At 43.3% G+C, this 135344-nt stretch overlaps 2 protein-coding genes across 2 annotated transcripts; both read right to left on the reverse strand.

The window, feature by feature from the left end:
* Positions 5601-78905, reverse strand: LRRC6 (leucine rich repeat containing 6). The gene is made up of 12 exons (XM_005688841.3): positions 78798-78905; positions 66652-66819; positions 59023-59100; positions 48440-48612; positions 45131-45357; positions 39790-39981; positions 38024-38101; positions 35829-35894; positions 33363-33432; positions 32459-32554; positions 11696-11781; positions 5601-5954 (listed from the first exon to the last, which is right to left on the reverse strand). The coding sequence occupies exons 1-12, from the start codon at positions 78805-78807 to the stop codon at positions 5777-5779; spliced, it is 1422 nt and encodes a 473-aa protein (XP_005688898.2). The 5' UTR covers positions 78808-78905; the 3' UTR covers positions 5601-5776.
* TMEM71 (transmembrane protein 71) lies at positions 92287-119945 on the reverse strand. Its single transcript, XM_005688839.3, has 10 exons — positions 119682-119945; positions 118186-118267; positions 116710-116770; positions 115541-115753; positions 113494-113666; positions 105295-105480; positions 100811-100886; positions 96960-97021; positions 96775-96835; positions 92287-93339 (listed from the first exon to the last, which is right to left on the reverse strand). Exons 2-10 carry the CDS (start codon positions 118229-118231, stop codon positions 93324-93326), a joined length of 894 nt encoding a protein of 297 aa, XP_005688896.2. The 5' UTR covers positions 118232-118267; positions 119682-119945; the 3' UTR covers positions 92287-93323.

Here is a 135344-nt window from a genome sequence, read left to right on the forward strand (position 1 = left end):
GAAAAGAGAATTTGGAAAAACAGCCAGGGCAGCGATTCTGGCATCATGGGTTACTGTTAGTATACTTTTTTTTTTTTTTTTACTGTACTGAGTCTTGGTTGTGGCACTTGGGTTTAGCTACCCTGGGACATGTGGGATCTTAGTTCCCCTGCATTGGAAGGCAGATTCTTGACCACTGGACCACCAGGGAAGTCCCCAATTAGTGTACACTTAACACTGAGTGCTCACCTTGCAGCTGTGATCAACACATGCTATAGGTTGCCCTTTCTTCAATGTGGGTGGTCTTTCCCTGCCCCTGGATGAAAATTTAAGCAGATCCAGTGATACTTTCTTGTATTTCTAGGTGACCCTTCAGCCATTTGAATCCTATCCTCAGTCTCCACTCAGTAAAGAGATTGTCCCCATCAAGGTCCAAACCGTGGTAAAACATCAACTCTTCTCCCTCCCCTGCCGCCTTCTCAGGCTGATCAGGATGGAAACCAGCAACTGGCAGAAGGCTGTTCTCTCCTCCTGCTCCCCTGCTCCCGACCCGCCCCAGACACCAGGATCTCTAGCCCCATCCTGGACGGGTTGGGGGGACAGGGTGAGGGCAGACAGGCAGAGGGGACTGCGGCCCCACCACCGCACTGTGTGTCCTGGAACTTGGCCACTGGGGAGCTGTAGCCAGGGAGTAAGGAAGGCCCAGATGTTTATTCCCTGCTCCCTCCCTGGGAAGAAGGTGGGGCTCCTGCCACTTGTCTGCTACCCTCTCTGGGCCTGGTGACCAGTCCCTCCTCTTCCCACTCGAGCCCCAAACTCCGAGTGGCCAGGATCTTGACGGCTGCAGGTAAGGTAAGTCCTTACAGCTCGGTCAGGCTTCCTGCTCTGTCGGCCGGGCGGAGGGTTGAAACTGACTTTTCTTCCCCTGGAGGCCTTATCATCGACTCCGGAGAGGTTCCCAGTTCGTCCATCCCCTACATGCCCCAGCCCTGGCCTCGGGGTCCTCCTCCTCAACCCCCTAGGGTTGCACACACACCCTGAGCCTCTGTCGTGGGGCTTCTCACCCCCCTAGGGAGCGCCGATGGACCAGTCCGAGCTGCCAGCATCTCCCACTTCCGGTTCTTAGGAAAGGCGTGCACAGCGCTGCCCCCAGCCTCACGTTTCTCAGGCGTGAGTCGGGTACCAGCTGTGTGCCCCCGACTTCGGGAAGCCCTCCTCGAAGCTCTCCAGTGAGGTTACCTGGAGAACTTCTCACTAAGCCTGGACTACAAGGAAGGACCCTAACGCGGACGTAAAAGGTGGTGGTGCTCTCCAAAGACGTGTTCATCTACCCTCACCTTCAAAGTCCCTCGAAAGCCCCCCATCCAGTAGGACTGAAGTGAGAACACAACACCACCCCAAGAATCTTCCAGCTTTATCCCCAAAGATATAACCCTCCACAAAGCCCCTCTACTCTGAAATCCCTTTTTCACATTCCCAAAGGGAGGGAGCAGTTTCAAGACTAGAGAAAGTAGGTTTGTGACAGTTTCCTTGGAAAATATTGTCATGTGAATTGTTTCATTCACTTTGGTAGGAAAAAAAAAAACTCATATTGGAAATTTTGTCAAAAATGATTTTAAAAGAATTCTATTTTAACAACTTGCTACACTATTTTAGGGCCAGTCCCTTGACCTTTGGGAGTCTCAGTTGTTAAAACTGTAAAAGGGGACTTCCCTGGTGGCGCAGTGGATGAGAGCCTGCCTGCCCATGCAGGGGCACAGGTTCGATCCCTGGTCTGGGAAGATTCCACATGCTGGGAAGCAACTAAGTTCAAGCACTGTAACTACTAAGTCCAAGCTCTATGAGCCATGACTACTGTAGTCCATGCGCCCAAGAGCCTGTGCTCCACGACAAGAGAAGCCGCCCATGAAAAGCCAGCCCCTAGAAGCCCACACACCACAACTAGGAGTAGCTCCCACTCTGCAGCTAGAGGAAGCCTGCACACAGCAACAAAGATCCAGTGCAACCAAAATAAATAAATTTAAAAAAAAACCTGTAAAACATGAGAGTGAGTGCCGAGGTGTTCATTCAATCTCCCAGTACACAGATGTCCCTCGCCAGTTTGCTTTTATGAAAGACCTATGGTAGTATGTTTTCTCTAAATGAAAGAAATCAGGATGATTTTGGCTTTCGCGAGAAAAGACGAAGAGCAACCACTGTGTTCAGCGTTTCTTTTCCAGTGATCTGTCATGTAGAGCGGCAGTGAGAGAAGCCCTGCCGCCAAGCTTCTTCCCCAGGAACCACACTCAGCATCTCTGCATCCAGCCGCCAGGGCTGTGAACCGTGTCTGTGAGCATCTGTGCTTTATCTGGACGTCGGGCCGTTGCTTCTTCGCCTTACACCGCTATGGTTTATAGGAGGTTCCGTTATTTTTGAACGAAGCCCGTTTAGTTCCTTCGTATTTCCTCTAAATTCTGCTTGAAAATGGACTCTGTGTGCCTTTAGATTTTGCAGCTAAAAGGCACGAGCTGATGATACTTTTGGCATTCTACTTGGAAATCTCTTTCACTAACCCCAATAAGTCATCAGGGACATTTTTCCATGTTACCCCCAGGAAACAGTTTGGCTAAACTTTCTCTACAGAAGGAAGGTCTCCTTTGTTCAAGCGCTAAAGAGCATTTTCCTCTTTCCACTGAAAGCCAGGAGGTGAGTTTCTGTCATCGGCCACAGAGGGGTGCTGCTCAGCTCCTCGTAGAGAGAATCAGCCACGTGGAGAGCAAACAGCTCGCAGCCTCCAGCTGCAGCACCTTCAAGACCTACTTCAGCTCTCCAGATTTGGCCATCTCCCTCTCCCTGGCTTCCCTGCAACCACTAAACGTGGCAGGGGCTGCCGGGCACAGCCATTTCTGTCCAACATGCCTGTCTTCCTTCCATGGGCCGTCTTGCCCTGGAGCTGCCAGCTGGGTTGGCTGAGATGTTCTCAGCACTGCATTGCGGTCTGAGGCTCCGTTTAGCCAATCCTCCTCCATCCTCACCCTTCTTCATTTTGCGGATGTCAAGCCTGTATCTAAAACCTAAAGTCTGAAGCCTTTCTTACTCCAGCTCCCTCTCTTCAGCATTCTAAGCCATTACCCTCAATATATCTCTCACACTTCTCTCTCTTGGTGTCTGCTTCCTGGAGGGAGCCAACTGTCACAAACCTCCTCAAGGTCCTTCTAGCTTCTGACCGCCTTAAGCAATGACTGTACGTCTTTGGTTTTAGTTATGGTAATGCGCTACTTCCAGGTGCCAAATCCGGTTTTGGTAGCTATTGCTGCAGGGCAAACTCTCCCTATGTCTATAGGATGACAACAACCATTTTATTTTGCTCACAGTGTTGTGGGTCAGAGTTTAGGAAGGCTCATCTGGGCCGTTCTCACTTTGGCTTGTCTCACACAGTTGCAGCCAGACGGTGGCCAGGACTGGACGTCAAAGATGGCGCACTCACAGGTCTGGTAGATGACGCCATCAGCTGAGAGTGCTTCTGGGGCTGTGGGCAGGAACACCTGCTGTGGCATCTCCAGCATAGGGAAGTTGGACTTTTTACATGGCATCTGGATTCCCCCAGAGGGAATGTACCAAGAGAATCAAATGGCAGTGATATCGCCTTTTCTGATTTAGCCCTGATAACCATGTTGTTATTGTTTAGCCGCTAAGTCATGTCCAACTCTTTGTGACCCTATGGACTGTAGCCCGCCCGAATCCTCTGTCCACGGGATTTCCCAAGCAAGAACACTGGAGTGGGTTTCCATCTCCTTCTCCAGGGGATCTTCCCAACCCAGGGATCAAATCCATGTCTCCTCCATTGCAGGTGGATTCTTTACCGCCGAGCCATCTGGGAAACCCTTGACAACCATGTAACATCATTTTATCATTATGCTACAGGTCGCAAGCAAGTCACTAAGGTTGGCCCGTATTCAAGACAAGAGATCAGAGAATCCACCTCTTGATGGAAGGAGTGTCATACAATTTGCAGACATCCACAGTAACCGATTCGACAGTAGCAGAACCTACCAGTGAACCCCGTACATGGCACTAAACCCCAGGGAACCATCCATCACCTGCTTTTGCCTGGCAGGTTGATTACACTGGAACATTTCCATCCATTGTGGAAGAAGCGGTACCTTGCTCTCACTGGAATATATGTTTACTCTGAGTGTGAATCTGCCTTCCTTCCCTATAGCACTTCTGCCAAAACCACCATCTGTGGGTTTACGTAATGGCAGCCACGTTCACTGCCGCAGTACTTCACGGAGCACCGCCTCTGACCAGGGGACTCGTTACAACAAATGAAGCATGCCTATGGAGCCTGCATCTATGGAATTGACTGGACTCACCACGTTCATCATCACTCTGGAGCAGCTGGCCTGCTAGAACACTGAAGTGGCCTTTTTCAGACTCACCTACAGTGCCAGTGAAGTGAAGTCGCTCAGTCGTGTCCGACTCTATGCGACCCCATGGACAGTAGCCTACCAGGCTCCGCCGTTCATGGGATTTTCCAGGCAAGAATACTGGAGTGGGCTGCCATTTCTTTCTCCAGGGGATCTTCCCAAACCAGGGATTGAACCCGGGTCTCCTGCACTGCAGACAGACGCTTTACCGTCTGAGCCACCAGGGAAGCCCAACTGGGTGATAATACTTTGTGTGGGTGAGATAATGTTCCCAAGAGTGAAGTACAGACTCTGAATTACTATCCAACATGTGGTGCTGTTTCTCCCAGGGCCAAGGAGCATGGATCTGGGATTGAGGTATCAAAATGCGAGAGGTTCCTCTCACTAACACCCCTAATGACTCAGAGGCCATGTTTACTCCTGTTTCTGCAACTCTGGGCTCTGCTGGTTTAGAAGCATTGGTTCTGGAGGCAAGAGCACCTCCACTTCCTTCTGACTGCGGGCTTTGTCACTGCCTGACGTGGTACACGTGTGCATATTTCACCGCCTTGTTACCACCACTCTGTGAGAACAGAGCAGGTCCCAGGGCTCAGTAGCTACTTATGTATCTGTTGATTTGTGTGTGTGTACTGTGGGGGAGGGGGGAGAGGAGTGAGAGGAGTTGGGGGAGGAGTCTGGTTTAAATGCTAGTAAGTCTTGATCAGAGAAATGACAGTTTTCCTATGTTGTATCTGGAATAGTGAGTTAATAATGTTCTAGATAAAGCTGCTCCTAAGTCACTTCAGTCATGTCCAACTCGGTGTGACCCCACAGATGGCAGCCCACCAGGCTCCCCTGTCCCTGGGATTCTCCAGGCAAGAACACTGGGGTGGGTTGCCATTTCCTTCTCCAATGCATGAAAGTGAAAAGTGAAAGTGAAGTCGCTCAGTCGTGTCCAGCTGTTCACGACCCCATGGACAGCAGCCTACCAGGCCCTTCCGTCCATGGGATTTTCCAGGCAAGAGTACTGGAGTAGGGTTGCCATTGCCTTCTCCTAGATAAAGCAGAGGTACCGGTTTAATGGTCAGTGCTTTCTTTAACCTGTGACTTCATCTGTCTGCCCAGGTCCATGGTTCTGGGATTTACAATCAGCACGTTTCTGTAATTGTTCTACGATTTACTAAACATTTTAACTAACCAATGCTTTATTACAAAAAATTATACAGCATTTGGAAGGTACATGTTTTAATTGTAAACTGGTTTTAGAATATTAATGTACTAAGTAGAAGCTAATGCATTGGAGTAGTAATACTGAAAATAACTGTGTCTACCCCGTAAATAACACACACACTCTCTCTTTATGGAGCAAATCTGGGTCTTGCAGGTCACAGGCAGTAAGGCCTGAGATTTCAAATCAAAGGAGGCACTTCGGGATTATCTTCAAAGTCGGGATCTTCCTCACTTGGTATAATTTTGGGTTCAGGGCGAACTCTTCTGGGCATGTGTGTTTTCTCCTGAACTATGTTGGCCACATCAGGGATGGAACGCTTGCTGGGGTCTACTTCTAGTTTCTCCATTTGCTGGCTTCTAGAACAACAGAAAGGGCAAAGGAAACAGAGATATCATTTTGAAATAAATTTCAAGTAGATTTCACTCATTCATTTGTTTGTTTGGCAAACATCGGCAAGTACTCTCCCTGGAGTATAGGAGACTGTTCCTGGATTCAAGTGGCTTAAAGCCTTGTAGAAGCAGGAGTCAACGCTTGAAGAAATAAAGGGTGCTGTAGGGCCATGCTAACACACAGGCAGTTGGAGGACAGGACAGTTGGCAGACTCTGCTCACCTAAGACTTTTTTGATAACTGAAATGATACGGTAGGCCAAGTCTCACAGCCAGGAGCAATAATAGAATCACATCTGGCAGGTTTCACTCCTGAATGGAGCTAATCAGGCTCCTAAGACCCTGCTGCTTCAGACAATCCAGCCTGCTGCGGTTGGCGCGCTCAGTCACTCAGTTGTGTTTGACTCTTTGCAACCCTTTGGATGGTAGCCCACCAGGCTCCTCTGTCCATGGGATTTTCCAGGCAAGAATACTGGAGTAGTTTGCCATTTTCTCCACCAGTGGATCTTCCTGACCCAGGGATTGAACCTACGTCTCCCTCATCTCCTATATTTCAGGCAGTTCTTTTTTTTATTTAATTGAAGGCTATTTACAATATTGTCGTGCTTTTTGTTTGTTATACATTGACATGAATCAGCTATGAGTGTACATGTGTCCCCTATCCTGAACCCTGCTCCCTCCTCCCTCCCCATCCCGTCCCTCAGGGTTGTCCCAGTGCTCCGGCTTTGAGCGCCAAGCAGGCTCTTTACTGCTGAGCCGTCGGGGAAGCCCACGGTTTGGCAGGGACATTCATACTACCACGTTCAGATGCGTGCCAAGCCCACAGTTCTTTCCCTCCTGTGGGAACGTGCACCCAGTGCTCGTGGCGATAGCTGGAGTGAAAGGGAAGCCGGAAGCCTTTCTGCTGGCCAAGGAATCCCGTGATCACTGTCACATAGAAAACTCGAAATGACACAGTCCCAGGGCTGTTTTTCTGGCCATTTCCTCCATAGGCCTGGAGTTGGACCCAGTAAGCTGCAGTTATGTCAAGTTCCCCTCACGATGTGGATGATTTTGAAATAATTTTGGAATCAGTTATTTGACAGATATACATTAAGAGCCTACAGCACTCAAGTAGCTGTGCTAGACATTAGCAATACCATGGTTTGTGCAGACAGACAAGGTTCCTGGGAACATCTAGGGGCGCAGAGTAGTGCTCAATAGAAAAGTTATCTCGTCGTCATGTAACTGTCTCACTGTCCATCTGTTCCTCCTGTCAGACTGGCATCTTTGAAGGAAAGATTTGTCTCTTTCACCTTATATCTCTGGCATACAGCTTCACTGAATAAATAGCTATTGAATAACTAGAAAAATTCACTACTGTGAAATACTGAAATTAAATAGGCAATTAGCTCTGACCTATGTGGTTCAGACCGTAAAGAATCTGCCTGTAGTGTAGGAGACCCAGGTTCGATCCCTGGGTCAGGAAGGTCCCCGACCAGGGGAGGTTGGGGAGGAGGGAATAGCTACCCAGTCCAGTATTCTTGCCTGGAAAATTCCATGCACAGAGAAGCCTGGCAGCTACAGTCCATGAGGTTGAGAAGAGTGAGACGTGACTGAGCAACTAACCCTTTCAGTTAAAGAAAATCACAGTCTACTCCAGGAGTTCCAAACCCACGTCCTCCGGCCAAATTCCTGCAGCAGACACAAACTGGTGGGGAAGGGAGGTTCAGTTTTCTCTGGAAAGTGTAAATTCATTTGCTCTTGCAACCCTTCCCCCTCACGTCTGTAGTCTGCTCAGCCCTTGAAAGGATCTGACTTTTTGATTCCTTTGTACTTTGGCTGGGCTTCCTTGGTAGCTCCGATGGTTAAGAATCTGCCTGCAAGGTGGGAGACCTGGGTTCAGTCCCTGGGTTGGAAGTATTTTGATTAATATACCTGGACCTGCTGAAGAAAAACACAAGTTGGATTTTAAAATGGCATTTTCTGAAGTCCCAGATTATACACTATAAACTATGCAGGGAGTTTCAGTTTTCAGAGACTTACATTACAGTTGTTCTTAACTATAGCTCTACTTCTTAATTATTCTGTTCTTACTTAACAAACTGTGATATCTATGGCTTAATTAAGTAACTATCTAAATTCATCTGTGATAATTATGTTGTCCTTGACTTTGAAGAAAAGCAGCCCATCTCTATTCTGGGCATATCTCTTGGGCTATAGTTTCTGGATCACAGTAATAAACAGTGAACTTAGTATTCGGTTATCTGCAGCTCTCCAACTTCAGATGTTTTGAGGAGCGGTTTGTGTGCAGGGTTTTAATTACTTATGAATCCCTGGGGCTAATAAGCAGTGAACAGCAAGGCCTGGGGCACTCAAGGACCACATTTATCCCCAAAATAAAGAGGAGAGGGAATTTTTCCCCGTGCTGCTTTCCGCCTCACATCGAGGCCTGTAGAGACAGATGCCTGCTGCAGGTTTTATCCGTCACCTGACTGTCAGACCAGAACCTCTAGCACCTAGTAAGAACAGGTGGAAGACGGCGTGAATAAATGTATTATGGAAGAATGCAAGGAAAAAAGAAAATGTCTAAAATCAGCAGGTGTAAACTACATCAAAGATTGAGTCCTCTATTAAAGAATACAAAGGATTTTCAGGGCGGTGAAACTACTCTGCATGACACTATAGTAGTGGATGCATGTCACTGTTTACTCTTGTTGCTTAGTTGCTCAGCCATGTCTGACTCTTTGTGCCTCTAGACTGTAGCCCGCCAGGCTCCTCTGTCCAAGGGATTTCCCAGGCAGGAATAGTGGGGTGGGTTGCTACTTCCTTCTCCAGGGGATCTCCTCAACCCACGGGTTGAACCTGTTTCTCTTGCATTGGCAGGTGGATTCTTTACTGCTGAGCCACCTGGGAAGCTGTTACATATTTGTCGAAATCCAAAGAACACACAGCACCAAGACTGAGCTCTTATGCAAATTTTGGATGTGGGTGATAATGATGCAGGAAGGCAGCTTCATCAGTTGTAACAAACCTTCTCTTCTGGTATAGGGTGTGGATAATGAAGGAGGCTATGCACCTGTAGGGAAAGCAGGTATTTGGGAAATCTCTGTGCCTTTTACTCGATTTTGTGAACCTAAGACTGGGCTAAAAGTCCATTAAAAAAAAAAAAGACACCATGAGGAGAGTAAGAAGGCAAGCCCAAGAATGGGCCACATTTTATAATCCTGGATCCACCACTCACTTACCAATTTGGCGACCTTGGGCAAATGACCCCATCTCTATGAACCTCGCTATGTTAGGAACAGGAGGAGGATTTATTTGTAGTTATTTTGAAGATTAAAGATAAGGCACAGCATCATACAGCTCAGTGCAGGCGCTTAGTACTCAATAAACCCATCTTTGAGGAAGTCGTCCCAGGACCACAAGGCTTCACTGGGTCTGTGACCTTTTCCCCAGACATGATCCCATCTGGTCCAATGAACAAAACCCTCCTCCCCTCAACCTACTCCCTCCACTAACTCTCTCCACCGCATGAGGAAGGGACCACCCAGGCTGAGAGGGGGTTGAGGGGCCTGTTGTGACCCCTGGCCCCCAGTGTCCTGCCCTGTGGAGGCCTTTCCTCCAAAGCGACAAGCTGTCTGACCTCATGCCCACGTGCAGCCTTTATAGGTGGCTGTTTGGGTCATGGGTGGCCCAATCAGAGGCTGATATAATGGGAATAATGAATTCTGTAAATGATTCAAGAGCACCACAAACAACCTTCCCATAGACGTATCCTGAGCAGACATGAGGTGATCCTTTCTCAGTAACAAAAATGAAAAAGAAAGGCTTTGTGAAAATACTGCAGGAGTTCCTTCTATAAACAATTGTGCTAAGACGTTTCTAATCATCAAGTATAATCATGATGATGACAGTTAGCCTGGAGTCTTGAAAACCAGCTCCAAACCATTGACAATGACTTGGTTTCTAATCGCTGCGATTCCTCATAAATTAGATTCAGATTTTTTACAAGTAGGGATGCTGCTGGGGCTTAATTATGACCATGAAGATTCACAGGAGTCCTAATACCCTTGAATCTCTTTAAGTGATGAGATGGTTAGAGAGCATCACTGATTCAAAATGAATTTTAGCAAACTCCGGGAGATGGTGGAGGACAGTGGAACCTGGAGTGTTGCAGTCCATGGGGTCACAAAGAGTCAGACATGACTTAGCAACTGAACAACAATGATCTGAAATGGAAATTAATAAGCTGGGAAGCATGAGAGTAGCTTCCCAAGGTTTAAAACAGCAACCTGCTTTTCAGAAGGAATTCAGCTCCATACCTGTTGTTTAAACAAACCTCATGTTTGAAAACCTCTACAAAACTTTGACAGTTGTCTTTGAATATAAGAATGCCTGACTGCTTGTATTATGCAAGACATAAATACAGCTCCTGCTCAGGTATTTTTATAGTGATAATTCTGGCGTATACATTTGTATCACAAAGATAGTTTGCCTGGGTCCAAAATAGACTTTGCCATCTGGATGGTACGAGTCTGGAAATCTTGAGAAGGAGAAGGAAAGTTGAAAGAGCTGAGATGTTCATTCCAAGGATGAATTGAGAAGGAATGAGAGCTTTGTTCGAAATGCTCTAAGGACTGTCACCACTTGTGGGGGGCGGGCATTGCTCCGAGGGTCACTAGGGGCAGAGCTAGAATCTTCAGTTGGGAATCGTTAGGCTTTCTGACATTGGGGAATATTGTTGTTCAGTTACTCAGTTGTGTCCAACTCTTTACGACTCCATGGACTGTAGCACAACAGACTTCCCTGTTCTTCACTATCTCTTGGAGCTTACTCAAACTCATGTCCATTGAGTTGATAATGCCATCCAACCATCTCATCCTCTGTCGCCCCCTTCTCCTCCTGCCTTTAATCTTTTCCAGCATCAGGGTCTTTTCCAATGAGTTGGCTCTTCTCATCAGGTGGCCCAAGTCTTGGAGTTTCAGCTTCAGCATCAGTCCTTCCAGTGCATATTCAGGGTTGATTTCCTTTAGGATTGCCTGGTTTGATCTCCTGGCTCTCCAAGGGACTCTCAAGAGTCTTCTCCAACACCACAGTTTGAAAGCATCAGTTCTTGGGCACTCAGCCTTCTTTATGGTCCAACTCTCACATGACTACTAGAAATTCTCCTGAGAGGGTGAGGGTCCTGTAGGGAAGGAAGCTTAAGCCAAGGCAGGAAGATGACCTATGATTGACAGGAGGGCACACATGGGGTCTCTCAGTCTTTGCAGCCCTGAGAGCTCTGGATGCTACGATAGGACAGGGGGGTCATAAAAGAGAGGCAACATGAGCAGAGCGCTCAGCAGCGCTCAGCCTCCCTCCCTCATATTCCTTGTCTGCAAACTGAGGATAAAACTTGTGAGGATTAAATGTGTTGCTATGGGTAAAGCACATAGGCTGGCCTCACAGGAAGCAAGTGCCTGGTCAGTGGTGTAGCTGTCAGTGGTGTAGATGTTGCCGCTTCTATTAGTATCATGGGAAATGGGGACCTAGACATGCACAGATCTGTGCCTGAGCCCTACAAATCAAGAGTTGAAGTTTGGGGAGTAAACGTTCAGGGTATGAATACTTTCTAAACGTTCAGTCACTGTACCTGGTGGGCAGGTGCATTCTAGCCACCAAAAAGACAATGGCGAGAACTCTAAACAAAGCTAAAGATTGGGCGGCGGGGGTGGGCGGGGATGGCACCTCTTGCTTGTCTGCTCTCTGCTGCTGTCCGGCGTGCTTTTCACGGGCTTTGATGTTCGTTGACAGCCTATGATTACTTCGCCCACCTGAAAAGAAAAGCACAGCACAGTCTGTGATACATTCTTTCTGATACATCTTCAAAAATATATACTATATGTTTCCCAAATGCAAAAACACTTAAACTTTCACTATATATTCCATGAAAGACTCTGACTCTAAGCCCCTACATGTGGATGAGAAAGGTACAGTAGTCTCCCCATCCCTGGGGATACATTACAAGACTTCCAGGGCATGCCCGAGACCACAGATAGTAAGATCCCCTGCTGGAGGAAACGGCAACACACTCTAGCACACTCTGGTATTCTTGCCTGGAGAATTCCACGGATGGAGGATCCTGGTGGGCTACAGTCCACAAAGAGTCGGATACAACTGAGTACGCATGCTTACACACAGACATACCAAACCCTACATAGAGTATGTTTGTTTCTTCCTTTATGGATATACCTGTGATGAAGTTCAATTTATAAATTAGGCACAGTGAGATACTAAAAACAATAACTAGTAGTAAAATTGAACAATTATAACAATATATTGTATGTCACACACTTGTAGAAATTTAATACTTTTTCCATCTTAACTAAGCACCTCTCCTGCAAGGCGGCCATAATTTTTGCAGTTTGAGGTACATGAGCAAAACTAGCACAGAGTTCTTCCATTTCATAATTTCATGGACAGAAGATTCGTTCTTACCCTAGATTTTAGCAATCTCAGCATATGGTTTTTTTTTTCTTTCCTTATTAAGTCGGGAACTTTTACCTTTTCACTTAAAGGAAGCACCTGAAAGCTTCTTTTTGGCATATCTGAGCTGCCCGCATCACCAGTCTTGCACTCTGAGACCATTATTACATAAAATAGGTGTGGCCTGAACCCAAGCACAGCTGACCTGATAACCAAGGCAGATACTGACTCAGGAATCAGTGGGATTACTTTTGACATCCTGGGTGGGACGGAGCAGGATGGTGCAAGATTTCATCATGCTGCTCAGAATGGCCCACAATTTTAAACTTATGAATTATTTCTGGAATTTTCCATTTAATATTTTTGGACGGTTGGCCGTGCATAACTGAAACCAAGGACAGGGAAACCTTGGACAAGGGGGGAACTACTTAGACCACAAACTGTAACTATTCATGTTAGTCTTGCAAAGCTACAGGCTACACTTCATTTGCCCAAGGCCAAGCAGGTAGACAGAGTGAATTCATTCATTTAACAAATATTTTCTGAGAGCCAACCCCATGCATGCCAGACACTTTTGGGGGTGTTGCGGACATGGGGGTGACAGAGACACTGCCTTTATGGAGCTCCCAGTGAATGTGCTGTGAATGAAAATGGTCTGAGCTGGAAGCTCACTGGATCTCGCCTCCTTCCACTGTAAAGTGAGGGAATTAGATAAAATCAGTTGCAAGGGACTCCTCTCCATCTGAAAAATTCTGTCGTTCCATTATTTTTTAAACTGAATAAGCTCAGGGCTAAGCATGTTAAGGTCTCAATAAATATGACTGAGTGACTTAATTCAACAAACTTCCAGCAGCGAGCACCCAGACCCACGACCTTCCCTTAGGAAGCTCAGAGACAGAACAGTGTTGTCGGGGGAGGGTGGGGAGAGGAGGAGGCTACCTGCTGGGCACATGCCCACCTGAGCTGGCTGTGTATGTGTTTTATTTAGCCCCCACCTGCCAATCTTCCTATGAGACAGGGATTACTGGCAGGCAGAGAGGGAAAAAAGAAACAAGTCAAAACTCCTCTCCTTGGTCCACTGACCACGGTGGGGGACTTCCGCCCTTCCTTTTCAAGGAAGAGGGAGATCTGGGGTGGGTGTACATTCCTCTCTCCTCCACCTTCACCAGCTCCTTCCCTCGGATGACGGGATGCTTCATTTACTTGCCACATCTCACTGGCGGGCAGGGTCACTCCTCTGAAAGGTGAGCGCCACCAGCCACCCTTTCTCCATCCTGCCTGAGACTTCCTGCCGCACAGCAGTGATCAGATCTGTGCAACTGATGATGAAGGAAAAACACTAGGCTTGGATCCAGCTCCGCTCCCATCTGTTGGCCAGGCGGGCATGCTGGACTAATTATCTGTATTTGGGGAGGCAGTTAGGCACCCCGGGTTAGCCTCAACCCTCAACCAGATTCTCCAATCCAATCTTTACTAGACCTTTGCACTGGTGGGCTGAACACTGAATCAAACTGATAGATAGGGTCGTGTGTTTCCCATCTCACTAGTGATTCTTCGCTGTGTGAGCCACATTGGTCAGAACCCCAGAAAGCCCAGCCCATTGTTCATCGTATGTATGCTTCAACACATGGATGATGGATGAACAAACGAAGCAATGCATCCTAGTCTGGGGGCTGTAGCATCAAACTCAGGGAGGTGAGTGTCCTCAGTGTCCTTGATGGTAATCCCTCTCCTTGTGGTGGTATGACAGTTCAGTTCAGTTCAATCTCTCAGTTGTGTCCGACTCTTTGTGATTGCATGGACTGCAGCATGACAAGCTTCCCTGTCCATCACTAACTCCCAGAGCTTGCTCAAACTCATGTCCATTGAGTCAGTGATGCCATTCAACCATCTCATCCTCTGCTGTCCCCTTCTCCTCCTGCCCGGCACCAGGGTCCTTTCCAATGAGGTGGCTCTTCGCACCAGGTGGCCACAGTATTGGAGCTTCAGCTTTAGTATCCGTCCTTCCAATGAATATTCAGGATTTATTTCCTTTAGGATTGACTAGTTTGATTTCCTTGCAGTCCAAGGGACTCTCAAGAGTATTCTTCAACACTATAGTTCAAAAACATCAATTCTTCGGTGCTCAGTTTATGGTCCAACTCTCACATCCATACATGACTACTGTATGGATAAAACCATAGCTTTGACTAGATGGACCTTTGTTGGCAAAGTAATGTTTTTGCTTTTTAATATGCTGTCTAGGTTGGTCATAGTTTTTCTTACAAAGAGCAAGTGTCTTTTAATTTCATGGTGGTATATAGACCAGTTTTTTTTTTTTGATAGTGTGGTTGTATATTTTTCTATCATATTTTATAAAAATTCAATTTGTGTATGTGTGATTTAGTTCAGCCCCCTTCCCATAGATCTCATGGGAGGGCCTATGTGCAATGAAGAAATAAAAGGAATCTGCTTAAATTCCACCCTCTCATTATATGTATTGAACATCCCACTAGGGAAAACATACCTTTAAGCATCACCGATGGTTTGTGTAATGGGCAGACTTTTTCTGAGACTTCAGAAGGGAGGAAAATAACAACAACAACGAGAGCTGCATGTTCCTAATGCAGGAAATTACAAGGCTGGAAGAGTTTCTTCTGAAACATTTTTTAAAAAGGTATATTCTGCATAGCAAAAACTTGTAGAAGAAAACCATGGAAGAACCAACAACAAAAGCCACCAATGCAATGTTCACTAAATAATTAGATGAAGTGACTTATGCAAAGGTTTGCCCAATGCAGCAGGTTTTTATTATCATCAAATGAGATTTGTTTTGGAGGAAGCTAATCTTAAAATGGTATATTTGTTATGTTTTAAAGTCTATTTCTTGCCAATTTCATTGTTTTCCATTCATTTCTTGCTGGCCCATGATGTATTTTCAAATGTTAATGTGGCAGAGTAGACATGTTTACACTATTTTAATGTGAAAACTTTTTTTTTTATTTTCTCTACTTGAATTAGTGTAATGGATACAAACATTTCCCCTGTGTTCCTGGCCGATTCCTAAAGAAATCGAAATCCTTTTCAGTTTCTACTGATGCCAGTTCTGGTTCCCAGGTGGCCCAGTGGTAAGGAATCCACCCGCCAGTGCACCAGACTTGCAGTTCAACCCCTGGGTCTGGAAGATTCTCCCAGAAAAGGAAAAGGCAACCCACTCCAGTACTCTCGCCTGGGAAAATCCCATGGACAGAGGAGCCTGGCGGGCTCCAGTCCATGGGGTCGTAAAGAGTCGGACACGACTGAAGGAACTGAGCGCACACACACCGGTTTATTAAGCCACATTAATGTCAAATAAGAGGGCAAAGAAAGAGCTGAGGAGACTGAACAGAGATGCTTCCCAGTTGAGGGGAACAGAAGAGGCTGTAGGTGTGGGGGTAATGACAACTGGCACTTCTTCCTGGGATGGGGGGCAGCAGACCCTCCCTCTGAGAGGCAGGGTGGCAGCGTGTGGAGGAGCAGTGCTGCCCGGGAGAACGTCCTCTAATGATGGAGATGCTCCAGGCTGACCCTGGAGTGCTTGAGTACTTGAGATATGATTAGTGTGACCAAGACATTGAAGTGTTCACTTTATTTCATCTTTCAGTTCAGTTCAGTTCAGTCACTCAGTCATGTCCGACTCTTTGCGACCCCATGAATGGCAGCACGCCAGGCCTCCCAGAGTTCACTCAGACTCCCAGAGTTCACTCAAACTCACGTCCATCGAGTCAGTCATGCCATCCAGCCATCTCATCCTCTGTCGTCCCCTTCTCCTCCTGCCCCCAATCCCTCCCAGCATCAGAGTCTTTTCCAATGAGTCAACTCTTCACATGAGGTGGCCAAAGTACTGCAGTTTCAGCTTTAGCATCATTCCTTCCAAAGAAATCCTAGGGCCGATCTCCTTCAGAATGGACTGGTTGGATCTCCTTACAGTCCAAGGGACCCTCAAGAGTCTTCTCCAACACCACAGTTCAAAAGCATCAATTCTTCGGCGCTCAGCCTTCTTCACAGTCCAACTCTCACATCCATTCATGGCTACAGGAAAAACCATAGCCTTGACTAGATGGACCTTTGTTGGCAAAGTAATGTCTCTGCTTTTGAATATACTATCTAGGTTGGTCATAACTTTTCTTCCAAGGAGTAAGCATCTTTTAATTTCATGGCTGCAGTCACCATCTGCAGTGATTTTGGAACCACCCAAAATAAAGTCTGACACTGTTTCCACTGTTTCCCCATCTATTTCCCTTGAAGTGATGGGACCGGATGCCATGATCTTCGTTTTCTGAATGTTGAGCTTTAGACCAACTTTTTCACTCTCCACTTTCACTTTCATCAAGAGGCTTTTTAGCTCTTCTTCACTTTCTGCCATAAGGGTGGTGTCATCTGCATATCTGAGGTTATTGATATTTCTCCCAGCAATCTTGATTCCAGCTTGTGTTTCTTCCAGTCCAGCATTTCTCATGATGTACTCTGCATAGAAGTTAAATAAGCAGGGTGACAATATACAGCCTTGACGTACTCCTTTCCCTATTTGGAACCAGTCTGTTGTTCCATGTCTAGTTCTAACTGTTGCTTCCTGACCTGCATACAGATTTCTCAAGAGGCAGGTCAGATGGTCTGGTATTCCCATCTCTTTCAGAATTTTCCACAGTTTATTGTGATCCACACAGTCAAAGGCTTTGGCATAGTCAATAAAGCAGAAATAGATGTTTTTCTGGAACTCTCTTGCTTTTTCCATGATCGAGCAGATGTTGGCAATTTGATCTCTGGTTCCTCTGCCTTTTCTAAAACCAGCTTGAACATCAGGAAGTTCACGGTTCACGTATTGCTGAAGCCTGGCTTGGAGAATTTTGAGCATTACTTTGCTAGCATGTGAGATGAATGCAGTTGTGCAGTAGTTTGAGCATTCTTTGGCATTGCCTTTCTTTGGGATTGAAATGAAAACTAACCTTTTCCAGTCCTGTGGCCACTGCTGAGTTTTCCAAATTTGCTGGCATATTGAGTGCAGCACTTTCACAGCATCATCTTTCAGGATTTGAAATAGCTCAATAGGAATTCCATCACCTCCACTAGCTTTGTTTGTAGTGATGCTTCCTAAGGCCCACTTGACTTCACATTCCAGGATGTCTGGCTCTAGGTGAGTGATCACACCATCGTGATTATCTGGGTCATGAAGATCTTTTTTGTACAGTTCTTCTGTGTATTCTTGCCACCTCTTCTTAATATCTTCTGCTTCTATTAGGTCCATATCATTTCTGTTCATGTTAATTTCTACTGACCAAGCCAGAGTTAGCCCAAACCCAACTGTGGGCTGCTCGACTCTTCTATAGGAGTGAAGGTCACCTACCCATACCAGTTACCCCTAATTTATCTGTGGGCCTTGACCACATGGCCTTTTCAGTTCTGGAACTCTCTGCTCCTTCCTTGACATGCCTGGGGCCTGGCACTGAGTGTGAGAACCCGGAGCCTATGTTTCAGTCTCTCTGGTCAACGTGGGGTATAAGGTTGCTCCCTTAGCCTGACTCAGGACGACTCCAAAGGACCATGTGAGCCCCAGAGCTCACTGTGGCATCAGCTGGGGCCTCTGACAGGCCAGCATCACCCCTCAGCTTCTCCCTCTTCCCAATCCTGATCCTTCCCTCCCACAGGAGTGGATCCCTAGGCTGCTCCCTAAAAACATTTTGCATGAGAATCTCTGTCTCAGAGTCTGCTTCCTGTGGAGCAGTGGCATCTGAGCACTTAAGAAAACTTTTTTTTCAATTACATCAAATGAAACCAGTGTTAGTTAAAATTCATGAAAATGTCAACTTTAAGAATAAAAGCTTTGGAGCCAAAAGCACAGGTTTTGTATTGCTTTGTGCTATAAACGCACTAATCAGAATGGGAGCATATGCATAATTAGAGTCTTAAAGTACCCCCATTTCTATTGTCCCATAATAATGAGCTCAGACAGAGATTCTCTGTGTTTATGGAAATGCAAATAGCATCACAAATTTGGAACTTTTCTTCATGGGAGTTTTCTGTGTACAGGAATCTCAATGTGTTGCTTATTTTTAAAAGTTATTTTCAGCTCATTTAGTTTCACAGGTTCTTTTAAGTTTAAAAGTTAGGGGGAATTAAGAAATCCGCAGTGAGAAAAATATCAACACCAACACTCATGTTATTACCAACATTCATCTTAACATCAATATTCATATGAATAGCAGGAAAAACTCTTCTGATAAGAGATCTAGTTTTTCTGGGCAGAGGACCGTAGGTTCAGAGGTCCAAGGTACTGAAATAGTACAGTGCGGCTTCTCTATCTGCAGCCCTAGTGCTACTTCCTCTCTAGAAAATGATGCTCATTAACTTCAAGCTTCTTACTCATTTGTACAAAGTGTGTTTAGGGATGACTAATGGAAAAGCTGTAAGAACCAAAATATGTCTAATAAATTACATAATGTGGGCCAACTGGCTTCCTGAATCCGCAGAGGGAAATGTAATCAACAGCTTGAAAATTCAATTGTGGGACAAGCACAAAGGTACAGATTAACATTTTAATAGTGTTATATATTTTTTTAAAAAACGATTTTTGATACGGATCATTCTTTTAACGTCTTTATGAATTTGTCATAGTACTTCTTCTGTTTCATGTCTTGGTTTTTTGGCTGCCAGGCATGTGGGATCGTAGCTTCCCGACCAAGGATCAAACCTTCACCACTGCATTGGAAGGCCAAGTCTTGACCACTGGACCAACAGGAAAGTCCCAATAGTGTTACACCATTAACCTCATGTGCGCGTGCTAAGCCACTTCAGCCATGTCCGACTCTGTGTGACCCCATGGACGGTAGCCCGCCAGGGTCCTCTGTCCATGGCATTTCCCAGGCAAGACTACTGGAGTGGCTTGCCATTTTCTTCTCCAGGGGATCTTCCCCACCCAGGGATCAAAACTGCGTCTCCTGTAGGTGAATTCTTTACCACTGAGCCACCAGGGAGAACTTGTATTTTATATAATGTACAGTCTAATAAATATAGTTAAATCTTTATTTTATACTATTTTTGTTACTACAGAATAAACTTTGTTCCATTAAATGCTTTTGTGCTTTAAATTTTATCATATCCACTATTAATTTTGTCATAACCACTCTAATTTTGCTAGATTTCAGCTAATACAGCTTCATTCATTCCTTTCTTTATATATTTCCTGTCTTTTAGAGTCTTATCAACAAGATAGAAGAACCAATTTTACAACCATTAACTTCCCTACAGATTTTCTGCATTTAACGTTTCCTTCCTCATGCTTTCTGATTCCATGTAACTGTATTGACTTTTGTTTGCACTTAACTTCTGTAATGCTTTGTAATTTACATATTTTTATTTAATTCTATGCAACTTCCCTAAAAACATTTTATATTAAATATCAACATGAATAAACTAATACATATATTGGGGGGTTGTGAAATAAAAAGTATCTATTAGTAGGCTCTCCCTATTCATACTTTTCCTCTTTTCATGTTTTAATCTAATCTTTATAAATCAAATAATTGTCCTTTTTGTATCACCTACACCACTTCTTTCAAGGCAATAATGACTTTTTGAATCCTTCTGAAACATTTTACTCAAAATAATTAAAGCTACTTCTGTAAGATTATGGACTTTGAGAACAATACCTTAGAGAGACGACTGTGTCTCCGGACTGACCCGTGGGTGAAGGACGGTAATGGGCACAGGGGAACGGGCCCCACTGCGCTGTCATTACGTCCTCAGCTCAGCGTGACACAGCAGGAAGACAGCACCCTCGGTCCTCACTCTGCCAGATGTCCCTGAGGTATCTGATCAGCACACTTCTCCCTTCTTCTCTGCATCTCCAAGACTCTACCCGAGGCGCCTAGCGCACAGTGCATGTGTGCTCAGTCGCGCAGCCGTGTCCGACTCTTTGAGACTCCATGGACTGTAGCCCTCCAGGCTCCTCTGTCCATGGGATTCTCCAGGCAAGAATACTGGAGTGGGTTGCATTTCCTCCTCCAGGGGATCCTCCTGACCCAGGGATCCCTGCGTTTCCTGCATTGGCAGGCGGGTTCTTTACCACTGAGCCACCTGGAGGTACTCATTAACACATACAGAATATTTGAATAAGTGATGGATGGCAACAGGTTAGAACTAAGAGCAAAGACTCCTGGAGCTGCTTCTTCCTGCCTATTCTATCTACAAATGAGGAAGAGGCAGGGGTATTATGGGCTGCAGCTTCTTGCATGCTGGCTCCTGTTGCGCTGGGTCCAAAAGTGAAGGAGAGATTTAGGGAACCATAGAAGACTCCCATAGTTATGACTATGACAGTTGTCTCTGAGTTAGTAACATCATTTCAAGTTTAAGCAGAAGAATGAGAAGCTAAGTTACTTAACAAGTGTCTGAGCTTGTTTGCAACTGGGACTTAGAAACTGAGGCAAAGGGCCGGTCTGGGTCAGTGGCTTCAACAAGGAGGAAACTGGAAGAAGGGCCTCTCATTTATTTTTCGCTCCACAGCAATTTGCGCTGTACTTTATCCATCTTGCTGTTTAGTCACTAAGTCGTGTCCGACTCTGTGACCCCATGGACTTCGATCCCTGGGTAGGGAAGATCCCTTGGAGAAGGAAATGGCAACCCACTCCAGTATCCTTGCCTGGGAAATCCTATGGACAGAGGAGCCTGGTGGCCTGGCTTTATACTAAGTGCTTATAATAAATCTTTGATAAAGTGAATAAATATTTTAATTGATTCATTAAAAATTCATTGTCTAAACTTTTTCAGAATTTTGCAGAACGTTTTCCATTTCTGAGTTCTAGCACCTTATTTCCACATTGTGGCAAGCCAAACATGCTAAATAATTCCCTCATCCGATATTAATAACTTCCATATAATTTATTTATGGGTGCAGTATGTTTTTCCTCCGCTATCATTTTGCTTCAGTACACACATTTAACATCTTCACCCATGCCTCATAAGTAGTTTCTAAAAATGACTCTACTTTTTTTTCTTTATAAAACTTCCAAACTGTCTATGCCCATTAGATACCAACCTGCCTTGACATAAGGCAGTTGTTTGATTTGGGGGTTGAGCCAGTTACTGGGTGAGGTCCCTCACAATTGAAACAGATTATTATCTAGCAAAACATATCTCAACTGTAGAAGAAATGGACACCTGTATATTGTTCACTTTCTTATATATTTCTGGCATTTATGTTAATCAATTATTTATAATATTGATGTTGAACATTTAAATATGCAAAGTTCAAATTCCTAGCAAGGAATATTCTTAATATAAAACTTCAGGATCAATAAGACATTTTTATTTTCCTCTGGCATTACAGGAAGTTAATATATATACCCAGATTTACTGTTGACATTTTAACAACTTCATGATTTGTTAACTGTGTTCTGATGGACTTCACTAAGAAAGGCACATAATTCACTGAGCCCATTAAAAAAAGACTCCTTTAAAGAATACAAGCTACTTCTTTTTCTCTTAAAAAGGTCATTAATCCTAATCAGAAAATATATAAATTACCATTGGCACATTATACTAAAATCTTTGAACAGATAAAAATGCCTGTATAAGTCAACTATTTTGACATACCTTCTATCTTAAATAAAGATAACTGGCAGCAAAGAAAATTTAGATTTTTGAAAAACTGATCGGAAAAATAGGAAGGATAAGAATATTGACTTTGATTCCAAAGATACCCAAGCTGTCTGAGGAAAAATTTTAAGGGTATAATTACTGATATTTATATGTACAATCAATACTGACAGTTGCACACAGTTTCATGGCTTTGAAATAAAAGGAGAACAAATCTAAATATCAAACAGTTCCTTCAAAATTCTTTCCTACTTGAAAAGAGCAATCTTATCTGACAGTTCCCCATAGAGGATCATCCACACACACAACCTAAAATTGAAAATGATATTTTATTAGGTTAGGACAAACATCGAGAATGATAACGGCGTTTTGAAAGAAAAGAAAATATCCTTTTGTAATGTTACTAGACGTCGTCTCAGTGGGAAATATCCTACATTTACTTGGACAAGTTCAAGATTATTCTTGTTTGTTCTGGGCCAGTGATAGTTCAGAAGTGCTGGCGAGTTTACATCACCCCACTCCCCACCTCCCACAACAGGGAACAGCCATCAACCAGACATTCTCAGGGGTTGGTTACTACTGTCCCAGTTCCATCACCCCTTAGGTAGAGTTATTCTGAAGTATGTGTTTTTCGGTCTTCTCAGGGGGGCTCAGTGGTGAAAGAATACACCTGCCAACACAGGAGATTCGGGTTTGATCACCTGGGGAAGGAAATGGCAACTCACTCGAGCTTTCTTGCCTGGGAAATCCCATGGACAGAGGAGCCTGGTGGGTTACAGTCCATGGCGTCACATAGAGTCACACATGACTGAGCAACTAACTCTTACACTTTCACAGAGCACGTGGGCTTCCTTGGCAGCTCAGTGGTAAAGAATGCCCCTGCCAGGGCAGGAGATGCAGAAGACAAGGGTTCGATCCCTGGGTTGGGAAGATCTCCTGGAAAAGGAAATGGCAATCCATTCTAGAATTCTTGCCTGGGAAATCCCATGGACAGAGGAGCCTGGTGGGCTACAGTCCACAGGGCTGCAAAGAGTTGGACATGGCTCAAGAGACTCAACAAGAACGTGTTCTGCACAGTCTCCCAGAGCTTCCCCACTGGGGTTGCTGGCACTTCTCTTGGTTGCCTCCCTCCCCTACTTCCTGATCAGCATGCTCTTACTTCTCAAATAAACCACTGTACTGATATCTCTCAGGTAGGTTCCACTTTCAGGGAGGCCACAAATTTTAAAAAGTGTTTTACAGGTCAAATGTGAGTCTGTGTCTCACAATTTAATAGACAGCAAGGAGATCAAACCAGTCAATCCTAAAGGAAATCAACCCTGAATATTCACTGGAAGAACTGATGCTGAAGCTGAAGCTCCAATACTTTGGCTACCTGATGCGAACAGCTGTCTCATTAGAAAAGACCCTGATGCTGGGGAAGATTGAAGGCAGGAAGAGAAGGGGATGACAGAGGATGAGATGGTCGGAGGGTATCACCAACTCAATGGACAAGAGTTTGAGCAAACTCCGGGAGACGGTGAAGGACAGGGAAGCCTGGGATGCTGCACTCCATAGGGCTGCAAAGAGTTCGATATAACTTAGCAACTGAACAGCAATAACTTTGGGACTCTCAGGTTTCCCTTAAGGAGGAAGAGTAGGAAACTGGTGTAGTCAGATTCCAAAACACCAACTAACTTACTACTGGGATCCCGCTCAAGTCTCTGTGAACACCTCATTTAATTTTCAGTGTGGGCTGAATACTTACTTGAAAAAAAAAATCTACCTACTACCTATCTACCTATAATTTGAGTCTATAGATGATGTTAACGTCTAGATGCCTGGGTTTTGCCAGGCATGTGTGGATGGTACTCACTACTGTCACTCAAGTTCACAGCCCAGTTTGGGGGCCATTTCGATAGCTGTTTAGACAGGCTGAGACTTTCTCAGGCCTGGCTGGCTTCTCACTCACCTTCCTCTGGGTTACGGTCCTTTGGAGTCACATCTCAAAATGCACATGGCTTCCTAGAGCCCACCTAGCCTGGCTTCCCTGCTAGGCTCTGACTTTGGCTTTTTTCTTCTCATCCCTGTGTGGTCACTGAAAGCATGGTTTATTCTCTCAGTCTTTCCTTCGATCAGTGGGCAGTAACTGCTCATTATCTCATCACTGCCAAGATGTTTTTAAAATATGTAGTCTATATTCCTAAATTTTCTTTAGTGTGACTGTCACTCCTAATGACGTACTTGGCAACTAGCAGATGGTGGAGCTCTAGAGATGTTACTGACAGTCATGAGACTATGTAGAGAGTGAGTGTAGAGAAGAGAAGTGAGGTTCCAGGACTGATGATGGATATGCCAACTTTCAGAGGCCTGGGCAGGAGAAAGAACCAGCAAAGAAGCATCCAGTGGCAGAGACCATCCAGTGAGCAGGACCTAAGAAGAGAACCCAATCAAAGTGGTGTGTCTAATGCCAATGGAACACCTGTTTAAAAATGGAGGGGCTGATTAATGGTATAAAAACCTCTTGAAAGGTCAGAGAAGAAGAGGAAGGGGGCTGACTGCTGGATCTAGTCATATAGATCCTGCTGCTGCTGCTGCTAAGTTGCTTCAGTCATGTCCAACTCTGCACGACCCCATAAATGGCAGTCCACCAGACTCTACCGTCCCTGGGATTCTCCAGGCAAGAACACTGGAGTGGGTTGCCATTTCCTTCTCCAATGCATGAAAGTGAAAAGTGAAAGTGAAGTCTCTCAGTCGTGTCTGAATCTTAGTGACCCCATGGACTGCAGCCTACCAGGTTCCTCCATCCATGGGATTTTCCAGGCAAGAGTACTGTAGTGGAGTGCCATTGCCTTCTCCATAGAGAGGACTAGAGACCTCAAAAAGAGATGTTTCATGGATGGGGGTGGGGAAACTGGAGAAGAGATGAATACCTCATTAGGGTTAGTTTTAGAAATTGTAAGAAAAGAATTGGAACAGAAAATATAGATGTCTTCTTTCAGAGTTTTGCTGTGAATCAGGTCAGAACAGTTAAGTAGAGGGGAATGTTTTTATTTTGTACTGTTTTATTTTGGAGAAGGGAGACATTTTAGCATGTTTTCTAATATAAGTTGTGTGTGGAGAAAATTCAGTGAAGATGCAGAAGAGAGAATTGTCAGAATGGAAAAATAGCCTTTCACAGGCAAGTGGAAATAGGAGCTAACACATATCTGGAGAGTTCAGATAGAACACAGAGAGTTCATTCATAGGATAAGGATGGCCAAGGAGGCCAAGTGGGGAAAGATATGATGTTTGGAGTATGTGGAAATCATCCTTTGATGCTTCTATTTTTCCAGCACTGCAAGTTTTTAGGAATGAGCTGAGGAAGAGAAAGAATGTTCTACAAAAGTAGAAATATGAATGGAACAGAAAAACCCAGCAAGATGACCAAGTGGCCCTCACTCTAGACCATCTTGAAATTAACATTCAAAGAGTAAAACTGAGTTTATGTTGGGCATATCACAAGCATATTCGAGTAGAGATAAAGTACTGAGAAACATGTTCAAATAATAAGGGAAAGGGCATCTGAGACTGTTTTCTAGAATCATGGTCTGTAATATTGACCTCTAATATGTGACCTTTGTCTCCTGTGCTCAATAAAGCAGAATCAAGTGGGATGTTCACCGAATGAAGCTGTAAATATATTTTGTTGTTCAGTTCAGATGGCACCTTCTTTAATCTCAGTTAATTATTCTGAAAGAACACCCAAAGGAAATCAGGAAGCATATTCTTGGAGTGCTCCTGGAACTTGTCAGTTGAGAATCTAGATGGGAGTTTAATTGAATGACTATGCATGTTTCCCTGTGAATGCAAAATCTCAGTTAAATCTTGTTAAACTGGCCTGGAATGAGATTATGAGCCAGGTACTCCCAGGCTGATGACCATAAGACTGTTTATGGACATACCAGTGAGTCTAACCACACATTTAAGAAAATATATCAAAGGACAAGCATAAACTCTCAGAAAACCTGACAGGGAATAATTCTACTCAGAACAGAAACTAAAATCGTACATACAGTGAGAGTGAAAGTCACTCAGTCATGTCCGACTCTTTGCTGGATTCTCCAGGCTGGAGTACTGGAGTGGGTAGCCGTTCCCCTCTCAAGGAGATCTTCCCAACCCAGGGATTGAACCCAGGTCTCCCACACTGCAGGCAGATTCTTTACCAGGTGAGCCACCAGGGAAGCCCACGAATACTGGAGTGGGTAACCTATCCCTTCTCCAGCAGATCTTCCCGACCCATGAATTGAACGGGATCTCCTGCCTTGCAGGCAGATTCTCTACCAGCTGAGCTATCAGGGTAATGGATAACACTAATTAACAGTAACATGAGTGCAGGGTGTATTATGCCCAAAGTGGTCACCTAGGTGTTTTACATATGCATTTATATAATCCTCAATACAACCTTTTGAGGTGTGACTGATCATTAATATCATTGGATGGACAAGGAATCTAAGGCACAGAGGGATAAATAATTTGCTCAAGATCATGCAGCTGTTGAGTAGAAGTATCAAGATTTAACCCAGGTTCTCTGGCTCCAGAGACCATCTGTTTTCACTGTCTCTAAATGGTAACAGCAATAAAAATTCAAATGGCATTCTTGGAGGCAGAATTGGATGAAATTATTTGAAACTTAACCTGGAATAACACACATAGAAAAATAATGAGGAAATGATTGAGGAGCGGGAAGAGTAATTTGGGGAGATTCTTGTTGTAAATATTAAAATGTATTTTAAAGTTGCATTTAATGTATTTACTTGCTCAGTAAAAATGTATTGACCACCTACTCTTTGTCTGGCTCAGTTCTAGGTACCAGTGACACAGTAGTAATAAGAGCAGACAAAAGTCCCTATTCTCATGAAGCTTAAATTTTTGTTGATGGAGACAGACAAAGAAAGAAACATTTAAAACTACATGACTGTCCAGTGGTGATACATTCTTATGAAGAAAAATACAGCAGAAACAGGATAGAGAAACTGAGGTAGGGAAGGGGAAGCCTGCTAAACATTGGGATCAGGAAAGAACTCATGGTGAAACAACACTTGAAAAAAAAAAAAAAAACCCAAAGAAGGGAGAGAGCAGACTGTGAGGATACCTGGGAGACTGGCATTCTAGCAGAGAGAACAGCAAGTACTAAGGACCGGGGTAGGAGGATGCTTGCCGTATTTGTGAAATGGCAAGGAGGCCAAGGTGGCTGGAATGATGAGAGGGCGAGGCGACAGAAGATAATGTCAGAGGGACCGTGGCAGGAGAAGATTCTTGGGGCGATCTTGTTTTTAACTCTGACTAGAAAACATGACTTGGTCTGATGTACACACACTGTGAAATGATCATTTGGCTGCTGTGTTGAGAAAAGGATTAGCAACTCTTCCCCAAAGAAGAATAGTGGATTTCTGGTAAACGGATGACACCTTGGGTCCATGTTTCTTGAATGGATATACCTAATGGAATAAATGGAGACAGGCACAGGAGACGGACATTCTTTACACGGACCCCCAAAGCTAAGACTAAGGAATAAAACAGTGCTGGAAATGAGCAGGAAATGCCACTGACCCGTGGAGCAGGACTGAGAAGAGCCTCATGAGACGCGGAATGCTTCCTCCTCCTCTATTACCTGGGCAGTTGACCTCCTATTCTCTAAGGTCACTTTCTTTCTTTCTTTTTAATTTTATTTATCTTTGGCTGTGCTGGGCCTTCACTGCTGCTCAGGCTTTCTCTAGTTGCGGCGAGTGGGGGCTACTCTTCACTGCGGTGCATGGGCTTCTCATCGCGGTGGCCTCTCCTGTTTTGGAGCACGGGCTCTAGGTACTCAGGCTTCAGCAGTTGTAGCTCTCGGGCTGGAGAGTATGGGCTCAGCTGTGGCCCACAGGTTTAGCTGCCCCGCAGCATGTGGAATCCTCCCAGACCAGGGATCGGACCCATGTCCCCTGTACTGGCAGGCGGATTCCTAACCCCTGGACCACCAGGGGAGGCCCCTAATGCCACTTTCTGAGAAAGCCAGAGTACTTTTTCATCCACAACCCCAGCCAACTCTTCCAGCTAAGGTATCAACCCTTGAAATCATAGTGGAGGAGATGGCCTTCCGGGAGGTGCGGGACCCACAAGTTAAGTTATAATGATGGCCAGTGGAGATGGGAACTCTGCAGGGAATGGTAGGGATTGTGATCTCTGGGTATTATACCAACCCACAGATACAGACTCGGTACCAGATGTTGGGAAGCAGCTGGTATCATGGAGCTAGCACGAGATAAGAGCCTTTGGGTGTGGTGCTGAGTTGGGAGAACCCACCAGCAGGTCAGCAAGGGAATATTCAGCCATGACCCCTGTGACAAAGAACAGATGTGAAACTTGCCTGCTCATCAGCACCCAGTCTGTACAGACCCAGCCTCATTCAGGGGCAGGAAAGGGAAAAAGATCCATTTGACATCTTTGACAAAATGCTGAGTGAAGCGGCTAATGAGAAATAGTTGAGCAGTTTACGGGTTCCATTACAAATTTTGGGTCCTTGAAAAAATGTATACAAAGTTCATTGCTGCATCTCCACAAACACAGTTGGCGTCGTCCCATCACAGACATCATCAAATAGATGAGCTCTTCACAAATAATCTTTACAAAGACTATCACAAAGAAGGAACAACTAAACAGCAAATTTGATCTTCTTTTCATCAATTTACAGTATCCAAGTATTATAAACTACCAAGGTCAATTTTAGGTATTTCCTGAAGTACTGAGTTATCACTTAACATATTGACAACACTGTTTCCTATGAATGAATCAAAAGTATACCTAAGTGTCTACTTGATTTTTATGCTTTAAAACTCTAAGAATATGCCTCAGTCATTATAATGCGGGTCAGACCGACAATTCCTAGACACACAAGATGGTTCAGTGGGTCAAACTTCAGGACTTCAACTATTTAAATCAATAGGAATGATGAAGATGCTAATTGTTACTAATACTTATTTTCAATAGTAACCATAAGTGAAGCTAGAATTTTTATTTTTAACTTTCGATGATTTTTTTTAAGAAAAAAGCTTTTATTCTTTGAGTTTAATAGTCCTTGCAAATACCTAACTCATAAATGAAAAACAACTAATTCTGGGCAAGTAAGTATTCTCCAAAGGTTGATTTTATCGACTAGCTACCTGTTAGGGGGAATAATGACAGAGGTATATAAAAGAAATTCTAAAAGGCAATAATTATTAATTAATAATTTAATAACAATTTCAAAGGACTAATGAAAGGGATAGCTTGACATCAATGCTACTTTAACATAGTAGTCTAAAATCTTCTTTTTAAGTCTTTACTGAATTTGTTACAACACTGCTTCTGTTTTTTGTTTGTTTTATTTTTTCTTTTTTCGTTTTGGATTTTTGGCCAAGAGGCATGTGAGATCTCAGCTCCCCAACCAGGGATCATACCCACACTCCCTGCATTGGAAGGCCAAGTCTCAACAACTAGACCACTGGGGAAGTCCCTAAAGTCTTAAAAAGTATATATCTCAAAGGGAAAAAAATGCTACTCAGTTAATTACTGAGAAAAAAAGAAACCTTCTGATTCTTTCTGTATAAATTATCCATCTTCAACTAAGCACTTCTAGAATGCTTTTTCTCCAATAAGCCATTTTTTATGCTTTGCATATATACTTAACATGAAAAATTTAAACTGATATAAAAACAGAAAGGATAATGGAAATAGAATGCTGCATTTATTTAAAAGATTCATGGGAAAAGAGCACAGAGGTCGTCTGATCAATGGCCTGGCACCCTGTAAAAGGTCCACAAATTGCACATCTTGAATTTTTTTTAGGAAACCAGCGATTACCTTTTAATCTGTGGCTTCTCACAATGGAAATTTCAAAAAAAAAAAAAACAAAAACAAAAAACACAAAAGAAAGAACAGTGCTGATCACAGTGTCATTCAAATGTCTCTGTCGAAACACCAAAGTAATTGAGTTATCTCTTAGATTTCCCTATAGGATATTCTAATCAGCACGGAAGCGTTTCCTTCATTTGTTGTTGTCAACAAGGACAATGAGATTCTTATAGTCGTGTTTGTTGTCTTATTGCTTGACAACAAATTGTATTTGCTGTTTTATGGCCTCAGAGTAAAAATACATAATTGATTACTCAGAATCAATCTGTTACAAAACTGGCTTTGGGATAATGAAGGATTAGTAAATCATTACAGAAATCTTATTGGCTAATCAAGTTTATAATCTCTGTGCCCCCCAGGTCCCTTTTCTTCCTCAAAAGAACCTCCTCTTCCCCCTTTGAAACCTGAGTGACTGGGGCAAAGCTGACCCCACCCTCAGCTCAAGGCATAAGACTGTTGTTGTTCAGCAGCTAAGTAGTGTCCAGCTCTTTTGTGACCCCATGGACTATAGCCTGCCAGGCTCTTCTGTCCATGGGGTTTCCCAAGCAAGAATACTGGAGTGGGTTGCCATTTTCTTCTCCAGGGGATCCTCCCGACCCAGGGATCGAATCTATGTCTCCTGCATTGCCAGGCGGATTCTTTGCCACTGAGCCACCAGGAAAGCCCATGGCATGAGATGATAGTAACCAAACATCAAATAATAGGAATGAAGAAAAGATGACCATCTCTTTGACCAGAGATGTTCCACTGTCCACAGTCAAGCTCATCAAGATTTGTTGGACTCTTCAGCTAAACTGACCAAATCAGCGAAGCGGAGTTTTTATTCCATGGTGATAGGAGAGGGCCTTTCTCTGTGTCTTTCTCTGATTCTCTATCTTTAAGCAAGGTAAGAGCAAGAAATCAAGTCACCTTAGTTACTGCTAGTGCTCACGTCAGGAAGGAAGCTGGCTTAAGGACAAAACTACATCAGAAAGGGTCTTAACATTCCCTTGCCTGAACCCTCTCTACCTTCCATAGGTAGGAATGCTTCTTTATGGTGAAAGCCAGTTTTGTTTGGGGTTTCCTGTAGCTTGCAGCATGAAACATCCTAACTCATTCACAGAGTCTGTATTGAGGAATCCACACTTTCTGTACAGACAAATGATTTTTTTTTTTAAGTTTAATTTCCTTAAGTTCTTTCAGGGTTGTCATCTGTCCCTGTTAAGCCTGTTCTGGCTTCTAAAGAGCTTCTGCCTCAGACATTCAGCTCTGAGATCAAGGTTAAGGAGTCTGAAAGCCAGGCGAGGGGAAGCTGTCAGTGTTCAGAAGTCAGCCATATCTAAAGGACACGTACTTTTGCTCTCTATGTCTGTGAGTCTATTTCTGTTTTGCATATAGATTCCTTTACATTTTTTTCAAGACTCTATATGTAAGTGATATATAGTATTTGTTTTTCTCTATCAGACATTTAGCAGAAGAGGGAGGAGGAAGGACAAATTAGGAGGATATCATTAACAGATACAAACTACTATCCATTAAATAGACAAGCAACAGGGATTTACTATAAAGCAGAGTTATATTCATCATTTTGTAGAACCTATAATGGAAAGTAATTTGCAAAAACAAAAACAAAAACAAAACCTGAATCAATGCTGTACACCTGAAACTAGTACAATATTATAAAGCAACTATACTTCAAATTTTAAAAACTGGAAAAAAAATACATATACAACACTTTTCCTCTCAAATAAAAGACAGAAAAGAGTTTTAGTTAAAATACTATCTAGTCTGTTTCATAAAAATAATACAAAAAACAATAATGACATCAACATTCACCGAGCGCTCACAGTGCTATGAATTTTCTGTGTATTATCTTTCTTTGTTGTCGTTATTCAGTCACTAAGTCATGTCTGACTCTGTGATTCTATGGACTGCAGCACGCCAGGCTCCTCTGTCCTCCGTTGTCTCCGAGAGTTTGCTCAAATTCATGTCCGTTGAGTTGGTGATGCTATCTAACCAGCTCATCCTCTGCTGCCCCTTTCTCCTTTTGCCTTCAATCCTTCCTAGGGTCATTATCTTTCTTAAGAGCAATGTTAGGAAACAGAGGCCCAGCGTTAGGTTAATAAGTGGCCCAAAGTCACAAAACCAGTAAGCTCAATATTTGGAATTCAATCACATTTTTTTTTTTAATTTTTAGGGGCCCAAGGCCTATGTTAGGTAGGCCAATACATATCCTCTCAAAGTTATCTGTAAGGAAAGCACTGATTGCCGTGTGACAGACACGCTCAGTGGATCCTGTGATCCATACCCTCCAACTCTATCCCCACTCTAGGCTGAGAGGCAGAAGAAGCCTGCAGAGACAAGAACTGCTGGCAGGAGGAGTCACCTGACCTTTGTTCTCCTACCTGACCTGGAGTGAGAAGATTTTCTGGCTCTCTCAGCCAAAAGGACCTTGATCAGAAGTCATCAGGAGCCCTAGTAGGTCAGGTTCCTTCAGGAACAACCATATCCAGACTTGAGATGGATCAAAATGGCGCTGCCTACCTTGGGCATGCAGACAACCAGGTGCCCTGTGGTCTGAGATCTTTTAGCAAAACTGCTGTCAGGTCTGACTTCTGCAGGGAGGACGAGCTGAAATGGCTGAGAGTAAACAGGAAGTACGGACAATGAGTGTATATTATACGAGGAAGTTCCTTTAAGAGGTATTTTTGTTACATAGCTAAAATTCACCAATTGTTAAAAAAAGTCTAATTAGACTTATTATGAAAAAAATAATATATGGGGCTATACTCCATAGGTACAAACTATTTTACCAATTTTAATGAGTGGTTTACAGAACAATTATCAGTCATAAATCATGATTGGTCCAATCATGATAACATGGCTGATAAAGCATTTATAGATAAAACATCCTATCATAAAATCTCAACATATTTCCATTTTTAAAGTCTTTAGGCTATCTCACATGAATACTTAGAACTGGCAAAACATACTATTTCAAAAAATGATAAAATTACAGTAGGAAAAGCTACCGACTTCAGTATTCTGGCCTGGAGAATTCCAAGGACTGTATAGTCCGTGAGGTCACAGAGAGTTGGACACAACTGAGTGACTTTCACTTTCATGAATGAAACCATTAACAATTTTAAATGTGTATAATATTGAAATTTAATTTCAAGCACAGGCTACCCATATAGACCATCTTATCAGGTCTGGGAAAATGTTAACTAAATAGATACAGGTTAAAAATACTAATTTTACAAAGGTACACCCTGGTCAGCAACCGTTTCTGCGTAATACCTCTCCTGTTGTAAAATCGTGTGTCTAAAAAAATAGCACTGAGTTCCTCTTTTTCTATTTTAAAATGGCTTAAAAATTGTTTTGAGGCGAGTTAGTTAGGTTTTAGGCTGGGTTCTGCAATAGTAACAGCCTACAGGGTCACGCTTACCTTTCCCTTGACCATCACTCGCACGTAAGTTGGCTGTACATCAACATCGATTAAAGAGGTGTCCATATACCTTCAAAATTCAACAATCAAGTCTTGTAATTTTTCAAAGACATTAAGTTTAAAGAAGAGCAAATATAAAGTTGCACTTATGGGGCCATTTTAACTGAAGAAAGTTCACAGTTTCCATGATACACAGGTCTTAGAATATCCATCTTAAATTAATCCCCAGATCTCACAGGAAATCCAATATATCAGCATTTTCATTTTTAGACCCACAAGTACACTTGGCATTGATTGCCCCTCACCCCAAAATATCTGAGGCCTGAAATACCAGAGGTTGGCAGAAAATGGCTTGCCATGCTCTTTCATGAATATTTTATTTTAAGCCCCTAAAACCGATGTGAATAGCCAGGGATGCTGAATCCACTAAGCTCCTGCTTCCTTGGGGCTCTGTTCTGTTCTATTTCCACAGCAGTTGTGCGGCTGTCCTTACACGACCATCATGGAAGGCTGGTTCAGCTTCTCCCCCACTAGGAATGTCCTGCCCAGAAAGCCCAGCACCCCAGCTCCTCCCTCATCCATGACAGTGACCCCATCGTTTTCGACTCCACAAGAGGGGAAAGGTTCAGAATCCATACCGCTCTTTCAAATGAGAAGTTTGGCCAAATGGTTATTTTTATACATGTCAAAATACTGATTGGGAATGTTTGAAAACATGGCAATGACTCAAAACTCACAAACATTAAGTGAGGCAGGTAGGACAGATGCAGGGTGGCGGGCGCAGACTCTGACCACACAGACTCGGGAGGACTGACTCCCCTTCCCCTCCCGCTAGATTATCTTGGAGCACACGCCTTAACCTTTCTAAGCCTCTGTAGTCTCACCTGTAAAATGAGGATACAAATAGCACCTGTTTCCTAAGATTGCTATGTGTATTTTATCACAGTTAAAAAATGCAGTGTTGGGCCTGGGCCTAAGGGGTCACTTTCTGACTTCTGCAATTACTGTGTCTACTTTGACAAGACTCACCCCCCAACCCACCTTGGGTAATTCCAGGATAACAAGCCCTCCCAAGTCACCAGATTACTGAGAGGCTAAATAAGACAGAGCATGCAGCAACATCCCTCAGAGAGACAAAGGCCATTATTACAGTGTAAACGTCCACCGACTGCATCATCGGTAACCATTCATTCCTTTAGCCGCGCTGTTATTGAGCTCCCGACAGGTGTCAGGCGCTGCTTTAGGTGCTGGAGATACAAACAGGGAGGAACACATACAAGCTTCTGCCTCAACTTCACAGTTTTCAAACTACAAGGAAATTTAGAGTTCATCGGGTGGAAATCAAGAAGCAGGGCGAGGTGGAAGAAGTGCTGGAGCAGGCAGGTACTGGTCTAGACTGGATGCTCGGGGTGCGCAGACAGGCCTCTCTAATAAAGTTGCATCTGAATGAAGGCCTGAAGGTCATGAGGACACCTAAGGTGACAGTGACCCAGGCAGAGGGAGGTGCCTGCACAGAGGCCCTGGGTGTCAGACCTGGGGTGAGAGCAACACAGACAGAGGGAGGCGCCTGCACAGAGGCTCTGGGGCGTCAGACCTGAGGTGAGAGTGTCACAGGCAGAGAGAGGTGCCTGATCAGAGGCCCTGGTGCGTCAGACCTGAGGTGAAAGTGACAGGCAGAGAGAGGCGCCTGCATAGAGTCCCTGGGGTGTCAGACCTGGGGTGAGAGTGACCCAGGCAGAGGGAGGCGCCTGCACAGAGGCCCTGGGGGTCAGACCTGGGGTGAGAGTGTCACAGGCAGAGGGAGGTGCCTGGACAGAGGCCCTGGGGCATCAGACCTGGGGTGAGAGTGACCCAGGCAGAGATGGGCGCCTGCACAGAGGCCCTGGGGCATCAGACCTGGGGTGAGAGTGACCCAGGCAGAGGGAGGCGCCTGCACAGAGGCCCTGGGGGTCAGACCTGAGGTGAGAGTGACCCAGGCAGAGGGAGGCGCCTGCACAGACGTCCCTGGGGGTCACACCTGGGGTGAGAGCGACACAGGCAGAGGGAGGTGCCTGGACAGAGGCCCTGGGGCTTCAATGGGTCTGAAAGGGCTGGAGAAGCAGAAACACCAGGCATGTGGATCCCGAAATGAACAGTTGGGTAGAGGGAGTGAGCCGGAGCCTGGCACCTTTGAGCACTGAGGCAGATGGCTGAGTGTCTTTGAGTGACTGCAGCAAGGAAGGGTGGAGGTGACACGGGCTGGTGGAGCGAGTGTCACAGCCAAGGAGAGCTGGGGTGGGGGTGGGGTGGGGAGCGCAGCAGTCAGGATGCAGGCTCCAGGGGCAGGAAGCGAGTGCGGGAGGTGAGACCAGGCAGGACTCTGGACGCTATAAAGAGGCTGGTGTTCACGTTTCAGAACTCAAGAGACTGTGACTGAGAAGGAAAACAGAATTGCCACCCTTTAAACACATGGTAAAATATCTTTACCTATACACGGCCAAGTCCAGGACGATCTGGTTATGCTTTTCATCATCTTTCAAAGTGAAGTCAAGTCTAAGGAACAGTCCATTTAGGGGGAAGAAACAAAAGGATGTTTTTAGCAATACTTGATAGATAACCCCATCCCAATATTAAAAGGAAATTTACTAGTAACTATATACGCATCTTCAATGGCACACTTATTTTGGTGGCTGGTCAATAAAAAGTCAGAGTTTAACAATTTCAACAGAAGCCTACAACAGATTTATAAATTATTTCTGTTTACATGGTTTCCATATGGGAATCTTACACTAGATACAAAAAATCAGCATTGGTGCAGAGACAGAGACATCTGGTGGCTAAAGTTTTCTTCTCCCTTCTTCATTCGGGTTTGCTAGGAGCAAACTGAAACGCGGAATTACTGCCGGAGGACCACATGTTGCATCTGCTTGCCATTATCCAGCACACGATTCCTTCATTTTTAAACAGTTTTGTCTTTTTTCTTCTTTCATCGGTGACCTTTCCACTTCCCCAGAGATGCTGCCTGTGACCCATCACCTCCATTTTACAGGAGAAGAAACAGAGGCTCAGAGGGGGCTGACATAGCTGGGAAAGAGGTCACATGAATCTGGGAGGCAGGATCTCAAAGCCCCAAGTCTTTTAGCTGGACCGTGAGGTTGAGTCCTAGGTGTAACTTCCATACCGCCGATGCATTGTTCAGAATTACCTGGTCAATTTCATTCTGAGTATTTCAGTTATTGTCGTATTCTCTAAAGTACATAACCCAGCGATGTTAAAGAATGCAGGCTAAATTGTTTGGGAAGATGTACCACTAGCCCGCAACTTGCTGCCAGCTGGGGGTCTGCTCATGGTCACTCTCCCTACTTCCAGCAGCCCTGAGGGGGCCACTCCTTTGGGTGCACAGATGACCCATGCATTTTTGATCTCATCTCTGGGACTTTTATTATAGGTGTTTTCTCGTCTGCCTTGATTGCTTATTGCCCCATTTTCCAGCCAACAACTTAAACTCTCCCTTCACGTATCTATCGGAAGGTAATTTCAGAGAGGTTTTCTGTACAGCCCATGGGGTAGCAAAGAGTCGGACACGACTGAGTGACTTTCACTTTTTCTACGACAGACACTGATACTCACTCCCCACTGTCTGCTCCTGCTTTACCCGTGGTAACAGGACCCCTGAGTTGAGTGATGAATACGGCTCTGCAGGGTGAAGACCACGTTCCCCAGCTTTCCTGGCTGCTGGATGAGATCATATGCTTCAGTTCTAAAGGAAAATGTTCATCTTTCTAGGAGCTTTCTTTAAGAAGGGGACTGAGTGCCCTTTCCCACCTTTCCCCCTCTCTCTTCCGCTGAGTAGAAGAGGTGGTAGTTGGCCAAGAAATGACCATGGAGAGCACTCAATGACCTACTGCAACTGTCCAGGGAAGAGTAGGCTGATGTCCTCTAAGCGGGCGGTGAGGAGGTGAATGAGAAGGGGTGGGATTCTGGTAATTCTGGAGGAAGAGCTCATGGGCTCACTGATAACATGAGAGAGAGGATGGAGGATGAATCTGAGGTATTGCTCTTGACACCCAGTGGATGCTCACTCCCAAGCCAGAGGACACTGACGGGCACGCAGGCTCTGATGGGAAGTGGTCGTGGGTGTGGAAGCGAGGACGTCTGCTTTAGTCAGGATGAGCCTACCACGCCTAGCTTATGTCCACACAGGATCTCAAACAGCTAACTGAATACACAAGTCCCGAGCTCAGGGAAGAGATCAAGTCTGCTTATGAGGAATGAAAACGTCTTTCAAGCCATGGGATTTGGTGAGATCTTGAGAGAGCGGATGAGGAAAGAGAAGACAACTGAGGAGCTGGCCCCAGAGCATTTAGGAGACCAGACAGACAGGGGCCAGCAAAGCAGAGGATGATGAGAAGGCACGAGGGTCAAAGAATCAGGAGCAAGGGGAAGACAGTGCTTTGAGAAGGAAAGGAATGATCAGTTTGAGCTCCAAATGTGGAATGTAACATTATGTACTTGAAAACATAATGCCACTCTGCTTTTAAATATGCACAAAATGACATTCTCATTAGGTTCTTCTGGTTTATTCAGAGTGGTCAGATATCTGAGCAAACGTGCCCTTGAAGCCATGGTATGACCAATACCACATGTTTTGCGTCTTCAAGTCTCCAGTTGATCCCACTTACTTGGGTTCATTCACGTTCAGGGCCCTCCCGTCCTCGGTGACCAACATCCTGGGTGGCTTCACTTTCTTCTTCTTTTCACTTAGTATTGGGGGTAGTGGGAACAAGGGGAAGGGGAGAGAAAAAATACACAAAGATAATATAAAAGCAATTAATGTGTGAGACAGTTTCAGAAAAATTAATGGCATATTCATGAATACATCAGTTCACTGTGATGAGGTCCGTGGCTGGGGGCTGACAATCGAGCCAGATTGCTGTGTGATTATACCCATATCTGTAAGGCGCAAATGTGACCAAGACAATTTGCCAGATCATCTGAATGGGGGAAGAAAACTCCTTTTCATGAAATAGCCATGAATGTTTAAATGAGTCTATTTTATGCATGATTTACTCAGCTAACTGTCAATTCTCCATTTGTGTATACAGCTTCTACTTTAGCTAAAATTATAGTTTTTAAAATGCCAAACAGAACCTATTTTATAGAAATAAATATACCAGTACATAAGGATCTATGTGAAAGGATGCCTATCACAGCATCATCTGCAAAGGCAAGCCTCTGGAAGCACTGTGAATGTCCATCAATGGAGGAATAATTGGACTGACTGTGGTACGTTCACACTATGAGATATTGTGCATCTATTAAAAAATGTGTTCATTCTTTACTAAAAAGTCATCTAAAAAGTTGTAGAAAAGTGTTGATGATGATTTAGTGAGAACAAACATATAAAATATAAGTCCATTTTTGTTCTTAAAAAAGATCCCCAATCCCACATTTGCAGAAATCATTCACATGATTGTAGAGGTGGGCTGGACCCAAGCCCGCTAACAAACTCTCGTTACCATGAAGGGTAGAGACAGGAGGAAGGTGAACGGAGTAAAGAGGAAAAATTCATGGAATAACATGAAAGAAAATGTAGGATGCAAATTATATTTATTTAGAACATTTGCAAAAAATACATAAAAACTTAAAAGAGGCATATGTGGACAAGTTCTAGAAGGTCAGATGGACAGATGTGTTAAAACGACAGAGCTACAGGCGATTCTTTGCCTTAGACTTCTATTGTTCTTTTAATAGAGATTTTGTGTCAGTTAACTTTATTTTGTAATAGACATTTATTCACATTTTTCTGCATTGTAACTGGGTTGCCAGGTCCAATTAAGTTCACGTTTCCATGAGCTACATTGTTCTCCACAGTGAAGCGAAAGTCCCTCAGTCGTGTCTGACTCCTTGTGACCCCACGGACTGTATGCAGTCCATTGAATTCTCCAGGCCAGAACACTGGAGTGGGTAGCCTTTCCCTTCTCTAGGAGATCTTCCCAACCCAGGGATCGAATCCAGGTCTCCTACATTGCAGGCGGATTCTTTACCAACTGAGCTATCAGGGAAGCCCTTGTCCTTCATGACCCCGGACAATTAAGGGTAAACATCTCAGAAACTCATTAGATGGGGTAGACACAGCACCTGAACAGAATGACTTGGAGGACTGGTATCTCTAAACCAGGCCATACTATTTGACACGTTTAAAGTTGTTAAAAAGCTAGGGACATACAAACAAAACTCTACCTAAAATGCCATGATTCACAACAACCTAAAGAAGGTAGTCTGATATTAATAAATGTTAGTAGATACGTGTCAACAAAAAGCTGAAATTAGGAAAAGCAAAGTCTGTGTGTGATAGCTAGCACAGATTTAACACAGATGATGGATAAAACAATGTGCAATCATGAAAATATATTCTATCACTCGATGATAGGAAAAAATGGGATACCTTAATCTTTCTTGGTCTCTCCGCTGTTTTTCCATATGTCTCAGAGTTTCCAATCTAGATTCAGGAGTGTACAAACAGGGCTTATTCCAGAATTCCAGGTCGTCTTCTCTGTCATCTAATTCCTTCCCCTTACATTGCCTTTCTTGTATCTCTGGTGCCTGGATGTAGTCTTTACTCTCTTCAGAAGATGGACTAGGGACAAGCACAGGATACATCAAGACCAATAAGGGACATCTGAATTTCATCCTGAACACTGCCCCTGAAATACCTTACATATTAAAAAAAAAAATTCATTATCTTCTAAGCTTTGAATAACAAAATGTGTCTGAAAGAAAGCCTATCTGAGCCAAGTTGGAAAAAGTGCCACAGCCCTAGGACAGGCCCACCTTACCCACCACCAGGAATGCTGCAGTAATCAGATCCAAGGATTCATAGACTGGGCTGCTATGAGTCATCTGGGGAGCTTCATACACAGTACGGATCTCTAGGCTCCCACCAGAGTCTATCCTGTCAGTTTGGAGGGGTGCCTAGGACTCTTGCTTTACAATACGTCACTGGAGGTTCTGATGACGAGACAAACTCAGGGACCACTGGGCCTTGGTAATCAATCTTTCAGTCTTGCACCCTTCAATTTCATCCTTCACACTGCTCCCAGAGGACTCTTTCTTAAAAATTTGATCATGTCTTCCAGGTTCTTTAGGGGCTTCCCTGGTGGCTCAGACAGTAAAGAATCTGCCTGCAGTGTGGGAGACCTGGGTTCGGTCCCTGGGTTGGGAAGATCCCCTGAAGGAGGGCATGGCAACCCACTCCAGTATTCTTGCCTGGAGAATCCCATGGACAGAGGAACCTGGCTCAAAGAGTCAGACACGACTGAGGAACTAAGCACATTCCAGGTTCTTTAATGATTCTCAATCTCTAAAATTCTTCAGTGGGCTATATGACATTGCCCATGGTACGGCCTCTATCTACTCCATTTTCATGGATGACTTTGGGTTTTGTAGCTTTACATGGTAAAGGCTTCCTTGGTGTCTCAGTGGTAGAGAATCCACCCGCCAATGCAGGAGACAGGTTTGATCCCTGGGTCAGGAAGACCCCCTGGAGAAAGAAATGGCAACCCACTCCAGTATTCTTGCCTGGGAAATCCCATGGGCAGAGAAGCCTGGTGGGCTACAGTCCATGGGGTTGCATAGAGTCAGAGGCAACTGGGTGACTAAACAAAAACAGTATGAGAATGCTCTCTTTTTCATTCATGTTTTGTGGACTGTCAGAGAATTAAACGAGGTCTCCATAAGGCATCAAATAATTATTCTATGACAGTCAACATTTACTCAGCAAGGATTCAGCTAGTATTTATTGAATGTCTTTCTGTGTGTCAGGTGCCAGAGAGGCAGAAGACTGTTCCAGAGAGAGGACATCATTCGAGCAGTACACAACAGGTATACGCTCTCCCGCTCACCTCTCCCTAGAATTTGCACTGTTACAAAATGATATGGAACGAGAACAAGAACAAGAAGCCTTTAGTACCAGGACGGCAAATGGTAAGGACTCATTAAATGTCAGATTTTGTTATTATTCTTGTTACTGAAATGAGATAACACAAAATGCTCATTTAGTTGACCTTCAAATAAAATGCTTTTCAAAAGGACAGACCAAAATATGAAATTTAAAGAGTACAAACAGAATATACAGTAAAATTCTGCTTAAACACCTTACGTATTATAAAATGCAACTGGACAGTTTAATAAACAAAATAGTGCAAATTACTGAAAATAAATGCTTTGTCATATAGCCATGGTTCTTTATGGTACTGAAAAAAAAGGGGGGAATCTATAATATTCTACAAGATTTCAGTTAACCATCACTGAAATCACTAGTTTCATTCTCATTAAGAATTTTTGTTTGGCAGACTCACAGACACAGAAAACGAACTTATGGTAACCAGAGGGGAAAGGTGGGATGGGGGATAAATTAGGAGTTCATGATTAACATATGCATACTATTATATATAAAATAGATAAACAAGGACCTACTGTGTAGCACAGGGAACTATATTCAATATCTTGTAATAACCTATAATGGAAAATAGTCTGAAAAAGAATACACACACACACACACATATATATATATATATATATTACTGAATCACTCTGCTGTATGCCTAAAACTACACAACATTATCAATCAGCTATATTTCAATAAAAAACTGAAAATAAAATATGGACAAGGTGAGTTTATTCTAGAAATTCAAGGATGGTTTAATTTTGAAAAATCTATCAATGTTAATTCAACACATCAACAGAAAAACATGCTTATCTCAATAGATACAGAAAAAGCATTTAACAAAAACCTAGTATCCATGATGATAAAAGCTTTTCATCAACTTGGAATAAAAGGAAACTAACTCAACTCTTCAGAAGCCTCACAGGAATCACTATACTTAATGATGATGAATTGGCAACATTCTTTTAAAAGTCGGGAACAAGATACAGATACCCATTCTTACTGTTGCTATTCCACCCATTACTGGAGGCTTAGCATAAAAAAATAAAAAGCAGAGGTTAGAAGGATTGGAAAATTTTTTCAAGTTGCTATTTATTTTTTAAAATGTGTTTTTTCTACATAGAAAATACAGGATAATCTACAGACTGACCACTGCATCTTTTTAAAAGGTTCAGCAAGACTGCATGCGTGCTAAGTTGCTTCAGTTATGTCCAACTCTGTGTGACCCTGAGGACTGTAGCCCTTCAGGCTCCTCTGTCCATGGGATTCTCCAGGCAGGAATACTGGAGTGGGTAGCTGTTCCCTTCTCCAGGGGATCCCCTGACCAAGGGATCGAACTTGTGCCTCTTACGCCACCAAGTTTTCTTAATACTATTTGCCTCTATATACATCAGAAAGACCCAATAACAAATCAATCTTTAAAATCTCATTCTACAAGATACTTAAAAATAAATCTAATAAGAAAAAGTGTAAAATCTTTAAAGAGAAAATTATAAAAACTTACTGAAGGATTCCGAAGGTCTAAATAAATAGAACTATCCCAAAGTTCAGCAAGGAAAGAATCAATGTCCTGAAGGTGTCAAATTTCTCCTTATGAACATATAAACTCAATGCAATTTCAATCAAAATTACACTAGGGATTTGGGGGGAGTTTGAAAGCCTGACTCTAAAATTCTCACAAAAGAGTAAAAAAGAGATGAGAAGTATTAAGATGATTTTGAAACAGGAGAATATCTCCTAGCAAAAATCAAGACTTATAGAAATTAAAACCATGTGGCAGTACTCCCATGGAAGAATCTAGGGAGCCCAGAAATGGGCCCATGAATCACAAGAGCAGGGAATATAATCCGGGAAAAGAATGGCACTTTAATAAATGGGGCTGAAACAGACAGTCCTATGCGGGAAATGACTAGCACCCTACCCCAAAAGTTAACCCCGGATAGATAGATATGACATTAGGATATTTAAAATTTTCATAAATAAGATCAAAATGTATAAAATAAGTTTAGCTACATCAATATGTCTAAATTCTAGAAAACAAAAGCTCTTATTGAAATTAAAAACAAGTCACAGACAGACTGCAAGAAGGTATTTGCAAACCTTATAACCACTAAAGAATTTCCATCTAGAATACAAAAGAGCTATAAAATAGTAAGAAAAAACTTACAACTTATATAAGATAGGTGGAAGTCCTGAACAGAAGAAATCTAAATAGCTAATAAACATATAAGAAGACATTTAAGATACTGAAACTCACTCTTACTTCTAGAAATGCAAATTAGAATATGAGATGCTATTTAACAACCAACGTGATTGGCCAATGTTTTAAAAACCACATTATCTACTATTGACAAAAGATTAGGAACTCTCCAACACTGCTGATATATGAGTTTAAATTAGTACACTTTAAAAAACAGTTGGGCAACGCATATAAAGTTGGAAAGATGTTTACAATTAATATGCAGCAATGTCACTGCTGAATACATACTACAGAAACTTCCGTACTTGCACAAGGAGACATGTGCACCATTGTGTGAAAAAAAAGAGAAATGGAAAGCCACTTACACAGCCCGCCAAAGAGGAATGGCTGCATCAGGGCTGATCTTCAGCTGACCCTCCTCCTGCCTCACTCCTTTCCTCCTCCTCTTCCTCCTTCCTTCCTATGGTCTCAAACTAGGGCCACAGATTGCTGGAGCTGGTGCTTATTCTGATCTGTCGGGGCCAAAGAATTACTCACTATCAAATATTTTGAATGCCCACTCTGGGATAAATTGTGATTTATTCAGGCGATGGAATTTTATTCCACAGCTAGAATGAATGAACTTGTCTTACGTGTCTTCATATGTGTAAAGAGCAAAAACATAATACTGAATGAAAAGCAAAGCTGTAGAAAGATATCATTCATGCTAAAAAAAATAAATAAATAAAACTGCTCCTGGTTAAGCACTATTAAGAAGTACATAATTATGTGGGTAAATATATGATAATATGGTGGGATCGACATTATACCAAACACTGCTAAAGTACTGACTTTAGAATGGCGGATGCCACAGGATGAAAGGAGGAGAGGGACAGGGGAGAAACACTGAAGGAGCTTCTCTATCAATATTCTATTTATTAAAATGAAAAAAAAAGGCAAACATGCCAACTATTAACATTTAATAAGTGTGGGTGGTGGCGCACACAGTAGCTATAGCTGCCTATTTATTTTTTTTTAACATTTATGTATATCTGAAATACATTATAATTATTATTTTCCCAAGTTTAAGAGATTCTGTTATCAAAATATTGAAAGATTTCATTGTATGGAATCAAATCAACTGAGTACAGTTGCAATTCCCTCAAAATAAGCAAGCATGAAAAATTCATGTTTGTAAAAACGACCAATTAGGGGCATATTAATCACATTAAAAATGCATTCATTATATAATTCACAAAACAGAACATCTTATGCAATTAAAATTGCCCGATGTATAATAACATGATTTGCATTTAACTTTTCTAAAATATTCCTACTTTATAAATCAAAGTACACCTGCTATTTCAGCTTTCCTGTGCATCTTTCAGAGAGATTTGTCTGAGGATAATTTTAGATGAGAATTAAAGCTGCTAGTTTATAAAGGCTCCCCCCGCCACCCTGTCAAGGGAAGAAAACCTCACCAAATGGTCACAAACAATGGGATGATCACACATGGTCTTCCCCAAAATTCACATCATAATTTATTCTTCAAATCAATCACTGGACTCTAAGTGGCACTGTAAACACCTTGAGAAGAGACCTTTTTAACATAAGTTTTGCTTTTAACATGAGTTAACCAGAGAGGACACCCCATTTACCCACAGGGGAGCACTGATGTCCACGTGCCAGTGTCCGTCAGAGCCTGTGTGAATTCTCCCAGTCTCGCCTTTGCTTTCCTCCTCCTTCAGTTTCCTCTGAGCCTCTTCCTTGTCCTTGGCTCGCTTAAGACAGTAAGCTTTCTCCTGCTCTCTGATTTGTTGTTCAATTACTGGGAAGTTCTGTGATGCCTGAATCCTTTCTGAACGCTCGATTTCTTTACCATCCAACCACTGGAACAACAACAGCAAAAAACCAGCCAGCACAGTGCATTTATCCAGAAGCTGCAATTTGAATCAGCCCCAAGAGGACTTTACTTGCAAGACTAGAAATAGTAAATAATACACCTTAGTGATACGGAGTTGAAAGCAAAGTAATTAATGGGAAATTTCACGAACTTTGATCTAAACCAGTGTTTTACTTCACACAATTAATAAAGTTTACAAAGCATCTTTACTGGTAATAGCAATAAGTAGGTCTTCTGTGGAAACTGATTATTAATGACAAGCTCTCAAAATACATTAATTTTGTAACTGCTCATTGTGTTAAGAATTTCAACATCTCAGGTGAAGTCCCAAATGCTCTCTATGAGAAAGGGCCTTGTATATTACACAAAACTGAGCTCTAATGCGAGTGGGCCCAGGAACCAACCCACACCTTGATCTACAACTTGTAGCCTTCAGAACAATGAGATAAATTCCTGATGTTCAAGCTACCCTGTTTGTAGAACTTTGTTATCATAGCCCTAGGAAATAAGACATCTGTTAGGACAACTCTTGTCAAAGTAAATAACAAGCTTTCAATGAAATGGTATGTACTGATGAACCCATTTGCAGGAAGGAATGGAGACACAGATGTACAGAATGTACTTGTGGACACACTGGGGGTAGGCAAGGGTGGGATGGACTGAGAGGGTAGCATTAACACATATACACCACGGTATACACAGACAGCCAGTGGGAAGCTAGTGGGGAGCCAGTGGGGAGCCAGTGGGGAGCCAGTGGGGAGCTAGTGGGGAGCTGCAGACAGCACAGGGCGCTCAGCTCAGTGCTCCGTGATGCCCTAGAGGGGTGGGAAGGGATGGGGCAGGGAGGCCCACGGGGGTGGGGATATGACTGATTATGACTGATTCACAGTGTTGTAGGGCAGAAAGGAACACAACATTGCAATTTTCCCCCAATTAAAAAAAAAGATTCTGAAGTTTATCAGCCTATTTTTAAACACCAGTAAACACATTTATGAGCACTATTTTCAAAGAGAGGCTGTTGCCTGTTGTAGCAGCTGAATCACAACAGTCTTTCCGGAAGGAAAGACTTGACCTGAGACCTGCACATTAACCCAGAGAGAAGCAGGGAGTGTGGTTACTGTGAGAATGGTGGGCTTTTAGGCTCAAATCCCACTGGGGCCACTTGTCAGGGGTGTCACCTTAAACAAGGAGCCCCAGCTTTCCAAGGCCAGGCTTCCTCATCTCAAGATTCTTCTAATCATCTCCCTGCAAGGGTCCAGGAGCATCAGAGATGCTGTGTGCCAAGCCCCTGGAACAGCCCTGACCCATGATTCAGGCTCCTGTCTGGTGGCTCACACACTCCTAGCCTGACACTGCGGGGCTGACCAGGCCCAGCTGGGCTGACAGCCCCACACCCTTCCTGGGAGAGGGCGCATAGCATCCCGGTCTCTAAAATTCTGCTTCTCATCTGTTCATTTTTTCAGGAAGTGCTTGTACAATGATGACTGGCCTGGACGATGTCTGAGCTACTATATCACTCATTCTAAATATATGTTTTAGATTCAATTATCTGAGTCACTTATTCTTTTAATCAAAGACATTTTACATTGGGGAAAAAAATGTATTCTATTAATCCAGCAATTTTGCCTACACAAAAGACAGCAGTCTAAACACAAATGTCCTCTGAGGATGGAGGACAAGGCCTGGGAGAAAGCCAGGGCCTCCACACGTTCTCTGTACAGAGGCAAAATGCTGCTCCCACTGCTGGGGGCGCGGGTCACCGAGAGGATGTGACTGCTGGCCTGCGAGCTGGACCTGGGCGATCACAGGCTCCTCACCCCTCCCCAGTCCTGCAAAGTATGTTCTGCTCATTGTTCCCACACTAGGAGCTGTTCCAGGGGCACAGCCTTGAGAGAGGAAGGTTCTGTTGAGACCCTCTGGACTGAACCCAGTTAAGGCCTCTCTACAAACCTGTGAGAGTCTAGCTGGCGGGTGCAGAGCCCTACTCATCTTGTTGCCCAGAACAAGCTTGGTAAGGAAGCTTCCTTGCTTATTAGACCCACCGCCTGCCAGTCTGTCTCCAGAGAGGCTGCCCCTTTCTCTGGCCTCTCCTTGCCCTCTGTGTATGGAGGACAGTTCCACACTTCACCAGAGAAGTCGAGAGGTTTCAGACCAACACGTGCAGGTCAGGAGCTCTTGGAGTTATAACACATAAACATTAATAGTACTACTTAAATGTTTTCAGCTGTAGGATTTGTCTAGACACTGTGTGTTTTTTCCTGGTTTGCAAAATCATCAGATATGGGGAGATGCGGCAGAAGAGACTCACGCACAGAGCAGCAGTTCTCGAATGAGGTCCCTGGACCAGTGGCGTCAGAGTCACCTGAGAGCCTGTTCTGAATGCAAACTCTTGGGTGCCCTTCAGGCCTACCGAATGGGGTACTTGGGCAGGGGGCAGAGGGGGCGGGGTCAGTGAACACGAACCGTGCCTAAGTATTCCAAAGCACACGAGAGCTTGAGAATTAACGTAGCGAGTGAGTTAATAAGAAGCAATAGAGTGAAAAAAAAAAAAAAAAGGCACAGGAGTTTAACAGTATGAACTCACTCAGATGTGTCCAGTTCTATGCGACCACATGGACTGTAGCCCACCCAGGCCCCTCTGTCCATGGGACTCTCCAGGCAAGAATACTGGAGTAGGTTGCCATGCCCTCCTCCAGGGGATCTTCCTGACCCAGGGATGGAGCCCACGTAGCCACCTCAAAAGCCCTGAGCTTTTGGTGAGCTCTTAGTAATAATGGACGCCCTCTATAACAATGACTTGAACTCATAAAGAAAGCTCAGTTCAACTCTGTGCATTCTGAATGAGAAAGGAGAAAAATATGCCCATTTATTTTTCCAAACTTTATTCGAGTTATTTAAAAAATTTTTAAAGTTCAGTGAGCCAAATAATTCATTTGGATTTTTCTGGAATATTCCATTCTCTAAAACAACACATTCTCTGAAAACGCTGGGAGTAAATCAGGAATCACTGTGTAGTTGCTTGTTTTCATTTTTTTCTGGGAATTTCGTATCATGGAGATAAAGCATACCTTTAGCTGCTGAAGAGTTGCCACCACGAACTGTCTGTAGCCGTCAAAGTCAGCACAGGGGTTTCCCATGAGGAAGAGCTCCTTCAGGTGGATGTTGCCTTGAAGGGTTTTAACACTGCTCAGCTCTCCGATGAAATTCACCGTCAAGTCTAGCTTTGTCAGCCCTTCACAGCCTGGTGGGAGAAAGGAAAAGAAAGCAAAGCCCGAAAAATCACCCAGGTACTAAAACGTGTACAGTAGCACATCACAGAAGTAACAGCTGCAGGTATTTGGAGTCTGTTCACTACCTGCACTGCTGACCAAGGATGGGGTGGGGAGGGAGGTTGGGGGGGGAGAGTTCAAGAGGGAGGGGACATATGTATGACTGTGGCTGATTCATGTTGATGTATGGCAAAAACTACCACAATGTTGTAAAGTAATTATCCTCCAATTAAAATAAATAAAATTTTTTAATGTTAAAAAAAAAGGCTTAGTCTTGATTCACTTTTCTGTGCCTCCCTTTACTTTCAATCCCTGAGTCCCTCAGGTCAAAGGAAATCCTTTTCTTGCCCACATCTGCAAACTCTTGGGTTGTTGACATTTGGATTCAGTTACTAACTGGGGTGAAGAAGGTCAGGTATAAGCTGCTGCTGGGATGGGCGCTGCATCAGAACAAATGTCCCTTTAAAGAAGGTACTGGAATCTGTGGGCCTGAGAACTTTACCAGGTACAGTGGTTAGGACTCATCTCAACGCAAAGGGTGATGGTGGGGAATCCCCCAAACAGAAGGCATTCCATAAAATCAAGCCTCAGAATTCATCTTTATAAAGTCACACAAGAGACACAGTGGCTCCAAGACCACCGAGCACTGAACCGAAGGTGTGAACAAATGGAACAAATACGAGCGTGGTCCTCAGAGGGATGACAGAAAAAAGGATAAGTCACTGAGCAGACTCTGTAGTAAATGTGACCCACCCAACTTTATTGCAGAGATAGCCGGATGATATAGAAATTTGAATCAATTTCAAGTTTGAATTGACTCCTCTCATCTGAATTCCATGAGCACTTGGTAGTTAGGAGTGGAGACCTTGGAATTCGACAGACCTGAGTTCAAGTACTAACTCTGACACATCCTTGCTGTGAATTTGCAAAAGTCACAAGCCTCAGTCTTCTCGTCTGCAATTATAATAGTATCGGTACCCGATTCAGAGATGTTTGTGAAGACAATAAAAGATGATTCACGTGAAGTACTTAGCACAGTGCCTGCCACTTGGGAAGATTTGATAACCATGAGCTGGGATGAGAACCGGAGAAGGGGATGGCACCGCACTCCAGTACTCTTGCCTGGAAAATCCCATGGATAGAGTTGCCTGGTGGGCTGCAGTCCATGGGGTCGCGAAGAGTCGGACATGACTCAGCAATTTCACCTTCACGCACTGGAGAAGGAAATGGCAACCCACTCCAGTGTTCTTGCCTGGAGAATCCCAGGGACGGGGGAGCCTGGTGGGCTGCCGTCTATGGGGTCGCACAGAGTCGGACACGACTGAAGCGACCTAGCAGCAGCAGGATGAGAACCAGCCCAGTTATCACCTGTTTGCTTCTCATGCGACTTCTTAGCACATGTGCCTACAGTTTCCGCGGGCAGTGAGTTCACCGTTCTCACTACCAGCCAAAGAAGAGCTGACCTCATTTGTACGGTGGCCCTGTAAGAAAGGTTCACATAAGGCTGTCTCCCCATGTGACGGGCTCACAGGTGCTGGATTAATATGGCAGATTTGGTAGGCATCAGTATCTAGAGAACCATCGCCAGCTGACAGCCCAGTTCTATCTTGCTCTGTACCCATTTCTTCAAACTTCTACACACTCCACTTTTCCTGCAGGCTTCCTGATTATACACTGCTTTTCTGTCATTGTTTTGTGGCTATAAAACTTAGGGTAAACTTCAGTTCCTGATAACTTACATTAACTTCACCAGTATGAACCAGATTGGTTCTGAATTCAATCAGAATTCAGATTGGTTCATAGCTCTGCAATCGTGTCGCCGATGGCAAGGTGCTTCTCATTTCTAAAGACTGTATGATGAAGCCAATCCCACTGAATGATAGTGTTCTCGCCCCCTTATTGATCCTAGCACCTGTCCCCACCTTGTCTAGAATCCCAAGTGTCCCTCCTCTCTAGTCATACCCAAAGCCAGTCTCTTCCAAATAAGTTAGTTCTAACTTAACACTTCTAGATATAGATTCTTACCCTCTATTCATCCATCCATCTATTCAGAAGTTACTGGGTACCTATGCATAAGTTGCTGACCCAGGTCTTCAGAATAAAGTGATAAAAAATACCCATGGTATTTCACTATAAACTTATGTACAGTGAGGAAAAAAAAAGAAGAAAATTGCAGAAAAAATTTTTTTAATGTGCCAAGGCACCAAGAAGTGAATCTAGAGAGGCAGGCAGAACTCAGAGGTAGGCAATGCCTGCTGAGACATCGCAAGCCACCCTGACTCCACACTCACTGGCTCTTCCACCTCAGTCCCCGTGGGCTCTGCCCACAGTAGCTGGCTTCCACCCCCAACATTCTACTCTTCTAGTAGACTTGCTCCTCGAAAGGTGACCCAAGACCGTCCCACTGACAGATCTAATAGACCCTCTGCAACACACTATGTCACCCGAAGAGTCTGCTGCATAGGATGGGACCGATCATGGACTGTCCCTTAAATCCTCCAACTGTCTTGAAACAGGGATACTACTTTCTCCTTGTTCTTCTTTATAATGTTGTTTATTCCTCTTGATCTTTTACAGGCTTTTCCACCCCATCAGTGGGGATATAACCCAGATTTCCATCAATGACCCAATACTCCCCTCTCCTTATGGTCCTGATGACAATAGTCATGTTCACTGGTTTTACTAACCCCAGATTCTGACGACTCCCAAACAAGAAACCCATACCTGACCATCCAACTGAAGATCACACTCCTGTTTCTACATATCTGCAAGATATTCCACATTCAACATGTCCAGACCGAATTCTCCACATTTTCTCTCACTTTCTACTCCTCAAAACAGCTTTTCTGCCTTCTTTAAGTCTAGAGTTTATTGATGTCATCACCATTTTGTATTAGACATGATTTGTTTCACTTTGTATCAGACTATATCACTTTGATACACTGTGATACACTTTGATATCACTGTGTTGTATTACTAAGGTAAAATATGAATTATTAAAAGGATGAATATTTAAAATACACAAGAACAACTCAACACTTTTATATATTCGAGATTCAGCTACATAGGTGAAGGAGACTCAGTAACTTCTTATCTTCAAAACTGAATTTTAAATATATTGGCAACGTTATCATATAAAAAAAAATATATTTTTTTTCAGCATTCAACCTATCAATACAGAAAATAGGCTCTTAGGTGCTTTTTTTCCCACTTGATCCAGAATTTCAATGGGGAGGAAAATGTCCTGGTCAAATACATCAACTGGGAACAGGTAATTTGTACAAAACTGTTCAGAACAGTTTTATTCACAAGAGCAAACATAATTTAAAACACCTCAAGTGCCAAAAAATGAAGTTATTTAAAACTCATCAATATACTTGATAATTCAGTCATTAAATCATAATAATGTGAACTCAGCCACTATAGGAAGAATGAATATGAAACTAGACAAATAAATATAATTAAGTTTATATCTCTGTGCCTGTAGATTTGTTTATATTAGCAAAAAAAAATGTTAGATGGATTTTGTGAAGTGTAAAGGATATATCTGGGGTAGTCTGACTTAAGATACAGGTTGCCTGGTATTTCTTAAGTTTACTTTAGGACACTTGAGAGATATTTTCACTATATTTTCTTCCATATAAGAAAAGACTGACATTTGGAAGACTCCAACAAACTAAAAAATTCAGATAATTTTTGGATTTTGCTGTAATTTTGTAGATGCAGAACCCTCCAAATGTTCATTATGTTTTTCAAAGTGATGAATCTTAATTTTTCTTCTGCTAGGCTTACACATAAGCAATTAAGCCACATCTGCCATTTGAAAGAACAATTCCTGCTGAACTAGCCAGCCAGAGAAAACCTCCTCTTTGGAGTTAGGGTACCCCTGCCTTTACTGAGTCCCACCCTTTATCCTCTGTGCTGAGAAGATCCAGCTCAGTGGCCCACAGGGGTCTGAACGTCACTGAAACCAACTCGGTGATTTCCCAAGGGGGAGAGCTGACACTCACAGAAGCCCCTCCTGTCTTCCCAGGTTAGGGTGGGTGAGGAGGAGCGATGGAAAAAAATAGGCACTTGATTCTATCCTGGTGAATCCACAATAAGAAAAAAAGAAAGAGGGATACAGTTACGGTTTGAAAACAAACAAACAAAAATCCAATTTACGTTTAAGACTACACTGAGATTGACTCAAGTAGGTGAGCTGAGTATACACACCCTCCTCTCTACCTCAAACATTTAAATTAAACAAAAAGTACACATTTGCCAAAAGATAGGGCACCCATCCCTCCCTACAGCCCAGCTCCCCAAGCAACCCTGAGCCCAGTGCATCTGTAGTAGGGCTGGAAGGCAGGGCACCAAATGAGGAAGTGTCCACTGGGGACCAAGCTCCCAAAGCTCAAAGACAGTACTGACAATGCTGCCCTCTAGTGGTGTGTGGCCAACACATACCGCAAAACCCAGAACTCTCCACCTCCTTTGGGATTCTTCGCTGAAGAAAAGAACAAGCCCTGGACAAGACAACTGAGAGCGAGAGTTTAAATTCTTTCTTTGACATCATAGACTGACACTTCATTACTACAGAACATAGATATAAGGCAGATTTTATTATTTCATGCGTTCACATGAGACTATGGTAACCAGGCTGGAGAGTGGTATCTGAGAGGGAACAAAGGCCCCATTCCTAAGGCAGGAAGATGCCAGTGATGGAGAGAAGCATCTCAGCTCCAGCACTGACGATGGTTTGGGGGCTTTCTTAGTGATGACACTGGAGGTTTTGAGGATGAACATTAAAAATGTATGACGAATATTTATGTCTTTATTGATATACAACCTTGATGGCCACTGAAATACCAATGTTGACACTGTGAAACAAATAGGCTAAAATCCAGCATAACCTAAGTAATGTCCTCCTAATTTTAGCTCTTGGCAGATGGGAGGAGAGTGGGGAGAGCAGCTTGCCTGCTCCATGCCCCTGCCCACTCGCACTGAGTGCACGTGGTGCTGCCAGCCAGGCAGGAGTCTGGATGTGTAAACACAAGCTCACAACTGCAGAGTAAGCCCACACAGGCACCTAATCAACCAAACCCATTGCGGTTCCAGCAGACACTGAGTGTTACTAGACACTGAGGGGGAGAAAATAACAGCACAAAATAGAAGCCTCCAAAGTAACACAGGAAACCTCCCAGAACATAGGACAATAAGACAACGCGGTTTAAATAAGAGATACAGGTGAAGTGACATAGAAGATCAATCTAGTAGGAGGTTCTACGAGATTAAAGGAGGTTCTAGGGGAGGGCAGAGGAACTAGGTGAGGGACAGGCCTGTTGCCTTGATTGTGGTGATGGTTTCACGTGTGTGTGCATAGGGCCAAACTCAGCAAACGGTATATATTAAACACGTGCAGATTTCTGTACAGCAATGAAACCTCAATAGAGTTATTTAAGAAGAAGGAACCACTGGGTTCCAAAGAACACCAGTGAGGAAGTTGACAAGAAAACCCACAAAATGGGAGAATATGTCAGCAAATCATCTATTTGACTGGACTCTAGCATTCAAAACATAAAAATGAGTCTTCGAACAACAAATAACTTGGTTACAAAATGGGCAAAGATTTTGAATAAAGATTTCTCCAAGGAAGACACACAAATGGCCAATAAGCATATTTTTAAAAATGCCCAAACTCATTAGTCATTCAGGTCAGTTCAGTTCAGTCACTCAGTCGTGTCCGACTCTTTGCGACCCCATGAATCGCAGCACGCCAGGCCTCCCTGTCCATCACCATCTCCCGGAGTTCACTCAGATTCATCCATCGAGTCCGTGATGCCATCCAGCCATCTTATCCTGGGTCGTCCCCTTCTCCTCCTGCCCCCAATCTCTCCCAGCATTAGAATCTTTTCCAATGAGTTAGTTCTTCGCATGAGGTGTCCAAAGTACTGGAGTTTCAGCTTTAGCATCATTCCCTCCAAAGAAATCCCAGGGCTGATCTCCTTCAGAATGGACTGGTTGGATCTCCTTGCAGTCCAAGGGACCCTCAAGAGTCTTCTCCAACACCACAGTTCAAATGCATCAATTCTTTGGCGCTCAGCCTTCTTCACAGTCCAACTCTCACATCCATACATGACCACAGGAAAAACCATAGCCTTGACTAGGTGGACCTTAGTCGGCAAAGTAATGTCTCTGCTTTTGAATATACTATCTAGGTTGGTCATAACTTTTCTTCCAAGGAGTAAGCATCTTTTAATTTCATGGCTGCAGTCACCACCTGCAGTGATTTTGGAGCCCCCAAAAATAAAGTCCGACACTGTTTCCACTGTTTCCCCATCTATTTCCCATGAAGAAACCAGATGCCACGATCTTCGTTTTCTGAACGTTGAGCTTTAAGCCAACTTTTTCACTCTCCTGTTTCACTTTCATCAAGAGGCTTTTTAGTTCCTCTTCACTTTCTGCCATAAGGGTGGTGTCATCTGCATATCTGAGGTTATTGATATTTCTCCCGGCAATCTTGATTCCAGCTTGTGTTTCTTCCAGTCCAGCGTTTCTCATGATGTACTCTGCATAGAAGTTAAATAAGCAGGGTGACAATATACAGCCTTGACGTACTCCTTTTCCTATTTGGAACCAGTCTGTTGTTCCATGTCCAGTTCTAACTGTTGCTTCCTGACCTGCATACAGATTCCTCAAGAGGGAGGTTAGGTGGTCTGGTATTCCCATCTCTTTCAGAATTGTCCACAGTTTATTGTGATCCACACAGTCAAAGGCTTTAGCATAGTCAATAAAGCAGAAGTAGATGTTTTTCTGGAACTCTCTTGCTTTTTCCATGATCAAGCAGATGTTGGCAATTTGATCTCTGGTTCCTCTGCCTTTTCTAAAACCAGCTTGAACATCAGGGAGTTCACGGTTCATGTATTACTGAAGCCTGGCTTGGAGAATTTTTAGCATTACTTTACTAGCATGTGAGATGAATGCAATTGTGTGGTAGTTTGAGCATTGTTTTGCATTGCCTTTCTTTGGAATTGGAATGAAAACTGACCTTTTCCAGTCCTGTGGCCACTGCTGAGTTTTCCAAATTTGCTGGCATATTGAGTGCAGCACTTTCCCAGCATCATCTTTCAGAATTTCAAATAGCTCAACTGGAATGCCATCACCTCCACTAGCTTTGTTTGTAGTGATGCTTTCTAAGGCCCACTTGACTTCACATTCCAAGATGCCTGGCTCTAGATTAGTGATCACATCATCATGATTATCTGGGTCGTGAAGATCTTTTTTGTACAGTTCTTCCGTGTATTCTTGCCACCTCTTCTAATATCTTCTGCTTCTGTTAGGTCCAGACCATTTCTGTCCTTTATCGAGCCCATCTTTGCATGAAATGTTCCCTTGGTATGTCTAATTTTCTTGAAGAGATCTCTAGTCTTTCCCATTCTGTTCTTTTCCTCTGTTTCTTTGCATTGATCGCTGAAGAAGGCTTTCTTATCTCTTCTTGCTATTCTCTGGAACTCTGCATTCAGATGCTTATATCTTTCCTTTTCTCCTTTGCTTTTTGTCTCTCTTCTTTTCACAGCCATTTGTAAGGCATCCCCAGACAGCCATTTTGCTTTTTTGCATTTCTTTTCCATGGGGATGGTCTTGATCCCTGTCTCCTGCACAATGTCACAAACCTCATTCCATAGTTCATCAGGCACTCTATCTATCAGATCTAGACCATTAAATCTATTTCTCACTTCCACTGTATAATCATAAGGGATTTGATTTAGGTCATACCTGAATGGTCTAGCGGTTTTCCCTACTTTCTTCAAGTTAAGTCTGAATTTGGCAATAAGAAGTCCATGTTCTGAGCCACAGTCAGCTCCCAGTCTTGTTTTTGTTGACTGTATAGAGCTTTGCCATCTTTGGCTGCAAAGAATATAATCAATCTGATTTCAGTGTTGACCATCTGGTGATGTCCATGTGTAGAGTCTTCTCTTGTGTTGTTGGAAGAGGGTGTTTGCTATGACCAGTGCATTTTCTTGGCAACACTCTATTAGTCTTTGCCCTGCTTCATTCCACATTCCAAGGCCAAATATGCCTGTTACTCCAGGTGTTTCTTGACTTCCTACTTTTGCATTCCAGTCCCCTATAATGAAAAGGACATCTTTTTTGGGTGTTAGTTCTAAAAGCTCTTGTAGGTCTTCAAAAAACCATTCAACTTCAGTTTCTTCAGCGTTACTGGTTGGGGCATAGACTTGGATAACTGTGATATTGAATGGTTTGCCTTGGAGACGAACAGAGATCATTCTGTCGTTTTTGAGACTGCATCCAAGTACTGCATTTTGGACTCTTTTGTTGACCATGATGGCTACTCCATTTCTTCTGAGGGATTCCTGCCCGCAGTAGTAGATGTAATGGTCATCTGAGTTAAATTCCCCCATTCCAGTCCATTTTAGTTCGCTGATTCCTAGGTGAATGCAAATCAGAACCACAATGAGATACCACTTCATACCCACTAGAATGGCTACTACAAAAATAAATAAATAAAAACAGAAAATGACAAGTTTTCATCAGGATGTAGAGAAACTGGAGCCCTCATAAATTGCTAGTGGGAATGGCAAATGGTGTGATTGCTTTGGAAAACATTTGGCAGTTCCTAAAAATAGAATTAAGCACAGAGTTACCATGTGACCCAGCAATTCCATGCCCTGGTATAGTAAATTAATAGAAAACAGATGTTTATGCAGAAACTCGTACGTTAATGTTCACAGAGGCTATACTCATAATAACCGAACAGTGGACACAACTCAAATATGCATCAGCTAATGAACAGGGTAAACAAAATGAGGTGTATACATATTGGAATATTATTGAATATCATTATTATTACTTGGAATATTATTATCATTATTAGAATATTATTCAGCCCTTAAAAGGATTAAGTACTGAGGCATCCTAAAACATGGATGGACCCTGGCCACATTAGGCTAAGAAGTCAGAAGACCAAATACTGCCCACATATTGCTTGATTCCACTTACAGGACACGTTCAGGATGGGAAAATCTATGGAGACAGAAAGCAGATGAGGGGTTGTTAGGGGCTGGGATAGGAAGTGAATGGCTAGTGAATGCTAATGAATATGGGAATTTCCTTGAGGGTGATGAAAGTGTTTCAGAATTAGATAGTGATGATGGGTCCACAACCTCACAAATATACTAAAAATCACTGAATCGTGTATTTTCAGACAGTGAATTTTATGTTGTTGTTCAGCCGCTAAGTCATGTCTGACTCTGTGACCCCATAGACTGTTACATAAATTATACCTCAAATTTCAACGTACTAAGTGGTCCAAATATTTCCATTTAGAAACATTTACATGATAAATCTGAAGTACATTAGAGAGATTAAATGGAAAGAATGAAATTATTATACTTAGAACTTCTATGGAATATATTTGTATTTAGAAATCATAAAGAAGAAAGAAAAAGACTGATAAATTGGAGTATACCCATTTCAAAAATAAGACTTCTGAACAATACCAGCATCTTGACTGAAACAAAAGTAGCAGACTCAAGAGAAAAGATATATAGCATATATAATAAGGTATTAATATCTGGAATGTATAAGAGCATATGAAGAAAATCAGTACCAAAAATGGCCAAAAGTTATGAAAGTTATTCACAGAAGAAAAAATATAAATATTCAATAAATATCTGAAAGGTTATATGGAAGATCAATAATAATAAGTGAGGTACAAATTTTAAAATTTGCTAGAGAACAATGTCTTCCGATCATTAAGAAAAGACTGCTTATAAAAAGCATTAGTGAAGCTGGGGGAAAAATGGGTATTCATATTGACCACCAGTACAAGTGGAAATCAATGCAACCTTTTTGGAGAACAATATTTTCCAAAACTATGCATGTTAAAACCAAGGCATTCTATTTCTAAGAATCTACCCTAGAAAAAATTTTACACATGTACACAGAGTGCAATGTAGAAAGACGCTCATTGCAGCCGAGCTGTTGGAGCAAAACGCTGGAACCACCCACGTGTCCACCGCAGATCGACGGTTGGATAACTCGGTCTACAATCCTTCCGTTACCCAGGCCTGCCCACCTTCCCTGGATATCAGAAACACAAGGCAATTTCATGGAAGAAATTCATTTTGAAAACAATATTCATAGTATGATCCCATTGATACAAAGCAAAATGTAGGAAAATCACCTTCTATACACCAGAGGGTTAATACCACTGACTCAGGGAAGGAAGCTGGGTTAGGAAGGGGCCAAAGCGACTTCCACGTTTGAATTCATGTATCTTACTATCGTCCAGCGAGAATGACAAATATAAGACTGTTTAAGTCTAACTTTAAATATCAATTTTAATTACTAATACATTATTGGAATAAAGTTCTTACCTTCCAGGTTTTCAATTTTTTCAATGTTGTTTAAAGCTAAATTCAAATATTCAAGTTTCTTGAGTTTGCTAACATTTTCTGAAACATACAAATAATGGAATTAGTTAACCTTCGAGATAAAAGACATTTTTACATAATCTGTTATGAAAATGACAACAAGAATCTAAGAATCACTATGGTTATCCAAAATCGTGTTGCTTTCCCAAACCTGTATCTGTATATCAGACATGGTTGGTTGCCTACTCAGCATCCATTTCTCCCTCTGTTCTTCCTGAGGGAACCCAGTTCTGCTCATGTCTCTACCCAGCCCTAACTCTGGGGTTAGGCTTAACCAAGCAGGCCAAGTGCATGGCAATCCCATGTTCCTTGGTGGTGACAGCTCGGGAGTGCAGGCTTAAGTCAACCTGCCCAGGGCAGTCTCCTGGCAACTGTGGTACAGAAGAGGGCGTGCGCACCCTGTACTCCTGATCAGATGAGAAGGAATGGCCTGTATTTCATGCTTGTGAATGTCCTTTCTCTTTTTACTGTGTGTTTGCTCAGTCGCTCAGTCTTGTCTGACTCTCTGCAACCCTTTGGACTGTGGCCTGCCAGGTTCTTCTGTCCATGGGATTTTTCAGGCGAGAATGGAAACACTATCTTTACTGACTCGCAGTCATCTTGCAAAGCTGAAGGAATCAGCTGTAGGATGAAGCCCACAGTGGCTGGTGCAGCAGAGAGGACGAGCCGACCAACCAACCCTGGAGACTGGACTGTCTCTAGACTTAACAGTGGGGTTAAAGGATACATTCCTCACTGCTGTGTCAGTTTGAGCTGTGTTTCCCTTTGCCTGAAGTCAAAATCATTCTGATATAGGATTATGGTTTTAAATAAATATGTAAGCCCATATAGGCAAAGCAAAAGCATAAATAAGTCAAGGAATCTCTTGAGGGTGGGGCCCTTTAAAAACAGCTTAAATAGTACCATAGCTTACACAGCTGAGTGCTTATTACAAGCCATACAATTTTCTAAGCATTCTGCATATTATCTCATTTAATCTTCCTAATAACCCTATGAAGTAAAAACTACTCTTGTCTCCCTCATACAAATGAGAACATCAAGGTGCAGAAAATTAATCCAGTTATTCAAGGTTAAGCAGCAGAGCCAGGAAATCTGACTGCAGAGCCTGGCACTAAATCATTACATTGCACTTTTAAAGGAGAGTCCTTTTAAGACGACAGGAATACAGAAAATCCTGCTAAGAAACATGCATCAGGGCAGGCTCATTCAACACTTCCTCTGCACCATTTTCCAGGGATATTATGACAGTCAAATATGATGATTTATAACCATCACCTTTATCATCAATAATATTCATCTAAAATTTATAAATATCACATATTTGTTCCCATAGACCTGAGAATAAAAATTCACCTCTCCGAGCCTCAGTTTACTCATTTTTTTAAATGAGGATTTTTGAACAAAAAACTTCTCTCAGCAATTATACCATCCTAAGCGATGCTGATGCTGACAAGAGTTTCAAACCAATATCCGAGTATTTGATCGTCAGAGATTTGTAGAGCTCTAGAGCAAGAGAGTTCCAGAAAAACATCTATTTCTGCTTTATTGACATGCCAAAGCTTCTGACTGTGTGGATCACAATAAACTGTGGAAAATTCTGAAAGAAATAGGAATACCAGGCCACCTGATCTGCCTCTTGAGAAACCTATATGCAGGTCAGGAAGCAATAGTTAGAACTGGACATGGAACAACAGACTGGTTCCAAATAGGAAAAGGAGTACATCAAGGTTGTATACTGTCACCCTGCTTATTTAACTTATATGCAGAGTACATCATGAGAAACGCTGGACTGGAAGAAGCACAAGCTGGAATCAAGATTGCCGGGAGAAATATCAATAACCTCAGATATGCAGATGACACCACCCTTATGGCAGAAAGTGAAGAGGAGCTAAAAAGCCTCTTGAGGAAAGTGAAAGAGGAGAGTGAAAGGATTGGCTTAAAGCTCAACATTCAGAAAACGAAGATCATGGCATCTGGTCCCATCACTTCATGGCAAATAGATGGGGAAACAATGGAAATGGTGTCAGACTTTATTTTCAGGGGCTCCAAAATCACTGCAGATGGTGACTGTAGCAATGAAATTAAAAGATGCTTACTCCTTGGAAGGAAAGCTATGACCAACCTAGACAGCATATTGAAAAGCAGGGACATTACTTTGCCAACAAAGGTCCATCTAGTCAAGGCTATGGTTTTTCCAGTGGTCATGCATGGATGTGAGAGCTTGACTGTGAAGAAAGCTGAGTGCTGAAGAATTGATGCTTTTGAACTTTGGTGTTGGATAAGACTCTTGAGAGTCCCTTGGACTGCAAGAAGACCCAACCAGTCCATCCTAAAGGAGATCAGGCCTGGGTGTTCATTGGAAGGACTGATGCTGAAGCTGAAACTCAAATAATTTGGCCACCTCATGCAAAGAGTTGACTCATTGGAAAAGACCCTGACGCTGGGAGGGATTGGGGGCAGGAGGAGAAGGGGACAACAGAGGATGAGATGGTTGGATGGCATCACCGACTCAATGGAAATAAGTTTGAGTGAACTCCAGGAGTTGGTGATGGACTGGAAGGCCTGGCATGCTGCGATTCATGGGGTCACAAAGAGTCGGAGACGACTGAGCAACTGAACTGAACTGAACTGAGGTGCCAAACATTGTAATAGAGTCCATACCCCAAACAGAAATACATAAAGTTATCATTGTTAAAACTGCACAATAAAGTACCTTTCCTTCTCCATTTTTGTTATATGTATAACCCTCTAAATGCTAAACTGTATAACCTCTGAATGCTAACTGGTAGAAGAAAAGTTAAGATTTGTTTTGTAAGGGTTTCCTAGATTAAATTAAATCAAGGACAATGGGCCAAACTGATCAGAAAAAAAAGAAACACCCCCCCCCCCCAAACACACACACACATCTCTATAAGGAAAAATATACAGAGCTTCCTGAGTGCCTGGAACAGGGGGTTACTGTTCTAGGCCAAACCATCCTGGGATCAGTTCCCACCCAAAGGCTTTATACAACCAGACCTACAAATCCATCCCCAGGAGCTGACTGTGGCTCAGATCGTGAACTCCTTATTGCCAAATTCAGACTAAATGGAAGAAAGTAGGGACAACCACCACTAGACCATTCATGTATGATCTAAATCAAATCCCTTAAGACTATACAGTGGAAGTGACAAATAGATTCAAAGGATTAGATCTGAAAGACAGAGTACCTCAGGAACTATGAATAGAAGTTCTTAGGATTGTACAAGAGGTAGTGATTAAAACCATCCCCAAGAAGAAGAAATGCAAAAAGGCAAAACGGTTGTCTGAAGATGTCTTACAAATAGCTGAGAAAAGAAGAGAAGAGCAAGGCAAAGGAGAAAAGGAAAGATATACCGATCTGAATGCAGAGTTCCAAAGAATAGCAAGGAGAGATTAAAAAAGCCTTCCTCAGTGATCAATGCAAAGAAATAGGGGAAAACAATAGAATGGGAAGGACTAGAGATCTCTTCAAGAAAATTAGAGCTACCAAGGGAACATTTCATGCAAAGATGGGCTCAATAAAGGACAGAAACGGAATGGACTTAACAGAAGCAGAAGATATTAAGAAGAGATGGCAAGAATACAAAGAAGAACTGTACAAAAAAGATCTTCACGACCCAGATAATCATGATGGTATGATCACTCACCCAGAGCCAGACATCCTGGAGTCCAAAGTCAAGTGGGTCTTAAGAAGCATCACTACAAACAAAGCTAGTAAGTACAGTGATGGAATTCCAGCTGAGCCATTTCAAGTCCTAAAAAATGATGCTGTGAAAGTGCTACACTCAACATGCCAGCAGATTCAGAAAACACAGCAGTGGCCACAGGACTACAAAAGATCACTTCTCAATCCAGTCCCAAAGAAGGGAATGCCAAAGAATGTTCAAACCACTGCACAATTGCACTCATCACACACGCTAGCAGAGTCATGCTCAAAATTCTCTAAGTGAGGCTACAACAGTATGTGAATCAAGAACTTCCAGATGTTCAAGCTGGATTTAGAAGTCAGAGGAACCAGAGATCAAATTGCCAACATCCACTGGATCATAGAAAAAGCAAGAGAATTCCAGAAAAAGATCTACTTCTGTTTCATTGACTATGCTAAAGCCTTTGAGTGTGTGGATCACAACAAACTGTGGAAAATTCTTCAAGAGATGGGAATACAAGACCACCTGACCTGCCTCCTGAGAAATCTGTATGCAGGTCAAGAAGCAACAGTTAGAACTGGACATGGAACAATGGACTGGTTCCAAATTGAGAAAGGAGTACGTCAAGGCTGTCACCTTGCTTATTTAACTTATATGCGGAGTTCAGTTCAGTTCAGTTCAGTTGCTCAGTTGTGTCTGACTCTTTGTGACCCCATGGACTGCAGCACGCTAGGCCTCCCTGTCCATCCCCAACTCCCAGAGTTTATCCAAACTCATGTCCATTAAGTCAGTGATGTTATCCAACCATCTCATCCTCTGTCGTCCCCTTCTCCTCCTACCCTCAATCTTTCCCAGCATCAGGGTCTTTTCCAATGAGTCAGCTCTTCGCATGAGGTGGCCAAAGTATTGGAGTTTCAGCTTCTACATCAGTCCTTCCAATGAACACTCAGGACTAATCTCCTTTTGGATGGACTGGTTGGATCTCCTTGTAGTCCAAGGGACTCTCAAGAGTCTTCTCCAACACTACAGTTCAAAAGCATCAATTCTTTGGTGCTCAGCTTTCCTTATAGTCCAACTCTCATATGACTACTAGAAAAACCACAGCCTTGAACTTTGTTGGGAAAGTAATGCTTATTTAACTTACATGCAGAGTACATCATGAGAAACGCTGGGCTGGATGAAGCACAAGCTGGAATCAAGAATGCAGGAAGAAATATCAATAACCTTGGATAAGCAGATGACACCACCCTTATGGCAGAAAGCAAGGAGGAACTAAAGAGCCTCTTGATGAAAGTGAAAGAGGAGAGTGAAAAAGTTGACTTAAAACTCAACATTCAAAAAACTAAGATCATGGCATCTGGTCCCATCACTTCATGGCAAATAGATGGGAAAACAGTAGAAACTGGCAGACTATTTTCTTGGACTCCAAAATCACTGCAGTTGGTGACTGCAGCCATGAAATTTAAAGAAACTTGCTCCTTGGAAGTAAAGTTATGACCAACCTAGATATCATATTAAAAAGCGGAGACATACTTTACTGACAAAGATCCATATAGTCAAAACTATGGTTTTTCCAGTAGTCATGTGTGGATGTGAGTTGGACCATAAAGAAAGCTGAGCACTGAAGAACTGATGCTTTTGAACTGTGGTGTTGGAGAAGACTCTCGAGAGTCCCTTAGACTTCCAGATTAAACCAGTCAATTCTAAAAGAAATCAGTCCTGAATATTCTTTGGAAGGACTGATGGTGAAGCTGAAACTTCAATACTTTGACCACCGGATGCGAAGAACTGACTCACTGGAAAAGACCCTGACTCTTGGGAAAGTCTGAAGGCAGGAGGAGAAGGGGATGACAGAGGATGAAATGGCTGGATGGCATCACCCACTGGATGGACATGAGTCTGAACAAACTCCGCGAGGTGGTGATGGACAGGGAAGCCTGGTGTGCTGCAGTCCATGGGGTCACAAAGAATCAGACATGACTGAGTGACTGAACTGAACAAACCCACCCCCTAGTTCAGGTCGCCCTGAGCCTTTCAGCTTCTGGCCAGGCCTGAGGCTCATGGAGATTCTGGGAGTGCATCCTCTCAGGCTCTGAGTCAGTAAGTCTGGGGTGAGGCCCTGGCCCCATTTTACCAGACCCCGGACAGTCCTCAGGTGACCCCTGGAGCCACACCAAGCAGAACCTACCCCCGACCCCACCCCAGCCTGTCTGGAGCTCCCCGGGAAGAACAGAGCTTCAGCAAAGGCAAGTGTTTTGCAAACTGCTCCCTCTAGGGCCCAAGAGCACGTCTGAATCCTCCAGAAACAGTTTTACTTGCTAAATAAGCACCTAAACGCCTGTGGGTGGAGTTGTGCTGAAAAATCCCATTATTAGGATTTAAAAGCGTGTTTAATTTAAGAATACTTTGGAAGCAAAAATTCAAGCTTTCTCACAGCTCTGAAAAGGACTGAAATACTATGCTGCTAATTAGTAATTGTGACGGACCAGCTGTGGAGATGAAGATTTCGGGAGCTCTTAGAGAGGCGCAATTAGGACAACTCTCTAATGCCCTCATGATAAAAGCGGGTGGTTTTCTGTACCAGCCTTTTTAATGGGACAATGTGCCAGAGTTTCTAATTTCTGGTAAAGTACAAGATGCCGAAAATAAGTATCTGAAGGAATATAATGAATTTTAATAAACCTTCAAAAAGTATGCAAATTCTAGACTTTTTGTTTCCCTAGAGCCCATTTTCGGTTATCCAGTAAGCTTCAGGCGACTAACTACATCACCAGAGCTTCTAACCAAAGTGATGCTACCACTGGGGGCCAGGCATTTCTTTCTTGTGGGTGGTGAGGGGGGCAGGGCACAGAGCTAGGCACGTTGTTCCGTTCAGCTCTGATACCACACACATCTGTGTGTCAGATGCTGTTGGCCCCTTTTACAGATTCAAGACTAAGACACGGATCAACAGTTAACTGACTTGCCCAATGGCACAGTTTTCTTAGTGGCAGAGGCAGGGTTTGAACCTGGATCTATGTGCTCATACCGCTAAGCTTCTCTGTGGCTTTTCTGAGGGTTGGGGGCTTCCATGTGGCAGGGCCCCCCCCCATTAGTGGGACTCCACAGGCTTCTCTTCTCTCTGCTCCCTTAACTCATTCTTCCGAGGGGTGGGGGTGGCAATTGGATGGGGAGGGCTGACTCACCTGATGGGAGAAGGAACTGGGCACACCCGTCCCACTCTCTCCTGTGTCTGGGGTCTCCACCCCCTCCTGCCACAAATCACCATAGGGAAGCCTGCAGTGGTCGAGTTCTGCATGCAGCTGGGTGGTGCATGTTTAATTCTGGGGGCACTGCAAGAGTAAGCCATACTCTCCAGAGTTTTTACTAGTTATATTGCTGATTTTGTGTTCTTCATCTACCTGTTCATTTTCACCGCTCATTTCATTCCAAACTGGAGCAGCAAAAAGGGCTGTCATTGTGAACCCCTCTCAATACCCAATCCTGAGCACGATGCCTGGCACACGTACTTTCTCGATACATACAGTAGACCTAGCTATCCCAGGCTGGGATCTGACAAGGATGTACTCAGCTCTCACATAATCCTTTCAGGTTCATGACAAATGCCTGGATTCCTCTCTTTGACACTTTTTGAAAATCAGGTTTTAAAGGAACAGGTCAACTAATGCGTTCCCAGCCATCAACGGGTCCTCCTGACTCCTCGATGGAGATCCCCGGGGCAAAGGAGACAGACCGGGCACAGAAAGGCTCGGGGAACCAGTTCCATCACCAACCACTGAGAGATGGTTGCGTCTATTCCTCCATGCAATTCTCTTTCTTCCTCTAAGAAATAACACTGCATTTGCCAATATTCTGCCATTCAAAATGTTAACGAAACCATGAGAACGAAGTCCTGAAGACTTACCAATTTTTCCGATGAGGTTATTTTGAAGATAGAGGATTTTTAAATCCCGGCACCACTTGTCAATATGCTCTAGTCTTTCTATTTCTTGCTGATGCAGGGAGAGTTCCTCCAGGGAAAAAATTACACAGTCATTGTGCTCGGCATTCCGTCTAATGAGATCTTCTGTGACTGAAAGAAAATGCGTTACGTATTACATCTCCATCCCCATTAATATTAAGCTGTTAATGCACTGGTTTTTCCTTGCAGTGAGATGTGAATTCTCCAGGCCCAAGTTATTTTCCCGAAGGAAAGAGATCAGAGAAGTGCTGCCTCCTGTTGGGAGCTTTTATGACACTAGTGTAACTTGGAAGAAAGAGGGATCACATCAAACTAGGTGAGACCCACTAAGCAATCCAAGACAGAGGCATGGCACGGCTGACAGAGGGCAGAAACAGGAAAGCATCTCCATTCAACAGCCGCAACCATTCTGTAAGGAAAGGTTCACTCACTCATTCATTCATTCACCTGGTATTTATTTAACTAGAGTGGAAGAGACAGAAGAGAAATAACCGCAGATTTTACAGGGCAATCTTATAAAGCAACTGCCACTGTTTCCAGGAGGAATGAAAGAAGCTGATCGCAGAGGGAGGGCTTGCCAGAGCTCCACTCTCCTCTGACAAGAGTGACGCATAGCACTGTGCTGGCCTGATGCCACAGGCCAGGAACATATGATGAGGCCACAGTACCAAGGGACTGGAGACAACACTTGTGTCCACAGTTGCAGCCAAGAACAGGATTCGAGTCCTCTTTACAGTTGGCTTGTAAAAACTTTGGGTTGGCCAAAAAGTTTGTTCAGCTTTTTCTGCAACATGGAAAACCCAAATGAACTTCCTGGTGAACCCAATATATAATAAAAACAAGGAGGCTATCACAATGGAGAATACTTGTACTTTCTAGTGCTATTTAAAAAAACTATGAATCCATTTGAACCCTCACATTTAAGGTGGAATGTAGAAATAATCACATCCGTCCCACAAGATAATAATTATCCTCTTGCCATTTACAGGGTACCAAGAGTTGTCCTAAATGCTCCGCGTGTATGAACATGTGAGTAGGGACCATTGCTATCTACATTTGTTAGATGATGACTTGAGACAGAGAGTTTAAGTGACTTGCACAGGGTCCAGCTATTATAGTAAGTGCTAGAGCCAAGTGACCGTATGCTCTGAACCACCATGCTCCACTGCCCCAAGTGTGAGCTAAAAAGAGCCTCTTAAAAGGTCTCAGGCTTCCTGAACACACAAGCTTCTCTAGTGGGGACAGAGCTCTCTAGCTGCCCCTCTTCTGCGTCACATCCTTATAAGTGAAGTCTGCTTTTTTTAAACAATGTGAAAACATGTACGAACTCCATCATTTGCATGCAGTTAGCTGAACACCCTGATACATCCGGTGGTGAGAGGTGGGGTTGCATGTTATGACGGTTCTTTGGAAGAAAGACGAGGGCAATGAGAGATTCAAATACCATACCTGGGAGATGTGCCTGCTATTCTAGGTTTTTTGGCTCAACTAACAGCAGAGATGGGTTTCCCAGGTGGCACAGTGGTAAAGAGCTCATCTGCCAAGCAGGAGACATAGGTCTGATCCCTGGGTTGGGAAGATCCCCTGGAGAAGGAAATGGCAACCCACTCCAATATTCTTGCCTAGGAAATCCCATGGACAGAGGAGCCTGGTGGGCTATAGTCCACGGGGTTGCAAAGAGTCGGACACGACTCAGCAACTCAGCATGCAACAGCAGAGCTGGCTGCAAGCTAGGTCCTGGGAGGGGAAAGGCCAGAGAGGCGGGTAGGAGGCCAAAGGGGCAGCATCTGCAGCCCTGCTCTCCAGGATCCCTACTGCGGACTGCACTCTGCCATCTCTGGACACCACTGCTGTCATTAAAATGGCTTAAAAAGACCGCTCTAGTCAAGGAAAAGAAAGACAATACATGTTCTGAAAACCAAATTTTTAAGAGAAGGGAGTTAAAACTACTCTCCCCACCTCCCACCACCAAAGTTGGTTGTAACAGCTGGAATCAACTGGGGACAAATGGGGGCAGCCAAATTGAGGACACATCAAAGCTGCTGTGTAAAGTCAACCGTATTACCTGCCTCTGTAGCTGATCTCCCAGAATGCTCTTCACAAGGATGCAACGTGGGTTGAGAGGTTGGGATGACATTACCAATGTTATGTCAGCTAACTTGATGAAACATGGAAGTGATGCACTGTGATGATACAGACAGACTCTCGATGACTAACGGTGTGTATGTGACTTAAATGACACAAATCCATGGGGCAGGAAGTGGACTCTTGAGGCCTTGTGGCCATTAGACCTGGACTCAATGGGCCAGGAGGCCGAGCCCTTCCAGAACCCGTGCCCTCCCCTGCAGACCATTGCCCCCGGGCGGAGCAAGGAAATCCTCTGCCTCCAAGTCCTACACTGGCTGCTTCTGCAGGCCACACCATCGGGCACGCACTCCTTCACTCAGAGGTGTCCGAGGAATGGCTGCTTTCTGGGGACATGGATGGCTTGGAGGTGTTGGCTGGAGTGTCTGCTCTCATACCTCGGCAGGAAGGACCAGGTTAGAGCTAGGGATGGGAAGAGGAGGGAGGTGTGGGCGAGGGAGCTGGCACAGAGTCCAACGGGCTTGGGAAACTTATACTGAATGTGGCCTTCTGGGTTGTTATGAAGGTATATTCGTCAACGAAAGAAGATGCATTTTATTTAGCAGTTTGATGTATAACTTGGTACATGTGCCTCCACTTATATTCCTGCCCCATTTCCCCAGTTGCCCTGGCTGAAGGTTTGGCTGGGTACCTAGATTGAAGACACAGCCTAACTCGAACGCTGCAAGAGCTGTCATCCAAGGATATGGTTAAGGTGAATGTGTGCAGGGCATTCTGATGCATCTGGTGAAGCCTCGCCTGGCCTAGGGCCTGAGGCAGCTACACCAGCGTCTGCACAGGCCAGTGGGGCCTCCTGCGGATATGAAAGGTGTCACAGGTTTCTCCTGCTCTACAGTTGTGCAGGCTTTTCTGATCTGTCCAACCCTGGAGACTTGCTGGTCCCTCCAACTGCTGACTGAGTTCCCACTGATGTCGAATGTGCTTCCTCTGTTCTCTTGCTGCCCATGTCTTAAAAATCTAAGAGATCCTTTTTGTTATGCTATTATGTGTGTGAATGGGATCATTTGTGTGCAATTATCAAATCCTCCCTTTCAGAGGCATGTAGATATTAGGAAGGAATTATGTTGATCCGTATCTCCTAATCATGAGAATTAAGACGATAAAAATCACTCCTAGTTGAAAGCGGTGTGGAGGGGTGGAGGAGTTGGCATAAATAACAAATTTATACACACACACACACACACACACACGGGAGAGGAGGGGCTAAGGTTCATTCAGCATACTGGGGAGTTTTGCCCAAAGGCAACAATTATCCACAACTAGTACACGACTGAGCGACTTCACTTTCATTTTTCACTTTCATGCATTGGAGAAGGAAATGGCAACCCACTCCAGTATTCTCGCCTGGAGAATCCCAGGGGTGGGGGAGCCTGGTGGGCTGCCGTCTATGGGGTCGCACAGAGTTGGACACAACTGAAGTGACTTAGCAGCAGCAGTATAGATGAAAAGAAAATGGAGAATCACAGAGGAAGACGGAACTGTGAAGGTCTGGAGTTTCCCAGCGGCCCTTTTCTGAACTCTACATTAAGCAAACCGCTGTGCAGCATACTGTTTCAGAGTGCTCAGGAAATTGTTCCACAATACTGCCTCACCTGTAATGGCAAACATCAGTACAAAAACCAGGGTCCCCGAGAAGCAATGTGTCAGAGTATCTACCTGGTGCATGGAGATTATAGTGCTTCAGACTTTTAAAGGAGAAAACATTTTGCAGTTTTATGTACAGTTTAGACCAAATATTCTTTAACTCCAAGCAGTACTATGTACCTTTAGAAAGCCCTACTCCAAATAACATAGCTCTGCATTTATGATAAATCACTTGAGGCACTTAAAAAGGCTTTGGAAGCATTCATGCGTCCCCATAAGACTATCTCAAGACAGATGGGAATACAATGCCTATCTCTGGGAGACAGTGAAGGACAGGGAAGCCTGGTGTGCTGCAGTCCATGGGGTCACAGAGTCGGATACAACTTAGTGCCTGAACAACAATAATCATATGGTATAGGAGTACATGCCAAGGCACTTACTATATAAAACATTGCTTTCACTTCCTTTTTGGGGGAAATTCAAACAGTAAAATACAGGACTCAGATAGACACGGAGAAGTATCTCACCTATAGAAGGCCGTAACCAATATCTGTATGAGCGGTTGATGAAGGATACTGACAGTTATAACCACAGATTCATACTTATCTCCCTAAAAGAAAACAGTTTAATGGAAACTGATGCAGAGGCTTCTTTTCAATTCCTTAATATGACTGGGTTCTCGATACCTCGAGAGAGCATCCATGAAAAGACCCTACAGGGTGGGGGCAGGGCAGAGGGCAGGAGGAGAGGTTTCCAGGACTATCAGAGGTTGTCACGCTGTGTTTGCTATGACAGAGCTTTTCTAGAACAAGGTTCTAGAAACTCACAAAGCCAACAATGCAGTGTTTGTCCTTCAGGCTTTGTATCATGTTTTGTAAACAGCTCACCCTTTCTTGCCAGGGTAGAGTAAAATCAGTAATGTATGCCTAAGGCAGATTCTGCAGAATTTTTAAACATCTTGAAAAACCAGTGGACACACACATGAAACAGAGATTTAACATAAATACATAGAAAGGGGTTGTTGCTGTTGTTTAGTCTCTCAGTCATATCCGTCTCTTTGCAAATCCATGGACGTAGTCCAACAGGCTCCTCTGTCCTGGGAGAGGAGATGGGATTTCCCAGGCAAGCATACTGGAGTGCGTTGCCATTTCCTTCTCCAGGGGATATTCCTGACCTAGAGATTGAATCCATCTCCTGCATTAGCAGGTGGATTCTTAATCACTCAGCCACTGGGGAAACCCAAATGAAGGGGTCACAAATAGGTAAAGTTTTCATCTTGTAGCATCTAAACTTTTTTTCTTTTCTTGTTTTCCATGGAAATTCTTAGAAACAGGATTTCTCAGTCACTTGCCCTGCCTCTTCTCACTGACTCAGGGTTATCTGAGTGTTGGTGGTCACAGGGATCCCACCACACAGTTAGGGGCACCGACAGTTACAAACATGGACAGAGTGTATGGGGCAAGGACAGAAGGATCCAGAAAGTACCGTGAGTTCAAAGGAGGGAGTGACCCACACTACTGAGCGACAGAAGAAGGTCAAACAGGGCATTATGGAGGAGAAGCCGGGGCTGAATCCTGAAACGCGAGTAGACATTTGCCAGATGCACCAGTAAGGAAAGCACACCGCAGGCCATGACAGACGCCGTGAGGCCCAGCTCCCTGCTTCTGGCCTGAAGATGACTTCCTGCTGCTGGGAGGGCAGCCCTCAGCTGCCCACCTTCTTTGAAGTTACCCCAGCTGCAGAGACATCTTAACCAAAATCATGCCCCTCTTCCCAGGAAAGCCTGATTGATGTGGTACTATAGAGGCCCAGCCCTCTCACCCCAACTTGGGAAAAACCAGAGGTCCAAGTTCAGAGCTCCTTCCACAAGCTCCAGGCTGGTTAGCTAAGGCCTTTGTTAAGATGCATCCCAACCTGATTTCCCTCTCTGCTGGACCTGGCTTTCTTGTCCAATGACACTTCCTCATACGCTTCCTGCACGCTGGCCTCCACTGAGAAGTCGGACTCCTGGGGAACCCAACCTGGAAGAGTGGATACCGCAGGTGGTACACAAGAGCAGCCACTGCCTTACACAGAGCACTCAGCGCCTGTTCCCCACTGACAGCAACCTCACATGGCAGAAGGTGCAAGCCAGTCCCTGGGCCCTCTTTCCTAAGGACCATCAGCCCAATACGAGGGTTCTGTGCTTGTGACCTAATCACCTCCCAAAGGAGTCACCTCCTAATAACATCACCTTGAGGGTCAAGGTTTCGAATTGATACTTTTACAAATTTCAGTGGGAAACAAACATTCGGTCTCCTGCAAATGGATATTAGTGGAAGGGAACACACTGATAAGAGTGATGCAATCAGGCATTAGAGAAACACAGGGGAAATTGTAACTTAAAGGAAGATTGTATTGGGGTGGCTACCACTGGAAATACAATTGACAAGGTAAGGCTGAGAGTGACAACCGAACATTAAAAGCCAATTGTGAACATCAGACTACTCTATTGGTAGCAAATAAAGAGGTTTTCTCCCTGAAAGTGAAGGACAGAGAGAGCTTAGAACCAGGCCAGGGACTGAATCACTAGAGAAGCAGAGCCTTCAGGTTCCAGACACGCTGGGGTCACAGGCACAGGATTTAGCCTCCAGCCTATGATAACTAAAAACCAAGACAAAATATAGGAAAATAATGTTGTTTTTTTAAACTTGTCATAGAGAAGTTGAAAAGAAAAAAAGTATTTTGAACAGAATATAATGTGAAAAAAAATAACCAGTATATCAAAATCCGTGGGGTACAGCTAAAACATAACTTGGAAGAGATTTATAGCACTAAATGCCTATAGCAAGAAAGAAAAGAGGTCCCAAATACCCGCTTCCTGTTTAAGAAACAGATCTCAAGATGACAGAGACGCTGGAATGAGCACACTAGCACCTTCAAGCAGCTGTGCTGGTTTCCTACAGCTGCGGTAACAAATTACCACCAACTTAGCTGTTGACAGTTCCGCAGGTCAGAAGCCAGATATGGGTCTCGCCTGCCTGATATCAGGGTGTCAGGGGGATTACATTCCTTTCGGGAGGTTCCAGGGGAGGACCCGTTTTCTTGCTTATTTGAGTTGTTGGCGGAATTTGGTTCCTTATAGTAATAGGACTGAGTTCCTCAATTTATTGCTGATTCTCAGCTGAAAGCTCCCCAGATTATAGCAACTTCAGCAGCTCAGATGTTTCTGCCTCCCCAGCTCAAGAAGTTCGCTTGAATTCTATCTCCCTTTACCGCAGCAGGAAAGTGCCTCTAGACAGAAAACTGGGGTAACAGTGGGGCACAACGTTTGCATTTCCCTTCTCGCAAGGAGCACAATTATGTCCCACCGATTGTTCCTGAAAACAGCTACCTTATTCATGTTGCCCAATTTCACAGTTGTTTATAGAGGAAGGTTAACTCCAATACCACTTACTCTATCAGTGTTGCAGAAAGCAGCCCTAAAATGCCTCATATTTATGACTAAGCACTTTAACCAAGTTTTTCCAATGGCTTGTCTCAAGAGATCTTCTGTGGTACTTATTTGAGACTGTTACTGGGAGGATTAAGTGTCCTATGCAGGTAAAGCATTCAGCAGGGTTTATGGAACACTCTCCAAGGAGGACTGGATAAAGACGAATTATGCACAAGTTTAAATCTTCAAGTGCGCTGTCTGAGCAATTTCACTGTGACCACTCATATAAACTTAAATGAATATAATAGTCAAACTATTTTAATTTTCTTAAGGCAGAGAACATGTGCCAAACCATTCCTCTTTCAGTTACATTAATGAATAATTACAGAAAGGAAATAGCTGTTCTAGCCGTAAAGCAATATATTGTCAAATAAATTAAGTTAAAAACAAAGTTAAGCAAATCAGCACAGTCTTTAGTACACAGTTCAGTCTGAAAATTAAATTAGGTCTTCCATAAAAAATAAGGGCTTCTGTAATAGCTCAACTGGTAACGAACCTGCCTGCAATGCAGGAGATCCCAGTTTGATTCCTGGGTCAGGAAGATCTGCTGGAGAAAGGATAGGCTACCCACTCCAGTATTCTTGGGCTTCCCTTGTGGCTTAGCTGGTAAAGAATCTACCTGCAATGTGGGAGACCTGGGTTTGATCCCTGGGTTGGTAAGATCTCCTGGAGAAGCGAAAGGCTACCCATTCCAGAATTCTGGACTGGAGAATTCCATGGACTGTATAGTCCATGGGGTCACAAAGAGTCAGTCATGACTAAGGGCTTTTCACTCACTCCATAAAAAATAAAACAAACTAAGAATTCTCTTTATCCATAATTGTTTTTTCTTATTTCTGAAACTTTGTTTATGTGCTTAGTATGTAAAGCCAAAGAATTGATGCTTTTGAACTGTGGTGTTGGAGAAGATTCTTGAGAGTCCCTTGGACTGCAAGGAGATCCGACCCATCCATCCTGCAGAATATCAGTCCTGAATATTCATTGGAAGGACTGATGTTGAAGCTGAAACTCCAATCCTTTGGCCACCTGATGCAAAGAACTGACTCATTTGAAAAGATCCTGATGCTGGGAAGACTAAAGGTGAGAGGAGAAGGGGACGACAGAGGATGAGATGGTTGGATGGCATCACCGACTCAGTGGACATGAGTTTAAGTAAACTCTGGGAGTTGGTTACAGACAAGGGAGGCCTTGCATGCTGCCCAGTCCATGGGGTCGCAAAGAGCTGGACACAACTGAGTGACTGAACTGAACTGACTGATGTAAATCCATGCAATTTCTTTAAAGGATGCTTTTCTTGGAAGCCCATCTTTCATCAAAAAGCTTTTTCTGGTGTAGCTAAAATGTTTATTAAAAGCATTTCTCAGTTATTCATAGGTGTGTGATGAACTAGCCATATGATATCAACAGCATATCTCAGCTTGCAATTGGGTCTTCCCCGGTAGTCCAGTGCTTAAGACTCTGAGCTTCCAGTGCAGGCTGCTTGGGTTCAATCCCTGGGAAACTAAGAGCCTACATGCTGTTGCTGCCGCTGCTGCTGCTGCTAAGTCACTTCAGTCGTGTCCGACTCTGTGCAACCCCATAGACAGCAGCCCACCAGGCTCCCCCTTCCCTGGGATTCTCCAGGCAAGAACACTGGAGTGGATTGCCATTTCCTCTCCAATGCATGAAAGGGAAAAGTGAAAGTGAAGTCACTCAGTCGTGTCCGACTCTTCGCGACGCCATGGACTGTAGCCCACCAGGCTCCTCCATCCATGGGATTTTCCAGGCAAGAGTACTGGAGTGGGGTGCCATTGCCTTCTCCGCCTACATGTTGCTAGGTGTGGCGAAAAAAAAAATAGAGCTTGAAATTAATGGTAAACAATACTGTCCACCAAATGAATTAGGACTTAAAAGTAGGAAACACGATTTAAAGGATTTGTTATAAGCAGCTGATGAAGTCTACAATATAACAGCCAATGCATTAGAAGGATGATTCTAATTGGAGTTTCCTCTTTAAGGTGAACTGAGAGGAATTAATGTAAAACTGATTTTTCCTCTACGTGCCTTTAAGAAAATGCAGACACTATGAAAGGCCACTGAACTGGACCTCAAATTGAATGCTAACTTATCACATAACAAGTATAAAGTTTGAGACCAGATGCTTAAACCTGCTGCATAACAGAGTCCATCTATATAGTTTTAAAGATGGTGTGAACTAGAGACCGCTGAGCTTCCTTCCAGCAATAACATCCTACGGCTTTGAGGGTACTTAACTTGAGAACGAAGATCATCGCATCCAGTCCCATCACTTCATGGGAAATAGATGGGGAAACAGTGGAAACAGTGTCAGACTTTATTTTTGGGGGCTCCAAAATCTCTGCAGATGGTGATTGCAGCCATGAAATTAAAAGATGCTTACTCCTTGGAAGAAAAGTTATGACCAACCTAAACAGTATATTCAAAAGCAGAGACATTACTTTGCCGACTAAGGTCCGTCTAGTCAAGGCTATGGTTTTTCCTGTGGTCATGAATGGATGTGAGAGCTGGACTGTGAAGAAGGCTGAGCACCAAAGAATTGATGCTTTTGAACTGTGGTGTTGGAGAAGACTCTTGAGGGTCCCTTGGACTGCAAGGAGATCCAACCAGTCCATTCTGAAGGAGATCAGCCCTGGGATGTCTTTGGAAGGAATGATGCCAAAGCTGAAACTCCAGTACTTTGGCCACCTCATGTGAAGAGTTGACTCATTGGAAAAGACTCTGATGCTGGGAGGGATTGGGGGCAGGAGGAGAAGGGGATGACAGAGGATGAGATGGCTGGATGGCATCACTGATTCGATGGACGTGAGTCTGAGTGCACTCTGGGAGTTGGTGATGGACAGGGAGGCCTGGCATGCTGCGATTCATGGGGTCGCAAAGAGTCGGACACGACTGAGCGACTGAACTGAACTGAACTGAACTGAACTGAGCTTCCCCTGGCAAATGCACACACAGATTACATCTTAGAGACTAGCCACACTAATTTGATAGTCACAGTAATATCAATACAAAATGAATTCAATATTAAGAAAGAAGTTCTTTTTTCTCTAAGTCATAATTTGTACTGGATTAAAAGTGCAGAGAGGCACTAATTCTTTTATTTTCCCCCACCCACTGCTCCCAGGCTTGACCTTGATCTCTCTGGGCAGACATCAACACTAAAAGTAGTTTCTTTGACTTTCAACATGAGAGCTCACACCACGGCTCTCTTTTCCTCATCAGACCTTCCCTTACTCTCAGGAGACAGTGTAGCCACAGATTAAAGAAAGCCAGCTCTGTTCAGGTTCACATCCCAGATACATTGCTGACTGTGTGACAATCGGCAGGTTGCTTAACCTCTCTGTTCTTCAGATTCCTCAACTGCAAAATGGAGGTTGTGTCTGTCTCACAAGATTTTTGTGAGAACTCAAGGGGTTAACACAGGGATACCACTCAGAACACTGCCTAGAAGGCAGCAAGAACACGACAGTCGTTAGCCCTTATTACCATCTTTTCTCGGAAGCTCAAGTTTTTTCTTCTGATGTAGAGTTCAGAACTGTGAAAAGAGCAGTAAAAGCCAAGGGTCTTGTATCTTAGTGTTTTATTCCATCGGGACTGATATTTTAAAATAAGTGTTGGCTTTCTTCCTCAAAGGGAGAAGCTCCAAGAGGGCTGGCCCACCTCTTTTGTTCACCACTGCACCCTCAACATCCGACACGAGGCGTGTCAGTGTTAGTTGCTCAGTTGTGTCTGACTCTTTGTGACCCCATGGACTGTACCCGCCAGGCTCTGGTGTCCACGGAATTCTCCTGGCAAGAATACTGGAGTGGGTTGCCATTTCCTTACTCCAGGGGATCTTCCTGATCCAGGCATCAAACCCAGGTCTCCCACATTGCAGGCAGATTTTTTTTTATCGTCTGAGCCACAGGGTAGGAACTCCAGTATGAGTCTGATATGTTAATGATTTAACAAATGAAAGTGGACAGGATTCAAAGGCAGAGGGCAAAGGATAATCCACAGAAAAGTAACAAATATTGATAAGCAAAAAAGAAAACCATGGGATGGGGATAAGGGAAGGGAGAGGAAATAACACTCTCAAGATTTGGGACAGTGTAAACATTTAAAATCACCATCCCCTTTCCACCACCAGACTGTCAGCTCTTGCAGGGGAAATACCCCACCATCTACCACAGTCTCTTGATTTAGAAGTATTCACTATGACACTCCTACAGTAAGTGATAAATTCAGGGTAACTGTATAAAAGTGTAATTTGGAAAGGTCAAAGATAGTGTCAGTATTGGAATAGTTCAACCTGAAATAATTGGTACAACCTAAAATATATAAGTAACTGCTAATTCTGCCACTTCACAGTCTCTTGGTATATTCATAATCATATTTACAACACTGACTGTAAACAGATACTATTACTGCCTTCATTTTGGAGGTGAGGAAGTCTCACAGCTGGTGGCAGGAAGGTGGACGAGGTAAGGCTCTGGCCGGTCGGGTCCCTCAACCACGAGGCTACACTTTGCTGCCAGTGTGGCTCAGAGACAGCGACTAGCCCACACTGCAGGCAAGGGGACGCGCGGGCTCGAACCGGGCGTGTCTGACGCCAAGACGCTTAGACTTTCCACGAGCCCTTCCATCAAGTGCCATGCCTTTCTCCCCCAGCCCCACACCTGCCCCACTTTACAGATCGGGAACCTGGGTCTCCCCGGGGCCAAGCAGCCCAGTCAGTCGGCGCAGGGCCTGCCCCAGCCGGGTCTGCAGAGGGCCAAGGGCCGGAGGGGCTGGGGTCCGCGGGCAGAAGGGGCGTCGAGGGTCCCGAGAGGCCCGGGACGATGCCTAGAATGGGGACGATCGAGGGCGGAAGATGGGAGGGGGCGCTTACTCCGTCCCATGTCGCCCCTCGAGGGTCTCGGGGGTCTCCACCAGGCCCGGGAAGCTCCACCAGGACCCGCCAAGACTCCCCGGCCACCTCGGTCTCTCCTCCGCGCGTCGGCACCTGGGAGCCATGGCAACGGGGACTCTACGGAGGCCGCGCGGGGCCAGACGGGGCCGCGTTTCCCGACTCTGGAGGTGCTGGGAGGAGGGTCTACCCCAGAGAAGACCAGGGTGCCCCATAGCCCAGACCTAGTCCTCCAACACGGCCCCAGCCTCCATCTCGGCAGACTGCTTCCCTGACCCCAGATCAGCTGGCCGAACTAAACACAGAACCACAGAACGCTCTGTTTCCTGAGGGGAGCTGCTTCCTGAGTCCCCTTAGCCTGTCCTTTGCTCTTTTCTCTTCGTATTTGATTGAAGGCCTTCCACACTGGAATCGGCCCACACTCCCGTTTCCCAAGGTGTGACCTTAAACTTCCCTAACCTTAATTTCCACCTGTTAGGTAAGTACTGATAATAACCTCCAAGGGTCATTGTGAAGCTTAATGAAATAATTTCAGTGAATGAAAGACACTTAAAAAACAAACAGCCGACTCAGTATTTAGGGGATCAAGCAGGCTACCCAAGAAAGGTGCCCCATTCTCTGAAATAACTTCTTCATCTCGAGACGTTTTTACTGAAATCTAGGGTAAGAAATCCTTCTTATAAGAGGAAGATCTTAGGCTGTTTGACATTCTGGTGGAATAGAGAAGAGATGTGGGTGATAAAACAAGAAAACCAGGAATATTTCTTCATAATTTGTTATGGGCCAGGCTGGGGTGGTTTTGCTGTGCCCTTTCTCCACCCAGCATCACAAGACACTGTGTTTTTTAGAATCAGAGGACCCATGGGTCACGCAGGACAGGTGTACAGTGTGCTTTGATTGTTACCCTCCACTGATGGGAAGGGAAATTGGGAAATAAATCACAGTGTGACAGCTCCAAGTGAAGTCAAATTCATTTCATTCCAACTGAACGTGGTGGTTTAAAAAGCCTTGGTGTGTGTCTGCTTATGCAAACCATTATTCAAAATAGACTTGTTTCTTTGGCTCTTGGAAATGTAACAAGATGAGCGGGACTTCCTGAGAAAACTGCTGCAACATATTCTATATTTAAGTAGAAATAAATTTTAGAGAGGGTTTTAAAAAATTCCGGTAACAGCAAAACTGGCCTCCTACTTCTTTTGTGCTGGCTAAATTCCAAGGACATTGACCTAGAAAGTTATTGGGTTCTTATTATATAAAATCAGTATTTTTATGATGTGTAACAAATACTTTGGTTACAGCTCCATTGCATTAATTTTCCTTCTGAAGAATTTCCTCATTGCAGCTTTATAACAAGTAAACCAATCTTCCATGCTTACCAGCACTTGCAGTTTCATGTTCTTCCTCTCTTCCTTCTTTAATCCAGAATTTCCCAGTGGTGGATGGAAAGATTTAAACATGCATGGATAGAAACTGGGCTTTCCCAATGGCTCAGCAGGTAAAGACTCTGCCTGCAATGCAGGAGACAAAGGAGATGCAGGTTCTTTCTCTGAGTCAGGAAGATCCCCTGGAGGAGGAAATGGCAACCCACTTCAGTGTTCTCACCTAAAAATTCCCCTGGACAGAGGAGCCTGGAGAGCTACAGTCCATGGGGTCACAAAGAGTTGGACATGACTCAGCGATAAAGCACACATGGATGGGTAGAAATTAGTCTACATTCCTCCCATTGAAAGGCATTGTCACTGTCCCTCACCTTGGATCTGGACATGCTTCTGCCCACTTGAACCAGTCGGGTACAGAGAGAGAGGTGCTGTGTGATTTGCAGAATTAGTTCATAAAAATCCATGAAGCGTCCACTTTGCCAAACACTGACTTATGGAGTCCTGAGCTGTCCCATAAGAAGTCTGACTACCCCAAGGCTGCCATGCTTGAGAAGCCAAGAATAGGTACCCCCGCCAGCCTTCCAGCTCTCCCTGTTCATGTGGCAGATACTGAATGATGCTTGGACCTTGTAAATCAGCCCATCCATTTCTAACTGTAACTGAGTGGCTGATCTTGATCAATGCCACATGGTACAGGAGAATCACCCAGCTGATCCCTACATCAATTCCTCACCCACAAAATCATGAGATAACTTTGAGAGTAATTTTCATACAGCAGGAAACAACTGAAACGGTGGTAATGACTACTGTGGGGCGTGAACGAGTTTCTTCCCTTGTACTCTATTGGTCAAAGTGGGGGGAAACACACCTAGATTCAAAGGGTGGACAGGCCCCTTTCACTGCATGTTTTTGGAATGGTTTAATGATGTCCAAATAAATGAAGTTCGTTGTTTGCAATTACTTGATTGGAATATGTTTGATTGATCTGTGCAGAATTCTGTAGAAGGAGATGCCTCATTTAGGCAGGAATCTGGACTCAGTGGTTTCTCAACATCCTTTGAGTAGCTTCAGTCCTCTGAGGCTTTTTTCTCATTAAAGCAGGTGTCAGTGTCCTTGAGCACTAATCTCATACAAACTGAGACCATTCAATAGGTTGTCTGTGTTGCTCATGTGCTCAGTCACGTCTGACTCTTTGCAACGCTATGGACTGTAGCCGGCCAGGCTCCTCTGTCCATGGGATTTCCCAAGCAAGAATACTGAAGTGGGTTGCCATTTCCTTTTCCAGGAGATCTTCCTGACCCAGGGACTGAACCTGTGTCTTTTCATCTCCTGCATTGCAGGCAAATTCTTTACCACTGAGCCATCGGGGAAGCCTGGGCAAAAAACAGCATTTGATTCTGTTTGCTCTTAGAGGCCCAGCCCTTGGGAAACTCCCAGAAGTAGGGTTTGAAACACCTAGAGCTCAAGTCTCCCCAGACTCCAAGACTATGTGCTGTCCATTCTCTTTGTGCCCAGATCAGCCCACCTTCCTCAGCCCCATTAGGTGGTCTCCAGAGTCTAAAATTCCACACCTATGAGTTCTCTTCCTGCTTAACTAGACCAATAATTAATTCTCACCTGAAAAGGAAAGCAGTATAAAACATTGATGGGTGCTTTAAAGCCCATTAATTAAACTGAAACCCTTCACTGTCAGAGCAGATGAGTATACAGCTGTTTGGGTAATCCTTCTATTACATCCTACAGCACCCATGGGAAAGGGTTCAGACTCAGCTAGTCATTGCCATGAAGAGCACAGTCTTACTAGTGGCAGGTCACAAGTGAGCTCAGAGTCTGAAAGATGGAATAAAATATTTTCTTCATTTTGCATGAGGCCATCCTGCCATGCCCCATGGACATTAGTTGTTTCTGGACCCTCTCCAGCCTCAGTGGGAGGAGACTAACTCTTCCAGATTCTTCTGAGTAAAGCATCTCTAACACAGAGTAGAATCTTGCCCATGACTGTCACTCATAACCTTATGTTTAAAGTGCACATTTGTTTTGTCTCCATATTTATTTCTCTGGATCTTGTTGGAGGGCAATTCCAGGTGCCAGCTTCCTGATATAGAAGCCAGAGTTACCCACACTACCCTTTTGTTCTATTGCCAGGGTCAGTTTTCATTACTCTCAACAAAGAACCCTAACTGATACAACTTTGATGATTTTGATGCTAATAGATACCCTTCCACTAATTGGGATAATGAGCAGAAACCAAAAGGTAAAGAAGATAGAGGGTTCAATCCTGCCTCTGTTACCATCCAAAGAGTCCAAACCATCAATACACATGTCCATAGAAGGAAGATACATTGATCTCAGAAGGCTGGTGACCAAGGTTTTTCCTTGATTAGTTTGTTTATTTGCTTCAAGCTCAGGAATTCTGTCATTTTCTAGTACCTTCTGGAAGACATGCACTAGCAAGTGGTGAAGGCCTAAAAGATTGTATAAAAGAGGAAGATAAAAAATTGTATCCACTTATTTAATTTTCTCCAAGAACTGGGTAAATAGCAGCTTTGTTCAGTTTGGTGTTAGCACACCTGGGTTCAGCTCATAGAAGCCCCAAGATCAATAAGACCTTTATTTGAGAACCAGTGAGCTCTATTAGCTATGGACAGGGATATGAAAAAACAAAATCCACAAAAATTAAAACTGCATCCCCAAAAACATTAATCCTGCCTTAATATAATCTACAAGGATGAACTTGAAATGAGGCCCCTGGGGAAACTGCAAGTAACTGCCAATTTTGCTAATGATAATAAGTTTATTTTAATTGCTAATATATTCCTAATTACTCTAGTTCTAAAATGTTTACTTCACTGTCAATCATCTTCTTTGATGTATGTTCTTTGAAAAGACTTTGTCATATCAATCAACCCTTTTCAAGTTGGGTGGCAGCTGCTGGAAATGATCTTACCTTCCTTATCACACAAGCACCATTTGTCCTAAGGCAGAAAGAGGCCTTGCCCACAAAATCTTCTAGAATTCATAACCTCCCATTTCAACTTAGAGAAAAGTATATGTTCAAAGGCTTCGGTTATATGAACAGAGGACTGATGCTGTCTGTTCCAAATTCTGATCTTAATATAATCTTTTATTTGCTCTGTCTCCTCTTGCCTACCTGAATGTGAGTTTGTGTGTGTGTGTGTGTGCGCGTGTGCGTGCCTGTGTGTGCTCAAATAATTGTTTCAAGAATATGATGTAGTTGGTGTAAAATTTTTTCATCTGGGTGGGCATTAAAGGGTCCCATTCACTCATTTATGTATTTATCTTTTAATAAGCATGTACTCAGTCCCTTGGACTTGGGATACAGTGATGACTGAGATTTAAAGGTTTTGGCCATTCGGAAACTTATATACACATAGGGGAAGACAGACAGTAAGCAAGTAAACAAAGACTACATAAGACATTTTGATATGATAATATGGATTATGAAGGAAACATGGAAGATGGAATGAGTTTGGAGGAGGGCTACTTGGGCAGTCACATAGGTCACATTTGGGAAGAGACCTGAATATGAGAAGGAGTCTGTTACATGAAGGACTAAGGGAAGACCTTTCCCAGGGAGAGAGAAGAGGTCAAGCTCTCAGATGGCGAGAACCCTGCCCTGCTAAAGGAATGGAGAAAGGTGACTGGCGTGATGGAACAGATGAGCAAAGAACAAGGGCTAAGGGGCAGGAAGGAGGCTGAGAGTCATGTAAGACCTTGCAAGGCTTTTATTCCAAATGTGGTGGACATAGACACATAGGAAGACCACATGAAGACCCAAGAATGAGATGGCTGTCTACAAGCTAGGATCAGATCCTTCCCTCCCTGCCCTACTGACACTTTGATTTTGGACTTCTAGCCTCCGGAACAATTGAGAAGATACTTTTCTGTCCTTTAAGCCTCCCAGTTTGTGACACGTCATTACATCAACCCCAGCAAAGTAATATAAGAGTCAAGGAGGACTGTTCAATTTTTTATTAGGAAAGCCAAAAAATGGAATTGCCATGAACTGACATGGTGAAGTCAGTGGATAGGGAAGATCTGGAGGAGGTAGGATTCAAACACTCTGTTTTGCTCATGTTAAAATTGAGGTATATGTTAGACATCCGGGCAGAAATTGTGAGAGGTCAGCCAAGTACGTGAATGTGAAGCAGAGGTCCAAGCTGGAGACCAAGTTGGAGAGGTCACGGTTTGTAGAGGTGTTTACACTCGCATGCATGGATGAGACACTCTGGAAAGGAGTTTAGACAGAGAAGAGGTCCAAGGACAAAGCCGAAGATACTCTAAAATTTGAAAGTTGGTGTATGTGGAAGAGTTAGCAAAGGAGATGTGGAGTCCTGCCCCAAGGCCACAGATGCAAGGCCTGGTACTAAGGAGGATGTGGAGCCCAGAATCAATGTCACCCTGAAGCTGACTGAACCCCTTTGTAACCATTGCCAAAAGACCCCTGATCATCACCAGCCAGCTTCTTAAGCCCAAATTAGGCAAGAATGCCCGCCTCAGTAGTCACCCTGTAGCACCCTAACTGATTACCTAATGTCAACCTTCTGCAGAAATTTTCTTTGTCTTGAGGTTTATAAAAATTGGCTACTAACCCATGAAAAGCATCAGCTCTCTCTGGCCTGTCAGGAGGTGTCACCCTGCTGTGCTCACAGTGCCCACATTATCTCTGCTCTTTGCTCTTAATAAATTTACTGCCTTCTGAAGTGCTCTGTCTGGAAATTCTCTTCCACCCCGTGCTCAGACTGCCTCAATGGGAGAGATAAAACCAGTGAGGTAGGAGGTAAAGCCAAGTAAGAAACGTGCTTTGAGAAGGAGGGAGGGACTATGTGAAATGCTGCTATCAGTTCAGTTCAGTTCAGTCACTCAGTCGTGTCCGACTCTTTGTGACCCCATGAATAGCAGCACACCAGGCCTCCCTGTCCATCACCAACTCCCGGAGTTCACTCAGACTCACGTTCATTGAGTCAGTGATGCCATCCAGCCATCTCATCCTCTGTCATCTCCTTCTTCTCCTGCCTCAATTCCTCCCAGCATCAGAGTCTTTTCCAGTGAGTCTGCTCTTCACATGAGGTGGCCAAATTATTGGAGTTTAAGTTTCAGCATCAGTCCTTCCAATGAACAGCCAGGACTGATCTCTTTTAGAATGGACTGGTTGGATCTCCTTGCAGTCCAAGGGACTCTCAAGAGTCTTCTCCAACATCACAGTTCAAAAGCATCAATTCTTCAGTGCTCAGCTTTCTTCACAGTCCAACTCTCACATCCATACATGACCACAGGAAAAACCATAGCCTTGACTAGACGGACTTTTGTTGGCAAAGTAATGTCTCTGCTTTTCAATATGCTGTCTAAGTTGGTCATAACTTTCCTTCCAAGGAGTAAGCATCTTTTAATTTCATGGCTGCAATCACCATCTGCAGTGATTTTGGCACCCCAAAAAATAAAGTCTGACACTGTTTCCATTGTTTCCCAATCTATTTGCCATGAAGTGATGGGACCAGATGCCATGATCTTCATTTTCTGAATGTTGAGCTTTAAGCCAACTTTTTCACTCTCCACTTTCACTTTCATCAAGAGGCTTTTTAGTTCCTCTTCACTTTCTGCCATAAGGGTGGTGTCATCTGCATATCTGAGGTTATTGATATTTCTCCCAGCAATCTTGATTCCAGCTTGTGCTTCCTCCAGCCCAACATTTCTCATGATGTACTCTGCATAGAAGTTAAATAAGCAGAGTGACAATATACAGCCTTGACGTACTCCTTTCCTATTTGGAACCAGTCTGTTGTTCCATTTCCAGTTCTAACTGTTGCTTCCTGACCTGCATATAGGTTTCTCAAGAGGCAGGTCAGGTGGTCTGGTATTCCCATCGCTTTCAGAATTGTCCACAGTTTATTGTGATCCACACAATGCTGCTATGCTGCTGCTGCTGCTGCTAAGTTGCTTCAGTCGTGTCCAACTCTGTGCAACCCCATAGACGGCAGCCCACCAGGCTCCCCCGTCCCTGGGATTCTCCACGCATATCACTGGAGTGGGTTGCCATTTCCTTCTCCAATGCATGAAAGTAAAAAGTGAAAGTGAAGTCACTCAGCCATGTCCAACTCTTAGTGACCCCAACTCTTAGGACTGCAGCCTACCAGGCTCCTCTGTCCATGGGATTTTCCAGGCAAGAGTACTGGAGTGGGATGCCATTACCTTCTCCCAAAGCTGCTATGCTGCTGCTGCTGCTAAGTTGCTTCAGTAGTGTCTGACTCTGTGCGACCCCAGAGACAACAGCCCACTAGGCTCCCCGGTCCCTGGGATTCTCCAGGCAAGAACACTGGAGTGGGTTGCCGTTTCCTTCTCCAATGCTGCTATAGGTCAAGTCAAATGAGACCTACACCAGATTTAGCAACATTGAAGGTCCTTGCAGCTTTGACAGGGGGATGCTGTGATGGATGGTTAGAGTGGAATCTTGATTGAGTTGAAGAAAGACTTGGAGGAGGTGAATTAGAGACAAATAAGTACAGAAGACAAATCTACTAAGGAATCGTTCTACTACCAGGAGCAGAGAAATGGAAGAAGAGAGTTTTAAGGGGTGTGGAGTCAATCAAAGGCTTAATTATGGCAGGAGTTATGACAGCATAATCAAGGCTGCTACTGCAGAAGGGAGAAAAATTCCTGGAGGCTTTTCTATGAATAGATAAGAGGGGGTGGGTTTCAGTGCATGAGCAGTGAGTTGGTCTTAGATAGCAGCAAGGACTTTCCATCCAGGGAACAGGAAGGAAGAGAGCGGGAACAGATGCTGGTAGGTGGATAGATATGGTTAGTTGCGTCTTCATAATTGTTTCTATTTTCTCAGCAAAATAGGAAGCAAGGACATCAGCTAAGAATGAGACTCAGAAAGATATCCTGAAGATTTAAGGGAAAGGACAAGGTATGAAATAGTCAACTATAGAGTAGGAGAGTCCGTACATAGGATGGGGTATGGTGATTGCCAGGCACCACCAAACACACTTTGAGGGTTGTGATCATGAATTTAAAGAAAGGCCTGGTTGCATGGTCTTTCTCAAGTCATGTTCAGTGTGTGGGCAAAGATGCCTAACAGATGTCGCCTTGGATGGGGTATGGTGATTGCCAGGCACCACCAAACATACTTTGAGGGTTGTGATCATGAATTTAAGGAAAGTCCTAGCTGTATGGTCTTTCTCAAGTCATGTTCAGTGTGTGGGCAAAGATGCCTAACAGATGTCGCCTTGGATGTAACCAAAGATGCGGTTTTACCAGGAAAGCACAATGAACATAAATAAGAGCAAACAAATGACTGTAATGATGACTCATGGAATCTTGGCCTTACCAGGTGGTTCAGTGGTAAAGAATCTGCCTGCCAATGCAGAACACACAGGACACGTGGGTTTGATCCCTGGGTTGGAAAGATCCGTGGAGGGGGGATTGGAAAACTACTCCAGTATTCTTGCCTGGGAAATCCCATGGACAGAGGAACCTGGCAGGTTACAGGTCATGGGGTCACAAAGAGCCTGATATGACCGAGTATGTACACATGGAACCTCAGGTGGAGAAGAACAAAAATGACATGATAGAAGATGAGAGACAGAGAGACTGTCAGGATTGATATAATTTGACTCTGACAGCACTGAAGGAGGTAGAGAGATAGTGAGCTGGAAAGATGATTAATGTGATTTATTTTACATTTGTGAATCTCATCTCAATTAAAATTTTTAAAGAAAAAAAGACTATATTGGGTTTTTTTTTTCCTGCCAAGCAAGATAAATGTACTTGGACTAACTTCAGCTAAAAGAAAGTCTCTATCGGAAAGACACTCAGGTTTCTCAGAGACTCTAGGAAAGAACTGGGCAACCGGAGTAGGGAGACACAGCCACAGGATGAGTGCAGCCCTCCTTCCAGGCTCTCTCACAGCCTGCCTCTAATCACCTCTGTCCCTGGGAGAAAGAGAATCTGATTGGCCAAACTGTTTCCTGTACCTCCACCTCCTCCAGGGCTTGGGATTAGCAGCCCCACTAAACCCCATGGGTTGGGGTAGGGGTGACTAAGAAAGATGCTACAGGAACCAGACAGGGGGAAGAAGGGATACTGGACAGAACAAGACAGCTGGTGCCCACTATAGACACCCCTGGGACACGTGTTCTTTCAACAGCAGCTGTCTGTTCAGTATTCACTGAGCACCTCCCTAGGCACACTGGCTGGGCACTGGGGAAAGAAATGGTCCCGGCACTACTGGAGCTTATTCTCATGAGGAATGACAGATGCTGGACTTACTCCAGTGGGACTGAGTGCTGTGCAGGGGGTGTAGAGGACACCTGGGAGACTCTATGGTGCAGGCGGAGGTGGGAGCACCCCACCCTCTTCAGGGCCCCATGGCTACCTGGAGTCCCCTCCGTCTTATTGCCCAGCAGGCTGATGATGTCACTGCCTCTTTGTCTGCCTCACCCATTAAACCGTGAGCCCAGAGCTGTGTGGAGCTCTGCCACTGGGGTAAAGATTTGAAAACAGGGAGAGAGAAAGGGAATGAGGGCACAGTGGCGTTCTGGACACTAGGTTTTAGTTTATTCCTGCTTCCCTTTTGATAAAGGGTCTTCACAGCTCACTTTCATTATGTGGCTGTCTTGGCCCCCAAGTTGGGGGAGGGGAGAGATAACTTTCCTGCGGGGTGACAGCTGATGGCATGGCCCTTACACTAAAGCACAGTGGGGGGCTGAGCCTGTCGTCGCTGGAGCTCCCTGCTTCCATCAGGGCAATGGCCACACGACTGACCCCAGATGGTGGCTGCTTCCATGTCCAAAGTCCTCCCCTCTGGGGGGCCTGTTTCCATGTCTCATCAACCTTGCCATCAAGACAGTTTTCTTGGCTCAACACCAAGATGTTGGCGGTGGCTGTCTTTGGGTTGAGGAATCCCGGGTTGCCTTTTCTCTTTTGCATATTTGAATTTTCTCTTTTTTTATTTAAATGAAATGAGGATGAAGCGCTTATAAAATGAAGAAAATTTAGCTGGTTATTTTTAAAGTGAATCCCTTCTCATGCCAAGATAGAAGCTCATTTTCTCTTCTGTCTCCTCTTTGTCATTAAAGTGATGCCACCACCACCACCGACCCCTGTACTGTGCAACCATGAGATGTGAACGTATCTGTTTTACAACTGCAGTTCAGAGAAGCTGAAGTATAGGCCCAATGTCACAAGGTCATAAATGACAGCAGCCAAGTCCAACCTATCTCTGTCTAACCGCAAAACCCAATTGTTGGGACTTCCCTGGTGGCTAAGACTCTTGCTTCCAAAAAAGTGGGGCCAGGTCTGATCCCTGGTCAGGGAACTAGATCCTGAATGCTGCAACTAAGACCCAGCACAGTCAAATAAATAAAAATAAATATTAAAAAAGTTTAAAGGCATATTGGCTTTATAATCACTTCACCTTGTGTTAAATATTGGAGGAAGTATTTATTCAGCCAGATTGACATGTCCTTGGCCAACCTTCAGCCCAGGTCTCACCCGATTGTTATACCATCTCATCTAGTAAATGAAAAACTCACATGGTCCCAGAAATCAGAAAAACTGTTACCCCCCGCCCCACTACTAATGTTACTACTTCTGTTGATAACAATGGCAGATCCCACTTTGGAAGAGCTTTACGTGTACTTAAGCTCTGTGTCAAATTTTAACTGCCTTGCTGGCATGGAATCATTTACTTCTCATACGAATACTAGGAATTAAATAATACTTTATCCTGTTTTATGGATGAGGAAATTCAGCCTTAGAAAGATGAAACACCTTGTCCAAAGTGACATAGCAGGTAAGCAGCCCAGTCAGAACTCAGCCCCAGGTCTAGCCTGACTCCAGAGCAGGAATATCGTGCTGTTAACTATTTTGCTGATTTTCAAAGGATGTGACTCAGCAGAGGAAAGAAAAATGAAATGGGGAAGGTGGAAAGATCTAGAATGTGGTCCTTGATTTTTCCTTTCACTGAAAAAAAAAGGTGGGGGGAGAAAAAGGGAGCCCCTGGCATAGAGCTTCTACCACCTCCCTCACAGCAGATCATTTACAGCCTGAATGTCAGTTTCACCCACACAGAAATATGCTAATGCAATTCAGGTTAGGGTGATGGGCGGGTCACTCTCTCTTCACCATGCCAATATTAAGTATTTGCATTGAAAATCAAAATCCTGGTGTACCAGCCTTCATCTCTCACCCTGCCTTGCATTTTCTTTGTTTTTCTTTCCTTTAAGGCTACAAAAGGATGGTAGAAAATTTTGGTAGAGTGGTTGCCAGCTCTTAGCATCCACCTGCTAAATTGCACCCCCCAACCCCTGAGGTACCCCGTCTGGTTCTCTAGCAGGTGTCACTTACAGCTGTAGCAGATTTTACCCAGCATGGGACAGATGGAGGGGATATAACCATCACTGCGGGATAGATATTTTTTAATACGTGATCAGACCTTCATCAAGGCTTGGTAGGGAAATGTGGCATTGAGGCAAAGTATGCCAGCTTAGCAGGTGTCTGCTCTGCTGTATCGTGTGAGCAATAGTGGGATTCCTTTTGGCGAGGAGGGGGAGATGGTTGGCATCCACTATAGCACATGCAGATAGTTTTGAGTTGCTCTGAAGTAACTACAGTAGATTTTACTTGGCGGGAGATTTGACATAGGAGCCTTAAAGACTTGGGGTGCACAAGTCATGCATTCTCTCTGCAACTTACCTGCCTCTTCTTTAAAATGAGGGTCTCACAGGGTCTGCTAGAGCTCACCAAAGACCCAAATGCTTCCCTGCATTTCCCAGCCACCCCCACTAGTGGGATCATGTGACTGTCCCTCACTCCTGGCACGTGTCCCTTGCCAGCCTGAGGCAGGTAAGCAGGCAAGCTGGGAGGTCAAAGATAGCCAATGGCATGGTTACAAGCAGAAGGAGGGCTCCCTGGACCACATTAGGAATTACATGGATTTGCCTATTGTAACAACTGAAACCCAACTATGGACTATGGTAAGGATTACAGGTAACTAAGATAAGACATCTGGCACAAAGTGAAGGCTCCAGCGTGAACTGACTGCAGCTAAAGAAACCTCTACAAGCAGAGGTCCTAAAGCAACCCAGACAGCATTAGATGATTTCTCTGTCATCTCATTCACACCAAATCTTTGCGGGACTAGATTTGAGATATAAGATCCAAACAAAAACAAACACATGTACATACACAAAGAGGGAGCAGATATACGTATGGCTGATTAACTTTGTTGTACTGCAGAAACTAACACAGCATTGTAAAGTAACTATACCCTTAATTTTTAAAAAAGTAAAGCAAGAGGTTGAATAATTCTGAAAAATTATAGATAAAATACTATACAAGCCATATCATGTGGGGAAAAAAAGGTAAAGGTCACAGGTGTCCCTGAAAGATAACTCTTTCCACTTAATCTTTCGACTCATGGAAAACATTTTCCTGGGTTAGAATTTCCAGAGAGTGATTCAGGCAATATTTGATCTTCAAGGTACATGTCTCTCCCCTATAACCCTTCTCAGCACCAATCAGTGGTGGCAAGAGTAAGGGCTGTGAAATCACACAGACCCGAGTTTGACCTACCCTTTGTGTCCTTGGGGAAAGTTATCAAACTTTACTAAAGTTATCGATCAAATGCTGGTTATAACACCTGCTGTATTTGTCAAGATTCTCCAGAGAAACAGAAGCAATATGGCATATTAATACATATGGTATGATATCTATAGATATATTTAGACAGACATATCCATCTATCTAGAGAGCTTTTAAGGAATTACCTTATGCAGTTGTGGGGGCTGACAAGTCCAGAATTTATAAGGCAAGCCAGCAAACTTGAAATTCAAGTAAGAGTTGATATTGTGGTCCTGAGTCTATAGGCTGGAAATGCAGGCAGCGTTTGTTTGTTGCAATCTGTAGGTGGAATTCCTTTTTCCTCAGGAAACTCCAGTCTTTTCTCTTAAAGCCTTCGATTGATTGCACAAGGCCCACCTACATGATGAAGGGTAATTTACTTTACCTAAAATTAATTGATTGTAAATGTTAATTACACCTTCAGAGCAATATATCAACCAGTATTTGATCAAAACAAGTCAGTGATGACTCCTTTTATTTATTAGTATAATACTTTTTCAACAACAACAAAAAAATGCATTAAGTACGATCAATAGAAAAAGTGATATTTTGACCATTTTAAACACAGGCAATTTTCTGCATACAAATTTCTAGTTAAAGAATACCATACAAAGTAAATCTGAATTGCAGGCCACGTTTGCTTTGGGAATATATATGAAGCAAGAGGAATGGAGAGGGAACATCTCCTATAACGCATGTGTAACCATACCATTTTTTACATATTTTAAAGCACTATGGTGTTTTGCCTTTATTTTGCCCCTAAAGGATTTTGTTGTTGTTGTATCTTTGCTTGAATTTAAATTTGAGTGAAAAGTAGTCATGAGTCCCAAGATGATTGAAAACTTGGTAAAGAAATTGGTTCAAAAGAAGAACTGTCTAGAAAATGGCTCTCTCCTGCCTGTTGTCTATCAACCATTATCTATGGTCACCACCTTCAATTACAAGGTTTCCTTGGGGAGAACTGCTAACTTTTTCTACATTGTATTTTATGTAGACCACATTTATTTACTTTCGAGTCAGTGTTGATTATGTAAATTCCTTTTCTTTGTACAACTGCAGCAGTTCATCAAAGGATAGGTATAGACAGGCAGGCCCAGGAACCTGCATTGCTATAAGCTCCTCATAGACTTCTCTAACAAAAACTAATGTTTGAGAACCATTGCCTTAAGGTATAAGGTATAATAGGAGACCATTCATCCAGGTGGTTTGTTCTTTGTCACATTTCCCAGTCCTTTCCCTTCCAACTGCTAGTGTTTGCAAAGGAAAGACAAATTAATATTATTTTCATGAGCATACTATCACTGTGAGGGCAAAATAGATTTTTTGAAAAAACCGACATAACGAAATAAAAATCCTTTTTTTCCCTCAATTATCCAATTGTGCACTCTCTCCAACAAACAGTTGATTCCAAGCAGACCACAAATCAGACAATTTCTGGATATTCAGATTGAAGACATTCATCAGAGGCCCTCATGAATGGTTGTCAGATTTTGGCAAACCTGATCAGAGAAAGGAGAAAAGAAATTCATCGTTTATCCACATACACAAGAAATGCAGTATCTGCTTGAATTACTGCATGAGTGAGTGTGTGGAATTACCTTAAGTAATCAGAACTAGGGCAGGGGAGCCCCAGGTCTTTCCTTCCTACTCCCGGTTCTCAGTTCTCTCTCTTTCCTGGGACAGGCTACAGAGCCTTTTGTCCCTAAACCCAGCTTGGTACTTAGTTAACTACTATTTTATATTGTCCTTTTCTCCCCACCCCTTCTAGGATAGAAATCCCTACAGAGTAACAAGTGAGTTTTCCCCGTATTTCTACTCCCTAAAATTGATTCAAGTCTTCCCACGTAGCTCAGTGGTAGAGTCCCCCTGCCAATGCAGGAGATGCGGGTTCTATCCCTGGGTGGGGAAGATCCCCTGGAGGAGGAAATGGCAACCCACTCCGGTAGTCTTGCCTGGAGAATCCCATGGACAGAGGAGCCTGGTGAGCTGCAATCCATGGGGTCGCAAAGAACTGAGCAACTAAACAACAACAAAACTGATTCACTCATTCACCAACTATATAAACATCCATTCCTGCATGGGAATGTAGGAAAAGAGATGTTACCCATTTTGCTGCTATGATGTCATAAATGCAAAATGGACCCATCTGATGCTAACTTGGTTTTGGTAACATGGGGTACCTCTGACGACCTTCATTGGAAAGGGGACTTTGAGCCAATGGTGAGCAGTACAGACAGTCCCCAAAGACTCAAAGACTTTAAATTTAACCAAGAAGGCAGTTGAGTAAGAACTGCATAATGTTGTGAAAAGAGATGTGACTTGAGAAGTATAAAATGTTAAAAAAAATAAATAAATAAACAGGCCCGCTATCTATCTAACTATGTGCGGTGCAGGACAGGTATGGAAGGGCTGAACCAAGGGCTGAACCAAGTACAGCACTTGTCCTCATCTCCCTTAGATTCTCATCCTTGGTTCTTAGAGGAGACTTATTGACTCTTGATGCTAATAATCATGTCTTTGACTGGTTTCTGGATATGTTTATATGTGAGGAAGAGAGCTGCAAAATCTTTCACGTACAGGCTCAGAGCTCTTGGCTCTAAAGGAAGTACTTTAAGAAATGATGCAGCAAATACATTCAATGAATATTTATGGAGTACAGTACCTACTCTTTTCAAGGCATCAGATACGGAAATGAAGTCAATAGTCCTTGTTTTCATATCTTGACTGCAAGAGTGTGTGTATATGAGGTCGGAAGGGTGGGAAACAGGGTGAAAAAAAAAAACAGAGAGGGAATGAGAGAAAAACAAGTTGAAGTATGTATACAAGTACTCAAAGAAGTGATCTTGTTCCATAAATGAGAATATAGATGAGAGTGTTTAAAACGGAAACATCATCCTGGTCTTGATATAATTTCTTTTCGGAGGAGCACAGAACAGTGGGCGACGCCCTTAAAGCAATAGATGACATAACCCCTGCAGCTCAGACACTGGCTGATCCAGCCAGCCTTCCCTGCCCGCCCTCGTCATCTCTCCTGGTCTGGCCAAACATCGCCCCTGGTGGTCCCACAGCCTCTGTGCTAACTCTATGCTTGCGCTTATTGACTTAAAAACACAACTTCGTCTCGCCCTTCACAAGTCCTTCTAATTAGACTCAAATCTTGAGGCCTTGGCATCATAACCCTGGCACCCAACAATGGTGTCTGACCCTTGGCAGAGGCTCGGTAAACATCTGCTGAGCATTACTGGACACCCAGCACAGCGCAGAACACATTGTGAGTTCTAAATGAAGACACTGTTAGGTTAAGCAATGCCATTTTAGAAATCAAGGGATAAAGGTTTTTACAGACCATCTTTCCAAGACTTTCTTAGTTAATGTGCAAAGAATTATCTGAAGAGGTGATTAAAAATAAAGAGCCCCTCCCCCACAAACTTGGATTCAGAAGTCTGGAATTGGAATCCATACAACTGGTTTCAAATAAATTACCCAGTTGATTCTAGAGCAGATGTCCCCAGTGCTGTGCTTTGAGAAACTCTGCCCTCATTACAGAGCTTTCTAACAAGATGATACTTGTTCTGATTAATTGTACATATTCACCTTGAAACCCAAAGAAAATGGATTTATACAATGTACACCACCTGACATTTCTGTGAGCTGGGTTACAAAACAATTCTGCCATTGAGTCTTTTGTTCAGATTTTATATGTTAGTCCAGTCCAGCCTGCACCAAAAGCTGAGCACCCATGTACGTCTACAGTTAACCTTGTGTGAGACAGGCCTGTGTGCAGCCCCACAGCTAGAGGGAGAAAATTGGGCATCTCAGGAAGGTTTTATTTTATTTTACTTTTTAAAAATTTTTGCCCATGCCATGTGGCATGTGGGACCTTATTTCCCCAACTGGACCACCAGGTAAGTCCCTCTTAGGAGGATTTCAAACAAATGTCACTAATTTAATGAATTTGAGCCAACTCTGGGAGATAGTGGAGGACAGAGGAGCCCTGTGTGCTTCAGTCCATGGGATTGCAGAGAGTCAAACACAACTTAGTGACTGAACAACAACAACATTAATTTACAAGGGCTAAAGAATAAGGATTTCTCTGGTGACCTCAGGACTCAATTTTCTACCTATCAGGTTAGATAAAACTTAGCTCTACCAATACCTGTCCCTAGAAACCTGGAATGCTAGGAAATGAAGGAAAACATTGCTCAGGGTGTCAGTAAATCTATATTGGCTGGAGTTCAAAATAAAATAAATCTTCGTAAGCCCTGCTGTGATTTCAGAGTTAAATACAAGGATTTCATAAATAAGGCAACAGAGTGTCAAGAGTGAAGGCCAGTAAACTAATTTGAATTACAGACCTCAGCCTCCAAGCTCTGGGACTTTGCCTCTGAGAGCCATATTGAAGTGAAGGTAATTAAGACAATCCGTCTTGCAAGGGGAGGGCGCTTTGCAGACTGTTTGAGATTCTGTGAGCATCTCATCCAGACCCCAGTAACCTTTTGAAATATGCTGAACCATGCAGTCAGCATACAGGGGGATCATTAAGTGGGTGAGAGATGGTGGAGAAATCAGTTTGTAACTGAGATCATTTCATGGGCAGTTTGCCAGCTCTTTAGGAAACTTTAAGATAAAGCCCTTTTAATATGAGGTGTTTATGAAGTGCAGTGCTATATAATCTATAAAATCCCTTCAAAGACTACTTAAAAAATTTTAAAACTCATATTATTTCCTAAGTTTTGCTGCCTTAAAAATTAATTCTATCTATTTTGGTATAAGTATTTAGGAGACAGGTTGGTAATAGAAATTATTCTTCAGGACAAAGAGTCAGGACCTTTCCTGCATGTAGTCATTGCCATCCATTGCTCAGCAGAAAGCTTTCTCAGATGTCAGATTATGATTATCTTTGTACAAACAAGGATAACACAAGAAATACTTACCAAGTGCAGGTGGTGGCTTTGAAATATTTGGCAAGGCTGAAAAAGGATGACTTGACAACATCTCGGAAGAGAAAGAGAAAATATATTTTTTATTATTTTTTCAATTTTGAGAAAATATTTTTAAATGCCTCAAACTGGAATAAAATACGGGAATCAGAGCAGTAATATGGGAAATAGTTACTTACAAGCAATGATTATCACCAAGGAACAGGAGAAGACACTGGCTATGATTCCTCCCAGAAACCACCTGAAACAGCAGGATTGCTCAGGCTTAGCAAACTGATTGTATATTTCCAACACATGAGATGTTCTTTTAGACTCACTATAGATGAATGAATTTATACTATAGAATGACAGTAACTGAAACAGTGCAGTATTGGAAAAAGGGTAGAAATATAGCCAAATGGAAAAGAAGAGAAAGCCCAGAAATAGATACAAGTTAAGTGATTGTTTTTTAATGTTAAAAAATTTTATGTATCTATTTTTGGCTGTTGGGTCTTCATTGCCCTGTGTGTTTTTCTCTAGTTGTGGTGAATGGGGTCAGCTCTTCCTCGTGGTTGGTGGGTTTCTCAGGGCTGTAGGTTTCTTGCTGTGGAGCATGGGCTCTAGTGTGCGGGGGCTTCGGGAGTTGTAGCACATGGGCTCAAGAGTTGCGGTTCCTCGGCTCACTCAGTAGCTGTGGCCCAGGGGCTTAGTTGCTCCGAGGCATGTGGGACCTTCTTGGACCAGGGATGAAACTTGTGTTTCTTGCGTTGGCAGGTGGCTTCTTTACCACCAAACCACCAGAGAAGCCCAAGTTGAGTGATTTTTAACAGAAGTGCAAAAGCAATGCAATGGAGAAAGTTTTCAACAAATGCTGTTCAGTTGTTTAGACATGCAGAAGCATGAAACTCCACATAGGCATCACATCTTAACGTAAAGCTCAACTCAAAATGAGTCATAGACTGAAACGTAAGCCACAAAGTGTGAAACTTCTAGAAAAAAACAAAGGAAAAATTTGTATGCTCCTGGAATGTGAAGTCAAGTGGGCCTTAGAAAGCATCACTACGAACAAAGCTAGTGGAGGTGATGGAATTCCAATTGAGCTGTTTCAAATCCTGAAAGATGATGCTTGGAAAGTGCTGCACTCAACATGCCAGCAAATTTGGAAAACTCAGCAGTGGCCACAGGACTGGAAAAGGTCAGTTTTCATTCCAATCCCAAAGAAAGGTAATGAAAAAGAATGCTCAAACTACCACACAATTGCACTCATCTCACATGCTAGTAAAGTAATGCTCAAAATTCTCCAAGCCAGGCTTCAGCAATACGTGAACCGTGAACTTCCAGATGTTCAAGCTGGTTTTAGAAAAGGCAGAGGAACCAGATATCAAATTGCCGACATCCACCGGATCATCGAAAAAGCAAGAGAGTTCCAGAAAAACATCTATTTCTGCTTTATTGTCTATGCCAAAGCCGTTGACTGTGTGGATCACAATAAACCGTGGAAAATTCTGAAAGAGATGGGAATACCAGACCACCTGACTTGCCTCTTGAGAAAACCTATATGCAGGTCAGGAAGCAACAGTTAGAACTGGACATGGAACAACAGACTGGTTCCAAATAGGAAAAGGAGTACGTCAAGGCTGTATATTGTCACCCTGCTTATTTAACTTATATGCAGAGTACATCATGAGAAACGCTGGGCTAGAGGAAGCACAAGCTGGAATCAAGATTGCCGAGAGGAATATCAATAACCTCAGATATGCAGATGATACCACCCTTATGGCAGAAAGTGAAGAGGAACTAAAAAGCCTTTTGATGAAAGTGAAATAGGAGAGTGAAAAAGTTGGCTTAAAGCTCAACATTCAGAAAACGAAGATCATGGCATCTGGTCCCATCACTTCATGGCAAATAGATGGGGAAACAGTGGCTGACTTTATTTTTGGGGGCTCCAAAATAACTGCAGATGGTGACTGAGCCATGAAATTAAAAGACGCTTACTCCTTGGAAGGAAAGTTATGATCAACCTAGACAGCATATTGAAAAGCAGAGACATTACTTTGCCAACAAAGGTCCATCTAGTCAAGGCTATGGTTTTTCCTGTGGTCATGTATGGATGTGAGAGTTGGACTGTGAAGAAGGCTGAGCACCAAAGAATTGATGCTTTTGAACTGTGGTGTTGAAGAAGACTCTTGAGAGTCCCTTGGACTGCAAGGAGATCCAACCAGTCCATTCTGAAGGAGATCAGCCCTGGGATTTCTTTGGAAGGAATGATGCTAAAGCTGAAACTCCAGTACTCTGGCCACCTCATGCGAAGAATTGACTCATCAGAAAAGACTCTGATGCTGGGAGGGATTGGGGGCAGGAGGAGAAGGGGACGACAGAGGATGAGATGGCTGGATGGCATCACTGACTCAATGGACGTGAGTCTGAGTGACCTTCGGGAGATGGTGATGGACAGGGAGGCCTGGCGTGCTGCGATTCATGGGGTCGCAAAGAGTGGGACATGACTGAGCGACTGAACTGAACTTAACTGAGAGGTGAAACGCTATTCTTACCGTAACAAGGTAGTGTTTGTCAGGCTTCTCAGCTGTCAAGTTTCCTTTTCCTCCTCTATCTAAATGCTACTCTTTGGAATCAAGTTCCCAAAGGAGTCAAGTTTTCCTCTTAAGGAGGAAGTTTCTACATGAATTAACCTAAGAGGAACATTCCATTAATAGTCCTGTGAAATAAAGAAAAGTCTCCATGAACAGCTAAGTTTGGGAAAAGCTAAGTTAAGCAAAGCTGAACAGGTTTCTTCACCATTTTATTTCACTGAGCCTTTATTATGCTAATGTACACCGTGAGTCCCCTGACTTGGGATATATAATACAGAATTCTGCAACTTTATTTTTAACTACAGCACTGGCCCCCACCCCTTTTTGTTCGTTTGGTCCCATTATGATCTAAAAATACTTTCCAAACCTCATAATTATCTGGGAAGCTGTTTTAAAGTACGGATTCTCACTAGATCTAAATTGGTATCTCCAGGGATGGGATCCAGGACTTCGTATTTAAAAATACAACTCTCCCAAGTGATGTGAGGCACTTGACCATCAAGAGGAAGGACTTGAGGAGAAGCAGCACGTACTAACCAGAGTACAAGGACCACAAGACCCCAAGATGTATCATTCATTCCTGTTTCATTGGTTCAACAAATATCGATGAGGCTGTAGCACAGTATCTGTGTTCTCAAGGAACTTACAATCTTGTAGGGAGAGATAGAGCATTAACTTTTAAACACGCGAACATAGGCTAGGTCAGGTCGTGATGAATGCTCTGGAGAAAAGCCAAGTGAGATGTGCGTGATAGAGAATGGTATTCTGTCTAAATGTGGTTGTCAGGGAAGGACTCTCTGCCGATGTGACATTTGAACAGATAACCAGAAAGAAGTAAGGGCACAAGTTATTGTTTCTCCAGGGAAAAAAGACTGTAGTAGGCAGAATAAATAGCAAGGGCAAAGGCCTTGAGGCCCAGGTGGGCTTAGCACAGAAGGGACTTGATGACTGCCCTGGAGACTTCGGTATGAAAATAGTAGGAAGGACATGTTGGACAGAGGGACAGAAACATGCCTGTGATCAGCCAAGAGCATTATGTCCTCTGAGAAGCTGAGAAGACATTTTATGTGAAGTTATGAAAATATACTGGGAAAGACAGAGTCCCTGTGGGAACTCCAAGTGCCCTGGTGGGGATGGCATATGCCCTTGAACTCCATGTAGGGTTACTTAGATTGTATCTGTAACAGGGAGTCACTGAGGATTTAAACAAAGGATAATGCATGGTACAAGCATTGATAATGTATCAATGCAAGGCAGCAAGATCCACTGCCTTTGGTACATTTTGTGAGATAATGGGAGGAGGGAGGGAGTAGATAAAAAGCCAATGGACAGAAAAATGGACAAATCTTAACCACAGAGCTACCTAAAACGCTTTGTGGTATAAGGCAAGGAAATCATCAATCAATTACAGCTTCATTAATTATGAAACACCACTGCATGAACATAAAAAGCTAAATTACCTTGCACAGGCAGAAATGATTAAGCATGCAGCAAGCAGAATTGCTTGAAAGGAGACCTCTCGTAACAAACTGGTTTCTAACAGGAAAAATAAAAAATATATGAATTAGAAATCACTGTTGATTAAGTAGTCTTGGAACAACAAAATCATACTAAAACTTTTTTTTTTTGATACACCAAAAAAAAAAAAAAAGTTTTTAAATGTATGTCAGTTCAAGAAATTTGTCCTAAGTTATATGATTAAGAGCTTCCCTGGTGGCTCAGCAGAAAAGAATCTGCATACAATGTGGGAGCCATAGGAGACGTGGGTTTGAACCTTGGTTTGGGAAGATCCCCTGGAGAAGGGCATGGCAACCCACTCCAGTATTCTTGCCTGGAGAATCCCATGGACAGAGGAGCCTGGCAGGCTACAGTCCACAGGGTCACAAAGAGTTGGATACCATTGAAGTGACATGGCACAGCATGGCAATAAGATCAAATTATCAAATGCTGTCTAGGGCCATTCATTAGAAATTTTCTGAAAATTATCAGTTTTTTCCTAACACTTAAAACATAAGCGATTGTACTACATAGACAGTTTGGAGCTTGCCTTTTACCTCAATGTTGGAAAAGGCTTTGTAGAATTGATGCTAATGTCAGAAATCTAACTGGGATGATGATTATAATATTAAAGTTTAAATTTTGTAGAGTGCCTTATAACTCACAAAGAGCTTTCATACATCAGTTCATTTCATCAACATGACCAGACTGGGAGGCAGGAACCATGATCACAGTTCTGCAAATGAGAAGACCAAATTTCAAGTGATGAAATTCATCCAAGGTCATGGAGCTATGTGCTGCCAGAGCCAAGATTGAAAAACCACGTCTACCCAGAACATCATGTTTTGTCCGAAATAGGGTGGGTAAAAGAATGGCAACTTGGCATACTGGGAGTCTCTAAAGGGCTAAAAAAGAGAATAAATAGTCTGAACTATTTGTCCTTGCAAAACTCTTCGCTATCTTTAAATACTTTAGCGCTACTGAGCCATGGTGGAAAGGACTGCAAATCATCCAGCAGTTATAAAAAGGAAGAGTTAAACCAATTGTGACTCTGAGTCTTATTTTAACCACCTAAAAGGAATCAGAGCTGCTTTAAGGATGACCACGTTAAGATCTAAAGGAAAATAGAACAGATCTCAGCTTCATTTTTGCCAAATGCTTCAAAAGCTCAATTTTGCAAGTTGTTTAAAACTTGTAAGGACTTTGAGCTCTGCATGTATTTATTTTTGCTATTTGCATTCTGATTTGAGACTGAGTCAGCTAACAAGAACCTACTTAGTCCATAATATGGTCGAAACATTGAAGATGGGCAAATGCAAAATAGAGCAGTTGTGAATGACATCACTGCACATATACAGTATTTCCTATTAATATATACAGACATTTAAATAAGTTATTGTGGATTCAATCGAACACTCAACCATCCTTCTAAAGTGTGTTTCTATTCTTAGCCTCCTCTGATTTCATGTGGAATTTGAAACATATTTTCTCCCAGAAATAAGTGTAGGTTGACAAACTGCAAAGATCCCTAGACTTGAATATGGAAGGAAGACTGGGTTTAAATTCAAGTTCTATAAAGACATGCGTTGTGATTGTGGACAAGGTGTTCATTGATTCATTCAACCAGTAGCCATTCACTTAGCATTAATTTTGGCTTGGCTCAAGTGTAAACTCCTTCAAGAAGTCTTTTTGGATGTCTTCACCTCCCCCTTGGCCCTTAGCTGCTCTGTCTTTGAAATCCCATTATACTTCATGCATGTCTCCATCAACAAAATTTCCACACTGAATTAAAATTATTGTTTTCTTTCTCTATGTTTCCCCATCAGACTGTTGACAATAGCTGGCATCTATTTGCTGTTCTTCAGCAGCAGTGCCCATATTTTCCTTGAGAAGTCCCCTCTCCCGTCCTCCTAGTGCGTGGTTCCAGTGGACCGTCTGATTTCCCTCCAGCCTTTGATGCGCTCCAATCCACTTGGAGCTTCACATGCAGGCATGTGTGCTATGTCGCTTCAGTCATGTCCGACTCTTTGCAGCCCTCTGGACCATAGGCCTGCCAGGCTCCTCTGTCCACAGGATTCTCCAGGCAAGAATACTGGAGTGGGTTGCCATGCCCTCCTCCAGTGGGTCTTCCCAACCCAGGGATCTAGTCCACGCCTCTTACATCTCCTGCACTAGCAGGCAGGTTTTTTATCACTAGCATCACCTGGCAAGCCTCTGGATCTTCATATACTTACTGACAAACGGATAGGTTTTGTTGTGTAATTGGGACCCTTCCAGAACCAAGGTAACCGGCCCTCTTCTCCTAAGTCTAGAGTCTATTTCTGCTGACTTTGAACAGGGGAAATTGCAGGCACAGAGCCAGCAGAACTACCTTGGAGTAATAAAGAGCATTTCAAAAAGTAAAGTGGACAGAGGAAAAGAGACCGACAGAGACCTGGAATCTTTGCCTGGAATGTTTATTAATATGAACCAATACAGTCAATGACTGATCAATCGATTTTGAGTTGGGTTCTCCTCCGCTGGAACTCAAAAAGCCCTGACTGATAAAATGATGCCAGGCACACTTATACCTTTAGCATATGGATCAGTACCTCAAACAGTCTGCACACTCAAAACCTACGTGAAGGAGATGAAACAGCATCAGATGGAGACCTCATCCCCTCAGGGCTTTATAGCCAAGTGAAGCAAAGGAAGATGACGCCAAGAGAGAGATACGTGGTGCTGGGCACTATGGCATCTTGGGGAAGCCAAGTGCTACCTCCACCCACAAGCACAGGGCAGAGCAGACCCCGCAGAGGTGATCTCCTCTAACAGGACCTTAAAAGAAGAGTAGGGGTCTTCCCGGAGAAGGCAGTGGCACCCCATTCCAGTACTCTTGCCTGGAAAATCCCATGGACAGAGGAGCCTGGTAGGCCGCAGTCCATGGGGTCGCGAAGAGTCGGACACGACTGAGTGACTTCACTTTCACTTTTCACTTTGATGCATTGGAGAAGGAAATGGCAACCCACTCCAGTGTTATTGCCTGGAGAATCCCAGGGACGGGGGAGCCTGGTGGGCTGCCATTTATGGGGTTGCACAGAGTCGGACATGACTGAAGTGACTTAGCAGCAGCAGCAGCAGCAGCAGGGGTCTTCCAGGTATATAGCCCCTTGGGAGACATTTCAGACACAACAAAGAATTTCTACAAAGGCTGGCTTGGCCTACTGGAACTTGAGTATTCTATTCTGTAAAATGGAGACAGATCATTTAACTAGTCCACCACTATCTTGGAGCCCCTGCTCTGTGCCAGGCACTACATAGGCAGTTGGGACTCTACAGATGCCTAAAGTATGGTCACCACCATCGTGAAAGAGTTGACGGCCTGATGGGGGAGATACAAAAGTAAACATTCAAGAACAGCACAAGAAATGGGCAAGAGAGAGGGGAGTCCTGAGAGCTGGAGGAATACAAAAAGGGGTCGCTGAAGACCTCTTCCCCAGAAAACAGGGTGGACTCCCTGGAGGAGGCGGGACATGAAACTGTCAGCTGGAAACTGTCTAAACAATAAACACTGCTGTCCCGGTCATCCTGACCCCTGGAAAGGGAATTAAAAAAAATCCTTAACACCTATCTAATAGCTGCACTGGGAACAAAATGAAGCAGGGCATGTTGGTCTTTGGGAGTAGAAGTGGTCAGTGAGATAAATATTCAGGATTTGAGGAAGGCGAAGAAAGAGAAGACATTATTTTTTCGTTTAACCTTCCATCTTAGGTAACCGTAACATCACATTTTTGGAGCGCTTAGTATACATGGCACATGATGCTAAGCGCTTGTTGAGGATTATTTCAATCATTTATTGATACAGGGTAGGAATTACGATTATCTCCCTTTACAGATGAAAATGTGACATTTTGGAGAGTTGCGTAAACTGAAGTGGGAACTGGGCTTTGAAACTTGTCAAGCTGGGGGCAAGACAGCGCCTTGAGGCAACACTGTGTGCAAACCTGTTCCACCTGATATTAGCATAGAGATTAAGGGAGATGCTTGCTGAATTTATTTCAGATTTACTACTGACAGCAAGCATCAAGGCCTTGATATCTTTTGACTTTCCTTGCCAGGGGCATAGCATGAAAGAATGTTCTTTCTCTTGTTTATTTTCTTCTTCTAGAATATATCAAACACACAGCTAGATATGAAGACGATGATCAGATACCTATGCATGAGCACGACTCAGCTTTAGTCACACTTAGTATTTTCCCAAATGTCTTCAGGGTTTTTTAAAAACAAAGAAAACACGGCAAATCCAGTTCTTCTAGTGCCTCCACGATGACTCCTCCAGGTCAGTCACCTCCTCTGTGGATGCACCACCTGGTTGCAGGCTGATGCCAGCACCTAAGGGGATGTTAGTCACTTCCAGGCCCTGAAAGGAGGACTTATGTGGGTGCAGCAAAGGTTTAAAAAAACTCACTTGGATGATCCAATGCATCTTCCTGGAAACGTTCAGAAGCTGTCCACTGGGACTGAGGAGACAAGCCGTGGGAGTTTTCTCTGGGTCTCTGAGAGGCAACGGGGCCGGAAAAGGAGGCTTTCACAGACTCTGCATTCAGCTTCTGTGACTCCCAGTCATCAGTCAGAGAACAGTCAAAATCACCTCCTGGAAGAGCAGAGAGGTTCAGTGTGTGTCTGTGTGTGTGTGTGTGTGTGTGTGTGTGTGTGTGTGTGTGTGTGTGTGTGTGTGATTTCCGTGACTCTAATGATCATAGCAATAGTCTCAAGAAGCACAGAGAATTGGAACTGAACGAGCAGAAACATTTTTTCCTAACCTCTATTTCCATGGAGCATAAAGTGACGAAGGGGAAATGACAGCAGGGAGGAGAGCCGGAGGCAGCCTACGGGTGACTGAGCCCCCTGAGAAGGCGCCAAGCCTGAGACATTTGGGAAGGGGAGCCAGCATTGAGGGGAAGGCCAAAGCTTCACGGGCCTGGGGCAGGCGGATCCATGGAGTCATTCAATGCAGAATTATTGTATAACTGCTTACGTGACGCAGTTCGGGAGGCTGGGCATCAGAAGTCAGAGTAGACAGTGCTGTGTGCCATCGTGGCTGGGGAGGGACAGGCGCACCGGCCCACAGTTAGGAGGCAAAGAGGTCATCACTGCACGGAAACCTGGCAGAAGGTGTCCAGATGGAGCCTGGGAGGGAGTGTCTGAGTGCTTGAGCGGAAACCTGAAGGCCTAGGAGGAGGACTTGCAGAAAGACAGAAGGAAGAGCAAAGGCCAGGAAGAGACAGACAGACAGAGGGCGAGGGGAGGGTGGAGGGGGAGGAAGGGGAGGGGAAGAAAGAAGGGAAAGAAGAAAGAAAGACATCAGCCCCAGACAGAATGTGGCGGGCTCCCAGAAGAACGAGCCCTCCTATGTGGCCAGGGAGGAGCCCCTGAGTGTGGGCAGTCCTGGAAGATGGTTCTGGCTGGATTGCTAATGCTGTGCTTAGTAGCTCAGTCATGTCCAACTCTTGGCAACCCCATGAACTGTAGCCCGCCAGGCTCTTCAGTCCATGGGGATTCTCCAGGCAAGAATACTGGAGTGGGAAGCCTATCCCATCTCCAGAGGATCTTCCCAACCCAGGAATCAAACTGGAGTCTCTTGCATTGCAGGTGGATTCTTTATCAGCTGAGTTACTTGGGATTGCTGAGTGGTGATCAAAATCATGAAGGGCCTCATGGGTCATGCTCACTCAGGAGCTCAGATATGTCCTGCAGGCAACTTGGAGGATGGGAGTACTGTGAGGTGCTTTGTGTGTTGAGGTGCTCACTCAGCAGTGAGTGGTGGAGAGAGAGAGTCCCAGCCCTGTTCTGGAAGCTAGGAGTGACTGTGGAGCTCCAAGAGACTCTTGGGGTCCTCATATAGCAGTGCTTCTTAACCAGAAGTCATTTCTCTTCCCAGAGGACATCTGACAATGTCTGGAGTCATTTTGGATGGTCACAACTTCAGCAGGGGAGAAGGGATAGGGTGCCACTAGTATCTAAAGGAATAAAGCCCAGGGATGTTGTGAAACCATATTTAATACACGGGACAGGCCTGGATACTGAACCAATGAACTGATGCTTTTGGACATGGGAATTCCTGCCAACCCTGCAGGCTCCTGCCTACCCTCCCGCCCACAACTTGCTGCTTCTTGATAAAGCAGTCTGCAGAAGCATCTTTGCTGCTTGTCATAGAAAAAGGAAATGGTAGGAAGTGAACCATGCTGAGCATCCAGTAATGCCCAGGCTGCAGAGGAGGTCCTGGACCTTGTTTACTGCAGCACTAAACACAATGGCTAAGATACAGAAAGAACCCGTGTTCATCAATAGGCAAATGAATAAAGAAATTCTTGCTATTTGCATCATCACGGATGAACTAGGAGGTTCAGCTAAATGAAATAAGCCAGTCGTAGAAAGACAAATACTACATGATTATACTTATACACAAGGTATCTAAAATAGTCAAAATCAGAGAAGCAGAGAATAAAAGGGTGGCTGCTGGGGGGGAGGGGGGAGGGGGCTAAGGGGAATTGTTCAACAGATATAAGGTTTCAGTGATGTTAGATGAATAAGTTCTAGAGCTCTGCTACACATGTGGCTATAGATATCAATGTGGTATTTTATGTACTTCAAAATGTGTTGAGAAGGTAGATTTTTTTTTCTTAGCGCACACACACACACACACACACACACACACACACACACACACACACAGACCAAAAAAACACCCAAAACTCTACAAAAGACAAAAAAAACTCCACAAAGGGACACAAAGAAACGCTGGGAGGTGTTGGATGTCTGTTCCTTGACTGTGGTGATATTACAGGGAGTTTGCAAATATCCGAGCTCATCACAGTGTTCATATTAAAGATGAACATCTGTGTATATCGACTGTGCTATGCTGTTCCTGGGCAACGGCACTTGCTTAGTCACTCAGTCATGTCCGACTCTTTGCAACCCCATGGACTACTCTTACTCTGAATCTTGCAGTGTTGGAGGGACGCTGGGCTCTGATATCTTGAGTAAAGATCATATACAGCCAATACTGACCTTAAAAACCTCCTGTAAACGTCCAGTTGGCACAACTGTATAGAATGTGTGTGGTGTGGCATCTTAGTCGCTCAGTCATGTTGACTCTTTGCGACCCCGTGGACTGAAGCCTTCTAGGCTCCTCAGTCCTTGGGATTCTCCAGGCAACAATACTGGAGTGGGTTGCCAATTACTTCTCCAGGGGATCTTCCCCACCCAGAGATCAAATGCAGGTTTCCTGCTTTGCAAGCAGATTCTTTACCATCTGAGCCACCAGGGAAGTACATATATATATATATATATAAGTTGATATATATATATCAGCTATATCTCCATAAAGCTGTTTTTAAAAAAGAGAGGAAGCTGTGTGGTCATATTCACATGGAAGTGAGAGGGAACTGGTACCTTTTGTGGCTAATTATGTATTCAAGAGTGGCATTGAACTAAGATCTGGGGAGACGTGATGAGGATGCGACAACAGTAAAAATATTCCTGTGCCGTCGCGCAAAGCTGCTCTGTTGAACTTACGCTTTGCCACTGAGAGTTAGATGAGATAAAAATGTATCTCATGTAGAATTCTGGAAATATTGCACAGAAATTTCTAAAAGAAAATTCTAAAAGAAGAGATGGCATTAAAAAGAGAAAAAAAGATAAAAAGTTCTTACAGACAAAAGAGTCTTCACAAAAAATGATCAAAGAATTTTCATCTCTGAAAAGACGTGGTTTTCCCCTAGTTCACACTTCCATTCACTGACATTTTTTTTCCCCCTCTAACCTTAATAATAAATGAAAGGGGCTTTCCTGGGGGAGCTCAGTGGTGAAGAATCCACCTGTCAATGCCGGAGACACAGGTTCGATCCTTGACCCGGGAGGATCCCACACTCTGCAGAGCAGCTAAGCCAGTGTGCCACAACTATTGAGACTGTGCTCTGGAGTCCAGAAGCTGCAACTACAGAGCACGTGTGCCATAACTACCAAAGCCCTCATACTCTAGAGCCCGCTCTCCGAAACAGGAGAAGTCACCACAATGAGAAGGCCACACACTGCCGCTGGAGTAGCCCCCAGCTCGCTGCAACTAGAGGAAAGCCCATGTGCAGCAGCAAAGATACAGCACAGCTGAAATTAAATAGAAAAACATGTTTAAAACAATAAATGAAAGAATCACCATGCAGTAAGTAAGTGAAAGTCGCTCAGCCACATCTGGTTCTGTGGGACCCTATGAATTGTAGCCCAGCAGGCTCCTCTGTCCATGGGATTCTCCAGGCAACAATACTGGAGTGGGTTACCATTTTTTCCCCAGAGGATCTTCTGAACCCAGGGATCAAACCTGGGTCTCCTGCACTGTAGGCAGATTCTTCACCATCTCAGTTATGAAGGAAGCCCTGCATAATCCAGAGAACATATCAACAAATAGTTCTTTGGGATTATATTTGAAGATATTAATTTCATTCTGTTTCTCTTGGTTTATTTAAATTGTGTGGTTGGCTTCTGATTTTTTTTTTTTTGGCTTTTGTTTTAAAAGGATGAATCTAATTCTTCCAAGCAAGTTCCCTATCCTTACATACAAAATAGGCATTATCATTTGCTACAGAGGGAAACGCAAAGCCATGTACAGATGTTGCCATCAAAAACATTTATGGAGGAGGCACTAGATCAAGAGAAAACTGCAGACCTCAGATGGGGGTGCCTTGTCTGAGGTCATCGTGTCTTTCTTTCTTGGGACTGGCAGAAATAGAGCTGGAAGCCCTGATGAGTCCTCCCTGTCTAGATCCTGGGTCCTCTATCAGCATGACTCATGGACTCTGAGGACGCAGTCCAAAGTGCAGCATTGGATCTGGGCAGCCACGAAACATCAGAGCTAGAAAATGAATTGCAGCTAATGAGGAAAGGTGTCTGGATGCAGCTGTGGAAGGGGTGAGCTGAGGATAAACAAAACAGGCAACAACACCAACACCACAAAAAAAAGCCCATTTTAGCCTGAAAAATTAAGGCAAAGAAAATCAGAGGAAGTCAGTTTTGATTGCATCCATTGCCCAGAGAGAAAACGGCAAAACAATTTAATTTTGAATTCTTCTCTCGAGTCTTCTAACTCGGCGATGTTTCCAGAGAAAAAGGAATTGCTGATAAAAGTCAGGGGGCTTTGGGTAAATCCAGAAAACAAGAAGTCTGGGGAAGATTTGATTACAGTTGACAGCAGAGATGAGTGCTTTCAAAGTCCCATGTGCACCCGGGTTGACTAATTACTGATTGGGAGTGGGGGTAGTTGATTTTGTTATATTTAGAAGACATTCGGAAACCATGAGAGTTTTACCAAGATACCTCATGCACGTGCAGCACTGCTGCAATCCAATTGCTTTAGGATTGTTTGGACATATTTTGAAGAGGCAGCAATGGGAAAAACAACATGTGAATTTCCAAATATGTGAAACTATGCCTTTAGAGTGGCGATTCCCAGACTCTAAACATCCACGGACAGTTCACCTGATTTTTGCCACCTCCCAGAGCCTTCTTAACTCCTAGCCACTTTAAATTTTCTTAGATTGTTTCACCTTAGTCTTTTACTTTAAAGGAAACTTTATAACACTCATTTAAATGCCCTAAAGAAAGAGTAAATGTAAGAACAAGTACAATGAACATGAGACCTTATTTAAGTTGCACTAAATACTTTAGTAGGGGAAAGCTCCGAGCCTGTTCTTTGTTAAAAGAGTAATGTAACTCCCAGTGGTTCTGGCTCCGTGTTCCCACTGCTGTGCAGCAGAGTGAATCAGCTCTGTGTATACATATATTCCTTTTCTCTGAGCAATAAGAAAGCCCTCCTCAGTGATCAATGCAAAGAAATAGAGGAAAACAACAGAATGAGAAAGACTAGAGATCTCTTCAAGAAAATTAGAGATACCAAGGGAACATTTCATGCAAAGATGGGCTCAATAAAGGACAGAAATGGTCTGGACCTAACAGAAGCAGAAGATATTAAGAAGAGATGGCAAGAATACACAGAAGAATTATACAAAAAAGATCTTCATGACCAAGATAATCACGATGGTCTGATCACTCACCTAGAGCCAGACATCCTGGAATGTGAAGTCAAGTGGGCCTTAGAAAGCATCACTACAAACAAAGCTAGTGGACGTGATGGCATTCAGTTGAGCTATTTTAAATCCTGAAAGATGATGCTGTGAAAGTGTTGCACTCAATATGCCAGCAAATTTGGAAAACTCAGCAGTGGCCACAGGACTGGAAAAGGTCAGTTTTCATTTCAATCCCAAAGAAAGGCAATAGCAAAGAATGCTCAAACTACCACACAATTGCACTCATCTCACATGCTAGCAAAGTAATGCTCAAAATTCTCCAAGCCAGGCTTCAGCAATACGTGAACCGTGAACTTCCAGATGTTCAAGCTGGTTTTAGAAAAGGCAGAGGAACCAGATATCAAATTGCCAACATCCATTGGATCATCGAAAAAGCAAGAGAGTTCCAGAAAAACATCTACTTCTGCTTTATTGACTATACCAAAGCCTTTGACTGTGTGGATCACAATAAACTGTGGAAAATCCTGAAAGAGATGGGAATTTCAGACCACCTGACTTGCCTCTTGAGAAATCTGTATGCAGGTCAGGAAGCAACAGTTAGAACTGGACATGGAACAACAGACTGGTTCCAAATAGGGAAAGGAGTATGTCAAGGCTGTATATTGTCACCCTACTTATTTAACTTATATGCAGAGTACATCATGAAAAATGCTGGGCTGGAGGAAGCACAAGCTGGAATCAAGATTGCTGGGAGAAATATCAATAATCTCAGATATGCCGATGATGCCACCCTTATGGCAGAAAGTGAAGAGGAACTAAAAAGCCTTTTGATGAAAGTGAAAGTGAAGAGTGAAAAAGTTGGCTTAAAGCTCAACATTCAGAAAATGAGGATCATGGCATCTGGTCCCATCACTTCATGGCAAATAGATGGGGAAACAGTGGAAACAGTGGCAGACTTTATTTTGGGGGGCTCCAAAATCACTGCAGATGGTGATTGCAGCCATGAAATTAAAAGACACTCCTTGGAAGGAAAGTTATGACCAACCTAGACAGCATATTGAAAAGCAGGGACATTACTTTGCCAACAAAGGTCTGTCTAGTCAAGGCTATGGTTTTTCCAGTGGTCATGTATGGATGTGATAGTTGGACTGTGAAGAAAGCTGAGCACTGAAGAATTGATGCTTTTGAACTGTGGTGTTGAAGAAGACTCTTGAGAGTCCTTTGGACTGCAAGGAGATCCAACCAGTCCATCCTAAAGGAGATCAGTCCTGGGTGTTCTTAGGAAGGAATGATGCTAAAGCGGAAACTTCAGTACTTTGGCCACCTTGTGCGAAGAGTTGACTCATTGGAAAAGACCCTGATGCTGGGAGGGATTGGGGGCAAGAGGAGAAGGGGACGACAGAGGATGAGATGGCTGGATGGCATCACTGACTCGATGGACGTGAGTCTGAATGAACTCCGGGAGTTGGTGATGGACAGGGAGGCCTGGCGTGCTGCGATTCATGGGGTCACAAAGAGTCTGATACGGCTGAGCGACTGAACTGAACTGAGCCTTCCTCTCACCTCCCCCCTCCCCCCATCTAGATCATCACAGAGCAACGAGCTGAGCTCCTTGTGTTATACAGCAGCTTCCTACTGGCCATTCCTATTTTTTTTAACACAAGGTTGTGCGTAGGTGTCAATGCCACCTTTAATATGCTGTGTAAAATGGTTTTTGTCTGTATTCATGTTCTGAACTGGGTCTTCAGAAAATCATTTTATCTTACTTTTCTTTTCCCCTTTTCTACTTAGTGCTTTCTGGGTCCTATCCAAAAAAAGGTCTGCTTGGGAAAGGTTGTGATGAGAGTTTCCTAAGTTTTCTTCAAGAAGATTTATAGGCCCTGTTTTTGCATTTAGGTCTAATATCCACCCCAGATTGGGTTTTGTATATGGTGTGAATTAGTATTAAAAATACTTGTATGTGTATGTAACCATTTTATTATATTTTCTTGATTAAATAAAAATATATAACCATCAGAAAAAAGATGTGCTTTGAGTTCCTATCACTATATTTATATATGTATCTATACATACATATTTAGATATATTAATATCACATAATGTGTACTATATAATATGTGTATATTATATATCTAATTATACATATAGCATAAATTTTGATGAGTATGTATATGTGTTACACTATGTATACATATCTTATTTTTAAAATGAGGAAATTGAAACTTAGCAAAGTTAAGTAACTATCACAGTGTGCCCAAACTAAGACTTGAATTCTGATTCCAGTATCCTTTGTCTACCCATGTCCTGTACAGAAAAGATCCATTGGAGACGTGCAGATATGTTCCAGGTATTATCAGTTTAATAATTTGCACATTTAAATTAGGCTTATTTTGCATGAGATGCAGATAAATACATTTGGATCACATAAGTAGTGTGGAGAGGACTTTAGGTGATTATTTAAAAGGTGGCTCATCCTTTATATCAAAATGACTATTGTCTCTGGATTTGACATTGGTCCAGAACCATGTGGTTGCTACTGCCCATTTGGAAATGCTACCTCACCATGGAAAACAGAGGTTCAAACTCACCATTTTCTTTGCAGGGGTTTGTTTCCAGTCTCCTGACCCCCTCCAACCAGACATCCTCACTGGGGGAGGAGTCAACATCATCGAAGATGCTCCCATGCAGCCAGGATTCAGAGGCGCTGAGGTTGAAGAGAGAAGAAAAAGAACGGCGGATTCTCCTTTTCTTTCTAAATATTCTGGAGAGAAATGAAAGTAGTAAGGTGAATAACCAATAGCAGTCAACTCACGGTCAAAGCAGAGAATTCCGTGAAGGCAGACACATGGGACACGTGTCTGTCGCCTAGGTCCATGAAGCTCATTTCATTGTTTTCCTCCATTAATTCCAGAGAAGTTTCTTAAATTCCTGTATGTGCCAGGTGCTTGCATCAATGTCAAGGATATTGAGATAAGAGACAAAACCTCGGGTCGAAAGACAAAAGTAATGCAGATATAGCGAACACTTTCATTGACCTCATCCTGTGTTTGGTGTCTTTCTTAGTGATTTATGTCCAGTGACTCACATTATCCTTGGAACAGCCCTGTGAGGTAGGTACTACTGCTACCCCATATCTCAGATCAGGAAACTGAGGCACAAAGAAGTTAAATAACTTGTCTGAAGTCATACAGCTAGTAGCTGACATAGCTGGGAGGCAAACCCAGGCAGTCTGGCTCCATCGTTTCTGCCCTTGGTGACGGTGCTGTGTGCATGTGTGTTCTGACAGTGTCAACTAGGGCTGCTCTGAGAGCACCAGGGGAGGTACTGCTCATCTGGAGACAAGGAAGGCTTTTCTGGGATAAACAAACAAATAGTCTCATATTGAGTCATGCTAGGTAAAAAGAGGGCCGATAATAACCTTGACTGTTATGTGAAGGAGTTAGAATTTAACATAAAGTGCTCTGAAGTATGGCAAGGAGAAGCAGATGGTGGTGACCTGATTGGGTTTGCATTTCCAAAGATTTTGGTTCTCCATGTGTCCCCACACCCAACAATCCAACAATCCATCCTCTACCTTATAAGCAGTGTTATCATGCTAAGGATGAATCTGACACTTTGTCAAGGGCTCCTGTCAATCTACAGAATAAAGCCCAGATTCTTCAGGCTGGAACATAACCCCCTCCATCCAGCCCTGCTTCTGGGTTTAGCCTCCTCTCGTGGAGAGCAGTCTTTCCACCATAAGCTGTATTTCTTCCAAACGACTTGCCATTCCTCACACTGTATCAGGGTCTCTCGGGCGTCCATACCTGCACCCTCTCTCAGGAAGTGCTCTTTCCTACATCCGTCTTGATTAACATCAAATCAATCATCTTCATCTCAAGGAAGCTCGTTTTAATCTATCCTGCCAAAGAAAATGGGCCTCCCTTCCTTCTCCCTTCTGCTACCCTCCATCCAGTCTTCTATCCCAGCAGTTCTATTGCTTTTTTAAAAAAAAAAAAAAAACTAGTTCATTCTTTTAATTAATTAATTCATTTTTGGTTGTGCAGGGTCTTCATTGCTGTGCGGGCATTTCTCTAGTTGCTGTGCAAGGGCTTCTCATTGTGGTGGCTTCTCTTGTTTCAGAGCATGGCCTCTAGGGCCCATAGGCTCAGTAGTTGCAGCTCCCAGGCTCTAAGCACAGGCTTAATAGTTGTGCCACTTGAACCTAGTCGCATGTGGGATCTCCTGGGATCAGATTTCGAACCCATGTCTCCTGCATTGGCAGGCGGATTCTTTACCACTGAGCTACCAGGGAAGCCCATCTTCATTACTTTAAATCCCCCCCAAAAAAAGTTTTCTTTATTTTTTTTATCACATATTACAGCATGCAAGATCTTAGTTCCCTGGCCAGAGATAAAGCCTGAATTCCCTGCCATGGAGTCTTAATCATTGGACCACCAGGGATAACCCAGTTCTTAACTTTTGTTCATTTTCATGTGTCAGCCACCCCTGCTTCTTATGAGCCTGTGTACTCCCATGATCTGGAGCAGAAATAGGCTGCTTATAAACAACGTTGAATGACCCAATGAGTGAATGAATGAATAATTGACAGATGGGCTGGAGTGCAGATCCTTTGACCTAACCTCCTCTACTTACCTGACTAAGTTCTCCTTGTAGAGAACCCTGGTCTGGGAGGGGCTCAGGGTTATGTTGCCGTCTTCGTCGCAGAGAAAACTGTCTTCTGTCCAGATGTAGTAGCCGTTGGTGAGAAGTCTGGGACTTCGTCGACAGGTGAACGGGGAGCCCATCAGGGGATCTCCGGAGCAACCCTCAAAGGGACTGTCACCATTGAGGAAATCACAGACAGAGCTACAGGGGGACGATTAAGCCCTTTCAGCCTGTATCTGGTTAATCCAGGCACACACAAACCACACATGTAGTCACCATGGAGGAAAACCACCTCTTTGCCTTCCTGATGACCAACTACTTCTGCAATTCTGATGGTGTCTCTCTTAATCTTCTGAGCTTCATCTCTTCACCTGTGAGACCACTGAACTACAGCACGTTTAGTGCTTCTTTCTGTTTTAAACACTTTAATGAAAACTTAGGGCGAATTGGTTTCTTTGACATATGATGCCCCCTCCACCCCGTCCTTGACATGATCCATTTTTTTGGATGGAAGAAATTGCAAAACAGCCTACCTGGGATGCTGGAAGCTCAGAGCATCTTTCACGCCCCACCCTTTCTTTGAAGAGCCCTCCAACCGCTACATCCTCACTCTTGTCACTGTAATAGGGAAATGGCAACTACACAGCCACCAGACACTAATGTGTTACAGGAGAAAATGCAGTCAAAGAGATCTTTTGGGGGGTTTCTCTGTGGTCCCGTGGTTAAGAATCTGTTTTGCAAAAAAGAAAAAAAAAATCTGCCTTGTGAGGCAAGGTGTATGGGTTCCATCCCTGGTTGGGGAACTAAGATCCCACATGCTACACAGAGCAACTAAGCCTGCGTGCTGCAATAGAGAGTCTGACCACCGCAAGGAAAGATCTGGCAGCTGCGACTAAGACCTGATGCAGCCAAATAAAGACACAAATATTTTTTTAAGAGGTGTTTTTTTTTTTTTTTTTTTTTTGGCTTCTGCCATATGCAGGATCTTTCAGTTGTGGCATATGTTATCTAGTTCCCCCACCATGGATGTAACCTGGGCCCCCTGCATTGGAAGCACAGAGTCTTCGCTGCTGGATCACCAAGTCAAGAATACAGCAAAATAATGCATACAGAAAAAAATCTGACTGATGTTTCATGAGAAAAGTCCCCTAGAATACCTTGGGAGAATACATGGGGGAGACGGCTCTACAGCACATTCTTTCTCCGACGGGGAAGAATCTGTGTAAGCAAATGAGAGAGAAATACAAATTTATCACACTGCATCAACATGCATGATTGCACACAGTGGAGGGTGTGACTAGCTGATGTCCCAGCCTTGGCAGATTTCAGCAGGTGCAACCCTCCAGTGACTCATGACTAACATAACTCATTTTCAGGACTCTACCGGAGCAAGACCTAATCCAGGGGTTTCTATATTCTGTCTCGTCTCTCCTTCAACACTCCTTGAGAGACTCCTTAGTTTGGACGAGGCAATAATAAACTAGGCTTCGCTAGTGACTCAGCGGTAAAGAATCCACCTACCAATGCAGGAAACTCCGGGTTCAGTCCCTGGGTTGAGACGATCCCCTGGAGAAGGAAACGGTAACCCACTCCAGTATTCTTGCCTGGAAAATCTCAGGGATAGAGGAGCCTGGGGGGCTACAGGCTGTGAGGTTGCAGAGGCAGACATGACTTACTAACTGAACAACAACAAAAATAATAAACCATCAGCATCAAACTGACTCATGAAAAAGAGGAAGAAAACGTCTTGTGGGAAGCTGTCGAAAACCCAAATCAATTACCCAACATGCTGGTTAGTTTAGCTTATGGAGTCATTTGAGGAATTCAATCATCTGCCTAGATTCTCTCTCATAAGTGCATCTGAAGGCACTTCTATTAGGTTGGAGGAAAAAAATTTCTGTTTTCTATAAATGATTTTCCAATGTATGACACCTGTGAATATTCTTAATTTTCTAAAAAAGAGCATGCATTCATTCATTCCAGTTTAACCAAAGGGCTGGCAACAGATTTCAGTTGTGAAAAGTTGCAGTTGATTAATATTCTAAATGCTATTGCAGCATTTTATATTGTATAGAAATGGTGTGAATACTTATAATAGACAGCCTCAGTGAAACTTGGTTCTGTTACTGATAATTAATATCTAAGACAAAGAAAGGAGCTTAGACTTTCAGATTGAGTTGGCTGATTTGAAGAAGAAAATTGTAGGTGTGTGAGGGAGGGTTAGAAGCAGGGTTTGGGGAAAAAGCAAACGACAAGAGGAAGGAAGAAATTTGAAACCACTACCGTTTTAACAACGCCCATATTTTCTGTAAGTAGCTATCAAAATCATTCAGTATTTTTTTATAGACAAACCGTTTTGCATCTTAATAGTAGCTGATAAACAATCTCCTTTCACGTTTATGCACAGACATTTTTAAAAAAGTAATTTTTTTTCCTACTAAAAGGAAAAATATCACATTTCTCTCAAGGAAAGAAATGAAGTCAAAATCATTGCCAAAGTGAACGCTGGCATTTAAGAAGCACAAGCTACTGACAGATGGTTAATGGTATGAGTATCAGCAAAATCAAAGCAGGGAAATTGCTAAAAGGAATCTAATCGTTCAAAAGATAATTGCGTAGAGCAGTTCTCTTACATTTACTTGCTACTGGTGTTGACATCAGTTGAGATATTTGGTACATCTTGGGACGGCTGTTTGTTCAAACTTCACAGATTTTCTGCACAAGACATTAAAAGAAAAAAAGGGTGGATTATGTATTAAAAATAGAAGGATGATGCCAAAACAGATGGCATCTACTCATTGCACTAGTCAGATTTGTTTACTGAAAGAATACAGAGATAAATGGAATTGAAGGCAGAGTTGAAGGACCACTGAGTTTGTGTCTGCCTCGATGATTTTATATTTCATTTTCCATTGTCTCACTCAGTGCATCTAAATAGTCTTTTCCTGTAAATAAAGATAACATTTTATTTGGGAAAGCAAAACTTACAAAGGTTGACCTGTATTCAAAATAAAATAATGAAAATTAATTATTTGGTCAAGAAATCCGAAAAAAAAATGGTTTTAGAATTCTCTAAATAGATGTATTTGTATTTTTATCATCCGACACACTTCAACCTCATTATCAAGTTCAAACAATGCTAGAAGATTGGGGACCGTCTTTTGCCTAACACCTCAAACCACTGACAGGTAGCTACAGAGAGGGCTGGTGGTCTTTATCATTACTATCAGCCTGGACATTTCCAAGTAGCATAAGAAGCATTGCACTAAAAATAGTATATTGCTGGGCAGATTTCAAAACTCACCTTTTATGAACATATAATTTACTTTCTCAGTTACAAATTAAATACATATAGAAGTGTGTATATTATGTAAACTTTCATCACTTACCACTCATTGTATGGATCTTTCCACTGATCATTCAATTTTGTATACGTTATTATCCTAGCAGCATAGTAAGGTAAGTAAAAATTCTTTTCTGATTCATCATCTCTATCCACATTTTTTCAAATGTGGTAACTACTAACGGATTGTTTCTGTAGCTGTCACACAATTAAAGCAAACCCGAATAATTCTATAGATTCAAATTGATTCTTTCAATAAACTAGACACAAAACCTGCCAGACAATATAGATTCTGCCTTATAGGGACCTTAAGAGAAATTAGGAGAACTTTCTGCAATTCCCTGAAAGATCTCTAAATCAATGCATATGCATAGATTTCAATGGTTTGGAATATAAAATAATACTGTTTGCTCTACAATACTGTACATTAGTATGTCACTAATCCTTTCCATTTTTGTCCAGCCCAAGTTACCCTATGTTAGTTTCCCCCAATCATCAAGTTCAATTCTAAGCCAGCAAGTTGCACAGCAGAAAGTAAGGTCTTACTGCTACATCTTATTAATGGAAATACAACAGGCTACTGTGAGCTAACAGTTAATCAAATATTAGTAACACTGAAAAAGACTTCCGGTGCAGCTCTAAGACTTTTCAAGAAAACAGACCCCATCTATCAGTTCTACGAAAGCAACTCATCTGTCCTGAAAAGCAGTTTGCCCGTGTGTCTGTCTTTCTTCCAAAGAAAGTTCCCAACCTCTTCTTCTAATTGATAAATGACAAAATAGTTACTGAAATATGATGCTTCCTGTGGTTGAGAGTCAGCAGAGAGATCCAGGACTTAGCAGGTCTTCAGCTGAAAATAATGACAGCATATCAACAGGTGCAAAAGTCTTTTAAGGAAGGGAAACCCCGTCTTTCCCTCCTCCTGATAGATAGCTGCAGGCATCTCCCTGTGCAGGCTTTTGCAGGGAACTTTTGTCTTCAGCAGCCACTTGTTCCTTTGGCTGTTTCCGAGAATAGAAGGGCATGTAGTTCTCTGGAAAGCAGCCTACAACTGCTCTTGTTTTCTTTTAAAAACAGCCTGCGTAACCAGAGGCTGAGAGGCACAATGAGGTCACACTTCCTGTGCGACTCACATCAGTGGCGCTCACGCTGAGGAACATGGTGGAGATTAAAGCGGTCTCCTACCCCAGCAGTGGGGGATGAATCAGACCAGCTGGATGCGTCACGGGCACCCCAGGGATGCTCTTCTGCGCCAACTCATCACCCCAGCTGCAAGAACAAAAGAAAAACTTTCAGGAAAGCAGCACCTCTCACTTATCATCTTCTGGCCATTTTCAGTATGAGTAGTGCGTAGTTGGGAAAATTCCCTGGAGCAGGGCATGGCAACCCACTCCAGTATTCTTGCCTGGAGACTCTCAAGGACAGAGGAGCCTGATGGGCTACAGCTCATAGGGTTGCAAAGGGTTGGACACAACTGAAGCAAGTTAGTATGCATGCATTTAGTGCATAGTAATGCTTTGCCCCAATCGTTATTGGTGACCAGGCATTGATGCTATTCAATTCAGAAGACTATCAAATACCAGAGCTTGATCTTCTGAAAAAGTCTGCAGTGCCAATATGTTTATCCATCAAAGGTTGGACTTTTCAAGAAACTCTGTGAGTAGCCTTTTAAATTTTATATTTAAATGTTTCTAGAGCTGAAAACTCTTCAGCTATTATAAAACTTCTTTATGCTAGTGTAAATGAAAGTGTTAATCACTCAGTCATGTCTAACTCTCTGCAACTCCATGGACTGTACCCCACCATGCTCCTCTGTCCATGGAATTCTCCAGGCAAGAATACTGGAGTGAGTTGCCATTCCCTTCTTCAGGGGATCTTCCTGGCCCAGGGATTGAACCCAGGTCTCCTGACCTGCAGGCAGATTCTTTACCATCAGAACTACTAGGGAAGCACCAGATGCTATTGTAGGGTCCCTACAAAGCCTGCAGTTGTCAGTGATAAAAGAAATAGACCTTCCATCAATACTGAGTTGCATAGGGTAATGGAGAGTCACACAGACAGAGATATAAACTCTGTCTGCCATACTAGCTATGTCCCCAGTTTATGACTTAACCTCTGGGTTGTAACTTTCTCATTACATTTATAAATGTAATAATATATATGTTACAGGATGGCCTGGAACATTAAATGAGGTTTAAAAAAATGAGAATCAAGTGAGTCCTCAGCTCAGATGTCCGAGATGGATTCCTTGTTTGTTTTCTATAAATCAGCTTCCCTTCTGAGGCACCAGTCACCAGGCTGCAGAAAAGTTAATCTCGTTCTTTCTTGGGGGTTTCCTTCCCCCCTGAGGTTATGCCAAAGGTAGAGCCTTCTGTAGAACACCCCCAGGCAGGAGAAGCTATTAGGAGGCAAGCCCATCTAGTCCGTGGTCGGCAGCTTTCAAAGCTGACCCCTAAGAATCCTTTGCAAAATCCCCTCCTCTTCAGTGGAGGCTGAGGCTAATAATTTGCCTCTTCTAAATAGAACAAGACAAAGTGATGGGTTGCCACTACTATGATTAGGTTACAAAAGTTGGAGGCATTTGTCTTACCACTTTGTCTTACGTACTTGGATGGAGCAAGCTGTCATGTTAGAGAAGCAAGCATGGCAAGGATCTGAAAGTTGTCTCAAAAGTTGTCCTGAGGTGTTGAGCCAAGAATGCAGCCAACAACCAGGTTAGTAAGCTTTATAAAAGTGGAATGGTGGTTGCCCGGGACTGGGAGGAGGAGAAAACAGGGGAGTGTTGGTCAAAAGATGCAAAGTTTATACAAAGATAAACAAGTCCTAGAGATCTACTGAACAGCATAATACCTACAATTAACAATATTGCATTACATACTTAAAAACTTGCTAAGAACACAGATCTTATGTTAAGTGACCTATCACAAAACAGATGATAGATTGATAGATAGATAGTGGATAGACAGAGCAGGAGGAAATTTTTGAAGGTGATGGATATTATTTATTGGCATTGATTTTAGTGGTGGTTTCGTGGGTGTATATTTATCTCTAAACTTAGATTGTGTACATTAAATATGTTCAGCTTTTTTCTATGTCAATCATGCCTCAGTATGATTGTAAAGTAATTTTTTAAAAGTAGTTTTATAAAAAGCTTCTAGAAAAAATAAGTTTTCAAAATAGAAATCATTATAAATTCTTTAAGCAATAATGGGCTTTGAAACTACTCAAAAGACACCTGTTCTCATCACTTATGAAACTAATATTCCTTGGAAACCTTTTGGCCACATAACATCTCATAAAACTTGGTTCTAAGTCTGTGTCTCAGAAACTTTAATGCACTGTGAATCACTTGGGGATTTTGTAGAAGTGAGTAGGTCTAAAGTAGCAATAGAGATTCTGTGTTTATAAGTAGTTCCTGGTCTTCCCTGGTGGTTCAGACAGTGAAGAACCTGCCTGCAATGTGGGAGACCTGAGTTTGATTCCTGGGTTGGGAAGATGCCCTGGAGAAGGGCATGGCAACCCACTCTAGTATTCTTGCCTGGAGAATCACCACTGACAAAAGAGCTTTGTGAGCAAAGAGTCGGACACGAATGAACGACTAAGCACACACACACACAACAAGCTCCTGGTGAAAACACTGTAGTTCATACACTGTTTTTTGATGAGCAGGATGCTAGTGAGTACACTTTGGGAAGTGCTAATATTACTTGGTGCATGTCATGAATTAATCAATTTTAAAATACTATAAGCAATAAATAAACATGCTTGCATGCTCGCTTAACTCCTTCCAGTACTCATGATTTCCCTTCCTACCTAAGCCTCACCTGCCTCTGGATTTCTGTGTCTCATTGAATGGCATCACCTTCCATTCAATTGCTCAGGTCAGGAGACTAGGAGCAGTCAACAGTATTCCCTCTGTAGCCCTTGAATGAGACTCTCTCCATCTCCACTGTCAGTTCTGGCACTCCAGAGGCCACCTTCTCTCATCTGGACTTCAGTACCAACTTTCTGCCACCTGCCTTTTCCGAATACATTCCCCAAATCCAGGACCCCAACCTTTGGGATGTAATGCCTGATGATCTGAGGCTGGAGCTGATGTAATAATAATAGAAATGAAGTGCACAATAAATGTAATGCGCTTGAATCATCTGGAAAACACCCCCCACCCCACCGTTATATGTGGAAAAACTTTCTTCCACGAAACCAGTCCCTGGTGCCAAAAAGGTTGGGGACTGCTGCTCTAAGCCACAGCCAGAATGATCTCTACAACGTAAATATCTGATTACGTTGTTCCTCTGATTAAATTCTTCAGTGGCTTGTCATTGCTCCTCTCTCAGATCAAGTTCAAAGTCCCTTCCAGTATCTACAAGGTCCTGGGAGGTCCAGTACTGCCTATTTTCCAGCCTCTCTTTCCCTCACCACACCCCATCTTTCTAGAATTCAGTCATGGTGTCTTTTTGTTTTTTCAGGTTCTCCAGCTTAGTCCCACCTCAAACTCTTTGAACACGCTATTTCCTTTGCCCTGGCCATCTCCTTCCCCAGCCACTGTCTCTCCTACTGATCTTTTAGATGCAAATAGTTCTTTCTCAGGGCAGAACTATAGCTTTCCAGGTGGCACAGTGGTAAAGAATCCAACTACCAATGCAGGAGACACAAGAGATGCCGGTTTGATCCCTGGGTTGGGAAGATCACCTAGAGTAGGAAATGGCAATCCACTCCAGTACTCTTGCCTGGAGAATGGTGGATTATAGTCCATGGGGTCTCAAAGAGTTGGACACAATGGAGTGACTGAGCATACATAGTAAAAGTCAAAGCCCAAGTCTTAGTAGCTTGTAATAATTATCACATATTGTCCCACAATGTGGCTTTATGTGTCAATATGGTTAAACTGACCATATGTCTCAGAATTCTTTCTCTGTATGTCCCTAGCTAGGATGGGCCAGAATTGCAATTAGTACAAGAGTTGGAAGGTGAGGATTCAGCAGGATACATGGTATTCCTCAGAAGGTCCATGTGGCTCAGGCCTCATTGTCGCCCATGCAAAATTTCACAGACCTACCTACTGGCTCACTGAATGGACTGGACCCAAAGCTCTGATCCCTGAGGGATGGCTTCCTTCAGCTTCCCAAATCCTGGTCCAGGAGTGAGAGTGGCTCTATAGTAGGGCAATAAAGGCAATGAAGTTGGAGGCTTAGAGATGGGAAGAGGTCAACGTGGGTTTTAGTGATAGATGGAGTCATGTTCCAGCTGGTTCTCCAGGGATTCCAGTGGTCCCCACTCACCCTACTTCCTGCCAACTGTTTAATCCAGACCAATCCCCTTATAACTTCCGGTTCAGCATCCCTGCAACAAAAAAAATAAACTGAAACTTTCTTACTAGTGTCAAAATTGTTCCCTTCTCCCTCAAAAACCTAATGCAAAGAAACTGTATAAACAGAACATGTATACCTAACATAATCTCAGATTGTCTGGACCACACTCTTGGTTTACAACCTGGCCCCCACACACAGAAAGCAAGGACATACCAAAGAAGGAGGCAGAGAACTCCAGACTGGTATTTGGCACGCTGAATAAACAATGGAACCTACCTCCAAGACTTGTCTTGAGTATCACAAGATGAGTAGATCTCTGTATCCACCCAACTGAATCTCCAAAGTTTATATAGATGTTTTAACTGGATTTAGTCATGTATTCAGTCCAGGTTGTCCCAATAACAACTTACTTACTCTCTTAAAGCTGCATCACTGAAAGTGACTTGCTTGGCAGGAACAGTGGACAGAACAAATATTCCAAAGACAGAGGGTGGGGGTTTGGGGGTAGGAAGGGTGAGTAACCTTCCACTGGCTGGATCCAGCCCACAGGTCACCCTTTGGTCACATTCTGTCCATGACCTCCTCCAATAACCACACATTTCCTTGTAGCATCTTTATAAGCAAATGGTAAGGAGCCCAATTTTTCTTCCTGTTGTGTGGATGATTGATCACACATGTTTACACTGTTCATTTCAGTAACTCACATCTTTCTACCAGCCAACTGTGTGATTAGTGGTAAACAAGGGCAACAGATTTTTTTTCAATATATCTAAGGTATATCTATCTATACCTTGCATTTTCACAGACTTGATATTGTCACCAAAATAAAACTCTCTTCTAAAAGCAAGTTTCTTAAACAGTAATAATAATCATATCTGCAAAAATAAAATAAAATTGTCTAAGATTCAATGCTTATTTTTTAAAAACTCATACTTTCCATCGTTCCTGATGATTCTGCTTCTTAGCTTGAATCTGGCCAACACATCTTGCCCTATGTCAGCTGCAAGTTGGCTGCAGCTCTGCCCCTCAGGCCTTTATTCCAGGAACCAGGCTGGTGGATCAGCCCCTGGGGGTGGGGTGGGGAGGACATGTCTTGAGTTGGCACTTGACATTTACACTTGTATTTTATTGGTTAAAGCAGATCATGCAGTCAGCCTCAGTGTCAGCGGGGCAAGTACACGTCTCCACGGAAAGCACTGCAAGTCACAAGGCAATGAATGGGGACTGGAGTAGATGTATGTAGGGAAGAAAGGGAATAGCTTGAAATGATTATGTAATTTATAGCCTTCAACCTCGGTCACAAATATTTACCTCCTCTCTAACTTTCAAAAATGCGGAGAGGATGTGTCTCCACAGAGAGCACCCCCAAATCCCATTCAATCATGACCACAGATTTCAAGTCTAGAATCTTCTAATATTTCTATATTGGTTCTTTTTTATATGGAGATCTCTGAACCATCTTGCCCCCTACACCCAACATTCAATACTGGAAGAAGAAAAGGATATTTCCCCCCTAAACTTTCCCCTTTAGAAAGGGGATTAATGGCAGACACACAGCAATGGCTGTTCCATAGAAATTCTATAACTGAATGGTCAGACACTGCAAGAGCCCTACACCCAGCAAATGGAAGATGCTCCTGATGAGACCCTAGTTCTGCTCCCGAGGTGTGGCCACCCAGGCAATTATCTGTGGCTCTTGGTTTTACCCCCTGGAAAGTAAGTCACTCCTTTTCCTTACTCTCCTTGACTACCTCTGAAGATTAGGGAATATGCCTATTTTGGGGAACAGAGCAACTTTCTCAGCCCACTCTCTGTTCCTAGGAGTAGGAAAGTGGCAGAAGTCCTCTAAATCCTGAATTGTTATGTCTTTGATACCAAGCCAGTACCTCTTTGGCTGTAATCTGTCAAAAACATAGTCAATCATTTTAAAAAATTTATTTATTTTTGGCTGTGCTGGGTCTTCATTGCAGCTTGAGCTTTTCTCTAGTTGCAGCAAGTGGGGGCTGCTTTCTAGTTGTTGTGAGCGGGCTTCTCATTGGGTGCCTGCTCTTGTTGCAGAGAACAGGCTCAAGGTGCTTTGGCTTCAGCAGCTGTGCTTCCTGGGCTCTCGAGTGCAGGCTCAGTGGCTGTGGTGCATGGCTTAGTTTCCCCACAACATGTGGAATCTTCCCGGACCAGGGATGGAATCCACATACTCTGCACTGGCAGGCAAATTCTTAACCACTGAACCACCAGGGAAGTCCTACATTAGATTTTCTTAAAACTGATGTTCTCAAACTGCCTTTGTTACTACTGTGTCTTTTTAGAATTTACATACTACTTCTTGCCGTTCTAATTGTCATGGGAGTAATTTTTAAAGGGAGAGTTGGAGAGAGACAAGAAACAGACTGACAAACTGAGGGGAGGGGAGTTTGTAGAGGAGGAAGACAGAGAGAGACTGATTAGTTAGTGAAAGGCCTGTAATAAAGTCTTAATAAAAGCTTGCATTCTTGGCAGCAAGAACAGTGCCTTACTCATCTCCGTGATCTCCAGCAGCAAATAGAGGACTTGAAGCAGAGTGAGTCTTCAGAAAATGTGTGTTTTCATAGAATCACAGACAGGGAACTGGAGAACCCCCAGAGATGACAGTGATCAGGTATAAGGGTCTGCATGAAAGGTGAGAAAGGAACATTTAGAAACATCTGGCATTTGTGTATCAATTATCATTTGGAAAACATGTAAGGCTGCTTCCTTCTAATTTAATCCTCATTACAACTCCGTGAAGTAGACTTGAGATTCTCATGTACGTGTGAGGAAAGGAAAATCAGAGAAGTGTCTAGACCCCAACCACTCTGAGTGTCAGGTCTAACATACAATTTCTGGTATTCTTAATTTCTGGTTTTCATACGCTTTCTTATTTTAAGTTGCCATTAAAAGACAACGGAAAGAAATACATTAATGGATTGATTTCCTTCAAATATATAGTCTCCTATGATCTTCATGGTACTTATAGTTCTCAAAAATAGATAAATAAAAAGGAAAGAAAATAAAGGAAATCAAAGGATGTTTACCTTTTTCTTGGGGACACTGGCTCTGCTAAATGTTTTGCAAACTGCAAAAGAGGAAGTAATCTAATACCTGACCACAAGGTTGGATTGCCTCAGTGTTTTTTCACTAAGACAAAACTGTGCACTGTGGCAACACATGACCTAACAAGTTCTCTGCCCTGGTCCAACCCTCTCCCATCCCCCACAGGCAGAACCCTCTTTCTTCTGAGTGTCTGGACAGTTGCCTTGGAGATATTGATATTGTTTTCTGGTCCTGACCAACAGGACAGATCAGTTCAGTTCAGTTCAGTTCAGTCGCTCAGTCGTGTCTGACTCTTTGCGACCCCATGAATTGCAGCACGCCAGGCCTCCCTGTCCATCACCAACTCCCGGAGTTCACTCAGACTCACGTCCATTGAGTCAGTGATGCCATCCAGCCATCTCATCCTGGGTCGTCCCCTTCTCCTGCCCCCAATCTCTCCCAGCATCAGAGTCTTTTCCAATGAGTCAACTCTTCACGTGAGGTGGCCAAAGTACTGGAGTTTCAGCTTTAGCATCATTCCTTCCAAAGAAATCCCAGGGCTAATCTCCTTCAGAATAGATTGGTTGGATCTCCTTGCAGTCCAAGGGACTCTCAAGAGTCTTCTCCAACACCACAGTTCAAAAGCATCAATTCTTTGGCGCTCAGCCTTCTTCACAGTCCAACTCTCACATCCATACATGACCACAGGAAAAACCATAGCCTTGACTAGACGGATCTTTGTTGGCAAAGTAATGTCTCTGCTTTTGAATATACTATCTAGGTTAGTCATAACTTTTCTTCCAAGGAGTAAGTGTCTTTTAATTTCACGGCTGCAATCACCATCTGCAGTGATTTTGAGGGAGCCCCCCAAAATAAAGTCTGACACTGTTTCCACTGTTTCCCCATCTATTTGCCATGAAGTGATGGGACCAGATGCCATGATCTTCGTTTTCTGAATGTTGAGCTTTAAGCCAACTTTTTCACTCTCCACTTTCACTCTCATCAAGAGGCTTTCTGGTTCCTCTTCACTTTCTGCCATAAGGATGGTGTCATCTGCATATCTGAGGTTATTGATATTTCTCCTGGCAATCTTGATTCCAGCTTGTGTTTCTTCCATCCAGCGTTTCTCATGATGTACTCTGCATATAAGTTAAATACGCAGGGTGACAATATACAGCCTTGACATACTCCTTTTCCTCTTTGAAACCAGTCTGATACAGGACAGATACTTAGTCAAATTGCAAGTGACCAGTTAGAGCACATATTTTGACCCTGAATATGCCTTCATGCTGTATCAAGATGACTTGTTAGTGTGTTGATCTACTGGACTACACTATTAATGCCTTTGCTCAAGAATTAAGCTTATTCATCCTTATGCTTCTTGGGCCTAGCGCTGAACTTGGCACATTGCCAATGTTCAATAATTGCTGTGGAGGAATTGGAAGTAGCATGCCGTCTTTGATTTGTCAGAATTTGAATCAAAACTAGAAAGAATATGCATCAACAGATGAATGGATGAAGATCATGTGGTATATGGGGAACGGAATATAATGGAATACCCACTCAGCCATAAAGAAAGGATGAAAATTTTGCCATCTGCAGCAACATGGATAGACTTGGCATTATGCGAAGTGAAACAAGTTAGACAGAAAGACAAATACTGTATTATATCACTTATATGTGGAATCCAAAAAATACAAGAGACTAGTGAACATAACAAAAAAGAAGCAGACGACTCACAGATGTAGAGAACAAGTTAGCAGCTGTAAACTGTCATTTGGAGTTAGAGTCAGTATAAGTCAGTGGCAAGGAATATCAGTTGTTTTTGTTGTCTGTTTCCCATTTTCTTTCCAGTAACAGCACCTCTATTTTCTTTAAAGGACCCACTTATCCCCTTCTTTCAGTCCTTGAGGTTGGGGCTACGCTCCATTTCCACTGGCTTGGTTGGGGATTGGACCCAGGTTCATGACAAATCAGTATAAGTCATTTCCAAGGTCACTACATTTGGCTCAGAATTGGGCACCTGATTAAATTTAGACCAATGAGAGAATGATGTCTAGGACACATTTGTATGTTCTTTAGGATGTTTCAGTGACAAGTTGGAAGCTGTTGGGGACCTGGATGTGGATCCCAAGAATCAAGCTAATCCATAGAAAGCAGAGTGCAAGGTATTATTATTTGATCCCTAATTCAAACCACCCCCGAAGGCAAAATATCCCATCTCCCTTTTTAATTCCACAAACAGAAATTCCATTTGTGCTTAGGTCTGTTTGTATTGAATTTGTCTCCTGCAACCACAAAACTCTTAACACTCTGCAGGTATGAAACTTCCATGTACATAAGAATCATTTAGGAATGCTTTTAAAACGCAGATTTTCAATCTCTGTGGCCAAGATACAGGTTAGGGCCCATGAACTTGCATTTTAACAAACAGCCTGAGTGGGTCTAATGTCAATGACTGAGGGACCAATGCTAGAGAAACACAGAGGGTTCATGCAAGTGATAACAGTAAACACCAATAATCAGAATCAGAGGAACTTCAAAGTATTAGCGTGGTGCGTGCATGCATGGCAAGTCACTTCAGTCCCGTGAGACTCTTTGTGACCTCATGGACTGTAGCTCGCCAGGCTCCTCTATCCATGGGATTCTCCAGGCAGGAATAGTGGGGTGGGTTGCCACGCCCTCCTCCACGGGATCTTCCTGACCCAGGGACTGAACCCACGGCTCTTATGTCTCCGGTATTGGCTGGCAGGTTCTTTACCACTAGAGCCACCTGGGCAGCCCATTGACATGGGAAGTAAAGAGCTCATCCTTTGCTTAGTTATCAAAAATGGGAAAATTCATTGAGGAACCAGGAGTTTATTTCATATTCGATTCTTTTCCATTTAGGAAATCTCTTATTTCTCTCCTTTTTTTTTTCTTTCCTACTTTATGTAGCATGATCATATGTCTCAGTTTGTCCAGGACTGCCCAGATATCCACCTGTTGTTCTGGTATAATTATTAATAGCACTTCTTCCCATTCTTAAAATTGTCCCTGGTTTGGATGATAAATTTTATGGTCTCTCCATTGCTTCAGGGCAATCTATACAAGTTCTTTATCATTCAGGCCTCTTACTGTGTTTTTCCAAGTTTTTTCTGAGCCAAACTTTTTTTTCTATTTTATGACCTTTACTAGCAGAGACTGAAATCATTAATTACTGCCAAGTCCAAAATCCTCAAAAATCTCAGGAACCCAGGTAGCTTTGGAATAGCATATAAACTTACAGTAAAATAAATAAAGTTGTCTAGAATGTCTCATCGTTCTCAGGGCTGACTCATTCTAGGAAAGCAGCCTATGAACCCAGAATCCCAATGGGAAATGCATTAGGAATGTGAGTAGAACTCTGTGTGTGAATATACGGGAGAGATGATATTGCTCTGGCAGGTTCATATTGGGTCTAAGGGCCAAACTGCTAGAGATTAATTCTGAAACAACTATCACTTCTGGTCAACTGATTAAAGGATACGGTGCTAGAGAGACAAGAGAACCAAATTCTTTGGCAGGTGAAGAATGTGACATTAGAGCCATTTTCAAAGATTTGTAAGTGGAATAGATAATGTGCAAAGGATGTTTCTTGCAGTATGTTAAGTTTCTACCAGTCTATTTTTTAAAAATTTAAATTGCTACAATTTTCTTCACTGATGCTAATTTTGTATATTAAAGCAATACACACAAAATAGCTTTCTTGTGTTTTATATGTAATTAAGGAATACCTGGTGTTTAGTAATGACTTCTTTTCTTAAGTTAGGTATATACAGTTCTCGACTATTCCAGGAGATGTTATGGTTCCATATGCATATTTTTAATGTTGGAGGAATTTAGTTCAGTGATTTCTATCTAAGGACCCTTGTTTCAAGATAATTTGCCCACTGCTTGTTTGGTTCTACTCAAACACAGCTGTAAATTCTTTCTATCTAAATTTGGAGATGAAGTGGCTGATGGCTAACATTTACCATCTGGATGAGGGGTGTGTTGGGTGGGAGAGAACAGAGAGGACAGGGCGATGCATAGCTTCACTGTATAGCTGGGGAGTCAGCTCTAGACTTTTCTATATCTTGCATCCCTTTCCTGTTTCTGACCTTTGACTTTCTAGAGTCAAAAGCAGCAATGATAGCCTATATGAGCTTTCTATCAATCTTATAGGACTTAATGTCCCCTTTTTAGAGCTAATAATATGTTAAGATCCACTGTACTTCTCTGAAATTAAATCCATAAATAAGATAATCAAGCTTCACATAGAAAAACTCCACATTGATTTTTTTAAAAAAATCAATACAATGTCATATGATAAATTAAAAAAACATTATTTATGAAAATAACTCAATAAAAATAATATACATCTCAGTATATAGGTGTTCAGCCTCGACTCACAGAGCCACAATAAAGTGGTCAAGTGCTAGCAGAGAAATTTAGGTTTATCCTGAATGTAACAGCTGTAAAATGCAGACTGACATAGGTGTGTTCTATTAGTGCTTCAACTACTATGAGTGGCCCTGCCATTGGTGACAAGTAAATTCTTGGTAATATACAAAGAGGAGAGCCTTCTGTCACGTTATATAGTGGTTTCAGTCCTTGAAAATGGAGTATATATTAAAACCTTGCAAAAATATTGTGTGCTTACAAGACTGAGTTCTATTCTGTGAAAATGGTGAACAGTTTCTTTTTTTAAATTATTATTGTTATTATTTTTACCTATATGAATATTTGGAGAAGCATTCAAAAGTCATGTATGACCTATGGAAATTCTTCAAGGTATGAGAGTAACTTATGCATTCCTGGAGGTTGGTTGCTCTCCCCACTAATGTGGGGTCCCTCCCCACTCAGTTTCTGCAGTGCCTTACCCCAGGCATGTGACAGCTAAAATTACACACACTCACATCCCCCTCCCTGCCCCCACCGCGCCCTGCCAATCCAGCCCTGTCCATTTCCAAGGAGCCCTTTAAAGGAAGGTATTGACTCCATTGAAAGAATCACCCATGCAATCCACTCAAGCCAGAAATCATTTACATTAGAACTAGTTTCCATTTATTTTCTTTCAAATTACATTATTGGAGGGATCTCTTGCTAAATTCCAGTTAAAATGGAAGAATCATCTGTTCAGGTAGATTGGTAGATTGTCAGACAACTGTGGAGATTGGATAGAATCTCTGCTATCCTTCATGTATGTATTCTATTTAAATTACAACCTTAAATTTTCAGTGAGGTAAAACAACAAATATACATATTTTTTCTCACCTACTGGTTTGTGGGTCAGTACAGATTTTGCCAGGGTTCAGTTAGTTAGCTCTGGACTGAAATCAGAAATGTGATTACTGGTATTGCCAGTGCGGCTGGAAAATTTTTTTTTCTCATTTTGAGCATCACTAGCAGTTTCTGATACACAGTTCTCAGTGAGAGAGGCTAATTGGTATAGCTGAGAACAGAACTTTAGCTGCAAGGGAAACTGAGAACATGAGTTTCTTATATTTTCATCTTATTTTGTGCAAGGTTGAGTTTTTGCCCTAAGACTCATAAGGTGGGTATATATGTCAGTTTTCATTATGTAACAAACAACTTTCAAAATTCAATAGCTTAAACCAACAATTATTTTTTCCTTATATTATATATAAATTGTGGATTAGCATCATCATAATCTTAATAGAATATGAGTTGTTAGAACAGTAACCATCTCAGAAATTGCATTTCACTGTGCCAGACACAGATAGCTTGGTGAACTGGCTTTTTAAATTACCAGCTGGCTGTGACAAAACTTCCAATTTCATTTTATTAGCCAGAGCAAATCGAATGGTCACACATAATTCTAAGGAGGGTGCAAAATATAAACTTGCCACGTGTACAGAAGATTCTGGAAATATATGGTGTACTGTTCTAATGACAACCATGATGGGAAATTTCCCAAAGATGGAAAAGGATTTCAGATACTGGTCAACAGAAAAACCAAGACGACAAATGTCCACAGAGACTGTCTTATTTATATCTTTCCTGTGTATTACCATCTTTCATTGTAATTCAGTAGCTATTAGTAACATAGTAAGAGCTGATTGAATGTCTGTTGAATAAAGGATATGGATGTAATTATTTAAGTTACTGAATCTCACTATACTGGAAGCTTAAAGAGTGATACTTTTCTATTTTAACTCCACTATCTAAAGTGTGATAAGAGTATTGTGTTGTTTGTAGGCAGTGTTGCATTTAGAAAGCTTGAGGATCAGAGTGGCAACCTGGAAAGAGAAAAAAGATGTTTATCTCAAAATTCTTTCAATGTGTTCACTTGTTGGTTTCCCTTACAGTAGGGACGCTTTGTTCTGTAACCAGTACAGAGTTTGAGTTATGGTAGGTGTTCAAGCTGGAGAAGGCAATGGCACCCCACCCCAGTACTCTTGCCTGGAGAATCCCATGGACAGGGGAGCCTAGGAGGCTGCAGTCCATGGGGTTGCTAAGAGTCAGACATGACTGAGTGACTTCACTTTCACTTTTCACTTTCATGCATTGGAGAAGGAAATGGCAACCCACTCCAGTGTTCTTTCCTGGAGAATCCCAGGGATGGCGGAGACTGGTGGGCTGCCGTCTATGGGGTAGCACAGAGTTGGACACGATTGATGCGACTTAGCAGCAGCATCAGCGGCAGCAGGTGTTCAAGAAAAGTAGTTCTGCTATCATTCTTTATTTATTCTTAGGTTACCATGCCCTCTCCAAGGGATCTTCCAGACCAGGGATTGAACCTGGGTTTCCCGCATTGCAGGCAGATTCTTTAGCCTCTGAGCCATCAAGGAAGCCCTATTCTTAGGAAAGTCACTTCAGTTTAGTCATAGGTTCTTCAGCTGCACCCATCCCTCACGGGCAGTTCAGCTCAGTTGCTCAGTCGTGTCCGACTCTTTACTACCCGATGAATCGCAGCATGCCAGGCCTCCCTGTCCATCACCAACTCTCGGAGTTCACCCAGACTCATGTGCACTGAGTCAGTGATGCCATCCAGCCATCTCATCCTCTGTCATCCCCTTCTCCTCCTGCTCCCAATCCCTCCTAGCATCAGAGTCTTTTCCAATGAGTCAACTCTTCGCATGAGGTGGCCAAAGTATTGGAGTTTCACCCTCAGCATCAGTCCTTCCAATGAACATCCAGGGCTGGTCTCCTTCAGAATGGACTGGTTGGATCTCCTTGTAGTCCAAGGGACTCTCAAGAATCTTTTCCAACACCACAGTTCAAAAGCATCAATTCTTCGGCGCTCAGCTTTCTTCACACTCCAAGTCTCACATCCATACATGACCACTGGAAAAACCATAGCCTTGACTAGATGGATCTTTGTTGGCAAAGTAATGTCTCTTCTTTTGAATATGCTACTAGGTTGGTCATAACTTTCCTTCCAAGATGTAAGCGTCTTTTAATTTCATTGCTACAGTCACCATCTGCAGTGATTTTGGAGCCCAAAAAAGTAAAGTCTGCCGCTGTTTCCACTGTTTCCCCATCTATTTGCCATGAAGTGATGGGACCAGATGCCATAATCTTCGTTTTCTGAATGTTGAGCTTTAAGCCAACTTTTTCACTCTCCACTTTCACTTTCATCAAGAGGCTTTTGAGTTCCTCTTCACTTTCTGCCATAAGGGTGGTGTCATCTGCATATCTGAGGTGATTGATATTTTTCCCGGCAATCTTGATTCCAGTTTGTGCTTCTTCCAGCCCAACATTTCCCATGATGTACTCTGCATATAAATTAAATAAGGAAGGTGACAATATACAGCCTTGACGTACTCCTTTTCCTATCAGGAACCAGTCTGTTGTTCCATGTCCAGTTCTACTATTGAAGCAACCCCTCACAAAATGTCTTAGTAATATTTGCCTTTTGTGTTGTAAGGATCGCCTATAAAGGAATACAATTGTGCGATTGTAGTTGTCATGTGATGCACTCACAGCACAGTGCCTGCCATAAAGGAGGCATTCAATAGACGTTTATTCACTTTTATAAGAGTAACCACTTGCTCTATTCTTTACGTGGAACGGGGGTGCAGTGTGCATACATCAATACAAAAGTTTGCCCAGGATGCAGCGA

The sequence above is a fragment of the Capra hircus genome, chromosome 14 (genome assembly GCF_001704415.2).
Source record: "Capra hircus breed San Clemente chromosome 14, ASM170441v1, whole genome shotgun sequence".
NCBI lineage: Eukaryota > Metazoa > Chordata > Mammalia > Artiodactyla > Bovidae > Capra > Capra hircus.

Coding starts and splice junctions, on each gene's coding strand:
- TMEM71 (XM_005688839.3), bottom strand. CDS start 118,231: ATGTACCAAATATCTCAACTGATGTCAACACCAGTAGCAAGTAAAT. Junction 116,771..118,185: donor AACACCAGTAGCAAGTAAAT/GTAAGAGAACTG, acceptor TTGCTTACACAG/ATTCTTCCCCGTCGGAGAAA. Junction 96,836..96,959: donor CTTGGTGATAATCATTGCTT/GTAAGTAACTAT, acceptor TTCTCTTCCGAG/ATGTTGTCAAGTCATCCTTT.
- LRRC6 (XM_005688841.3), bottom strand. Junction 39,982..45,130: donor GTGGACATCAGTGCTCCCCT/GTGGGTAAATGG, acceptor GCTTGTCCCTAG/TCCATCTTCTGAAGAGAGTA. Junction 33,433..35,828: donor CTGGACTTGGCCGTGTATAG/GTAAAGATATTT, acceptor TGAATTTTGAAG/GTATATGGACACCTCTTTAA.